Source organism: Centruroides vittatus, unplaced genomic scaffold (genome assembly GCF_030686945.1).
Source record: "Centruroides vittatus isolate TY-2023 unplaced genomic scaffold, ASM3068694v2 scaffold_1015, whole genome shotgun sequence".
NCBI lineage: Eukaryota > Metazoa > Arthropoda > Arachnida > Scorpiones > Buthidae > Centruroides > Centruroides vittatus.
In genome coordinates, this window is record NW_027122666.1 from 2,588,759 (window position 1) to 2,701,392 (window position 112,634).

The following is a 112,634-nucleotide window of genomic DNA, read 5'->3' on the forward strand; positions in this document are numbered from 1 at the left end:
CCGCCAAGGGTTTATATTAATAAATGCAATGGAATAATACTGCTGTACGTCCTTCCTTATTTTTGTAACTAATATTACTGTCTGTAGAATGAATATAATCGAAATAATATCAGACAATGTAGATATTAATGAAGGTCAAATTAACTTCTCTTACATATGGGATAGTAACTCGATAAAGTTAGTTAAATTAGAGAATTAATGTTATGTCATATCTAATATAATCTAATTGTAATGTATAAATTTAAATGGATATTCTCTTAGATAATACACTGTATACTTTAATTAACTTACCCACTAGCTTTAATATATTAAAATAGCATATAAGGCCTACGCATCAGGAAGAAAAAAAAGGGACGTATCGATAAGTTTTGCGGAAGTCTGTCGATAAAACATGTATAAGGAAGGAAATAATCATTAAATTAGTTTATAATGTTCCAATTTAAAAAAAAAAAAAATATTGATTAAATTCACTGTCATTTACAGGATTTCGAAATATTTATTAGTTTATTAGTATATATTTTGAAATGCTTTAAATATCAATTTAATGTAAAGGAAATATTTTGCCTCAATTAAGCTATCATCTGTTAAAATCTTAATATAAATATTAATATAAAATTATTTTAATGGAACAACTAAAGACAATATTATTAACAATTAAAAATGCCAAAATTTTTAATAACAATGAAGCAACTGATAAATTGTGTTGAAGATACTCATTTAAATAATAATTTTCATATTAATTGGACTACGATTAATTTTTATTTAAAAGTAGTCCGAAATATAAGTGAGCTTTTAACCGTGATTCAAGTTATATTCGAATTCGATGTAATGCTAAATACCGAAATTAATAATTTATGGAAACAATAGAAATATCGTTAGAAATTCAATTAGAATTTATCAAATCAAATGTTATATGGATATTATGTTATGCAGGAAGGAAAGTTATCATCGGATGAGTCAGCTTTGCCAATGAAGTCCTTCAGAATATGCTATTTTAAAAAAGAAATATGTTTTAAAAAGGAATAAGATTTGGCATTTATAGTTATGAATTTCGAAATTAATCTATAAACTCAAATTAGGTGACCTAAAAGAAATTCCACTGATGCATTTACATTTGAAAAGGAACTGGGAAAATGAAATTTGACTCTGACAGCACTTTTGAGCACAAAGATACACACGAATTTATCCCAAAATTAAATTGTTTGGGGTTAAAATTCAAACAAAAATTGAATGATTTTAAATCATGCTACTCGAAAAAATCATTCAGAAGTAGAAGAATATTCTTAATGTGATAACATATCTACTGATAATAAAGAATTGGAGGAAAATAATTTTATATTTCAAATATTTCTAATTTTAAGTAATAATTTTTCTTTAAAATTCTAAAATATGCTTGTACTACCATTTTAAAATGAAACACTTATCCTTAATAAATACACAGAAAGAGGATATCTTTATCTCGTCTAATAAGAAAATGACTCAATGCTTTGATAAGCTGAAACATATCATAAATGAATCCTAACTTCTCTGTTCTTGGAAGAAAAACTAATTTCCAGATAATGAACTCAAACGATGAAATGTAATGAATGAGAAATTAAGTGTTTAAAAGTGAATTAATATTTTACATATTTAAATTTGATATAAATTATATAAAGCATGGATAATATTTATTGTAATATTTTATTGTTGTGTTTTTAATTCGTTAATTACTTTTGCAAGTCTTAAAGTAAGAGAATAAATCTCATTTTTTATCCTTCTCGTTGGTACTTTAGCAACCAAAAAAAAACTTTTTTTTTGTAAGAGGGAGAAAAAGGAGAAAGTTGTATTAAGAATAAAGCCTTGTCTTGAAGCTTAAATTACAAGTAACATCTCTTAATTATCTGCTTTCATAGAAATTATTTCAGATATTAAATAATTATTTTTAAGTTGCTAAATTTATGTTCAAAAATATTCTCACTGATCAATAGAATCAATGAAGAATTTTTAATATAATATTGCTATTATACTTTTCTAGAAGATAGTTTATTTTATAGCTAAAACGATTTTATAAATACAAAAAGAAAAATAAGGAAATATTTGTTTTTGTGTATAGTTTTGCTTTTTTTTTATATATATATTAATACAAACAATATACTCTAATACTACTATATGTTATCTATAAATCAAGAAACTACACACACTGATATGATAAAACTGGTTCATAAGTTCAAAACAGTTCCAAAATTAAAACCTTTTAAGGATCTAGTATTGATTCTGCAACATACTTTTGAATCATCTGTAAATATTTATTAATTTTTTACATACAGTAAAAACTGCATATCGTAGATAAATAAACTATTTATGGTAAAAAAATGAATATATCAACTATTGATATTTTAAAATTTAGTTATGTTTTGAAGAGATTCAGGTCATTTTAGATTCTCTTTTATTAAATTAATCACGCGAAGAAATTAGTCATGTGAAGAAACTAACGTAGAAGGACCGATACAATTTCAATTAAAAGGAATAAAATATCAATATTTGTATGCCGATATTATTAGAACTTCGAATATTTTCTGCTTGAAAAACTTCATAATTACGTTATTAGTCATTCCTTATAACTAAAATGAAACTTAACTTTTTATTATTGTCGTTACTAGAAATATGAATCATATTTAGAAAACAAGAATGACAATATAACTGGAACATATGAGAAAAAAAAATATTCAAACTCTATGAATGTGAGGAAATTAATTTCACGAATATTTTAGCATCTAAATTATGATGTACAGTATTTAAAAGATGCTTTTCATGTATAGGCCTACTCTCTATCAAGATAAAGTAAGCATAAATTGATTTTATTTTTTATTATAGCGTAAAATTTTATAAATTACAACACAAAATAAAAGTCTTTCATAAAACATAAACAAGTTGTAATGCTAAGTAATTGCTTAATCATTCCTCCTCATTATTTCTGAACTAATGAGAAATTAAACAAAAGAAAGTACTAATAAATCTACAAATTCACGAAGTTGAAAGTAATTATTAATGTAATTCGAATTATGATATTGCACGTAAAGTTTGTTCGACTCACGATTACTGCAATTATAAAAGTATTTTTAAACTACAAGAAAAATTATCTCGTATTCTTCCTGTGTTGTCATTAAAACATTTCAAGCATATTATAATAATGTTTACAGCATTGGAAATATTTAAAATTACATATCATGCGAATTTATTTAATAAATCAAAACAATTTGCTATAAATATAATATGATAATACACGGATGATCTTAGTATATTGTCTTAAATACATCCTAGCATCACTCATACTTTAATCCTTCTGTATTAAATTTAAAAAAAAAATTAAACATTAAAATTTCAGAGCTTATATATACATATAGAAGATTTAAGATTTATCAGTAAATAATTAATAAAAACACAAAAGATTTAAGATAATTTTGAATTGAAACTGAAGCTTTTCTTTCTTCCTGGCCACACTATCAAATATATTTGAATATGTGATCACCATAAAGCTTTCTTTACAATATGTTTTAATTAATGCAAAACGGTATGATCTATTATAAACATGGATATAACATCAAGCAACAGGAATAACAATAAATAAACGAGACGTGATGCGAAGAATCTAACGTGACACGATCCATTGAATGTGCAATCAAGCGACATGGAAGATGCGATGGGACGACGCAAACGAGAGACAAAAATGATAAACACTTCCGTTTCCTGTATTCAAGTATTTTGATAAATCAATATATCTATAACAAAAATTTGAGGGCAAAAATTGTTTACGTTCATAACCACAAAAGGCGATTTATTAGATAATTAATCACAGATAAGTCTATACAAAACTTACAAATTTCAAAATTAGTTAAATTAGATATTTTATAACTTCATAATGGCCGTATTCTTGGCATCGATAACTATCTAAATTTCAGGAAAACTCTATATTTATCCATTTATTATAAACATACTTGTTTAAATTTCCTATTTATCACGCCTACATAGATTTTATATGAAAAAGTATTGTCTGTAACTGATGTGTTTTAAGGATATTACGATACGAATATGAACTTAAAACTTTTCTTGTTGCATAGATTTGGATAAGTATTATTGTTTTAAACATCCCGTAATACAGCAAGGATTATTCATGTTATTAATTAAATAAGCGATGGTTTCAATCTTATACAGTATATAAGTATGTCAATGCACACGTCTATACAAAAGGTTATAATGAAGTGAGTGAAGTATGTGGATAACGTCTCGATACGGTCACTTAAGATGTAAATGAGTATGAGTGTACTGTTTCTACTAAATCATCAAAATAAAAACGACTTTCAAGTAACACTTATAACGCCTACATCAAACTTCATACTTATTTATTTATTATTATTCTCCAATTCTTTTGTAATTATTAACTGATTAAAAAATATAGTTTTCCCATGAATAAAATAGGATTTTTCTTGCTGATAAAATATCCTTGAAAAACATAGTTTGTGCTCATTGCAGGAATAATGAAACTAGCAAACAAACAGAAAAGTATTTAATACATAATTCCTTTTAAGTAATTATATATTACTGCGAATTACGTATATTTAGCATAATTATCATTACATCTTATGTATTACATATTTTATACCTTTTCTTTTTTATATTTTAGATTCTAAAACATCCCGAAGTCCCAACTTATTATATATAAGTTTGCAATAATTGTTTTCAAATAATGGTATAAAGTTAGGAGAAAATAATAGGTAAGATTATAATTTTAATATATTTTTAAAAATTAAAAAAAACAATCGCATTTATTGGTCATGTTTTTCGAGATTTGGGATGGAGGTAGGCGAAGTATACATACATTTACTGCATATTTATACAGTGTTTATAGGGTCCTAATTCAATTAAAAAATAAATTTTCTTGATTTTTTTTCGTTTTAATTCTTTGTTATTTATAAATTAAAAATAAAATTAAGTTCATTCTTGTCAGGAAAAAAATATATTGTACTTTGTTTTTAGCAACGAAGACCAGAAATACATTGTTTCAATTGCTATTTTTGTCTATAATTAACAAAACTAAATTTTTTTAAACGATCTTCAACAATTTTTAATTAAATGTGTTAACGATTTTTATTTCTAATGTTTAACCTTCAAATAACTACAGTTCTTGTAAATATAAATAAAAAATAAATAAAAAATAAACTTCACTAAAGCATAAAACAGAAATCTAAATAACCTAGTTTCTATTTTTTAAAGCATTCTATTTTAGAATCTCGTGATTACAGTTGCTTTATAACACGATAATTTGTTTATTGTTAAATGTTTCTTTATTTTGCAGTTTACAAAACACAACACAATAATATATATATATTTTTATATATAAAGTAAAGATAACTGAATAATATTTTAAAAGAGTGCTCATAGTATGAGCTGAATAAGATATCAGATGTTATTTTGTTTACTTTTAGTGTACTTTCTACACGATAATATAGAAAGTACACTGAAAAGTACACCTTAGAAAGTACACATACATATATAGCCTACAGTATGTGTATGTACATGTTTTAAATCTTTCTTTCATCGTACTTTCTATATTATCACTATACACCTAAAGTAAACTAAAAGTGTACTTTTAGTGTACTTTCTATACCTGTAGTACACTAAAAGTGTACTTTAGTGTAATATTTGATATATTCAGCTCATGTTATGAGCATTCTTTTGAAATATTATTCAGTTATTTTCACTTCTATATAAAATATAGATTAGTCCTGATAAATAAATCTCGCCACTATTAAATTTTGTTTTTAGTAAACTGTTTTTTATATATAAAAACAGAGTGAGAACGTATTAAATAATTCTTCTATAGAGAATTTGAATTCTTACCAGACAATAAAGACATTTTTTAAAGTCCTTTTACTGTACTTTAATTTTCAGGAAGTTACTGAAAACAACTGACGAGGGGTTAAAATTATGATTTTTAATAAACCTGAAATGCATTTTGTAAACTAAAAGACTACTTAAATAATAATCACAATAGCGCTTAATCGATTGTAGTAGAGAGAGAGTGTGTCCAATGTATTTGTTTATATTTTGGCAAAATTAAATAATTTGTTTATTTACAAATATAATTTAGCACAGATGCAGATAACAACACAGCATGATAATTCATGCATGTACAGAATTATAAATGAAACAGACTGTTGGAAATGTGATAATATCTTTGCATTCACTAATTAGACTGATTCTAAAATTACAGTATAAATTCTGAGAAGCCTTGTTATTTTATCAGAACGATCTTATCTTCTAATTTATTTATTATAATATAATAATCTGTGCTATAATCATAAATGCTTAACTTAATAATTTATAAAAAGTCTTAAATTTTCCAAGCTCAGATAAGCTACAAATAATGAGATCATTCTGAAATAAAAATAAGAATTTCACGTTTTTAATACAAACTCTTTCTAGTGATATGATAATTAAAAACATTATCTTTACATTGAAAATAGATTTGTCATTTTGTTTCTAAAATTAATCGTCGTAAAATGCTATATTTAAATTTTTTTTTGTGTTGTAACTTTTGCCATTAAAAGTTATAGTAAAATTCAGATTTTACTGGTGGGAATTTCAAAAATCCAGCAACGAGTTGTTTAACTTTCCCGGCAATATTTAAAACTGCGTGTATGGCGCCATCTGTTATGATATTTTATTTTAAAAACTTTTTATATATTTAAATTATATATAATAATTTAAAAATATAAAAAGTTTTTAAAATAAAATATCAAAAAGCTTAATTTTGAAAGTAGAGATGAGTTTTATAAAAAAAATTGTAAATGCTAACAACGCGTAAAATCTTCATTAAGTCCAACACTACTGGAGATATGACACACGATTCCCTTTATCTCTCCACCCGTCGACTTTTAACCACCAAAATTTAATGGCATCAATCATCCTAATACACAAACCTCCCTGCAAAATTTCAGAAATTTTCATGTATCCAACTCTGTTCTCGAGATTAGGGAAAGACTGACGGACGGACGGACAGTGAGAATTTTTAGGTCTACAGTTTTTCAAATTGTAGCCCAACCAACATCTCTCATTAAAGCATTCATACGAGTAGAAATAGATTTAAAAATTTGCAGTTTCTCAGTAGAAACGGTTCAGTAAAGTTTTAAATTTAATTACTTTATCAAGTTTTTAATGAACGAATTAAAAACATTTATTAATAAACGATTCAAAATATTTCGAGCGATTATAAACTTCATATGTTAATCACAACTATTTTTTTTTTTTCTTGTCCAGAAAATCTAATTAATTCAGGAAATAATCAGTGGGTGATGTTTTACTCACATTTAATTTATTTTGCTATAAATTCTTATAAATTATTAATTTAAAATTTCTTCTGAATTTTAATAAATATTATCTGAAGATTTAAACATTTGTACAGAAAAGTAAGCCTTATTTTCCTAAAAAGTGAGAACTTCATTAAGTTAGATTTAATATAAACGAGAATTAAAAATAATAAATTGTAAACAAATCTTACACCTCTCATCAGATTTTCACTTCTATTCCATTGAGATAAATGTTAAATTTTACAAACGTAAATACGAAGAACAAGCAGGCAAATTGATTTTGTATAGGTACAAAGAAGAAGCAGAATAGGGACAGGTGTAAGGACAGGAAATAGAACCGGAACTGAGCACGAGGCAAAGAAGAAATCATTGTATAATCACAGAATAACGGTCATAGGTTAAGAGTTGTAGCTTTAACTTACAGATAAATACATAGACATCGATGCATTCTAGGAAAAATTAATAGAAATATTCTCGAAAAATAATTATGAAGGAAAAGAATGAAACCAACATTGTTCCAATATCCATCTTTGTGTATAAAGTAAAGCGATATTAATGGAAGAACGATTATAATGAAGTTCATTGTGGTCTTAAGTGAATAACAAATTTAATATTTAAGGAAAATTTATATATTGAATAATATATCATAGTATACTCGAACGAATTATCTTATATTTTATTTTTATTGCGTATGGAAGAAAGCTGAATATTCAGTGAGACTATTTCATTTTACACTGTTTGGAATATTTGATATTGCTTGCTAAATCACAAATAATATAGTTTTGAATTTACAGAATAAGTCACTACTAATAACTGTTGGTTGACTTTATGTAAAAATTCAGCAACAAGTTGCTTAACTTTCCAGGCAACATTTAAAACTGCTTGTGTGGAGCCATCTGATATGATATTTTATTTTAAAAACCTTTTATATATTTAATTATTAAAACAGCATAAAACTTAATTCTGAGGGCAAGGATGAGTTTTATAAACAAAAATTGTAAATACTAATAACGAGTAAAATCTTCATTAAGTCCGACACTACTCGAGATGTGACAAACGACCCTCCTTTATCTCTCCACCCGCTCGACCTTTAACTACCAAAATTTAATTGCATCAATCTCCTTAATAAACAAATCTCCCTGCAAAATTTCGAAAATTTTCGACAAAAAGTACAAGAGTTGTTAAGCTTCAAACAGGGTAAACAAAACCGTGCCACCGTAGCACGCATACATATAGAAAATACCCCCGATATTTTTTGCATTTCTCGACGTTTCAATGTCCCGAGTCCAAAAATATAAAAATCTTGAGTGTCATTTTTTGACCGATCGCCATACTTTCCCTCTGTTATATATAAAGGAGCCGAGAAATTTAAAAATATGATCTGATAAGTCGTAAAATGATATAGTATTTAATATATTCATTTAAAGTTTTAACAATAAAAATATCGGTAATTAACTTTAAATCAGTTTGTTTATTTAAAAATATTAAATTTATATATAACGCTCTGTTCAAATATCTTATATGTTATAATTGGAAAAAGACTTAAATAAGGTAGGCTAAAATAATTCTAGTATAAAAAGCTTATATTGTTCTAGATCATACATTAAGTTATATTTGTTGCTGTAACTTTTTAAAATTCTGTCCCATAAATACTTTTAAATACTGAGTTTTTAATAATTATGAAGATTGATGAAGTGCAACAATATCAAAATTTAAGCAATCTCTTTATCGTCTTTATGAATAATGTATGAAATAATGTATGACTTTATGCAAAAATAATTTAAGCGTTTAATTTATTTTGTAGTAAGAAGAAATTTTTCAATGGAAAATGACTAAAACAGTTACTAATTTTATAAACAAAAAATGCTCATAAACTAATACTTTTAATTAAATTTTAAAGTAAAAGTGATTAATCAAGAAAATTTTATGCTAACAAGATACATATTAAGTTATTAAAATTATATATATTAAAATTTATAAATTAATTAAAATAATTAAATAAAATTATTAAAATATATTAAAATTTAATTACATAGTTCATTAAAATTAAGCTTATATATAAAGTACAGTACTATACTTGTATTTGCTAAATGTTAAAACTATTACTTAAATATCCTTAATATGACAGAAAATTTTATATGTAAATCTTTGTAAAATCATACAGTATGAATAAAATTCTAAAAAAATAAATTTTTAGGCCTTTCTTCATTTCAATTTGAATTCAAATTATATATATATATATATATATATATATATATTATTATATAAATATTACTATTTTCATTATGTTCGTAGATCCCAATAAAAACTACATTTGTTCAGATAAAATTCCAGTAACTCTTTAATAATTTCTAATTTAATTCTAAATTGAATTGATATTTAAAACTTAAAATTTTGAAATAAGAAATTTAAAAAATATAACATTATCATCAGTAAACATTGAAGATAGATGTATTTTGTTATTAAATGTACAGTACGTGTACGATACATAAGCGAATTCATATGAAAAATGAAGGGAGTAGATAAAAAAATATATATATACTCTAAGCTCGGTTGAATCATTTGATGGAACCATTTAGAAGAAAAATTACGGAAATATTTTTATAATTATGCAGATCGTTTATAATACGAATGACGAATTACAAAATACGAATATAAACTTCAAAAAAGTATTCAGAAAGCGTTACAAAAAAGACATCTTAATTCAGGTTGACAAGGCATAACAATATACAGTATTGCGCAAATGGCGGAAACTTTGCAAAATATCAGTTGCAACATACGTAAATATGCAAAATAACATTTACGATATTCACCTGAAAGTTATCAGAATTTAAAGGACAATTTATAACAGAGAACAATCCCACGTCTTATAAATACGCCTTATTGTATACAAAACATGTCGAAGTAATACTCTTTAGTAATTATATATAATAGCATATTTGATAAATTTAAATATGAGCATTTTGGTGTTCTTTTAAAGAAAAAATAAAAGGATTAATCTAAGCAAACAATGATACTACTGTGTTACGAAATAGTGTAATCTCGCTTTACATTATATAATAGTTCAGACAATCGTCGGTAAGATGCAGAGATGTATAACTCTAAATAAGTGCAATTATTTCGTAATAAAACCTGACTTTAAAATACTTCAAATCTTTTTCGTTGTTAAGTTAATACAAAATATATTTTAACGTTTTATTTTATTGCATGAATTAATTAATTATAATACTTGATCAAATACGTAATTTTCAATATCATTTTTTTAAAACTTTAACTTCAAAATAGTTTGATTGTTTAGTTAAAGATATGATCAATTAATTCACAGTTAACTTTTGCAATTATTAAATTAGCCGTAATTTAACTGTTAGACATATAATTATAATTGATTAAATTAGTAAACAACAACACATACACACGTGCAAGTGTTATATACAGTAATATACATACTAAAATACAGTAACAGTTTTTAATGCAGCTTCTTATTATTTTCAGGCGTGAAATTTGTGACATTTCGCATTTAAAAGTAAAATAATGATAATAATAGAGCTAATAATTAAATATAAATTTTAAAAAAGACCAATATTCACCTTAAATTTCTACTCAAAAGATACTCGATGAATACACACAACAGCATTTCCAACTTCTGTAATAAAAAAAAAAAAAAAAATCCGCAGCTGCAATTGTTATAGCAAAGGTACAGATGTTAACAGGCGTCTAACGGCTTTCTGAAATGAAATAAAAAAAAAACTATAGATATAAATTTAAATTTAAAAATATTGATTCATTAATAGACTTTAAAAAATTAATTTTTAATTAACAATAACAAAATAATGATGGACATTATCAACAATAAAACTAGCTCACCTGTTATAAAAATAAAGGGGATGTATATAATAATTCAAACCGTGAAATTACAGATCATTTATGATTATTTCTATAATGAAAACAAATTGTCCCAATTGAATTAGAATAATAGAATAGGCCTATATATTATAGAAAATGTTGTGTAGTGTATTTATTTATTATTGTATTTCTAAAGAATTTATAAAAACAATAAATATGAGTAAATATTTAAAAAAGAAACTATTCATATAAATCTATTTAAAAAATTAGGAAATATTTAAAATTATATAATTATATATAAAAATAAGAAATGTCTTTAATCATAAATACAAATAAAAAGATTAGTTTGTTCTCTTACGTTTAGTGAAAAGTTGAATAACGTGGTGCCAGCCAGCGGTAAAATTTCGAATTAAAATTCAAACGCTAGAATTCATTTTCTTAAAAAAATTTTTGAGGCTATTGTTGCATCCTTATAATTAATAATATCTACATATTAATTAAAAGAGAGTTTCAGTTTGTCCGACTTAGTTTAAGTAAACGGCTGGGGCTAAAAATATGGTTCAAGCATCAGATTAAAAGCTCTTACTCCATAGATGATGCCGCTGAAGAGAGATTTGAGAAAGGTACAGTACAATGGATCAGACATAGCGAGTCAGCGACGTGACAAATATACTGTACAATGATAAGTCTATGGGACAAACCTGTCAGGGTTCTGCGCCCTCTGTTAATTTTAACCCGAGCAATGTTTATTTTTGGTTTTTTTTTGTTTTGCAGCTTTATTATTATAAACATTGAGGTCAATAAATGTACATTTTAGTTACTAAGACCACTTTTATTATCACCCTCTCCCAACTCAACCTTATCAATTCCCCACCCCCTCAAAAGCCCGTGCAAGGCCGGGCATACGCAGCTAGTTATTATATAATTACACTATTATTAATATTTATCATTGATGTTTTGGGTAACTGGGTTGGTAATTTTCAGTTTTATCGTCCGTTTTTGGATAATGCCAGCTTTATATGCTTGTGACTCGGATAAAGCATACTTTATACATGTAAAATTCAAAATTGGTTTAATCAAAACACTTGGATAAAGCATACTCAAACCAAAATACTTGGCATTAGTTACACTACTTATATACTTACAGTTTAATTTTAATTAATTCATCTGCCATTGACAAACTATAAATAAACAAATTATGTTAATAAATTGGTTTAAATATTTAAAAAATAATTTGATTATGTCTTACCTTTTTGTGTTGTAATTTGTGTTCGTTTTATAGTTTTACAGATAAATCGAGATAATTTTAATGATTATAAAAATGTAGCCTATTGTTTTGCTGCAATTAATTTTGCTAATATTGATATATTAGCAAAATAACTAATAAAGTTACATACAAATATTAAAATTAAAAGGTATTTTCTACCAACTTTATTTTTTAAACACTAAATTAAAACCGAAAAATTTAGTTCTTAAGCGGTTGAGAATAAGGTGCAAAGTGAGAGTAAGTAGTTGGAATAAGGTGTAAAGTACTCAATTTTTAGTAAAAAATCATACAAAACAGGAGAAATTTTGTAAGATTAATGACAAATATGATAACTTTAAAATGTTTATTTCCTTAAAAAAAGCAATAAAGAGTCAAACTGTAAACTACAGACTTTTAACAAAGCAATACAGATTTTTTACATTACATAATTCTATTTCAAAACACTTCCTAATTTTTAAAAATTTGTATACTGTTTATATCGTTAAAAAATCCTGAAGTAAAAACGCACGTGATCTGATGCTCAAAAACTTTTTTCTTTATTATAGTGTGGTTTTACGATTCCTGTATAATCAAATTAAGAGCCAGTTATAATAATGTATAATATTAAGAAAACATATAAATAATTACTCACATTGCATTGGCACCTAAGAAATTCTTCATCTCTTCTACCACACTATCGTATCTAGGATCATCATATTCCGCTTCACTTCCATATGTATGAAGAGCCGAATAAGCAGATTGGTTCTGTGTAGGAGTCGGAGTAGGTGTTGGAACAGGAGGTGGAATAGGAGCAGGAACTGGTGCTCGTGGCAATGAACGTACCATACCCGTTGTTACCAAATCAGGTCTCTGTGTTGGAGTGGCAGCAGTGTAAGTAAACCCACGAACCTCGACTCCTTCTAGTGAGAAATACTGCATTAAGAAGCTATCAGAAAATAATATAAATGAGAAAATGAAACAAACCTGGTTCTAGAAATGGTCTATCCATTTTGTGCATGCAGCAACAAGATACTAAAGGAAGAATGATCACAATGACTAACGAGACAACAACCGGAAGTGTAAAAGAAAGTTGCTGATAGAGAGGTTCTTCCTCGGGTTCTGAAACATTTAAACTAATTTAAATACTCGAAATTATTATTTATTATAAATATATTTTGATCGTATAAGATCTCATGAATGCACTGATAACATTATCTGAGTAAAATTTCGGTGTGCTTCAATTAGTGGACCCATAAGTTCTAGTTATCCTTTCTTGGTTTCACTCACTATGTATTTATTTATTAGTGGTAATGTCATTTGTTCTAGTCCAACTGTGCAAGTTAAATATCTCTATATTAAGTCTCACATCTCTACAGTTAATAAGAGCATGCTCTTATAGATGGATGGAGATTGGCACTAAATTTCGCAAAGTACCTAGAAGAACTCACTATAGTATTATAAAAGAACTGCTATGGTATCGAAAGTATATATATTTTTATTTTTATTAATGGTTATCATAGAGATGTACTGATAAAAATAAATATTCAGTGACATTTACATTAATACAGCAGTGCAATGCTCTTATATGTGCCAACTTGTTTTGGCTTATAAGAATGTTTAAACGAAGACAAGTTTGGGATTTTTACGATCGAGAATTAAAATATAGTCTAAAATTTTTAAACAGTTGTTGCCCTGTATTTCAATACTATAAAAATAAATTTTTTAAAAAAATTTTAATAGCTGTTTGTAAATATTATTTAGTACTGAGTATAAGTTACATAAATTCTATATTATAAATTATTTTAGAGTTTTCTTACTTCTATTTTCTGTGAGAAAGCTGATGACTTCAGTTGGTCCACTTTCTCCAAATTCATTCTTTGCAGTCATATACAACTGATACTGAGTACCACTAGATAATCCTCCAATAGTATAATTATGATTTGGAGACGATAAAAGCCCAACCATTTGCCACTGACCGTTTGTTGGCTTTATGTGAGCGATATACCCTACATATTAACACGAATATACACATTATCAAATTATATTATATACAGAATATTTAATTAATTTATAAAAGACAAAATAGCTTTACCAGTAAGTGGAATATTTCTCTTTGAAGACCATAAAATTCGCAACTGTACAGAATATGAAGTGGTAGCCATAACAGATATTCTTGGAGTTGGTGGCGATTCTAAAACATATTTGTTTAAATATATATCTTTGAATAACGATTCGAGCTTAATAATCTGCTCATTTATGGACAAATACTTGCAAATATTATTTCTTTTGTATTAGAAAACACTTCTTACCAATATAAGACGTAGTTAAAAGAATTGGTTGCGAAGGAGGACTTAACCCAGCTCTGTTGTATGCAATGATGATTAAAGTATAAGTAGAAGTCTTCTGAAGATTGTCCAAAATGCAACGTTGAATTTCTCTACTATTATCCATTATTGCATGCTTATAAGAGTAAGTTATCTGTGATCCTTGACTAGTTCTCTTATATCCAACATAAAATCCTAACAATGGTCCGTTCCAATCTTGTTTTGGCGGAGGCTATACGTAAAAAATTGAATTTACTGTCAATTTTTTAAAAAATATTAAACAGTAACTTTAAAATTAAACCACCTTCCAAATAAGATGAGCTGACACAGTTGATTTTTCAGTAATCAAAAGATCAAAAGGAGGCGAAGCAGGCTCTAAAAAAGGAAGTATTTTAATTAAATTTCTCTTACATTTTTTTAGTTATATGTCTAAATGAATAATAAATACCTTCTTCTGAAGTAATAGCTTCAACTATTTTTGAAGGTTTACTGGAACCAACTTTATTCTCAGCAACAATTTGAAACTGATATTTAGTGTAGGGTTTCAGATGATGAATAATGACAGATGCTTGAGAACCATCAGTTTTTATTTCGGAAGTAGTAGTTTTCACTTCTAAATTTCGAAATTTATTTTATTAAACTTTCACTATTTTTAAATATTGTATTGGTTAAAATATATACCTATTTTATACAGAATAATATATCTCTGAATGGCACTGTTTCCATTATAAGGTTGTTCCCAATGTAGACGAACACTTCTACTCCAAACCAATGTAACTTTTACGTTTTGAGGCTGGCTAGGAGGTTCTGACGATTAACAGAATTTTGTAATAGCGATAAGGACAAAAATAAAATCATTGCAAACAATAGTAAGGAAATAATTTTTGCGATAATGCAATTATATAAAAGCTTTAAGAATGTTAATTAGATATAATTTTTTAAAATTATGATCGCTTTATATGAAAATCACATATAAATATATGTAATCGTATAGTCATATTTTTATTTTTAACGACAATTTTAACGAATACACCAGAAAAAAAATTAGAATTTTTATAGCTTAAATAACAGAAATAAATTATCTAATAAAATCAAAGCTAAACTACTACTGGATTTTGAAATATAAACTTTCGTTGTAACATATTTTTAACAATATTACAACTTTATTGACCAAATGTTTGACGGAAATAATGTGTATGATTTAAATCCTATAAAAGAAAATATTTATAATTTTATATCATAATAAAATTGAAATTATGAACTCACCAACAATTCCAAGTCGTACTCCCATTTGACTAGATCCGAAAGTATTATTGGCACTGCACACATATAACCCGCTATCTTCTCTGGATGTAGATTCAATATTCAATGTAGATATAAAATTTCTTTCTAATGTTGTCTGAACTATTTGTATTCTATAAAATATATTTCCATTTGTATCAAATTCGGCTATAGCAATAAGATTTTGAGGCTATAATTTATTATGCAAAAATGTATTATTATTGTTAAAATTATTTTTCTGTCACTAATTCACATGTTAATTTTATTACTTAAAACAGTATTATATACTCGATACCTTTGATTTCCTTCAGGTTTATTTCCATCTTTAGTCCAATGAATAGTCAATGGTTTGTCTCCAGTAACATTACACACCAGAACTGAATCATCACCATTTCTAACAATTTTTTGTGAAGATTCTAATTTTACAACAGGAGATACTACGTATAAAAATAAAAATGCAAGCTTAAGAATTTTAAAATACAAATATACTTCGATATTAAATTTATTTGATATAAAACAAACTAGAAATTTATTGTATACATGTTTTTATATTAATAAAATATGCTAGATAATATCTAAAATTCCACACCTTGCACTTCCACTCGAATCGTTTTTGATAATTTCTCTCCAACCCCATTTTCCACTTCACAAGTATAAAATCCTTCGTCATCTTTCTTTGCAGTGGAAGTGGTTAAAGACCCACCATCGACTATCTTCCAATGAGTTTCAGTTATTGGAGAAGATTGAGCGACATTAAAGCCTAAAAACATTGTCACCATTTACTGTATATTCATTAAAACAATAATTACGTAAAATATGAATACATTTACCTTTCGTTCTACGCCATTTTATAGTTGGAGTGGGGTAACCATTAGCTTCGCAGTGAAGGACGACACTCTTTTCTGCCATTATTGATATATCGTAAGGTTGTCGAAGCCATGAAGGAGGAACTGAAATATGAAATCATAAAACATAAATTACTAATAACAACAGGCTGAATAATATTCTTAATCTTACCTAAAACAAGAAGTTTAGTTGTATGGCTATCAGATCCGAATCTATTTGATACAACACAAGTATAATTTCCATTGTCTTCGCCCTTTACTGCTGCTATAATCAAAGAAGTTGAAAAGTCATCTTGGTGACGAATAACTAAATGCGAAGATTCCGTTAAGGGTTTTCCATTCTTGGACCATTGAAATTTCAATGGGGGATCACCTATACTGACGCTACAGAAAGCCATATATCTTTCACCTTCTCTTAAATTATTCTCGCTAACTTGTGGAACGATTTTTGGTGGAACTAAAATTTAATAAAAGAATTAAGAATTAAGAAAATTTAAAAATAAATAAATTGTACTGTATATATAATCATATTTTTCGTAATAAAATTTATGAACTGAAACTTATAAACTGAACTGAAAAACCAGATTTTTGAATTGATTAGAATTCCTATTGTTAAAAATTTCCTAAATTTACTTAGCAAAGTTTTTAAATAAAACACATTCCAACAAAATAGACAACAAGATGCTTACTAAGTTAAAAATAAAAGTAAAAAAAGCAAAAGTTTTACTTTTACTTTTTAAATGAAATTTGAACAATCCAGCAACGACTTGCTTAACTTTACCGGCAACATTTAAAACTGCGCGTGTGGCGCCATCTGTTATGATATTTTAGTAAACAAATTTTTATATTTTTAACTATTATAAAATGGCAAAAGGCTTAATTTTGAGGGGAGAGACGGGTTTTATAAATAATTATAAATGCTAATAACGTGTAAAATCTTCATTAACTTCGACTCTACTGGAGACCCCCTTTATCTCCCCCGCCTCAACCTTTAACCATCAAACTTTAATAACACCAATCTACCTAATAAACAAACCACTCTGCAAAATTTCAAAAATTTTCGACAAAAATCACAGGAGTTATTAAGCACAGGAGCTTCATTAAGCTTCAAAGAGGATGGACAACATCGTGCCCCCCACACAATAACGACCATACACGCAGAGAAAACTCTCAAAATTTTTTGAACTTCTGGGCGTTTCAAGATGTCCTGAGTCCAAAAATGTAAAAATCCTGGGAATCATTTGTTGACCGATCGCCGCTAAGTTATGTACTGAAAAATATATTCTCTCCAACTCAAATTAATAGTGGCTTGCTCCAGTACATCATACTTTTCCTTTAACAATAGAGTCGTGCCAGTCATCTATCTAACATCTTTCAGAGGAAAACTTTTGATTTGAAATAACATGACTTTCAGAAGTTTATATACAGTTAATTGGGGCCTCCTGCCCATAAGCTTTTCATATTTGGTCACGTGTTTCATCTATCTAATTTCGTTCTTGAGATTAAAGAAAGACAAACGGACGGTCGTCAGTGGGCTTTTATAGATCTACAAATTTTCAAGTTGCAGCCCAACTAATAACATTTTAATGTTAAAACACACAAAACATAAAATTAGTTTTTTTAATACTTAGAACATTAGTTTGACCTCAATAAACTTATAATTTTAATATTATACGTAAAAAAGTACTATATTTTATTATATTATCGTTCAAACTCAGCACTTCATTAGTTCACAATTTTGTTTATTCAGCGGAATAATAAAATTATTATAATTATTTTTGCGATTCTTTAAACTTACAATGTAACGAAGAAAGTATTTTAAAAAATTTTTTCATGTTTATTTCATTAATGCAATTAAACATAGGCCTATATTTTTTATTATAATCTCTTATTTTTTTCTTTAAATTTATAGACCAATTTTCGTAGTTTAATGTGTCAAAATAATAATAATATATTACAATAATATTTATTAATATAATATAATAAATAATATAAATGTTTGAATGATTTATGCTTTACTTTAATGTATAAACAAAACAACATTATAATTCTTTTATGTTAAAAAACATAATTTTCTCCATTCTATTAAAGGCTTCATTTGAATCTTAAATGATGAAGCCTTTAATAAAATGAAGAAAGTATTTTTTTTTTTTTTTTTAAATATTAAGCTTATGTTTTCTGTTTATACATTAAGTTATACTTCACAACGTCAACATTCCACGTATTTAACTATGCTTAAAAATGTATAAATCGTATTTTAAATTTAAAAAGTTTTATATTTAAACAATTTTTTTTTTTTGTTGAATTTTGTTATATTTTAAATTTATATTAAAAGTAATTATTTTTCTTAATTTTTAATTTTTAAATATAAGTATTAAAGAGATTTTTATAAATAATCGATTCCATTTTTTTAAATACATTTTATTATTCTAGAAAGCCAAAATGGCGACTGAGTTATATATTTTAAGTTCACTTACCTTCCATATAAACTATATGAAATGTAGAAGAAATCCATAAAATGACGTAATAATAACAACTGCATTTAAAACTTCTTCCTGTTGTTATTAACATAGCCTTGAATCTGTCAGGAGATTAACAACGAAGGGAAGGTTTTCCTGTCTTGCTTTCTCTTCTCTGCAGTGAAGCCGAACTTTCCTACTCTTTACTCTGCATATAGCATTAGTTATAATTATTATAGTTTCGATCATGTAACATTTACCTCATATTAGCCAAAATGGAAGTATCGTATTTCATAAATAACTAAATTTTCACAGAATTGACTGTATGACTCCATTCGACATCTCGCTTTTCGATAGATGAACTCGTCACAAACAATACTGATGCAGTTCATTGATTAGAGCGACACGGCGTGGGAAGAGAACAAACTAAATCTTCTAAGCTATATTTTATATTTAAATACTTAAATTAATCGAAAGCTATGATTTAAAATGTTATTTTATAATTAAAATTAATTTCTATTATAATATAACTAGTATATTTGGTATAATATAAAATTATTTAATGTCCACGAAGTTAATGCTTATAAACATTAGACAAAATGATAATAAATCATGTTTAATATGTTTAGATTGGAATTTTAAATATCAAAACAATGAAGTAAATACAGAACATATAAAAGATTATAATAATAAAGTTTAAAAACTTATTTTAAAATATTGAATTTTATTTTTTAATTATATTAAAATTATATTGTAATCGAGTAAAAGGGATAAGAAAAAATAATAACTATTAAAAATTTTATTTCATAAAAACAATAAATAATATTTAATACAAGATGTGGATTTTAACATATGCACACATTTTCTAAGTCATAGAAACTATTGAGACATTGAACATCTCGTATTCCAGCATTCGCTTATTATTTGAATAGACAATTTTTTTAAGGTAAAAAGATCTCAAAATCATGAAATGTACATAAAAATTTCTTCTTCAGATTCTGTTTATAAAGTTGTTTTGCGATTCCTGAAATAACATAGCTTAGTAAATATCGATAAATTATAATATAATTAAAAATGGACAATAAACTCACATGGCGTTGGCACCTAAGAAATTCTTCATTTCTTCCACCACGCTATCATATCTAGGATCGTCATATTCTGCTTCACTTCCATATGTATGAAGAGCAGAATAAGTGGACTGATTCTGCACAGGTGTAGATACTGGAATGGGTACAGGAGGTGGAATTGGAGCGCGTGGTAATGAACGCACCATTGTGTGGTCTGCAGTGACTAGATCGGGTCTCTGTGTTGGAGTTGCTGCAGTGTAGGTGAATCCACGTGCCTCAACTCCTTCTAGGAAAGAACGATCATTTTATAAACATATCATTTAATAAGGAATAGAAGAAAAGATTCCAACCTGGTTCTAGAAACGGTCTATCCAATTTATGCATACAACAACATGATACTAAAGGCAGAACGATTACAATAACCAATGACACGACAACAGGAAGTGTAAAGGACAATTGCTGATAAAGAGGTTCTTCTTCGTTTCCTACATAAATTTTTAAGAATTACGGTAATTTAAAATTATACGTAAAAGCTATCTTTTTATTTTATTGCATTAAATCTTTTCATTATCATTATCATATTATCATATCTTATAACAACATAAATTACAATTGTTGTTATTAACCGGAATTTCTTTATCATCTATACATATATAAATTTATATTCTGTTATTATTCGAAGTTTTTTCAGTTGTTATTTATCTTCTTACAATGTTCTAATTGTAGTTCTATTAGGATTTAAAGCTAGTTAATTAATTTTTTAATTATCTTACATCAATTTATTCAATTTTAAAAACGTAACACTCCTATAATCATTTTATAATTATATAAATGAATCCTAATTTACGATGAAATTATTTATCAAATTCTGAATTTCAGTTGGATTCCTATTAAACAGATGCATTAAATTTTTATTCACAGCAGCTCGTCTATTGAATGTGGCATTCAATATTTGTATTACACTGATTCGTATATTTAAATTGTTTTATTACAATATTTACTAATACTATTACAATAAATTACAATATTAAACTAATTTATAACAATATAAAGATAAGATAGCAGTTAATTGTGAATATATTAAATGTAAACTTAAACCTAGCTTGCTGATTTGTAACAGTTACGAAGATTTAATTATTATTTATTTTTTGTTATAAGTAATCAGCTTTTACATGTATTCATGTAGAATACATTAATAGTAAATGATTTTTTTAAACTCCAGTATTTTCCTGATAAATAAATTGTGTATTCTAATTTTACACTTTTAAGACTCGAAAGACAAAAAAAAAAAAATTTGGTGCCAGTTCCAAAGGAACCCGATGGCTTAAATAAATTAAATACTTTTTCCTAAATATTTTGTGCTGAAATGGAAGTGCTTCATATATGCCGTAAAGTACGGTAAATATTATAATAACAATGCTTAAGCTTTCCGCATACTATATCGAATCTGAACCATTTTTATGAACGAAAATAAAGGATCGGAAGTTTTATTAGTTATAATTTCTGTTTAGAATTTCATAGGAAAGTCCAATCCGATCCTAATTAGATGCGGGATTTATTTAAAAGATTATTAAACAATTCCAACCGTTTCGATCCCATCTGATTCGATGCAGTGTGCGTCAAGCTTTATTACTACTTAGTACATTATGAACTGTTACACAACATAAAAACGCAAATCATTGCTTATACAATAGCAATTTTATACTGATAAAAAATTGATAAAATAATTTATTTAAAATCTTACTTTTGTTTGCTGTAAGAAAACTGAGAACTTCAGTAGGTCCACTCTCACCATATTCATTCTTCGCAGTTAAGTACATTTGGTATTGAACTCCACTTGCCAATCCTCCAATGGTATAGTTATTATTTGGTGAAGGTAGGAGTCCAACCATCTGCCATTGACCATTAGTGGGTTTTATATGAGCAACATATCCTAAAATATACAAATATTTTTAAGTGAAAAACATAAAATATACATTGCATTACTATTTCATTAATAAATATATTTCATTAAATTGGATTTATAAAAAAAAAACTAGTAATTGATGTACTGTACTTCTCTTTTTTACCTATTTAAACTTGCTTATATAGACATACATTATTTATCAGTTAACAGTCGAAATTTTAATAATAAATTGATCAAATTCAAATTCTACAGAAATGTTAAATTTATAATGTAAGTTAAGATCGTAAAATGAATACCAGTTAAAGGAATATTTCTTTTTGAGCTCCATAAAATTCTTATCGTCACAGAATTTGGATCACTAATTAAAACAGAGATTCGAGGTGTTGGAGGAGATTCTTGAAAGCAAAATTCAATGTTATAATTCTCAATAAAAATAAGTTAATTTTAATTTAAATTCGAAAAAAATCTCACCAACGTAGGAAGTTGTAACAAGAATTGGTTCTGAAGGAGGACCTAATCCTGCTCTATTATATGCAATGACATTTACAGTGTAAGTTGAAGTCTTGTGAAGATTGTCTAAAATGGTTTTCTGTGTTTCGTGCCTATGATCTATTTTCACATTTTTGTATGAGTAAGGTACTTGAGAACCTTGACTAGTCTTTTTGTAACCAATGTAGAAACCTATCAATGGTCCATTCCATTGATGCTTAGGTGGTGACTAAAATATATAAAATTTATTTAAAATATCTTACGAAGTAAGTCATAAAAATCAAATTAAATATACCTTCCAAATGAGATGTGATGTTGTAGCAGATTTTTCGGTCACTTGAAGATCATAAGGTGGAGATAGAGGTTCTGTAAAATACAATAAGAATTTGACTTTAAAAAATTTGATTTTTATTTTTTAAAATAGCTTTTAGATGATTGATATTATAATTGCTTAGAATAATAATTAAAACAAATAATAATTTTAATCATTTTAAAAGTTTTTGCAACTTAACATCAGAAAAACAGACTACTTTAATGCAAATAAATTCTTTTACTGAGTTAAGCATCTTTAGGATTTCTTTTTCTTAACAAACACTAATTTCTAATAAATAAAAAATAACCTTACATATTCTTAAAATATTAATAATATTTAAAATATTTATCCTAAAATATTAATAATATTTGTTACAATGCAATAAGGATTTTCATGCGAGCGCAGTGGTATCCAAATGCAGCAAATCAATTTAGCCATTAAGATATTTTTGTGCAGCCATCAGACAAACAAATATTAAAATTATTATTAATTAAATTTCTACATTTATATTGATTAATATACAATAAAATATCATATGATAAAAATCGGCTTTATAAAAACGAAATTCAGAATAATTGTATGTGACATAAATGTTCATTTAGAATACCGCAGTTTTAATAAGACGCTTGATTTATTTTAAACGACGACAGAGATTTGCCAAATTTCCTCCATTTTTTATGTCGTAGAGGATGCCAACACATGCTTTAGACTCAAGAACTCAAGAACACTTAGTTTATTGAGTACATGAAATATCAACGTTATAGAAGCCAATCAAATTAAGTAAAATCACAAGCCGAATGGCCGAGGTGGCAAAGGCATCAGGCCCTCGATCTGGAAGACTCTGAATCAAATACGAACAAATTTTTAATGGAGGGTCATCTCGGATATGTTGGTCTAGACATCCCCACAATTCAGCCTTCTCACTGTGAGCCTGACCGAATCCACTATAGGTATGGAAAAAGACCCTCTTAGTGTCCAGAAGGCTGAAAGAAGTAAAAAAATATGACATTTAAATATGAAAAAAAATCGGAGTTTAAAAATGGCGATTTTTCCATTCAACTATATTGCACTCAGCTTTAGGTTTTACTTCCAATCATTATATTCATATCATTATTTTATTTACTTACAGGGACTATCCACAGATGCATAGGCGCGTGGTCTGGCAGCGGCATATGAGTTCAAATGCTCATAACTTCTGATAAGTGTGTCTTTCGAAAAAATGTTTTAGATAAAAGTCTTTCTGTTTTTGATGTAGAATCATAATATGCAATAAAAACGGGGTTCTTATTTAAGAAAATGAAATTTAATCATGGATGCATGATGAAACCGATAGCCCCATTTTGTGGCTTCCTTGAAATCTAACATTTTTGGTTCAATGATTTATTTCTAGAATGAATAATTTTCGAGTTATTCCAATGGATTGATTAAAATTATAACATTTTGAATAGTACAGCAGCAAAGTTCATATCAATGCTGCAATTTTAGGTGAAGATCTAGGAACTTAAAGCTCATAGGTTTTCGGCTGACATTGTTATTCAAACTCTGCTATTACAGGGTTTACAATTTGCACACCATATCATTTCAACATGATAACGCTTCACCGTACAACACTCATGCAGTGTAAGATTGAATAAGCTAAACACCAATTTCGGACAGCAGTGGATGGTCGGTACAAACCAGTAAACTGACCACCAAGATCTCCAGACTAACGTTTAGTCGCGTTCCTGAGTTTTAGGTTTAGTTGTTATGCATGTGCAAAATTAGGATGACGAACTGAAACTACGCTATCCCACAAGTTATATCCACAGATTTTTCCTGCGGAGCAATCTGAAGTCGAAGATTTACAGCCATTCAATGTATATGATGTGGAACAACGTATTCTGGATGCATGTTGATAGTGCAGAAAGCTATTATCGAAAAGATACAGGCGTGCAAAGCTGCAAAAGGCAGTCTTTTGAGAATGTGTAATAAATGGCATATGCAAACATCTATAGTGTTTTGTGTGTTTTATTTAACGGCATTTGATAGCTTCTATTAAATTAGATTATTTGCATAACGTATCGATGCTAAACTAAACCTAACCGCACGTTCAATCACTTTCGCATTGCATTTATGTTATGTAGTGATGTATTAATATTCCTTACGTGTTATGCAATAAAGCATTCATTTCTCATATTTGACAGCCTATTCCGGGATCCCACTTGATATTTCGGAATACATTAAAAGGTAAATAGTATAGTGAGCATTCTTTTATTTTGATACTTGACAAGGATGCCTATTTTCTTTACAGGTTGAGATTACAACAGCGCTTTTCGATAGACGGGCTAGAGGTAGCAGAAATTCGCACCATCGTTTAACACATGCCCAACGTAGGGAAGAAAGTCTATAGTAATTATCTGTTAGCTTTTGAAATAATTGGCCGGGAAGAGCTTTTTACCATCCCGTATATAAAATATGATTAAAAATTATGTAAAATTCATTATATAAATCTTGATGATAATCGGAATTACCTTCTTCTGTCGTGACAGTTTCAGCCAATTTCGAGGGTTTACTCGATCCGACGTCATTAACAGCAATTATATGAAACTGATATTTAGTGTACGGTTTCAGGCGAAGTATAATAATAGATGTTTGAGAACCATCAATTTTCATTTCGGAAGGATTAGTGCTTTCTTCTGAAATAAAGATTTTTAAAAATTATAATCATAATCAAATTAATATCGTTTCCTTATAATTCAAATACCTTTCTTGTAACGGATAATATATTTTTGAATTATGCTGTTTCCATTATAGGGATGCTTCCAATTCAGACGAACGCTCCTACTCCAGACTGATTTGATCGTTAACTCTTGTGGTTGGCTGGGTGGTTCTATCAGAAAATTTTATAAAGATTAATTTTGCCAGACAATATAATAACAAAGCCTAAATTCAAGATATTTACCAACTATTCCAAGTCGAACTCCCATCTGATTATATCCAAAAGTATTATTGGCACTACACACATACAATCCGCTATCTTCTCTGAATGTTGATTCAATATTCAAGGTGGAAATAAAACTTCGTTCTAATATAGTTTCTACTATTTGTATCCTTAAAAAAATCACATTTTTAATAAAATGTCATAATATCCGCTTAACTATATTATTATAATTTTTTTCTGTTACCTTTGATTGTCCGCAAGTTTATTTCCATCTTTGGACCAATAAATGTTTAGAGGTTTGTCTCCGGTAATATTGCATATAAGTTCAGAGTTGTCGCCATTTCTGACCACTTTTTGTGTAGAATCTAGTTTTACAAAAGGAGGAACTGTATAAAAATAAAAATTGAATTGTTAATATTATTTATCATTTTATATTTACAGTATCAGCATAAAATGAATAAACACTACAAATTATAAAAAATCTGTAATGTAAAGTTTTAATTTTATATTAATATTTGCTAAATTTATTTTCTAAATCAATGTTTTCCGAACTTTTAAACTGTCCTTATTTTCAAATTTATGTAGAATACATTAAAGCGCATCTTTGTTTTAAAATATATTTTAAAATATAAGATAAAAAGATTTTTAGGCACATTATTTTGTATGCTGAAATCTGGTTACAGTCTATATCAATACAAAGATATTTAAAAAATCTTGAATATTTAATCGAACTTGATCCGAATATACACACAAAAACATATTATAAAATTACGAAAATCAGCTTAAATCTCTGAAAACTTAATGAATTTAATATCCTGAGCATTTTAGGTTTATCAAATATAATTTAAAATATCTGAGATGTAATAACACTGATTTAATTATTGACAAAACTGAAAAGTCTGATAATATGAATAACTAATTTAATAAATCATTGTTGTATTTCATTTACCTTGCACTTCCACTCGGACAGTTTTTGTTAAGTTCTTTCCAATTCCATTTGAAATCTCGCAAGTATAAAAGCCTTCATCTTCCTTCTTGGCAGCTGAAGTACTCAAGGTACCAGTATTAATAATCTTCCAATGATTTTCGGTAACTGGAGAGGACTGTGAAACGCTAAAACCTTGTGGTACAATAAACAAATACTATCTTAATATATTTGTAAATTAAATTGGTATAAAAAGTTTGCTTAGTTTAACTTTAAACTCTTAAGTTAATGATAAAGTTAAAAAATCGTACATAGTAGTTGTCATAACTACTATGACATGAGTTTCTCTTACAATTTATATTTATGATAGCATAAGAAAAACTTATCAGTTGAGCGTATAAAAACTTTCTTGATACTTTCGAATGATGAAACAGAATAAAAAAAACTTATGTAGATGATATAAATTAAAAAATAACTAAAGTCGTCAGTCTAATCCGGGCGGACGAAAAACTCCAGAAATTTTTCGGGTGTGGTCTGTCCTGGATATGACCTTCCAGTCCTCATCAGCCGTCCCATTATGGGCCAGCCAAACACACACTCAATGTATTTGATTCAAAAAGGGGCTCTTAGTGCCCACATACAGAAGAAAAATATCTAACTATCCTTATATTTAGACATAGACATACCCCATACAAAAACATATACAGTATATATATAAAACATTCAAAAACATATATCTTAATCAAGTAATAGGTCTATGCATAAATACATAAATAAAGAAATATTGATACATATTTATAAAACTTACTATTCATATCATAAATTAAAATATTATTCGTAAATATTTTGTAATATTATATTAACAATTTATTTATTAATAATTATAACTAGCAAGTGTCAAACATTATCTTTTTAGTTACTGAAATTCAATGAAAAATAAGTTTTATATAGGCCTTAAATAAATTATTTTCCCTCATTGTAATCTATGTATTGATATAAGCAAATTAACTCAATTTTTTGTCAGCTGGTTGGCATTTACTTCATTTGCTTCAAAATTATTAAAATGATTATTATTCAATAATAATACAGAAAATGTTTTTAGAGTAAACTTACATGTAGCCTATTAAATATAGTAAATACAGATATACTTAACATCATATTATAAAGTAATTATTAATTTCCCAATTAATTTTTGACCATCAAATAAATCAAATAAAATAATAAATACTTTCACTATAATACTTCTCATCCAATATTGGTAATTAATTAATTATATTAGAGTTGCTTATGTTATATACTATAAACATCTATTCAATTAAATATTGCTGAGAGATTTAACTTAAATTGTAATATTTATTAGACGAAAAGATATAACATTTGAAGCTGATCGACATATAATAGCATTCAGTTTTAAATAATTTTTATTGACGCTTGAATTTAGAATTTTTTAGATAATTTAAATTAATTTCATTATAGTGAATATTAGCAAGTTATCTGAATATTTTTATTATAAAATAAAACCGTTACCTTTAGTTCTTCTCCATTTTGGGATTGGAACGGGATATCCATCAGCTTGACAGTCAAGAATTAATTTATTTCCTGCCTTGACTGAAACATCATATGGTTGACGAACCCAAGAAGGAGGCACTGAAATTGATAATTATTATAAACAACATTCTGCACAATTATTATAAATAATATCTTTTTTACAATTTTATAAAATTTTCAAACTTACCTGATACCAACAGCTTGGTAGTGAAGCTATCTGAACCGAATTTGTTTGATACCATACAAGTGTAATTTCCCTGTCTGTACCTTTAACAGCAGCAATGATTAAACTAGTTGAAAAATCTCCTTGGCGATGAATTACTACATGAGATGATTCCATCAAGGATTTTCCATTCATAGACCATTGGAAAGTTAAGGGCGGATCTCCTGCTCTGACTCCACATAAAGCTATGAATCTGTCACCTTCTCTCAGAGTATCTTCTCCAATTTGTGGAACAATTTTCGGCGGAACTATATTAAAAATACCAAAAATATAAACTAAAACTATTCAATTATTCGTAAGAAGCTACAAATTAAAAAATACTGTATTTAAATTTTAATAAATTAATATTTATTATACAGGGTGTCCTTGAATTTAGGCAAAGGGCATGCATTATAAATTTTATTTTAACAGCATTTAAACGTATAGAAACATATAGATGCCAAAAGTGATGTCTATGTTCATCTATGCACTTTTGAGTACGTAATCATATTCAAAGTGATCTTACGTAAAATACCGATGTCTTAATGCTTCTGCTAATGCTTTCCTTCAGTTTGCATAAAATCCTGGAATGCCAGAATTATCCTTTCTCTTTTAAATAACCCCTATAATATTTACATCACTAATGTTTCTAAAAACCGCTAAAAATTTACATTATTAGTGTTTTATCATCTCAGTTCTCCCGATTTTAAGTGAGACACCCTGTATATTTTATAATAATTGTTTATATTGAATATAATATGTTTCCAAATGTTTATGTGTATAATAATATAGTTATAAAATTATTTATTTTAAATAATTTACATTTAATACAGAACAAATGTAAATTATCCTGATAAATTATATATATATAATGAAAGTATCTAAATTTATATATAATATGAGGTTCTAGTTTAATGTAAATAAAAATATAAAAAGTTCTCTGGTAAAAAATATTAATAATTAGTAACCAACATTCTTAAGCAGAATTCGTATAATTTTTGCATATAAATTCTAGACTAGAATAACAAAATCATTGAAAAATGTAGAAGTCATTTAGATTTAGACTGGTACTTCAATCAAAATTCTTCATAATTTAATATGTTTAATAACAAAAGAAAGAATTTTTATATTTTAATGTAATAATAATAATAATGATTATTCAAAATATGTGGCAAATTATACTAAATTAAAATAATTTTAGCAAATATAAATGAAATTATATCGATATCTGCTTAAATTCTTAATTTGAATTTATAATTAAATAAAATAAGAATAATTATTTTAAATTTTAAAATGTAATATTAATTTTTATTTAATAAAAATTTACATAATTATAGAAACGATATAAAATTTAATTCATATTTCACTTTAAACTTCATTATTTTTATATCATTTTTTATAAATCCAATACATTTTAAATACCGACTTTGTCAAATTCATAAATGAAATAAAAACAACGAATAACTCCAATACAGTTTAATGTTAATTTATTTTCGTTTTTCATATTTTTATATACGGAAAACGAAAACAAATCAATGAACTTCCTTCCCTAACCATTTAAAAAGCATCATGGCGGATAACAACATGGAAAATTAGATACTTACCTCCCATAAAAACGACGGAAATAAAAATGGAAATCCACAAAATATAACATTTATAAGTACAGCTGTAAATCAGTCCCATAATGGCACACTTCATCTAAAAATGAATCGGAAGATCACAAGGTACTAAATTCATTGCAGAACTTTTGTTCACTACAGTGAAGCCCAACATCCATTTTCTTCTATTTTCGCTCCTCTCTGTTTCACGTCAGATGTAATTCATTGCAACACAGAATTATTTAAACGTTTAGATATTCCTGAAATAAACAATAATTCGCTTAAATTATAAAAAGTAAATAGAATAAGAATATCATGGTAATTCCTCACTTTGCTTTCGTGTACTGTACATTAACTCAACACACAATACTGATGCAGTCAAATGAATAGAGCGACACACTGTGAGTAAATTCAGAATTAATTTCACATGCATAAAATACTTTTTTTTTAGCAATAAAATTAAAAATTCAATTTTCGGTGATTTTCTGAAATCATATATTTAAAATTTCTAAATAAGCATTTTAAATTTTAATAGCTAAAATCTTATATTGTTTATTTAATAGCTGCATTTTAATAATTTAAAATATAACTTACATGCCAGTGTAATTTTTAATTCTTTGCACTGTTTATGTGAAATATAATGCTATATATTCTGTTAAATATAAATATTTTAGAATTATGATATTTAAAATAAATTTTAAAAAATTAATTACAGTACTGTATTTACGTACTGTACTGTGACAACGAATCCACACACCTTCTAGGACATAAACATCGTTGAATGAATAAACATAATAAACAAAATATTGAACTGAAGCATTTACTCACCTGGTTCCAGAAGCGGTCTGTCTAATTTATGCAGGCAACAACATGACACCAATGGAAGAATAATCACAATGACTAACGAGACGACAACAGATAAAGGAAAGCTGTTGATAAAGGGGTTCATCGTAGTTTTCTAAAATAATACGAGTAATTATCAAATACAATTGATATGCAAGTTGTGTTAATATTAGAGAACTCATTTCTATTTTAATGTTTTAAGGATATTTTTTTTTTTTACTTGTTATGATTTTTTTAAATAATAAATTTGATGTAATAAAATAAATTATAAACAATTATAAATATATATAAACTGGATAATTATAAAACTATAAGCGTAATTATACTCGTGTACGTCTGAAATTGTAAAATAAAAGCAGAAATTATATGCACAGAATTTTTATTTAACGAAAGAATTTGTAGGAAAGGAAATAAAACGAGCAATTATTTATTGTGACATCGTCATAATGCCGGGCTGTAATTTTCAATCATATTTTTAATTTATTTAATTTAAAATATATGCCCTTCACCCCAAATTAGTAGTGGCTTGCCGGTGTACATCATACTTTTCATTTAGCAATAGAATCGCGCCCGTCATCTATCTAACAATTTTATGAGAAATTTTTGAATTAAAATAACGCGACTTTCGGTTTGCATCATAAGTTCATATATAATTAATTGGAGCCTGTTGTTCCTAAACTTTCCATATCTGCTCTTGTATTTAATCTATCTAACTCCGTTCTCGAGATTAAGGAAAGACAGCAGTGTGAATGTATAGATCTATAATTTTTTCCAATTGCAGCCCAATAATTATATTCAGGAAGTGTATACGTTATGAAACAGTGACGACAATTGGCTATGTGCGGGCTGGATCCAGCTCATGAGAAGTTTCTTAGGCTCATATATTATCTCTCAAGTAATCATATAGCTCGGTTTTCACAAATAGGTTTTAACCTTTGTGTGCCATTTTATTGCTGATAAATTTGAATATAGCAACGAGTCTTTCGTACTATACTTAAGACATATTTTGCACTAGATTTTCATCTATCCATGATATTGATTTATGGTATTTTCAAGCTAGAAAATGCTTCCAATTTGAGTTGTTGGGGAAAAAATTCTCTGTTCTACCGATAAAAGAGTGGAAATTTCTACAAATTATGTGTTTTTTTTCCGTTAGTACTCGCGTCAAATTAATTTACTTCTCACGAGAGGGAAGACATCTTGAGATTTTCTGCTTTTGACATAGTGGCTCTTTGGATTTAAATTGTTGGATTTTGAGAGGCTACAATGAAATGTGTTACAATAAAATTATTTATAATGAAAACCTTATAAATAATAAACTAGCAAATAATAATAACAAACAATATTTTAAAATTATTTTGTTTTATGCCTATTGCAAATAAATACCTCGTATTAAATTTTGAATACAACAACTTTAGGATGCCTTCTCTTATTCCTGTTCCTAAAGTAAACATTTAGGGCCTACAGAAGTTCAAGTCCTGGTTACGTCGACAAAACACTTATAAATTTCTGGCTCTCAGCCACTGTAAAGTACAGGTGTGCAGAAAATTTTCAGGAGCCAAAATTTCTCCAGAACATACACGAACTTTCCCCGAAAATTATAGCACATTAGCACCATGAATGATCTATTTTTAGCAATGAGTGCCAATTAACGGACTTTTTGATGACCAAAAACACAATTTCTTTACATTAAGCCATTTTTTTTTCTGAAAATTATTTAAGAAATTCAACAACTTTTTGCAAAGAGAAACTTATTTAGAGTTTTTTGACTGACTTTCATCATTATTATTATTTTTGTTTTTTGTAAATGCGGCTATATTTTTATAATGTTTTATAGTTTTCAACATTTATTATAAAATAAAAAATATTAATCCCTAAATATATCTAAGAAAAAGTACAAAAATTAAACAAAATAATGTTTATAAAACAATTAAATAGCTAAATAGAAGTTTTATCATCACAATTTTGATAAAATTTTCAAATGCGGCTTATTAATTTGCAAATTTTCATTGTGGGAAACGAGTTGAATATTTCGTTTTAATTCAAGCCGAAACGAAATTTGGCTCATTAAATAGTATCAAAGAATTTTGAAATAAAAACGAATTTTCTGTTTTGGTTCTTTACAAACATGCGTTTCGGCTTCGGTTTTTCGTGAAACCGAAACCGAATTTCGGAAAAATCGATACACTACATTTTATCGTAAAGTTTACGCGACTATTGCCGTAATATTTTTCTACTGCAAGATTCTTTAATTTCGAGAACTTCGTTTGCGTAATCGGACATATTATGCACTGATGATGAGTCCTCGGCACTTTAAAATTAAAGTTATTCGAGAGCTATTAAATTGCGATTCACGAAGCTTGCTTAATTGTTTTTATATTATGTATTTTATTTATTGTCAAACATAAATTAAATTATGATTACATTTTAAACTGTTTTACTAACTGTCGAAGAAATGCCTTAATTTTATTTAGAAATTTTTCAAATGTAAAATTAATCATTCTGAAAATTGAATATTTTTATATTAACAAATAAATTTTACAAAAATTTAAAATTGATTTCTAGAGTTATTATTTAATTAACTATCAACTTTTCTTAATTAAAAATAATTTTGATTATTCTTAAAATATATACTTTTACTTGCTGTAATAAAGCTGAGAACTTTGGTAGATCCACTTTCACCATATCATTCTTTGCAGTTAAATACATCTGATATTGAACACTACTGGTTAATCCTCCAACGGGTATACGGAAGACAGACCATAGTTAATTTTATGTGAGAAATGTAACCTATAAAAATAATAAAATAAATCAGATTAAAAATGTCTTATCATCATTTCATGGAATTTAGCAAAAGTTATTATAAAAAGTCCATCGTAAAATTTTTACAACTTGCTTTAAAAATACACCAATATCTAATATATCGCAATATCTTATGTATATGCAAAATTTTAACGATTTCTGAGATAAATCCAGCAACGGGTTGCTTAACTTTTCCGGAAACATTTAAAACTGCGTGTGGCGCCATTTTTTACGATATTTTATTTTAAAATCTTTTTATATTTTTATTATTATAAAATGGCAAAAAGCTTAATTTTCAGGGTAGGGATAACAATAAATCAAAATATAAATCCATATAATACAGTAATTCATAAAAGAATGACTATAAATTATGTCCTTGTGAAAAGTATGAGTATATTAGACCTATGCACTAGTCGCAAGATGTAATATTCTTTGCATAACTTGCCTTTACTACAGCAAAGCCTAACCCTCTTTCTTTACAATTTCACATAAAATGCATTCAACGTAGATTCAATATCATTTCCTGATGTTTCTTAATATCATAAAAAACACAATTATTATTTCTAAATTTAAAAAATAATGGCATAACCTACATCATTTTTTGCTTTCTGATTCTTCTTTATAATAATTGAACTTAACACAAATAATATTGATGCAGTCGAGATAAAGCTGTATAAATGCATTTCATACAATATAAATTGTTTTCAAGTTAATCAAAATTAATATAAGAAATTAAGAATTTATATAAATTCAAAAATATTATTAGTCACTTACTCAAAAAGTGTTTCTTCTTTTCACATCGGAAATAAATGAAATCTATTTTAAAATATAAATTATATTTTAAGAATTTTATTTGTATTTTTAAATAAACTTTAAAAACATAATGGTAAATACTTACTAAAAATTTGAATACGTACGATTAAAATTTTAAGTACATACCAGTTATTATATGAAGAAGCTAAAAAAACTAAATGGTTTTTATAATTTTGTGTAACTTATAGAAGTAAAAATAGAAACTGACACTTTTATTAATAACCATTAAAAAGTTTATTTTCATAAAAAACAAGAAATGATATAAGTATAATTTGTTTACAAGATGCAAAATTGTAACAAACCACAAAAATTTTCCTATTCATTCTACAGAAACATCTAACAGTTCATGCTGTACTTTCTTTTGAACAAACTCTAATTTAAAAATTCTGTTCCCCCATAATTATTGAATGCACACAAAAGTTGTATGAGTTGAATTTTCTACAAAGTAGTTTTGCGATTCCTATAAAAAATATAATAAATACAGGAAAATATTTTTTTAAATTAAGCAAAAACTGTACTCACATGGCATTGACACCTAAGAAATTCTTCATTTCTTCCACCACACTGTCGTATCTAGGATCATCATAGTCCGCTTCGCTTCCATATGTATGAAGAGCGGAGTAAGTGGATTGATTCTGAACAGGAGTGGATGCCGGAATGGGAGCAGGAGGAGGAGCAGGAGTAGGAGCTGGAACTGGAGCACGTGGTAAGGAACGAACCATTCCTGTCGTTACTAAATCGGGTCTTTGAGTTGGAGTGGCTGCTGTATAAGTAAAGCCGCGTGCCTCGACACCTTCTAGTGCATAAAGACCAGTTCATGAATATATGTATGAAAATCGAATTGAAAGTTAAGAATAAAACAAACCTGGTTCTAGTAAAGGTCTGTCTAATTTGTGCATGCAGCAACAGGATACTAAAGGCAGAATTACAATGATGACCAATGAGACGACGACAGGTAGAGTAAATGAAAGTTGCTGATAAAGAGGTTCATCATCGTTTTCTAAATTTCAAAAATCAATCATCGATAAAAGTATTTAGGTATTAATAGAAATTATTTATTTTTAATTATTAATTATAGAGAACCGCTTTGTTAACAATTATTTGTTTTTCTAGAAGGCGAAGCAATATATGATCAGATGCGACAACTTTATTTAATTTTTTTACGATGACAGTTCGACTTTTCTATGGACATTTGAACACTTGACACAGTATCATCGTAAAAATTAAATGAAGTTGTTTCATCTGGTCATGTGGTTGGTCTCGCCTTTTTCTAAAGAAACAAACAAAAAATAAATAAGAATAAATTAAAATAAACTGATAGGAAAAAACATTTATAAAAGAAAGTGTAAAGAGCATTTAATAATCATTAATACTAAAAATAAATTGAATGTAAATGACAATATGCACATTTTTACCGGTTGGTATTATACGCTTATTATAAAAATGACCGCCAGTGTGTGACTAAATTGTATATCGGTACTCTTGTATACTAGAAAGTTCACGTTATTATTACTGTATATTTCTAACACTGAAGAGGCTGTTAATTAATATACTTCGAAATGCACATGATGTGAGTGCATCTCTTCGATAATAAAAAAGGACTGTCAAAAAAATCAGTGTACTTTTTATCATATTCATTATTTTAAAGTGGACTTTTCTTTTGAAAGTTTTTTAGAATATTATATATATAAATATACTTTTTTAAAATATATTTCAAGCGATCTCCCGAATTTACAAAAAAGAACAAATTATTCATAATTTATAAATTCATAATATAAAAAATTAATTAAGATATTAAAAAATTTTAATGTTTTATTCAGTTTAAAATATCTGAGAGTTTAAGAGCAATTGTACGTAGATTTACTGCTGCAATATTTTACAGGATAAAACTTCGAAAACAAATTGAGATTGATTTTTTTTCTGTCGAAAGTACAGTAATAAATTTCGAATCTATATTCTTGTTAAGAACAATGATTGAAGCATCTGTCAAAAAATTGTACGTAAATAAAATGCTTCGTTTTTGGCTAAATTCTGTTAGAGCGTGCAGAGCAAATATATAATTTGCTCTGTACGCTCATAGCGCTAAAAGGTAACAACAAACTGGAGTTAATCATGAAAAATATTAAGCAGCGCTAAAATCTTGCTTCCGCTTGAAAAAAAAAAAAAACTGAAGCTTATGAAATGTTGAAAGAGGTGTGTTGTGAATGGTTAAATGCATTCTATAAAAGACAGGAATTCAATCTTGAAGCAAACATTAACAAATCTTGAAGCAAACATTAACACTACTGTCATTGTCCGAAAGACCCAACGACTTACCATCAGCAGTTTATCAACTGCTGATATAAGCGGCTGGATGGCTGAGCGGTCAAGGTGACAGCCAATCGCTCTGGGAAACCCTGAATCCATTCCGGAAGGGTCGATTAATTCCCAAAAATTTTTCGGTCTGTCTGGATATGTCGGGCCCCATCCCTCCCCACCCGGCCGTCCCATTGTGAGCCTAGCCGAACTCATAATGGGCTTGCTAATAGAGGCCCTCTTAGTGCCTACAGGGCGGAAAGAGTTTTAAAAAAATGCCGATATATTTGAACGTCTCCTATGGGAGTGTCCATACAACTTTTTATGACCGTCGTATACGAAACGCGTTTGTTCTCGATGGGTTCTTTGATTTTTCCGATATTTGAGCAGAAGCACGTTCGAAAGGAAGTCAGCCCAAGAGTTTCAAACTTTGGTGGTGACTGATATTGGTGACGCATTTCTGCTATCAGTTGTCGCAAGTGATAAATCCTTCTACGTCATCTCGGTTCTAAGTGCAAACTAGTCAGCACAGCATGAAAATAATCAGTAAGATGTATTTCATGCTGGGTTGGCAAGGAATGGTCATTATCTTTTTTGATTGCCAAGAAATGTGCCGACATATATTGCTGAATACAACAGTCGCCGGCCAGTAATAACTGTCCAGTAATGCACACTTATGTTATATCACATTCAGAAGAAATGTCCTGATTTCCATGGTAATGGTTGGCGACTACATCGGGACAATGTGCGCCCATATGCTGTTAACTGAAAGACTGAGTATTTGACCAAGATAATTTCGTGCGCTCCATTTTATCGTACATCACAGATTTAACACTTTGCGACTTTTTCCTATTCTCAGTACCGAAGTCGAAGTTATGGGGAATCCATTTCCCTCTACAATAACAGGTAATCGAGGCAATTGTCAATTACATTTTTTAAAAAATGGACTAGTATGTCTTCAAATACTGCATTAAATTGTGTCTTCAAAAAAGTGCATTAAATTCCATAGGAATAAGACCACATTCACCTTCCCTAGAGTGAATATCATGTAAAAAATCAGTTTCAATTTGCTTTGACTCTCTCTCGTACCTTTCAGTTTTCTTTATTTTAAATATTGATGTAAGCATAATCAGTAGAATTATTAGTTTTATAAAATAATTAAAAATATACCCTTTTATGAAAATATAAGATATATTTATTTTATATTTCAAACTTATTTAGAATTATAATTTTAAAATAATAAAATAGAAAAATACATACCTCCTTATCTAATTTTGTTGTTTATTATTTGACTTTATAATTATTTAAAAGTAATTAAAAATAATTACATATAAACAAGCATTATAATTTGCAGAATAAATTTTTAGCTCATTATTCTAATTATTTTTTCGAAGATATCAGTAAAATAGAATTAAAAGAATAAAAATTTTAAATGAGAAAATTAATATAATAATCAATTCACATTTATTTATTACTTTTATTTGCTGTGAGAAAACTGAGTACTTCGGTGGGTCCACTATCTCCATATTTATTCTTTGCTGTCAGATACATTTGGTACTGTACACCTCCGACCAATCCTCCTATTGTGTAATTATGATTTGGGGATAGTGGAAGACGAACCATTTGCCATTGTCCATTTGTTGGTTTTATATGGGCAACGTAACCTATAAAAATTAAATATCATTTAGGAGATTATTCGTTATTTAAATTTATTTTATAATAATTAACATTTTAATATCAACGAATTATTATTATTTATAATATAATTTAAAAAATAAAGTGGAAATTTTATCAAATGGTCAATTAAAATATAGGAATTTTCTATATTCACTCAATATTAAAAGATTATTTTGAAACAATTATCAACCATTATTATAAGACTATAAACACTAAATTCTATTTTTTATTATCATTAAATCTAAATATTATTATTTTTACTATCACCAAAAAAATATAAAACTAAAATTTGTTGACAATATGATATTGAATGTAGAAAACTTTTTCAAAAATAAGAGAGCAATAAAATAAAATAATTAAGACAGAAAACCAGCCATTTCTTATCTTCAGAACACTATCAAACTTTTCTAACAGACTCCATTGCGCTTATAAGCGCACCACTTTTTTCACTTCTGTTATAATTCATAGTAGTACCTCACTTCAAAAATTACAATTACACGATTAACAACTTTTTCGTCCTTAGGTTAAATCTCCTATATATGAGATGTTTTATTTCTCTGCCTGTATCTTATAATTCTGTAATTTTACTCCCTACACTTTCATATGCTGTTACAAAGTAACCCATCATTTCTACGAAATTTACTCCTGTAGCGTATACTAGCTAAACCAATTAACAAAAATTAATTGTATTTATAGATAAAGCATTATTCTTGCTTATAATTAACTTAAACATACTTCTAACACACCAACTATTTCCGTTTTCTTACAACCGAAGAAAACATCAAACACATGTAATAAAGGATAAAATTAAATAACAACATTAAACTTAATTTATATCAAATACCAGTTAAAGGTGTGTTTCTTTTTGAGGACCATAAGATTCTCATTGTCACTGAGTTAGAGTCAGTTGTCAAAATTGATATCCGAGGTGTTGGAGGCGATTCTGAAAAAAAAATTATCATCATCAGGTAAACGTATTTAACAAAATATTTAATTTGAATTAACAAACTTTATCTTACCAACATAAGAAGTAGTTATAAGTATCGGTTCTGAAGGTGGACCCAATCCAGCTCTATTGTAAGCAATGACGATCACTGTATAAGTCGACGTTTTCTGGAGATTATCTAATTTAGCTCTTTGAAATTCATGCTTGTGATCCATTTTCACATTTTTATATGAATAAGATATATGTGATCCCTGACTCGTTTTCTTATATCCAATATAAAATCCCAGTAATAATCCATTCCATTGTTGTCTAGATGGTGACTAAAGTTTATAAATTTTAAAATTATTATTATAAAATATAATAGTCAACACATAAATGAAAACATTTGTTCAAAGATATACTTGTAGATAATTACTTTCCAAGATAAAACAGCTGAAGCAGTTGATTTTTCGCTTACTTGAAGATCGAAAGCAGGTGATGTAGGTTCTAAAATTTGAAAAAAAAACCTATTTGTATTAACAATTAATTCAGCCTTTTTTGATTAATTTATTATCACCACCAAAAATATCACTTTTTTGAATTAAGATATAAATTTTTATATTGCAAATATTAAAGAATGGCATTCATTAGCTTAATTAAAGTATTTTAGTATTAAAATTTCGGAAAAGGTATTGCTAATGTTGAGAGAGTTACCTTCTTCGGAAGTAATGGCTTCAACGATTTTTGATGGTTTGCTACTTCCTACTTCATTGATAGCAACAACTTGAAATTGATATTTCGTAAATGGCTTCAAACGAAGGACAATGACTGACATTTGAGATCCATCAATTTTTAGTTCTAAGGGATTGTCCTTACCTTCTACAATAACATTCGTACTGAATATAACTAAATATAAATCAACGTTTATAATGAAACTCATTTATTATCACCTTTCTTATAAATACAAATGTATTTTTGAATTGCAGTATTTCCATTATAAGGCTGCAACCAACTGAGCCGAACACTTCTACTCCATACTGATTTCACCTTTAATTCTTCGGGTTGGCTTGGTGGCTCTAAAAATTTTATCAGACTCATCCTTAAATATTATTTTTGATATTAAATTAAAGTATTATTAATATTAAGAAACATACCAACAATTCCTAACCTAATAGCCATCTGGCTATGTCCAAATGTGTTATTGGCACTACAAACATACAATCCACTGTCTTCTCTATTAGTAGATTCAATATTTAACACTGATTTGTAGCTTCTTTCAAAATTCGTGTGTACTATTTGTATCCTGATAATTATTTTAGCAATTGAAAAGTAAATTATTAAAACAGCTCATGGAAATATCTATTTATATACACTATTAAAGTTTCTTTCCACCTTTGATTGTCTTCTGGCTTGTTTCCGTCTTTAGTCCAATAAATATTTAGCGGTTTATCTCCAGTTATGTTACAAACTAATATAGAATCTTCACCATTTCTAACCATTTTTTGAACTGACTCTACGTTAACTGTCGGTGGAACTATATGAATACAGTATACTCTTAATATATTTAATATCTAATTTTTGTAATTTATCATATAAATTTTGTTATTTTCTTTAAAATATTCAATTTCGATTATATATTTATTTAGTAGAAATTCACTACAATTTTACCTTGAACTTCAATTCTAACAGTCTTTGACAAGTTCTCTCCGACACCATTTCCCACTTCACATGTATAGAATCCTTCATCGTCTTTCCTTGCAGCAACAGTACTCATTGTGCCACTGTCAATAATCTTCCAGTTGCTTTCTGTTACAGGAGATGATTGAGCAATGTTGAATCCTAAACAGATCAATTTTAAAATATCTTATTATCTGTTAATTAGTTTTTCTTATTCACACCTATCCATTTATGAATTTTTTTAAAATAAATATACTTGTAATAAACCATTTAAAATATTTTTAGTTTAAAATGTCCTTATTCTAATTTTTAATTAGAAATTGTTTAACAGGTATGCAAATATTAAATATTTTTATATCGAAAAAATATCATTTATTGATATAGTTACTGATTTATACATCTGTTTCTTTCAGTATATAAGCTATAATGTTGTTTCTACAGTGTATATATTAAATGCACATCAATTGTAATAGGTGTAATTTACGATTTCGAAAGACTATTTTATGTGTGATGTCGATAATAGCGATTAATTGATTTAGTTGCCTTATAATATTTAAATTATTTAATGGAAAATATGTTTTTAAAAAGTCAAAATGTATTAATTATATTAAGTCCGTTAATAGAATAATTTAAGTCGTTATTATAATGCGGCTTAAATTATTCTATTGACAGATTTAAATTATGTACTGTACTTTACCTTTTGTTCTTCTCCATTTAACGGTTGGTGCTGGATAGCCATCAGCTTCGCAATGAAGAACTAATTTGTTTCCCGCTTTAACTGATACGTCATATGGTTGACGAACCCACGCAGGTGGCACTAAATCAGAATTCGTACGTAAAAAAATCAATTTAACTTTTTATAACTATAACATCCCTTTTAAACTTTTTAATTCCTCACCTGAAACAAGTAATTTCGTCATTAAATTATCCGATCCAGCTCTATTCGTTACTACACAGGTATAATTTCCGCTATCAGCACCTTTAACGGATGCTATGATGAGAGAAGTTGAAAAATCCCCTTGGCGATGAATTACCAAATGAGAGGATTCTGTCAATGGTTTACCATTCTTTGACCATTGAAAAGTTAATGGTGGATCGCCTTCACTAATTCCACACGTAGCTATATATCTTTGTCCTTCTTTTAAGCTATTTTCACTAATTTGCGGCACAATTTTCGGAGGAACTATAAAATAATAAACATAAATCATATTGCATCTAAATTAAACGTATTTATAAAATTTTAAAAAGCATATAAATAGAATAGCAAACATGTGGTTATTTAAAATGATCTTCATAATTTATTTTAATAAATTAACGTAATATTTTTAATTCAATTCGAATACGTTAGATCGCAAGATTTGTTAAGACAAATTAACTTCAGAAATTAAAAAGTGTAGATTAAGTTAGAAAATAAATGCGAAGAGCTAAACACTGATAAATTTCGATTACAGCTTTTTCATGATCCTCAAAGAAAATTAAAATCCTGATGAACACACTTTTCTCTATTTTTTAAATAAAAAATGCACCCAGAAGATAGACATTACTATCCTTTACTAAAGAATCTGACAAGTAAATCATGAATGTAAAAAGAAAAAAAAACAAAGCATTTCCATTAGCTTCACTCAAAGTGTGACTGTTTTATTAACTAAATTTAAATTTCTATCCATGTAAAAATTAGAATAGATAACATGTTTAAAGGCTGTAAAAAACTTCATTATCTGTGTAAGGTGAGCTTACACTTTAATTATTAAAATAAATAGTTTAATCTGCCAAAAATGTACTCAACTTTCTTCATCTTTAAATATATTTTTCAATTTCTCGCAATTCATGTGTATTAACACCATATTTCTGTTAGCTAATTAGAGCTTTTCCACTTTTGAATCCTTAGTCATTTGAAAATTGACAAATATCATCCTTTACAAGATTGCTCTTTGCTTTTATTATTATTATTTTTTTAATCTTAAAGACTGAAGAGATTGTTCATAATAGATTAAAAAACAAAGAAAAATTTATTTTAAAATGTAAGATGATTATTTCTCTTCTATCTTTATTTTTTCTTTTTTATTTCTGTCTCTACAATAGTGATCAATTTTTAACTGGATTTCAACTCAATGAAAACCGTAATAAAAATATTATCATCATCAAATAAATAAAAGAATTTTCTTTTTTCTTATATAGCTACGTATTTGGCTATTAGTTTAGGACTTATCACACCACGTTTTTTAAGAAACTTGACTTGGACTTTTTCTTTTTTAATTCCAACTTTTATATCTACGTTCGGGTTATTTCTCTCTCTTCAAGTGGAGTAAAATATTTTTCTATTAAACAAATTTTTCTTCTTGTAAAATACAATCTTGTAAATAAGTAGCATTTTGCTAGTTTTTTCTTTAATTTTTCCATAAATTGTAATTTTTTACCACAACATTTCTTAAAAAGTAAAAATAACAATCAATCAATTTTACATTATTCACTTGAATTAAATTTTATACAACCATTTTACCGGAAGTTTCTTTGCATAGAAATGCAGAGAAACTTCCGATAAAATGGCTGTATAAAAATGGTTTATGGAAAAATTGAGAAGAGGGTGAAAATAACCCGAAATGTACAGTACATATTGGAGTTGGAATTAAAAAAGAAAAAAAGTCCATGTCAAGTTTCTTAAAAAAACGTGGTGTGATAAATCTTAAACTAATAGCCAAATACGTAGCTATATTAGAAAAAAAATAAAGGACATTCATGATATATTGAAATTGCAATGCAATCGTAGAATGTTCGATATTGCCTGAGTAACTGAGATGTAAAATTAAAAAATTTATAAAAAATTATAATTAGGCATTATAGCATTATGCAAATATGATTTTCTTTATGAAAAAATTCAAATAATTTAGTTTTTAAAATTAAAAAATAAACTGTGCAGTAAGTATAATTTAATTGACATTTTAACAAACATTTTTTAGAATAAATGAATTTTAAAATACATATTTTGAAATAAACGAAAATGTCTATTTTTTAGTTAATTCAGATTTCATCAAAAGGAATATATATATATATATTAAACATAACAAAAATAAAAGCTTATACAACTTATGTAAAAGATAAATCTGAAATAGCAAAAAGTTTTAATGATAAAATTGAAATGACACAAACTAAATTATCTGTAATAATATAAACAACAGAAAAATTTGCTTAATATATTTTTGTAATTAAAATATGTATAAATAAAATATAAGTTATATTTAATTTGCAATAAAATCTTTACGACGAGCTAAATTATTCTAGAAATCCTTTAAAATGGCATAAATAAATGCGTTCTTATATAGCGTCAACCTTGTTGAGCGCCAATGAATGGTCACGTAAAAGGACCACCTTCATAAAAGTTTAATTATAGAACCCTTCATTATCTCTGAATTACTTAATGTAGGATTTTACTTTGCGAGAAAATAATGCTATTACCAAATCATATGACTTTCAAACTCTCATACTTCAAATGTTTACACAGACCTCATCACTTTAAATAATTTGTAGTGTTTATTCATTATTTTACTTTAAATTTCTCCCCTTTTAAAAAAGTTTAATTATAGAATCATAGAATTATATAATCATAGAATCATATAATTATAGAAAAACAGAATCAAAAATAACGTTTTATTTTTCATCAACATTATTATAAATATTAATGAAAAATGCAGTTAAACAGTATCATTGAAAATGTTTTCATTTCAGAAATAGATATATTTAAAATTTAATACTTTACTAAATACATTTTCATTCTTACTTTAAATTATATAAAAACTATAACTGATTAAGATGAATGCTAGTATAAACTTTAGTGTGTTATCGCTATCAAATTCACAAGATCCTTAAGTAAAAGCTAATTAAGCAGTTTTACGAATGTTAGATATTTCTGGTTTTTGTTATTATCTCTTAGATATTTATAAAATTTATAATGTATTATAAATGTATGTATATATATTTGATATTTAATTCGTTTCTGCGTTAAAGTAACCGTTAATTTTTTTTATTTATTTAATGTAAGGAGGACTTAACACAACTAAACAATTTAAGATAAAATTAGGTCACTGAAAAAAAAATCTGAAAAATTATGTTTTTTTAAAGAGCATTTTAGATAGTAGTAGTATAGTAGTATACAGTAGTATTTTATTTAGGTACAGAAATGACTGCATAGAAACATATGCAAATTAATAACCGAAGTTAGCTATTAACAAAACTGAACTCATAATTTATAAAGTTTTGCTTTCAACTAAATAAAAATATATTATATAAAATTTTATATCACACATTCCTAATTATTATTGTCATATTCATTTAAAACCCAATAAAATTATAAATATTTAATCACAGTGCAAGTGTTAAAAAATCATTATCAAAGTATATTGAAGTAGTATAATAAATCATTAAAATATATAAAGTATTATTTTTTAATCTTTTTCTTTAAGTTTATTGTAAACGCATTTTAATAATTAATTTGTAAAATAATTGTCATTTAAATTATATAAATATTTGTTCAATAGTGTTGTGCTATAATGTGTATAATACTGAATTATCAGTGCTAAATTAAACATTTGTTCTTTGTAATATAAAATTTGTTTAAATAAATAAAATTTATTTTAAAATAATAACAACCAAATTATAGAAGGATCTCGATTTAACAAACAAATTATTTTTCTGTCCTAAACAAAAATTTTAGTAACTTTTCTTTTATTCTCGAATAGAGCATGCTAAACAGTTAGATCAATGAGTCAGCAGGAGGAAAGTGTTTATCACGTTTAATTAAAATAAACTTTGGTTTATATTGTAAATTTATGTTTAAATTTTTAACAAATGTGTTAGTGGCTTGTATAAATTGCTCAATTTACAGTACATTACAATTACATTTTAATACATCCGGTACATTGTAAGTTCATTACTATTATACGTTGTTTAAAATACATACAATCTAATGAACTTGTCAATATCGGATATCTATCCGGTCCGTTAAATTAAGGTCCTATTGTACTTCGCTTTTATAAATATTAACAGTGAATAAATTTCACAAATTAACAAAACTATTAAACACTTTCATTCTTTATATTAAATATTAAAACCAAACGAATCACAACTCTAAAAAAGATAGATGTTTCATATAAAAATCAAATAAATATTAGTTAATTTTAACGGATTATTTTTCACCTTATAATCAATGATCATTTCCAATCTTTTGTAGGAAGCCAAGATGGCGACCGATAGTAGAATAAAGAACAAACTTATTACTTACCTTCCGTGATAATGGGATAAATAAGATGACAAATCCATAAATACAAACACCAAACTAGTAAATTGCGATTCAGATGTATTTCCATAGCAAATTAGAAGCATATATCAGTGCAATAGTTATGAAATCACAATGAGTAGCTGCAGTCCTTGCATAGCTCGGCTCTGTTGCAGTGAAGCCACACTTCCATTTTCGTTAAAACTTACATGGCCCTGTAAAATTAGATCTACGTGAGTAAATATCCAGAAAATGTCAGTCCTATTAAATTATGAAATTCCTATTATTCTTGTTTGAACAAATATTAAAAAAAAAACTACGTTAACGTTTTACTTGAATCTAGATTTTTAGATGGATAAACTCATTCCGAATAATACTAAACAATGTTGAGTAGAGCGACACATAGTGGTAAAATATGGCATTTTAGTTATACAATAATAAAAATAAGAAAATTCAGTTTCAAAAATTTATTTAATAATACCTTACTATTGTAAAAATAATTATATTTTTAATTTGTGTTTACATTGAACACAAGGTGCAATAATTAATAATAAATTTTAAAAATAATAATGACTACATGCTACATATTATTATTTTCAAATGTAAAACGTAAAAAATATTTACTTACATCATGTGAGGACAGTATTAAAATAATACTTTGAAGAAATAATATTTTTCAAAATTTAGCTATTAATTAAAAATAAAACCGTTAATCAAATTTTCATAAAGATTCTAAAATAATAATATTCAAAGACTCACCTGAAATCTTCAGATTTATTAATATGTACTTTCTAAATTCTAAAAATTAACTACAGGGTATATAAATTAGCAAGAAAGATAGTCACGATACAGTTGAAATAAAATAAGGCAAAGAACAAATATTAATAATGAATAAAAATGTTTTATTTTCATAAAAACAAATATGGTCTAAGAAGTCTTACAGGATGCAAACTTTTAACAAATCACACAATTCTTCTAATCATATTATCTACAGAAACATTTAACAGTTTTCATGTTGTAGATTGTAATTGGACATATTTTAAGATATAAAAGCTTTCCTTTGGAAACTTTTAAATGCACATAAAAATCTCCAAAAGTTTTGAATGATTTACAAAGTTGTTTTGCGATTCCTATAATAAATAAATATTTTAACGATCGAGAAATTTTCAACATTGAAAACACCAAAAACAATAACTCACATAGCATTGGCACCTAAGAAATTCTTCATTTCTTCCACCACACTGTCGTATCTAGGATCATCATAGTCCGCTTCACTTCCATATGTATGAAGAGCGGAGTAAGTGGATTGATTCTGTACAGGAGTGGATGCCGGAATGGGAACAGGAGGAGGAGCGGGAGTAGGAGCTGGAACTGGGGCACGTGGTAAGGAACGAACCATTCCTGTCGTTACTAAATCGGGTCTTTGAGTTGGAGTGGCTGCTGTATAAGTGAAGCCGCGTGCCTCGACACCTTCTAGTGCATAAAGACCAGTTTATGAATAATAATGAAAAAAAATTAATAAAAATACTTAAGAATAAAACAAACCTGGTTCTAAAAATGGCCTGTCTAATTTGTGCATGCAGCAACAGGATACCAGAGGAAGAATTATAATTATTACCAATGAGACGACGACAGGTAGTGTAAAGGAAAGTTGTTGATAAAGTGGTTCGTCATCTGCTTCTGGAAAAATAAACAGTTTCTTCTAAAATTAACATTTAAAATTATGTTAAAAGTTAGTCTCTTACTCTAATTATTATGAGTAGGAATAATATTTTAAATTTTAGGATATATAAATACACAAGTTCAATTACAAAAACTCCAATTACAATTAAAATATATCAGTATATTTCCCTTTGTTAATAGTACGAATGAATGTATAGTGCTGGTATATTGTGCATTCCAATTGATTTGTGCACTATTATATCTTGAATTCTTAAGTATTTTTGAAGTTAAATTATTTTTTCTATTACACCAAGTAAATGGTGTTCATAATTATTTTATTTATTTGTAAAAATATTTATTGTAATGTTGTCTTTCTAGATTTCGTTACAGAGTCCTAAGCCAATGAGAGATTTTTGTTTAGGATCTATTTCTCCAGTTTTGTTTAAATATAAAGGCCAGATTTTTTCTATTTTCTAAGAATATATTATTTTTAAGGAAAATAAACAGAAATACTATTTTTATTAAACTTTAGTTGTGTCAATTAGAAAAAGGAAAACAAATCATAAAAATTTAACTTCTGAATTTTGATTTACGTTTTAACAGAAATTTAAGTAAAATAAAGTTAATTTATTAATTTGGTCTGATTCGAAATAAGACATACTTTTCAAACACAAATGATCTGCCATTATCTTTAAAGCAGACAAGTATAATACAGAAAAGTGTTTTAATTACGCTTAAATTAATGTTAACTCAAGATAAATAATACGAAATAGCATTCATTGTAAAATATATATTGATAAAAATGGAAAAATATACAATTTAAATATTTTCTTACTTTTATTTGCTGTAAGAAAGCTGAGTACTTCAGTGGGTCCACTGTCTCCATATTCGTTCTTCGCTGTTAAATACATTTGATATTGAACTCCACTGACCAATCCTCCGATAGTATAATTATTATTTGGAGACAATGGCAGTCGAACCATTTGCCACTGCCCGTTAGTAGGTTTTACGTGAGCAACATAACCTATTAAGAAAAATTTAAAATTCACAAAATTAATAATGAATTAAAATCACAAAAAGTATTTAAACAAATCAAAATGAAATACCAGTTAAAGGAGTGTTTCTCTTCGAAGACCATAAAATTCTCATAGTCACTGAATTTGGATCAGTTGACAAAATAGATATCCGCGGTGTTGGAGGAGATTCTTAAAAATAAAGTTTAATTAAAAGTTTATAAATTCGTTATACTTAACTTTTATTATTAAATTTTCATTTACCAACGTAGGACGTCGTTAAGAGTATCGGCTCCGAAGGTGGACCTAATCCAGCCCTGTTGTAAGCGATAACAGTCACAGTGTAAGTCGAAGTCTTCTGCAGATCGTTCAATACAGTTTTTTGAATTTCTGCTTTGTGATTAATTTTCACGTTTTTATATGAATAAGATATTTGTGACCCTTGATTGGTTTTCTTATATCCAATGTAAAATCCCAATAATGGTCCGTTCCACTGATGCTTTGGTGGAGGCTAATTGTGTTTGTGTATTTATAGTTTTTAGTAAAAATGGAAATATAAAACTGCAAAAAATTAGATCATAAATCTAAATAATTACCTTCCAAGTTAAAACAGCTGAAGCGGTTGATTTCTCACTTACTTGAAGATCAAAAGCAGGAGATGCAGGCTCTATGATAATAAACGTTTATGTTAGTGACATTTCAAACTAAGCAAATAGCTTATATCTTCTTTTTCTAATAGATTTTATTAAACTACGTTGTGAAATAAGTAAATGGCTATTTGAAAATAATCAGTTTATTTATTACTATTAAAAATTTCTTCTGAAAACTTTAAGTTATCGATTAATTCTAAATTTATATCTTAAATATTAATAGAAAAAAAGCCTCTTATAGCGCGCCATCAAAGCTCTCCAGGGAGAAAGGAAAAATGTGTTATTGGCACTTCAAATTCTTAATAGGCAGAAAATTGCTATCGAAATTTAATCACAGATTTCCATTTTTTCAATCATTTTGATCAATTCTGACATTCCAGGAGCCCTTTCACAGATACTGAGCCATCGTGTACCATCTTCACAGATGGTTCTGGCATTGACGAGCAAAAAGGCTGTAGCTTTGTCTGTTATATAGACAACAGCGAAGTGTTCAGTAAGCAGTGTCGCCCGGATCACTTGTGTTCTGTCTTCCAGGCAGAACTTTTTGCAATAACTCAAGCTATTAAATGGTGCAATGACACCTATACAGGATATAATATCACAATCACCTCTAACAGTGCCTCTGCGCTGAGTCTCATCGAAAGCAACAGCCTCCACCCTATGATTGTTGAGGTGCACAAGCACTTACATGATTCTGAGAACCGTTACTCGTTAAAGTGGACTCAAGCTCATGCCGGAACTGCTGGTAATGAGAGGGCAGATGTCCTTGCCAAAGAAGCAGCTAGAAACGATTCCCTCCCTTTCTCCTATAATAAAATTCCTCTTAAGAAAGTGAAGAAATTACTATTCAAAGATCTTCTCACCGATTGGCAACATGAATGGGAGGAAGACAATCATACCATCACATACAGCTTTATCCCAGATATACAACAATATTTTCTCAACAATTGGATCAAAAACGACCATTACAGCGTACAATTTTATACAAATCATGGCAGGTTTAACGCTTATAAGCATAGGTTCTCCATTGGAAATTGTAACAAATGTAATTTCTGTGATAAAATCGATGGGAGCTACCATTACGTCTTCGATTGCCCTATAACCGAGACCGAGCGAAACGAACTTAAATTAACTGTTATCAGGAACGGTGGTAGTTGGCCTTGTCAACCCTGGGAACTTCTTAACACGCAAGAAATGTATGACCTCTTTCAAAGGTTTATCAAGAAATATTTCCGGGCCACGACCATCAGGTAAGAGTTGCTGCAACCAGGTCGATTGATCTACCAACTCTTTGCATCTTCCTCATGTTAACCTTGTATTTATTCTCCCTTCGCGTCTCCACATATATCCTTGTAATCACACTTGTTGTTGTGCCTTCTCTTGCCAGCGCTGGGCACGCTACATGTAAAATAATATGTACTTGTTTGTAAATAGTTTAACTCTCTGTTAACTCAAATCGCACAATTGAATGTGTTTTCTCTACCGATGTACACAATTTGTTATTCTGTTACCTCTGGTCTTCACCTGATAATGCATATGCAGGATCAGGCTATGTATGTTTAATACATTAATAAAAGATAAAAGTGAAGTGAAAAAAATTCCAGGACCCCAAAAATAAAATTTAAAAAAATTTAGAAAATTCTCTTTGACATAAGCGTAAGTTTGGAGGGGTTGCATACTTTGCAACACATTTTAGGATTGGCTAAACTAAAAATTTTGAAACTTGGCATGATTATTTCTACATTTAATAGCGTCAATTATAGGTCAAGAAGATGGAGAGATACAAAACGATCAAATGTCATATCTTGAGTAGGTTCAGACTTAATGAAAATTTTATTCATTACAGTTTGTATTTACAGTTTTTAAAAAATTATCTCTATTCTAAAAATAATGCTTTGCAATTTTAATAATAATTAATAATATAAAAATGACTTTTAAATAAAATCTTATAAAAGATGGCGTCACACACAATTTTAACTTTAAGCCATACTCAAAAATGTTTAGTTTAAAAAACATTTAATTTGAATAATAGAGAAGTTTCTCATAATTCAACAAAATTACTATTTCTTTTTAGTTTTTATTGGGCTGCAATTTGAAAAATATTGTAGATCTATAAATTCCCATTGTTGTCCATCTTTCCTTAATCTCAAGGACGGGTGTTAGATAGATGAAACTCAAGACTAGTGTAGAAAGATTAGGGACAAGAAACCCGTTTAACTATAACCAACGTCCTATGCAAACCGAAAGTCACGCTATCTCAATTCAAAAGTTTCACCTAAAGGAGTTAGATAGATAACCAGCACGACTCCATCGTAAAAGTATGATATACAGGGACAAGACACTACTAATTTAACGTCGGGGCATATATTTTAAATTAAACAAATTATTATTATTTGAATTTTATATCGTAGTATAATTGAAAGTCTTTTAACTTTCTGATCACTTAATTAATTAATCAATCAACTCCTGAGTGCGGGAGAATCGCCTGCAAGAGTCTTGCAGTTTATTTAAATATGTACATTTTGAAAATTAATATTAAAACTATCTGATACCTTCTTCAGAAGTAATGGCGACAACTATTTCTGAAGGTTTACTACTTCCAACTTCGTTGACGGCAACAACTTGAAATTGATATTTTGTATACGGTTTTAAACGAAGTACAATGACTGAAATTTGAGATCCATCAACTTTTAATTCCACAGGTCTGCTTTTGTCTTCTAAAAAATAAATTCTTTTTAATCATTAATATTTAATAGTTATTATAAACTAATCTATTAAATACCTTTTTTATAAATACAAATGTATTTTTGAATTACAGTATTTCCATTATAAGGCTGCAACCAACTGAGCCGAACACTTCTACTCCATATTGTTTTTACTTTTAACTCTTCAGGCTGGCTGGGTGGCTCTGAAAATTTGACAAAACTCATTTTTCAATATTAATAATATTAATTTTAATATTATAAATCAAAATATTTATTACTAATATTAAGGAACATACCAACAATTCCTAGTCTAATTGCCATCTGGCTATGTCCAAATGTGTTATTGGCACTACAAACATACAATCCACTGTCTTCTCTATTAGTAGATTCAATATTCAACACTGATTTGTAGCTTCTTTCAAAATTCGTGTGTACTATTTGTATCCTAATAAATTATTTTATTTCATTTTTATATCATTTAAAACATGCATTGTTAAAATACATTTTAAATATTTATATATGTGTTAATAATTTATTTGTTACCTTTGATTATCTTCCGGTTTCTTTCCATCTTTAGTCCAATAAATATTTAGCGGTTTATCTCCAGTTATGTTACAAACTAATATAGAATCTTCACCATTTCTTATCATTTTCTGAACTGATTCTACATTAACTGTAGGAGGTACTATAAAAATACATACATCTTGCTCTAATTTCATTATAGGTTAAGACGAGAATCGTATAAATAAGAAGTACTAATTTAATTATATTTACTATGATTTGTATATTTTTGATATAATTTAATTAATTACCTTGAACTTCAACTCTGACTGTTTTGGATAAGTTTTCTCCAATGCCATTACTCACTTCGCATGTATAAAATCCTTCATCATCTTTTTTTGCAGCGACAGTAGACATTGTACCACTGTCAATAATTTTCCAATGGTTTTCTGTCACAGGAGATGATTGAGCAATACTGAACCCTAAAGAAATCAGTTATATCTTCAATAATATATAACTTATTTTTCAATTTATATTTATTCATATATAAATATTTGGCGATTCAAAATTACTAGTATTGAAATTTTTTCAACTTAACTCATTTATTACATTTATACACGTAAATTTCTGCTATTTAATTAAAAAGTAGTAATATATGAGTATAAAGAAATAATTAGCCAAAGACTTTTTCGTGAGTAACCAAAATTACTGTTATAATGTTACTATTGTCATCAACATATAAACGACAATTTAAAAATAAGAAAAATATCTAAAATATAAAAAAATGCTAAAACTTCTAGCAATGTTTGGACATCATTCTGATAGAGTAAGGTTGCCCAAGTCGTACCCCTTAAAAAAACGTTCTCAGAAATCAGAGAATATATTAGTAAACACATACTTATGAGTATCATTGGAAACTTAGTAAACCCTGCTTTTATTTACTGCAAAAAAATGAAATAGTCTGCGCACATTTTCTTTAAACTCATAAAATTAAAAAAATTGAAATCGGTACGACTAAGGAAACCAGTACCTTAAGTTGTACTATCTGCTACCTAAATCGTACCTCAAACTAAAATTAAATAAATATATGATTTAAACGACTATATTTTATTAACACAACTATACAACTATATCTTCATTTATAGTCAATACAAACGTATGTTTTTGTTTGTTTTGTAACTCCGTCGCATACATTACGAATCCAAGACTTGCATTTTAAACATTGAATCATGTTTTCTTCACGGACATCGTCACATATTTTACAAAACCAATAGTTGTTTTTACTATTCTTCACCTTTGCGTTTTATATTCTTCTTTTTGTAATTTACGTTTAACAAAATTTTGCTTCAATCTTCTTTACGGGGGTACGACATAACACACAGCGTGCATGTCAGTTCATAAAGCCCCAAAACTATTTTGAAAAAAAATCTTTCATAAAACTACAAGAGGCAAACAAATCACTAATAGATATATAACTTATACTAAAAAAACAAAATGTATTTAACTAGTGTTTCCTTACCTTAGCAGCTTCCACACACCAGATGAAAATTACACTCAAACGATTATAAATGAATTTGTTTACCAAAAACAGTCTTAATTCCTTGAAACGCAAATGCAATTGCCTATGCGCATAAGTACAACCGAGCCGTATAACTATACACTGTTGCCATTTGTATGGCGGATAAAGTACTTTTGAAATCATCGAGGTACGATTTAAGCACTGGTACGACTTAGGCGACTTTCCCCTACATATATACACACATGTATAACTTATTAATACGTAATTAATGGGATCCCTATTCTGTATACAGTAGAAACTTGAATTCATGTTTTTCGAGAGACCGGTGAAAAATATATACGTTAAATCGAGGAATACTAAAATCCGAACGTGCTAGAACATAAATGTGTATGTGCATTCCGAATGAAAAGTGAAAAACATATATTATCAGTATAAACGCTTTTACGAAAGCCTTTACTTCATGCAATATAAAGAGGATATGATGGATATTCATCATTGCAGTTTTTAAGTTTGTAACATAAAGAAACACATCTTCGTTAATATCATCACCGTTGTTGTGCGTTAAGTACTGTACTTCCTTTTGTGTTTTATACTTGTGATCACAAAATCTATAGTAAAACTAATCGTTTTACACTACTAGCTAAACCAATCTCTGCGTTAAGTAGCAAAAATACATTACGCAAAATCAAAAGAGAATAAATGTGATAACGTTAACATCGTAGTTTATGAAGATTTGAAGGAACTGGTAAAAAATACGTAAAAATATATGAAAAGAACGTTAAACAAAAGAGAATTGTCAAATATGTTCGGGGCAGGATTAACGTGCATCGTGAACTGGATTTGTTTAGGTTGTTTTAGTTTAGGCACTACTGCACTACAATGCTATGTGTATTTGTATGTATTTCTCTTCTTCTAACTAGAGGATTGTATTTAACAGTTGGTTCTGATAAATTATTAATTAAACTAATAAAATAATTTGTAATCTATTAATTATTATGTCTAAAGTCACCGGATCCTCAAGAATATCCATAAACAATTCTTGATTTTTAACCTTTGCTAATAAGAACACATTCTGAGATCTCCAGGTTTGAAGATATTAGAATCATACAGTCTCGGGGTTGCGATCCGTAGTTGTTAAATGTATATAAATATTATTTAAATATTTTAAAACATAAAATTTACTTATATGCAATGCAATAATAAAATAATATGTGTTTGTTATAAATAAGTAACTTAATTCACCTTTTGTTCTTCGCCATTTAACGGTTGGTATTGGATAGCCATCAGCTTCGCAATGAAGAACTAATTTGTTTCCAGCTTTAATGGACACGTCGTAAGGCTGACGAATCCATGTAGGAGGTACTGAAATTATAACTCGCAATTGAAATGATTAATGACTTTTTCATGAACAGTAAATAATTTTCATTATCTTACCTGAAACTAATAATTTCGTCGTTAGACTATCGGATCCTGCTTTGTTTGTTACTAGACATGTATAATTTCCGCTATCTGCACTTTTAACCGATGCTATGATAAGCGAAGAAGAAAAATCTCCTTGGCGGTGAATTACCCAATGAGAGGATTCTGTCAATGGTTTACCATTCTTTGACCATTGAAAAGTTAATGGTGGATCGCCTTCATTAATGCCGCACATTGCTATATATGTTTGGCCTTCTTTTAAATTGTTTTCACTAATCTGTGGCACTATCTTTGGCGGAACTGAAATAATAAATATAAGTACTTTTAATGTTAAGTTTAAGTACGAGCATATTTCTGAAGTTATAAATAAATAAAAAACACAACCGCGATAGTAAAATAATTATCTAAAAAGCCTAATAATAATTAAAACTGTTTCGAAAAATGTTCACAAATTAAAATAAAAATCCTTTGCAAATATGGCTTTAAATTAATGGTTTATAAAAATGTTATCACTTACGAATGTTTTGAAATTTGTCTTATCATTATATTTCTTCTCCTAGTTATATAAAATTATTTTAATTCGTAAATTGTTTACTAAATTAACCTTATATCAATTTTAAAAAAAGTATGCTACATCGATTTTCCAGTTTATCAACTGTAGTAGTACTATGTCAATTTATTTCCCAGTTTAATCAATATAATTTTGATATTAGGAACGTATTTACATATCCCAAATGTTTGTTTGATCCTGCACATCATTTTCTTTCCTAGTATGAAAACTTTAAATATCTTGTTAACTACGAAATTTATGTTTAATTATAAACCTGACTTAGTAAAGTATTATTAAAGTAAACCTGACAGTAAAGTATTTAGTAGTTACCTATTTTATTACCTATTTAATACAAAAATATATCACACAAGATTAGACACACCAGATTAAATTTTAATATGTATTGAACTTCAGAGCCTTAATTTTGAGATCTCACGACGATAAATTTTATGAATGTTTCCAATTTTTATAATATAATAATAAACAAAGCTGGCCTAATGGGACCATTCATTATCATAGGCAGTGTTTGGGATGCACAAAATTAGGAGGGTCCTCTAAAGACAATTAGTTTTCATATTGCCAACATAACAATAATATAAATAAGAAAATGAAATAAATATTATGCGAATAGCATTTATTAAATTAAAATTAAAATAAACTATACAAAAATTTGTTTCTTCTTTTTATTCTCTTAATATTTCACAATATTGATATTTCGAATTCTCTACTTTAAAACATTTTACTGTTTTACTATTTAGCGATATTTATTATATATAAAACTCATATGCAATTAACGCAATAATTTCAACGTTGAGACAATAAGAAGCAAGCAATTGAAATCGCATGAAATCAAAACACGAGTATTATTCTATCAAAAAAATGCACTTTCGAATATAATAGTCAATAGTAAAGAAAACCAATAATAAAGTAAAAAGAGTACTTAAAATTAACAAGCTCTTTAATTGATTAATTTTAAATTTACTATGATAATCATAGTTTACAGAAATCTAAATATAACACATTAAATCACTAATAGATCCTAGAAAATATTCTGATGAAAATAGCTTGTCAGTTTATTCAACAATTGAGATGAAATGGCAGGTGAATTAACGTTTTTTTAATTGTAATTTGCTAAGATAAACATCATCCTTGGTAGAGGCACTGAAATTTATTTCAAAAGCTAATATAACCCATTAAAAATAATCGTTTTCTAAATTTATTTACAATATTTTCAAAGAATAGAATTTTTAAAATTACAATTATCAAGAGTCATTTAATATTGACAATAAACTATAAGTGAAAAAAAAGATTGACATGGCATTATTACCAAGAGAATAAGAAATTATTCAAGATTTTTTGAATAATTTAGCCACATTAAAAAGTATTCGTAGAAAAGCAAACATTAACTTAAATATTACTATTTTTTGGGTTTTATTGTTATTTTTCATTTACGATTTTGCTAAGCATCTTTTCATATTTCTCCTTATGCTCCACATATCATAGGATGACCTGATAACAATTTATTTTTATAATTTTATTTATTGTTATAAGTGGAATAACTTAAAAACAACGAGCAATTATTTTATTGTGACATCGCCTCAATGCTGGACTGCAATTTCTAATTATATTTTTAATTTATTTAATCTAAAATATATGCTCTCCACCTCAAATTAGTACTGTAGTGTCTTGCTCCTGCACATCATACTTTTCCGTTAGCAGTAGAGTCGTGCCGGTTATCTATCTAAGACCTTTCGGGAAAAAATTTTTGAATTGAAATAACATAACTTCCGGTTTCTCGGTTCACATATAGTTAATCGAGGTCTCCTGTAGCTAAGATTTGGTCTTGAATTTTATTTATTTAACACCGTTCTCAAAAGACAGACTGACGACAGTATGTTTAGGATAAATTTTTTACTGTACTCGTAAAATATACAGTATTTGCTTTTCTTTACAACGATAATATTAAATTTAATTAAATTTTAATTAATTTTGATCAATAGACATCAATACAGAGCAAAGTCCGTTTTAACGTGTTTTTGAAATATTAGTGCCTAAACTCATTTATCATAAAGTTCTTTTAGAAAGTGTAAAGGGGTACAACTTATGCTTATTAAAATAATTAAACAAAACATTCTCTTTAAGATATATTTTAGAATTAATTTTAGTTTTACTTTTTCTTTTCCTAGGTTAACATGCACTGACCGGGGTTTAAGTCCGATAGTTTGATCCTCAGCTGTGTTTAATCATCAATAAAAAATCTTACTGTAAATTCAAATGTATCATTTACAATTTGACTCATTTTTTTAACTGGCTAAAAATTGCAGGCACGTGAGACAACACCACTTTAAGCCTGTGAGTAATATACCATTCACGAATCTGATTTCAAATGCTACTTTTAAATTTACTGTAAGATTTTTATTGATAATAAAACACAGCTGAGGTTAAAACTATCGGACTTAAGCCTTGGTCAGTACGTAGCTTGCTTGTGCGATGGAATTGATAAATTGGTAAAATCCTGAAAATTTCATTCAAAGGAAGAAACGCATTTGTGAATTTGTTTATCCACACGGCCCTTGTAGGTCTTTTTACTGGCCTACACAAAAAGACACCTGTTGGATTCCTAGGCACCATATTTTAGTTGTAATGCTATCTCCTATAGGGAACACTTCTGGCTGACAGTACAGCTACCCAGAATCAGCACTGTCAAATGTTGATAAAATTTTTAATTCCATAATCTAGTCATTTTTTATTGACTCAGAAACCAAAAGTTACCTATTTTGCTTAAGCTTGGAATCTCATATGGTAAAGATACTCGGACTTATTTTTTGTTACGCTTTGTGTGTGTGTGGCAAAACCACTACCAGTTCAAAGAACTGGCAGTGGTTTTGACACCATGAAGTGGTGACACCATGCAGTGGTTTTGACACCATGGCAAGTACTCCATAGCCTCTTGGCATAGTTTTAAGAACTATCGGATTGATTCTAGTCGCAAATTCTAAACGTTTCCCTATATCATAGGAATACGAGCATTCAAAACAAACTCTTAAAGAATAAGAATTTTGTTTCTGTGAGCCTAAAATAAAAACATAACAAGATTACTCTAGAAATTAAATTGTTTTGGAAAATAATCAAAATCCTTGCAAATTTTTTTGCATATATGAGTGACCATAGTTCAGCAAGCATGCTCATTCACGATCTTTCAATTTAATTACATAATGACAGCCAGTTAATGAGCTAATAGGGTAAATTGCATTTCATAGTCTTGTAGTTCTAAAGTTATTAGTTATCAAAGTGTGGCGTTTGTTTTGCACAATCAAGACATCACTATGTTTAATGCCACATTTTTACCTTTAGCAGAGTCGGCAGAAAATTAAAACCATACATCTCGACAGAAGGAAAGACACTCTTTCTAATGCAGCAAAAAAAATTATGATATCCCATATGGCAATATATGCCTCTGAGCATTAATAAAAATTGAGTCTCAAATTTTTTTTACATTTTGTTCAATGAGCATATTTCGAAAACTATGACAGCTTATAAGCTTGAAATTTTATAAGAATAATTACCTTCTTATACAGTTTCAAAACTCAAAGTTTAGCTGTAAAAGAATGTTTTCTTTCCGAGTTACAGGCAGTTGAAATGTGGCTTGTTTTATGAGAATTATTTTTTTTCAAACTTCGGTGAAGATTTGTGAATAGAGTAAATTTTGTTAGATACTTCTGTTAGCATTTCTGAATTGTCCACTTTAAATTGTCTTATCCTACCAAGTTTTATGTTGTAATTGCTCTTAGTCAAAGAATCATTGGACAATAAAATTGGCTGTTTAAACTTTTGACTTATATCTCAGGAACCATACAACATATGTGACTAATATTTTGCGTGGCTTAGTTTAATATCCTTAGCTACCTTTATGCCAAATTTACACGAAATCTGAGAGGGTCGAGTTGGAGGCCTTGATCACTTGACATGGAATGACCCAAATTCCTTATATTTAAATTTGATAGCCATCTCTTATAAGACTCAAAATGACAGAAACATTCAGCTATTATTGTATAGAACAGGGATGGTAAAGCTTTTTGAGTCCGCATGCCATGTAATTTAAAGATGTTTATGCGTGTCAAGGTTTTAGACTTCGAATAACGAAAGCGTAAATGTAAAAAAGCTGATTGAAATAAAGAATGATAAGGTGATAAATCAAAAAAATAATTGAAAAAGACAGATGATAAATTTAAATCGTAAGATACGTTAAGTGCCACCTTGAGCACGCGTGCCATAGGTTCATCTCTGGTATAGACGACTTTAAGCATATGGTCTTGTCATAGAAATTGCTTAATAAAAATATTAGTAGCATACGATTCTCCTCTATCTCTCGTAGATATAGAATTAAATTACTTTTATAAATAAATAAATTTAAACAGGCTTAAAAAGACTAGTATTTTGTATGTTTGTTTAATTACAATACAGTATAGATATTCAAAAGTAACTAAACAAATAGCGAAAGAAACTCAAATTAAAAAAAAATTTAAAGTTTTATCAGCTGTATATCAAATAATATATATATAATAATATACATAACTTCAAATAATAATATAATTATTTGAAGTTAATAATATATAATATAATAATAATAATACCTTTTAGTTGAATAACAATAAGAATAATTATGATAATAATTACTTTATTAAGAATAAGACCAATATGATTGACAAATATTTAATAAAACTAAGATATGTAGCATAAATTGATAAATAACTTATTGAATATAAGTCTAACATAACATTACTTTTCTAAGAGTATTACGAAGTAAAATTTGTTCTGCTATTTCATTAAATTTTGAATTAAATAAATAAATGATTTTTATAACTGTTATATTCAAACGTAAAATGAAAATTTATAATATATATAAGAAAATGAAATAAAACTCTATAACATATTATTAAAGTTTAATTCATAAGTCTGAAATTGTAAATGCTATTTAGATATAATGACAAATTTAATATTTGAAAACGATAATATAAAATAATCTCTGATCTCTATTATATCAAATATTCAGTAAGTATACATTACTGCATTAACCTGCATAAATGCATTTACTAAATATTAAATTTATTACCCATATGAAAGTTGCTAAGTTTTATGTAATATATTTAACATTTTGCATATACACAAATTGTTTTATTTAAAAGTTATATAATTATTACTAATAAAACTTATTACAAAATACCATTTTAATTGCAAAAACAAAAGCAACAACCTTTTTATTTATGTAAAAATACAACATTTATTAACTTTAGTGAATTGTTTTTAATTTTATAATCAATGATCGTCTCCGACCTTTAGCAGGAAGCCAAGATGGCGACCGTTAGTAGAATAAAGAACAAATTCATTACTTACCTTCCATGATAATGGGATAAATAAGATGACAAATCCATAAATATAAACACCAAACGAGTAAATTGCGATTCAGATGTATTTCCATAGCAAATTAGAAGCATATATCAGTGCAATAGTTAAGAAATCACAATGAGTAGCTGCAGTCCTTGCATAGCTCGGCTCTGTTGCAGTGAAGCCACACTTCCATTCTCGTTAGAACCTACATGGTCCAAGTAAAAAATGTCTACGTGAGAAGATATCCAGAAAATATCAGCCCTATTTAATTATGAAGTTCCTAAAGTCTCGCCTTGACAAATATAAAGAACTACATTAACTTTTACTTGAACCTTGATTTTAGGTGGATAAACCATAAACCTGCTTTGAATAATACTAAACAGCTGATTAGAGCGACACATAGTGGTAAAATATGGCATTTTAGTTATAAAATATTAACAATTAATTAATTAAAAAATCAGTTTATGAATCCATTTAACAAGATTTTATAAATATTACAGCAATTGTATTTCATTAATATTAAACACGTGTACAATGATTATTAATAAATTAACATTAATACTTAATATTGGGAATTTTATTTTAAACATTTTTCGTAATATATAAAATACAAATGTAAACTTTTACTTACTTTGATAAAATCCTAGTTTTAATTATTTCTTTGAATCATGAGCTGTAAATTAAAAATAAAATCATTATTTTAAATTTTTTTTAATAAATATTAAATATCACAACTTAAAACAGAACTTACCTGCATGCTTCACACATAATAATAAATTATATCACTGTTAAAATTAATGACAGAGTAACAATCACTCATGAAGCCATTGAGATATTCAATTAAGATAAAAGACAAAAACAATGAAATATTAATAATGAATAAAAATGTTTTATTTTCATAAAAACAAATACGGTCTAAGAAGTTCAATACAGGATGCAAACTTTTAACAAATCACACAATTCTTCTAATCATATTATCTACAGAAACATTTAACAGTTTTCATGTTGTAGATTGTAATTGGACATATCTTAAGTTATAAAAGCTTTGCCTTTTTTGGAAACTGTTGAATGCTCATAAAAATCTTCGAAAGTTTGAATAATTTACAAAGTTGTTTTGCGATTCCTATAATAAAAAATTATTATAAACAGAAAATAACGAGAATCACACCGGTACATATATTAAAAATCTTTACAACTTACATGGCATTGGCACCTAAGAAATTTTTCATTTCTTCCACCACACTGTCGTATCTAGGATCATCATAGTCCGCTTCACTTCCATATGTATGAAGAGCGGAGTAAGTGGATTGATTCTGTACAGGAGTGGATGCCGGAATGGGAACAGGAGGAGGAGCAGGAGTAGGAGCTGGAACTGGGAGCACGTGGTAAGGAACGAACCATTCCTGTCGTTACTAAATCGGGTCTTTGAGTTGGAGTGGCTGCTGTATAAGTGAAGCCGCGTGCCTCGACACCTTCTAGTGCATAAAGACCAGTTTATGAATAATAATGAAAAAAATCAATAAAAATACTTAAGAATAAAACAAACCTGGTTCTAAAAATGGCCTGTCTAATTTGTGCATGCAGCAGCAGGATACCAGAGGAAGAATTATTATTATTACCAATGAAACGACGACAGGTAGTGTAAAGGAAAGTTGTTGATAAAGTGGTTCGTCATCAGCTTCTGGAATAGTAAATGTTTTGTTTTAAAGTTAAAATTTATAAATATCCTAAAAAATATATAATATATATACTTTGAAATAACAAAAATATTTTTTATTTTCATTACAATACTCTTTTTTCTGAAATGCATAAAGACGTAACTTGAAATTACTGAATTATTAAAACTTGGAAATCAAATTAAAAAATAATAAATATGTTATATTTATTTTTAATAATATGACTGAATACATATTTTTATTATAGTAAGTGTTTGAATTATAATAAATTTTCATGAATTATGCTCTCTTATGGGCAATTAAAGTAACTATAAGAATCAACACAAGTGTGAGAGATGACATAGAAATAATGAATGGAATAGTCATGAAAAATAAGTCATATAAAAAACTAATATTTTAAAATCTATTTGAAAGAAATTTTTCCACCATTACCTGATATCAAAAGTCTTTTTGTTTGAAATTTTGATAGACTAATGTTTCTAAAGCTGATTTTTTAAATATTATATCCTTACTAATAAATAAGGAATTCAAATGAAACAATATTAATGAATATGAAGGGCAGTAACTAACTTTTTGAAAAATAATTTCAAAAAGTTTAACCGATGAACTTATATTTCTTGATATGGTAAAGCTACGAAATCGTCCATCCAAATCTCAGACATATAAAATATTTTAAGTTTTCTCTAAATTATTTCGTTGCTTCAAGAAGTTCAAGTAATCATTTTATAAATGATTCGTTATGTGATTTCCCTAATAGTTTATATTACTAAGTCACATTTGATACCTCAATCAATCTTTCATAACCTACAACACCTGGATTAAACGAGTACAGTCCCTTGGCCTTGAACCTGTTCATAGTTGTTGATATATAAATCACTTGTCTGATACACAAATTAATCCTACTACCTTCAGGAACAGAATAATTGAACATTGTTGTATATCGTATACCTAACACACATTGCTATCTTTATAAACTTTTCAACTGTAACTAAATTTTAGCAGGCATTTAGGAAACTGTTTCTAAAATAACAAACCAAAAACAAAGGTAAGGGTACATCTTTGTATCTTACATAGGTCTCACATAAACATAGCATTATAAAAATGCATTCAAATGTCTAGCATTCACGATACTGGGTTTTATATCGATTATTTCACATGTGCAGAAATTATGTTTTTATGATATCGTGTATCATTTAAACCAATAAACATGCACAACTTGAAATTTCATATAAAAGTGTCAATTTAAATATGAATAAACACATACTTTTACAGTTTTAATAAGAGATTTCAATCAGTTTAAGTAAAATCAATAAGTAAACTTCATTGTATTTATCTTGTTCAGGAGTACTGTACATGTATTCAAACATAATACAGTAACTGCGAAATATTGTCAATTTACTGAAAAGTTGTAAATGCTCAGCAATCCTAGGTCTTCGACCACTGTTAGCCTTTGATGCATTTACCTTATACAGTCTTATGTTATTTTAATAGGTTTGTGAGTTAGTGTATAATGTAATGCAATTATATAAGAATATTTCGAAATAAAATAAAAAGAGAAATTATTATAACAACATAAATCATCTTTAAAATGAGAGGAAAATTATTAAATCAGTTTTTCAGTTCAGTTCGTAGTGTCAACGTTTTTCAAGTAAAAAGAAACAACATTCACTATTATTTGATATAAAATTATAAGGACATTTACTTTTTATTATTAACTTGTAATAAACTTTTATAAATCACACATAATGACAAGTTATAATAAAAAGTAATTTATAGACATATTCAAACCACTTATATAAGAACATTTAAATATTCCTTACTTTTATTTGTTGTAAGAAAACTAAGAACTTCGGTGGGTCCACTATCCCCGTAATCATTCTTAGCTGTTAAGTACATTTGATATTGAACCCCACTGACCAATCCTCCAATAGTATAATTATTATTTGGAGACAATGGCAGTCGAACCATTTGCCACTGCCCATTGGTAGGTTTTATATGAGCAACATAACCTATTGATAAATATTCACGTAATGAAGTCAAATCAAAGATTATAAATTAAACATTGAGTGTTTCAAAATAATAAAATGTATTACCAGTTAGAGGAGTGTTTCTTTTCGAAGACCATAAAATTCTCATAGTCACAGAATTTGGATCAGTTGACAAAATAGATATCCGCGGTGTTGGAGGAGATTCTTAAAAGTAAATAAGGTTCAATTAAATTTTATAAAATATATATTATATTTAATATTTATTATTAAATTCTGTTTTACCAACATAGGATGTTGTTAAGAGTATCGGCTCCGAAGGTGGACCTAATCCAGCCCTGTTGTAAGCGGTAACAATCACAGTGTAAGTCGAAGTCTTCTGCAGATCGTTCAATACAGTTTTTTGAATTTCTGCTTTGTGATTAATTTTCACGTTTTTATATGAATAAGATATTTGTGACCCTTGATTGGTTTTCTTATATCCAATGTAAAATCCCAATAATGGTCCGTTCCACTGATGCTTTGGTGGAGGCTAATTGTGTTTGTGTATTTATAGTTTTTAGTAAAAATGGAAATATAAAACTGCAAAAAATTAGATCATAAATCTAAATAATTACCTTCCAAGTTAAAACAGCTGAAGCGGTTGATTTCTCACTTACTTGAAGATCAAAGGCAGGAGTTGCAGGCTCTACAAAAATAACAAAAGTGCACATCTATTTTAATGCAATTCAAATAGAAATAATATGAAAAAACACGCGTTATCTATCATCATAAAATACCGCATTATTTATTAAATATTTACATATAATATTTTAATGAAATTGCATTATATAATAGAAATGAATTCTATATACACTATAAGAGATGTTAAATGTTACCAATTAAACCAGAATTTTTAAATAGAAATATTTTGACAAGATAATGTTAAAATCTGTTTGATACCTTCTTCAGTAGTTATGGCAATAACCGTTTTCGAGGGTTTGCTACTTCCAACTTCGTTTACTGCAACAACTTGAAAATCGTATCTTGTGTAAGGTTTCAAACGAAGTATGATGACTGACATTTGAGATCCATCAACTTTTAGTTCCAGTTGTGTGTTTTTATCTTCTAAAAATAATCTTCATTAATATTTAATGCTATTTAATGTTTAACATAAATGAATTTATTAACTACCTTTTTTATAAATACAAATGTATTTTTGAATTACAGTATTTCCATTATAAGGCTGCAACCAACTGAGCCGAACACTTCTACTCCATATTGTTTTCACTTTTAACTCTTCGGGCTGGCTGGGTGGCTCTGAAAAATTCGACCAAATTCATTTTTCAATATTAATTTTAATATTATAAATCAAAATATTTATTACTTATATTAAGGAACATACCAATGATTCCTAGTCTAATTGCCATCTGGCTATGTCCAAATGTGTTATTGGCACTACAGACATACAATCCACTGTCTTCTCTATTAGTAGATTCAATATTCAACACTGATTTGTAGCTTCTTTCAAAATTCGTGTGTACTATTTGTATCCTGACAAATTATTTTAGCAATTGAAAAGCAAATTATTAAAATAGCTTATGGAAATATTAACATATATATTAATAGTTTCTTTCCACCTTTGATTGTCTTCTGGCTTGTTTCCGTCTTTTGTCCAATAAATATTTAGCGGTTTATCTCCAGTTATGTTACAAACTAATAGAGAATCTTCGCCATTTTTTACCATTTTCTGAACTGACTCTATGTTAACTGTAGGTGGAACTAAAAACCAAAATATGATATATATTTCCTAAATGGTATTAAAGCTAAATTTCATGCTCACTATGCAAATCTCCATACTCGATCTTCTCCAATTTTGTTGAAACTCCTCAGCTAAGATCTTGAACTAACATCTTCAAAATATTAGATCTAAATGTTTTGTAGTTCTAGGGATAGCGACCTTGATTTGGACGTCACTCTGCTCTTCTTTATGCGCGTGGCGTACAAATCGTCAACTGTTTTCCTGTTGTGTGCCATCAGAGCACACATATTTTGAAATTTAGTGAATAAGAACAACGTTTTGCTGTAAACTCAGCTGTGTTAGACACATTTTTTACTCTAACATAACTTTTCTATATAGTGACTAGCGAGTGAAACTGACTCATAATAACTTAGCAACCTGTTACTCCTACAGCAAACATGCCTATTGGTTTGCCTGTTATTTATTCATGTGGGCATCATCGTTCATGTAGAGCAGGAGTCACCAAACTACTGCCCGCGAAGTCAGTTCATCCGGCCCACCGCCGCACTGTGCCACAAATAAGCTAAAATATAATTATTTATATGGAAATATCATAGATTATAGATAAACTTACTACGTAAAAAAATTAAAATAAGTGGAAAGAAAGATGGGTTCAAAAGTGAACGTTTAGATATTTTGTATTTTGCAGATCTTAGTTTAAGCTATCTTACTTTATAGTTTGAACAAAATTAAAGAAGGTCGATCGTGGAAGGAATCATACGATTATATTAAAAATATAAATTTTATTGTGTTTGATTTAAAATTCTTTTCTTCAATTAATATGTTTCTAATCTATCAATATTTGTTTACCTTGAACTTCAACTCTGACTGTTTTGGATAAGTTTTCTCCAATGCCATTACTCACTTCACATGTATAAAATCCTTCATCATCTTTTTTTGCAGCGACAGTAGACATTGTACCACTGTCAATAATTTTCCAATGGTTTTCTGTCACAGGAGATGATTGAGCAATACTGAAACCTATACAAATGAATTATATTTTCAATAATACAGTCTGCATTAATATTCGTAAATATACGCGACGATTTAAAAAGAATATCCAGTAATTTAATTTATTCAACTTTAAGAAATTAATTGATTTGTTTATATCGCGTAGTTAGCCCTATCTAATTAAAAATAATGTTAAACAAAGCGATCTACAATGGTTTTGTGTGGGTCACCAATTAATATATTACTATTACCATTAATATGTTTACTGTTTTAACAACTTAAAAACTTCTGAACGAGGTTTAAATTTCTTCGTTATTTTATATAAAATTTACTTCCCACGTCTTATTTATTCATTTTTAATAATATCTATGTTCTAAAAAGCATTGGTTTTTCTAAAGTACAACGCTTCATAGTGATGATGATATTATAATTCAAAATTTTAAAATTCCATTGACTGTATTTGCTGCTATCAAAATGAAAACTATTATTTGTTTCTAAATTATTTTAAAATTTGTAAATGATATTGCAATAAATATTTTGGGGAGTAATATTGTCTTAAATTATAGTTATTAGGCTTGATACATGATTTTAAATACAAATAAATATTGTCTTAGGTTTTATATTTTAAAATACTAAGTGTATATTATTGTTGTACTAACCTTTCGTTCTTCGCCATTTAACAGTTGGTACCGGATAGCCATCAGATTCACATTGAAGAACTAATTTGTTTCCTGCTTTGACAGACACGTCGTAAGGCTGACGAATCCATGAAGGAGGTACTAAAATTATAATTCATAATTAAAATACTCAATAGAATTTGTTATGAACATCGATCATTTTTAAATATCTTACCTGAAACTAATAATTTCGTCGTTAAACTATCGGATCCAACTCTGTTTGTTACTAAGCAAGTATAATTTCCGCTATCTGCACTTTTAACCGATGCTATGATAAGCGAAGAAGAAAAATCCTGACGTTGAACTATCAAATGAGAAGATTCTGTCAATGGTTTTCCATTCTTCGACCATTGAAAATTAAATGGTGGATCGCCTTCATTAACGCCACACATCGCTATGTATCTTTGACTTTCCTTTAAGTTACTTTCGCTAATTTGTGGAACTATCTTTGGTGGAACTAAAATAATAGATGTAAATAAGTTTAATTTAATTAATTAAATATAATCTTAAAATGTTAATAACAAAATATGTAGGGTAAGGTTGCCCAAGTCGTACCCCTTAAAAAAACGTTCTCAGAAATCAGAGAATATATTAGTAAACACATACTTATGAGTATCATTGGAAACTTAGTAAACCCTGCTTTTATTTACTGCAAAAAAATGAAATAGTCTGCGCACATTTTCTTTGAACTCATAAAATTAAAAAAATTGAAATCGGTGCGACTAAGGAAACCAGTATCTTAAGTCGTACTATCTGCTACCTAAGTCGTACCTCAAACTAAAATTAAATAAATATATGATTTAAACGACTATATTTTAACACAACTACACAACTATATCTTCATTTATAGTCAATACAAACGTATGTTTTTGTTTGTTTTGTAACTCCGTCGCATACATTACGAATCCAAGACTTGCATTTTAAACATTGAATCATGTTTTCTTCACGGATATCGCTGCATATCTTACAAAATCAATCGTTGTTTTTACTATTCTTTACCTTTGCGTTTTACATTCTTCTTTTTGTAATTTACGTTTAACAGAATTTTGCTTCAATCTTCTTTAAGGGGGTACGACATAACACACAGCGTTCATGTCAGTTCATAAAGCCCCAAAACTATTTTGAAAAAAAATCTTTCATAAAACTGCAAGAGGCAAACAAATCACTAATAGATATGTAACTTATACTAAAAAAGCAAAATGTATTTAACTAGTGTTTCCTTACCTTAGGAGCTTCCACACACCAGATGAAAATTACACTCAAACGATTATAAATGAATTTGTTTACCAAAAACAGTCTTAATTCCTTGAAACGCAGATGCAATTGCCTATGCGCATAAGTACAACCGAGCCGTATAACTATACACTGTTGCCATTTGTATAGCGGATAAAGTACTGTACTTTTGAAATCATTGAGATACGACTTAAGCACCGATACGACTTAGGCAACTTTCCCCTAATCAAGATAGTAAAATAATTTTACATTTTCACTATAATTTTTCTAATCTAATAATACGAGTTGTTCAAACTTTCAGGAAAACGTAGAACTTAAACTGAATAATAAACATTATAAAAATATCATTTTAAATTATTGATTTAAAAATTTTTAACATTTTAGCATTTAATCTTAAAAACTGATTTAAAATTTTTTAAATCAGTTTCTAAGATTATCATGTCAATGTATTTTTTCTCCATTTATTTCAAATTTTAGTCTAAATCTAAGCTAAATTTAACTTATAAAATAAACTTATAAACATAATGTAGCACGATAGTTTTTTAAATTTAAAAAAATTAAATAAGAAGATGTAGTATATTATGATACAAGATGATTTTGGTTTTCATAGTGTGTTTGATCACACAGGATGTGTGATCAAATACACTATGAAATTATGAATGGAAAATTATGTGAAGGATGAAAATTTCCCATTACAATATAAGTATTTTAAATATATTTTAAACTAAAATATTGAATTCTTACTTAGTAAAAGTGAAAATCTTTGAATTTTTTGATCACTAATCGAAATATTTCAGAAAATAAAATGATTAAAAGGATTATCGTAAAACAAAACCTCACAAATAAGATAGTCTTAATATTGTGTTCAAAGCTTCTTGTTCTCATCAATTGTTGTACTTTTTAAATCTCAAATCAATAAATGTAGGACTTATCATATAGAATAAGTCCTACATTTGTCGAGTTGTGAGATTTTAGAAGTGCAGCCTTAATATTATTTATAATAAGACATTTTATAAGCGGTTTCCCATTGTTAATTTAATATAAAAAAGAAATAAATTAAATAATTTTAACAGTCTCATTAAATTTGCATCATAATGAAATTACAGAAACAATTTATTATGCCAGCACAATAAGAATTTAGAAAATCGGGAAGTTTTTCCATAAACTTATGAATGTATTCATTAACCTCGCACTCGCGCCATACTTTTATGATAATGTTAACAAACTGTTATAGATTATCATAACTGTAGTGTAATATCTTAAATTTTATATAATATTAAGATAAATTTCTTGGAAACGTTATAGATGGTGAAGAATGACTAATTTCAAAATGATGTTGCCTGTTGAATATGATAACGATGACAAATTCAACTGTGGGTTCGCACGAGCTGGCCACGTGGAGTTTTCTGTGTTTTCGCCACGTCTGTAACGTCCGAATAGGGGTCAGTTACCCTTAAAAAGATCTCCCGGAAGGCATTTCCCCTAGACAGATCGCCCAAGTGTCACTTAACTAAACAAACAAACAAATTGAACTACTACAAGTACAAAGTTATAAGGCAACTTTACATATCTAAATACTACTGTAAGATGGAGTTCAACAGTAAATGTAGGTGTTTTTTATTTGTAACTCCGTTGTGATGCAATTTGCAATGTAAATTTTTATAAATAAATGAAATTATATACTTTCCAATTTTCTTAATCAACTTGTTTTTTCGTAAGTTAATTAAGCAAATTTGTAATTACAAATAAAAAAATTGTAATTATGTCAACATAACATACTGGTTTATTTTTATTATTGTATTTCCAAACTATATTATTTAAATAAAAAAATATATATATTTTTAAAAATTATCATCATCATGCTTAAATTATTTATACAGTATTACATAATATATATAAATGTTTTAATTAATTTTGAAATTCTTATACAATGATAGATTGATTTTTAAAATATATTTTAATATCAAATATTCGATGTTCATTGAGCTTTGCGGACTGCAGTATGGTCACAGTTCAAGATTTTAGCGTGGCTACAAATTTTTATTATAAGAACAATATCTTGCAACATTGTCAATTTCATAATGTAATAATTACTGGGGCTGATTCAATGAGATATCAAAAAGAGATATCTGTTTTCGATATTATCTCATTGAATCAGCCCCAGTAATTATTACATAGTGTGTGTGTATGTATATATATATATATATATATACACGCACACACACAGTGACACAATATACCAATAATGGCCATTTCTAAACGGCAGACAATTTTTTCAGAAGCTGTTCTTTTGAAAAATAACCTTTCAACAATAGCAATAACTGCCATGTTTTATTTTGTCATCAGTGGCTGTTGATCAGAGGCTGACTTAATAAATACAAAAATCCAGAGAGAAATCATGCAAAGAAAACAAATTAAATTATTCTTCTACAAATAATATGAGCTATCTAACGTAATTCATACAAATATATGCATTTTTCACCAAAACTAAGATCGTAAAGAAAGTAAAAAATAAATAACAATAAAATATTGTAAAAATTTTTATCATTATAGTCAATTTATTCAATATTCCTACTAAATATGCATTTTTGTAATGATTAAAATCGATGAAACTTTTAGATAAATATACATAATAAGCACGATCTTTGGTTGATCTATTTGAAAATTTTTTAATAGTATTTATAGTTTTCAGATGTCTAGAAAATATATTAATTTAGGAACTAAGAAATTTTCCGATTAAAATAAAACTTATGTCTAAATCAGACTGACAATCTAATTCATTTGCCATTGCAATTGAATTAAAATTTTAGGGTAATGTCTTATTGGAGACACAATCATATTCTTTACTTGTGCTTAAATTTATTCAATATAGAAGTCAATATAGTTGCTATCAAATAAGGTTAATCTGTGCAATTTATATTAATAGAAAATGTAAAAAATTTTACATTGTATTAAAAGTAGAACTTTTATATATTAAAACTACAGTTTTACAAAGTATAATATACTACTAAGTTTACAAATTTTTGCTTGTATAATATACAATGAATCGTTTATAAGTTATTTGACAATTTCAAAACACATGATATCGAAATGAAGGAAACACTCAACTATAACTACACAAACAATTTTTAAATTATTAAAATAATTATTTAATAGCAATATTAACAGTTTCTAATGCGAAATATCGAATTAAATAAGTTTTCTTTTGAAAATTTTTATGAATATGCAACTTTAAAAATAATAGTTAATCATTATATGGACATGTTATACTCACTAAACAAAGCAAGTTATAAAAAAATTAGAAACAAATATATTAGATATGTTTCAAATATACAGAATTCTTTATTAAGCTATAAGAGTGATTGCGTAAAATTGTAAAAGGTCTTGAGTATAATATAAAATTATAATAAAATAATTTTCAACTAAATGGAAAAACTGGCAGATCGACTATAACAATTCAAAGTATAAAATAAAACCTTTTATAATTAGATTTTATAGAATCTGTAGTACTGAAAATAAAATAAAATTATACTTATATAAATTAAAAATCTTCTTTAATCTATTTTATAAAATTATAGCTTTGAATAAAAACAAATAAAATAATACTGAAAATGTTATATTAATATGTTTATACATGAAATGTTTAACAAGAATTTAATAAAATTATATATCAATACTTACAAATTAATATAAATTAAATGTAATGTTGTATTTCTGAAAGTATTATCAAGTAAAATTTATTAAACTTTTAAATTGAATTTTGAATAAAATTATTACTTTTAATTATTAAATATGATCTTTAAAATAATTTATATTTATTAAACATTTAATAATTCCAATCATTTTAACATCATAATATTTTGTTGTTACTTAAATTACATCTTATTAAAATATAAACCATGATCTTTAGAAAAAACTGAAAATTCTTTAAACTATAACGAATTTACTAATAATATAAAATAATACCTATTGCTTTCGGTAGTTAATAAATAAACAATATACAGTATTGATACATTTATCAAATATTACATCTGTTATGTGGATGAAGAATTTCAATCATTTAAGTTATATATAGAATGTTTAATTTAATAAATTGTATCATAATCAAATTGTTTTAATTCAAAATATACAATTATTATCAACTACAAAATTTATTTCTGTATAAATTGCTAAAACAGAACAAAAAGCTTTTCACATAAGCGAAGATAAAATTAAAATTGATAAATTTAGTATATTACTTTTCGCTTTGTAATCAATGATCGTTTCCGATCTATTGTAGGAAGCCAAGATGGCGACCGATAGCAGAATAAAGAACAAATTTATTACTTACCTTCCATGATAATGGGATAAATAAGATGACAAATCCATAAATATAAACACCAAACTAGTAAATTGCGATTCAGATGTATTTCCATAGCAAATTAGAAGCATATATCAGTGCAATAGTTAAGAAATCACAATGAGTAGCTGCAGTCCTTGCATAGCTCGGCTCTGTTGCAGTGAAGCCACACTTTCATTCTCGTTAGAACCTACATGGCCCAGTAAAAAATGTCTACGTGAGAAGATATCCAGAAAATATCAGCCCTATTTAATTATGAAGTTCCTAAAGTCTCGCCTTGACAAATATAAAGAACTACATTAACTTTTACTTGAACCTTGATTTTAGGTGGATAAACCATAAACCTGCTTTGAATAATACTAAACAGCTGATTAGAGCGACACATAGTGGTAAAATATGGCATTTAGTTATACAATAATAAAATTAACTAATGAAAAAATTTAGTTTCAAAAATTAATTTAAGAAAAACTATAATTTTCTTAATAGTTATATATCTTAAATATTAAACATGTACAATGATTATTAATAATAATACAACATTACAATAAAATTTCCAGCATTAAGAATTAGGATTTTTCTGAATATATCAACCACAAGTGTAAACTTTTACTTACTCTGTTAAATTCCTACTTTTAGTAATTTCTTTAAATTATGCCTGTTAAAACTGAGCTGTAAATAAAATTATTATTTTTATTTTTCTGTAAATATTAAATACCTTAGTATAAAATAGAACTTACCTGCATGCTTCACACGTATAATAATAAATTATATTACTTTTAAAATTAATGACAGAGTAACAATCATTCATGAAGCCATTGAGATATTCAATTAAGATAAAAGACAAAAACAATGAAATATTAATAATGAATAAAAATGTTTTATTTTCATAAAAACAAATACGGTCTAAGAAGTTCAATACAGGATGCAAACTTTTAACAAATCACACAATTCTTCTAATCATATAATCTACAGAAACATTTAACAGTTTTCATGTTGTAGATTGTAATTGGACATATCTTAAGATATAAAAGCTTTCCTTTGGAAACTGTTGAATGCTCATAAAAATCTTCGAAAGTTTGAATGATTTACAAAGTTGTTTTGCGATTCCTATAATAAAAAATTATTATAAATGGGAAATAAGAGAATCACACCGGTACATAAATTAAAAATCTTTACAACTTACATGGCATTGGCACCTAAGAAATTCTTCATTTCTTCCATCACACTGTCGTATCTAGGATCATCATAGTCCGCTTCACTTCCATATGTATGAAGAGCGGAGTAAGTGGATTGATTCTGAACAGGAGTGGATGCCGGAATGGCAACGGGAGGAGGAGCAGGAGTAGGAGCTGGAAATGGGGCACGTGGTAAGGAACGAACCATTCCTGTCGTTACTAAATCGGGTCTTTGAGTTGGAGTGGCTGCTGTATAAGTGAAGCCGCGTGCCTCGACACCTTCTAGTGCATAAAGACCAGTTTATGAATAATAATGAAAAAAATCAATAAAAATACTTAAGAATAAAACAAACCTGGTTCTAAAAATGGCCTGTCTAATTTGTGCATGCAGCAACAGGATACCAGAGGAAGAATTATAATTATTACTAATGAAACAACGACAGGTAGTGTAAAGGAAAGTTGTTGATAAAGTGGTTCGTCATCAGCTTCTGGAATAGTAAAAAATTGCTTTCATAATTAATTTCTATCAGAATTTTATAACTTTTGCTTGTAAAAAATAGAACGTTATAATTTTATTTATAAATATTATTTTTTGTTTTAGGTTTTAATAATAATGGCATTTATATTTTGTAAATAGTACGAATATAAAAGTAATTTTGATCAAATTGTTTATTTAACGAATAGTTTTTAGTGTCAACACTTTATGAGCACTTTACATAATCTATTAATAACATTGTAATTAAATCAGAATGTTGTTTTTTTATTTTTATATTACAACAGTTACTTGATTATGTTTACATTGTTCTAAGTCTTGATGTAATTACTTATATGTACAAAGAAAAATCTCAGATATTTTAATTTGAAATTTTAAGTTTAAAACAATGTCTATTCTTGAATAATTTTTTAATATTATTGACATAATAATAATAACTGCACTTTTTAAATATTATTAGTTTTAAGTTAACCATGAAATTCAAATATTTTAATATCTAAATTATGTATTAACTGCTCAATTTATAGTTCAGACATTTTAACAACAAGAACTTTCTGAAATGGAAATGGCAATGGCAATAAGATTTCCCCTTTTGTGAATTTACGGTATTAAAATCAATAGTTTTTCCCTTATATATAATCACTTTTCACTTATATTATATAGAAATTAATATATATACATATATTAATTTCTATATAATATAAGTGAAAAGTGATTAATATTGATGAAATTAATATTAATCATAAAATCAATTAAAATTAATAATGAAATTAATATATATACATATATTAATTTCTTCTATACCATAGATTTCCTAAAGATGCCATTCAAGTCAAGAATTTCATTGCACAAACAGTTAATTAAATGTAGTCTACTATAAAATATGTAATAATTCTTTTATCATAACGTGTTAAAAAATTACTATAAATAATAATTTCCCACAGTAGTTTACATTTAATAATTAAAATGTCTCTTAAAATTACTCTTTCCTCAGCTAAATATTCATACCTTAAGACAAATTTCTATCATTTGTTCATAAACTGTTAATTTAGAAAATTTGCTTCTAAATATTCATGCCACATTATATGCATTTCTTGAAAGAAATAATATTTTACTTATTATTGTGTACACCGTTACTCTCTAGGAATTATTACATCCACAAACTCCAAAAATGCTAGCCAATGATAATTCCTAGAGAACAACGGTGTTTGAACTGGTTATGTATTGATATTTAAAAAAACAGAATACAAGAGGAAAGACAAATTATAGACACAAGTATTTTACTTACAAATTATTTGTTACGATCTTTTCTTAGTAATATTCGGATATCATTTATTGAAAGAACACACTTTCTAATCTTAAGATTATTTTGGCTTACGAGAAGGAAATAAATCAGCTGTAAGATTATTACAATATTCACATAATAGCAGAAAGTTAAAATAATTTTCATATTTTAAAAATATCTGTTGTATAAATTCTGCTTGTTATACAACAAGCAGAGTTTGGAATTGGGAGGATTTTGACTAATAAATTAATTTGTTATAACATCAACGTTAAGCAATGTAATTTCGTGTATATTAACGAGATATTAGCGTATAAATACGCAAATGAACTGCAACTTGGTATGCATCATTACGAAGAAACTTTCCAGTGAGAAGAAATTTCGTATTGTGAACCTGCTGAAGAAAACTTTTTCTTTCGAGAAAACAGCATTATAAAATGGCGTTGGGCATTAGAGTGTGTCCAGAATAAAAAATAGTTAGCTACTTTATCACGAAAATTTAAGAGCTGCCAGGAAGAAAACGTTGAGCACCAAAACAGAAAGATACTGCGTACGTTTCATAACGAGTGGACGTTGCGATACATCATCACAAGTAAAGAGGCAATTGAAACATGGCTTAGGAATAAAAATGAGTATTTCAACTATCCGCAGATGCCTAGAACGTAACAATTTGAAAGCAAGAGTTTATCCCAAGAAGCCTAAACTTACAAAATTACATAAAAAGAAACGTCTTAATTTTGTCAAACGCTATAAACACTAGACCTTAGAAGATTGGAAGAGGATTGTACAGTCAGAAAAATTCAAAATTAATAGAGTTGGTTCAGATGGGAGAAAATTGGTATGGACTACATCGATGAGGTCTATAACTAGCGACATTAAAATTTGGTGGTGGTAGTCTTTTGGTCTGGGGCCGTATTACCTATTTTGGGCTTGAAATGCTGTTCTATATCTAATAGAATGGATAGCGTTATTTACACTGAAATACTTGACGATTATTTATTACAATCCGTTGATTATTACCTCATTGATAGGAGCTCTTTCATTAATCGGCGAGATAATGATCCAAAACATACATCTAGGAGGGCAATGTCATGGCTTCGGGATCAAAACATTAGCCTGCTTAAGTGACCGCCTCAATCGCGCGATCTCAACCCGATTGAACACGTCTGGTCCCTTCTTAAATGTCGCTTGTCTGACTATGCAGCTTCACTTAAAAGCATCTACCAATTATGGGAACGTGTACAGGACGAATGAAGCAAAATAACATTGCACGATTGAAGGAATATTTAATTGGAATATGCCGGATAGCATTAGGAAAGATTTAAAGGCCAAAGAAAGTTATACTAATTACTAAAGTGTACTTTTCCACAAATATGAAACAGATTTTTGTCTGCATCAAAATTCTCCCAATGCACATCATCTTTGTATTTTACTGTTATTAATAAAATAATTACTTTGTTCAAATAATTATATAGGTAAACATATAAGTATGCAAATGAATATAAAGTTTTTCGTACTAAATGTGCGTTGCAACGTTTTCCAGTTCTTTAAAATAATCTATTCTGCGTTCTTTGGGAGGATTTTGACGCTTACTGTATTTTGATTGAAAAATGGCGATAGAACTTTATCAATTGAACAGCTTACCATATTGATCGAGATTAATAAAATTATATTCATTAAAAATTCAAATTGTTATGTAGAAGAGTACCGCAAACTTGGCTTAATGTAGACTGAAAAGGTGGCGAGTTATCGAAAATGACTAGTTTTACGGATAGCGATGATGATAGTCTAAATAGTTGAATTTTCACAGATATGTAGATAATATGTACAAATTCATATACATATTATCTACGCACCAATAGAGATTAATAATACTTGTAATTAAGTTTTAATTTTAAAAAACACTGGCTATTCATTGGCTATTTTCGAGTCAGCGACATTCGCGTATTGACGTTTTTCAATGTTCTCCTTGGAAAAACTGTTATATTCTTTGTTAACACGTGGAATTGGCGCTATTATCGAGTTTTGCGAGTGAAAAACGATAACTTATTCGATCGTAGTCTCAAGTTATAAAGATAAAAGTTATATTACATGTTTATTATTTATTATTATTTTTTTTGGAAGACACGACGAGTTATATGGAATTATCGATAGTCGAGTTTCCTGGACTCTATTGTAATTTATTTTAAAATTATGGTTATGAATACGAACAAAAATTATAAATTCTTTCTATTGAACTTCATTAAAATCAGTCCAATTTATCAAATAAGTCGTGTTTAAAAATACGAAAGTATTTTGAAAAATTAATGACCAACAATTTTGCACAAAGTAAATGATTATCTGATATCAGTAATGAAAATTCAAATATACTGTTAAACATAACACGAAATAATATATTTTTTAAAACGGCTAACTTTTATTTGCTGTGAGAAAGCTGAGTACTTCGGTGGGTCCACTGTCTCCATATTCGTTCTTCGCTGTTAAATACATCTGATATTGAACTCCACTCACCAATCCTCCGATAGTATAATTATTATTTGGAGACAATGGCAGTCGAACCATTTGCCATTGACCATTGGTAGGTTTTATGTGAGCAACGTAACCTATTAATATTTATAGAATAAAGTTAATGGATATTTATACATTGTAAATAATATTTAAAGTAATATAAAGTACCAGTAAGCGGTGTGTTTCTCTTCGAAGACCATAAAATTCTCATAGTCACCGAATTTGAATCAGTTGTCAAAATGGATATTCGAGGCGTTGGAGGAGATTCTTAAAAATAAATATAATAAAGTTTAATTAAAATTTTTAATATATTTAGTCTTATTTAATGTTTATTAATAAATGTTCTTTTACCAATATACGATGTTGTTAAGAGTATTGGTTCCGAAGGTGGAGCTAATCCTGCTCTATTATAAGCAATTACATTTACAGTGTAAGTTGAAGTCTTCTGTAGATTATCTAACACAGTTTTTTGAATTTCCGTTTTTGAATCAATTTTTACATTTCTATATGAGTAAGATATTTGTGAACCTTGACTGGTTTTTTTATATCCAATGTAAAATCCCAGTAATGGTCCATTCCACTGATGTTTTGGAGGAGACTAAAATTTTTAAATGTTTATTTTTAATTTAAATAAAATATTGAAATTAAAACAAAGTAGATCACATAAATAATTACCTTCCAAGTTAAAACAGCTGAAGCTGTCGATTTTTCACTTACTTGAAGATCAAAAGCAGGAGATGCAGGTTCTGCAAAAATAAAAATAATCATGTAAGATATTATTAAATGTATTAATAATTAATTTTTCACTCTATAAAGCCTAACATTTATTTTATATACACAAAATGAAACTTGCATAAATAATCAAACTAATTTTATAGCTAAAATAACTAAAAACTAATTTTCACCTTCTTCAGTGGTAACAGCTTCAACAGTTTTCGACGGTTTGCTACTTCCTACTTCATTGACGGCAACAACTTGAAATTGGTATTTTGTATATGGCTTCAAACGAAGGACAATGACTGACATTTGAGATCCATCAACTTTTAATTCTAAGGGATTATTCTTATCTTCTAAGAAAAGTAACAATAATAACAACATTCAAATTAAATATATATAAAGATATACAATAAAAATCATTTATTAGTACCTTTCTTATAAGTACAGATGTACTTTTTAATTGCGGTATTTCCATTATAAGGCTGCAACCAACTGAGCCGAACACTTCTACTCCATATTGTTTTTACTTTTAACTCTTCAGGCTGGCTGGGTGGCTCTGAAAATTTGACAAAACTCATTTTTCAATATTAATAATATTAATTTTAATATTATAAATCAAAATATTTATTACTAATATTAAGGAACATACCAACAATTCCTAGTCTAATTGCCATCTGGCTATGTCCAAATGTGTTATTGGCACTACAAACATACAATCCACTGTCTTCTCTATTAGTAGATTCAATATTCAACACTGATTTGTAGCTTCTTTCAAAATTCGTGTGTACTATTTGTATCCTAATAAATTATTTTAGCAATTGAAAAGTAAATTATTAAAACAGCTCATGGAAATATCTATTTATATACACTATTAAAGTTTCTTTCCACCTTTGATTGTCTTCTGGCTTGTTTCCGTCTTTAGTCCAATAAATATTTAGCGGTTTATCTCCAGTTATGTTACAAACCAATATAGAATCTTCACCATTTCTTACAGTTTTCTGTACAGATTCCACATTAACTGTCGGTGGGACTATAAGCGAATAGTATATCTTTATTGTTAAATTGCAATAATGAGAAGTGATATATTATAAAATATGAATCTTATTACATTTCTTTCAAATGTTTAACTGTGATTGATGTGTTTGCGATATGTAAATATCTACAATATTTACCTTGAACTTCAACTCTGACAGTCTTAGATAGATTTTCTCCGACACCATTTCCTACTTCACATGTATAGAATCCTTCATCTTCTTTCTTTGCAGTAACAGATGTAATCGTGCCGCTATCAATAATCTTCCAATGGCTTTCTGTTACAGGAGATGACTGAGCAATACTGAATCCTAAACAAGTTAATTAAATTTCCATTACTGTATGTTAATTCTTTTTCTTTTCTTTCTTTTGTTAAAGCCGTGCCTTTATTTTTAATGTCTGTTTTATTTCACAAACAAGAGTTAGGTCTTAAATCATCACTTCATTGTGTAATAAAACAGATATTAATTTTTTTTATAATTGCTAATGGCATATTGCCTTATTAAGCATTAGAATTTTCTAGAAATTTGGTAATTTCTAGAAAAATTAATATGAGATTATCTTTTTTAAATATGCCAAACTTACAATTTATATATTTCATGTTACATCTTACACAACTCGGATTACACGATTGTGTTAAGAGTAGAAATTTGATAGAATATTTTACAATTCATAAACAAAACAGAGAAATTTATTATACCTAAATATCAAATTATTTATATCATTATTATATTTATTTACCTTTTGTTTTTCTCCATTTAACACTTGGTGGTGGATAGCCAGTGGCTTCACAATGAAGAACTAATTTATTTCCTGCTTTAACTGATACATCGTAAGGTTGACGAATCCACGCAGGTGGCACTAAATTTATATAATTTTTGGTTTAATATCTAGTAAAAGTATATACTTTTAATTGTAAATATTTCAATTTTCTCACCTGAAACAAACAATTTTGTCACAAGACTATCCGATCCAGCCCTATTCGAAACTAAACAAGTATAATTTCCACTGTCCGAGCCTTTTACTGAAGCTATGATAAGAGAAGTGGAAAAATCATCCTGTCGACGAATTGTCAAATGAGAAGATTCTTTCAATGTCTTTCCATTCTTAGACCATTGAAATGTTAGCGGTGGATCACCTTCAGCAATGCTACATATTGCCATGTATCTCTGACCTTCCCTTAAATTATTTTCACTGACTTGCGGCACGATTTTTGGCGGGACTACAGCAGATAAAATATTAGCTAAAAGCATATTTATATTTGAATGAACAATTATTATTTAATATAAAATTTTTATTTAGTCTATAAAAATGGTTATATACTGAAATAAAAAAATACAATTATTTTGAATATTTTTTTTTGGAAAATTTAAATTGTTTTGATTATTATTATTCAAAATAATATTTAAATGTAAAATACATATTGAATGTAATGTAAAATTCAAATTAATAAACAAAACTTCTATATTAAAAAAGCATTATAATTGGCTTGACCTTCATAATATTCAACAATTTTTGAAATAATTTTCATTTTTTGTACAATTTGGTACGAATTCACAAACATAATAAATTGTTTTTTGTATAATTTAAAAAACATACAAAATATAAGGCATGAGAATTTTCTAACGATTTGATATTTTACATTAATTTTCATAAAATAAAAATTGAACATAATTACATATTTTTACCTGTGTTTATTAACAGTTGAGAAATACTTTTAAAAACTAATTATAAAATTATCATCATCATTATTAATTTCTCATTTTGAAATACAAAAAGATTCCAGAAAGAGAAGTTACTATAGTTATTAAACTCAGGTTTATAGATTTCTTCAAGAAAGCATCAAATATTAATTAGTTTAATTTTATTAAAGATAATCATAAAAATAATAAAATATTTATATATTTCATACATCAAACATATAATATTTGCTTTAAAAATTCTTTATGAAGCATGCATCTTCATTTATATATAAAAATAAATTTAACAATTAAAAATTAATAAAACTTAACAATACGATTATAATATTTAAACTTAATATTTATTATTTTACATTTATGAAATTTTAAATGTAGAGAAGAAGTATATTATGTTAAAATTTTTATAATTAATACTATAAAATACTGCTTTTAAAGTTTTATGATTTATTTATTTACATGCATTTATATTAAGCTTAAATGTAGAAAATATTTTTATTTAATTTACAAATAATATTTAAAGTATGAGAAAAATTAGTGAAAACTGAAAATAATCAATAGTAAAGTTTATTCACAACATTTCGTTAGTTTCTATATTAAAAAAAATATCTAATAAAGTAGAAAAAATAGCAATATATAAATTGATTAAACAATGTTTATTTATCGAGTTAATTATTACTGATTTTATATTGAAGAGAAAACATAGCTTGACACTAATGCGTGATATAAATCACTAAAATTAACTATTATAAAAACATCAAACATAATATATTTTTTTAATTTTTGGATTCATATTCAATCACTTAAATTATTTATTTACAAATATTCGAACGTGTAAAAATTTTTCAAGTGAAAGAATATTACTGATGATGATATACTACTTTATAATAAACCATTATAAAATAAATTATGCTGTAGTACAGATTATTTCATTATAATATTGTTCACTGTATTATATTTTGTAAACGAATGTAGTTTTATTATACAGTAGTGCAGAATTAAAATAATGTATTAATATTATATTATATGCTATATTAATTATTATTTTATAAAATTTCCTTACATTATTAATTGCAGATTTAAGCTATAATTATTCATAAAAGCTCTCTCTCGTATTTATATAATTATAACATCTTATTTAAAAAATAATATAATTAAAAAAATTAATAATTTTAAAATATTGACTTGTTATTTATATTCAGATTTCATCTGAAAAATTTTTAATAAATTACTATAGTTATAAATTTATTTTTATATATAATGTTTAAAACATCGAACAGATGTATGTAATAAACATTGCTTGGAAAATACATATTGCTATTTTTTTCGGTAATTTAACTATTTATAATTAAAATATAGTCCATAGTTGTAAGAAATAATTACGATTGTTTAATTTTCTGCTTTCTCTTTTGGGTGGCGACCAATTCATTTTTTCCCTCGTCTGATCAGTTTTACGAAGCCAAGATGGCGACCGATAACAGAATAAAGAACAAATGCATTACTCACCTTCCATGGTGATAGGAGAAATATGAAAACACATCCATAAATATAAACAACATACAAAGAAACTTTGATTTAAAATTCTTTCCATAGCAATATATGGTAGAAAAACAGAAATTTCTCTCAGATCAAAATGTGTAGTAGTAGTCTTTGCATAGCTTTCCTTTACTGCAGTGAAGCCACACTTCCGTTAATAGGAAAAATCCTACATGGTCGAACAAAAAAGTAAGATTTGCATTAAGAATATCCAATTACTACTGGAAAAAAACACTGGATTATAGGATCTTTATATCCTTGCTTAAGTTTGATGCATATTCTAAACTTCTCAAAGTTTATTTTGGGAGTATAAATCCATTCGGAATAACATGAATCATTGTTGATTGGGGCGACATATAGTGGTGAAAAATGACGTAAAATTTAACCATAATATATTTAAAGGTAATTTTTAAAAACAATCTTTTACGAATTAATTTTATAAAATTTAATAATTTATATTAAAAATGTATGTATAAAATTGCATTATCAATTATTTGATGATAAGTTTCAAAATTACAAAATTAATAAATTAGAAAATTTAAACAATATAAAGTATGCAGTACGTTAAACCTCCAAATGTTATTGTAGAACATAATAATGTATTTTATGTAAAATTAAATTAACATAAATATAAAAAAATTTAAAGTTTTACTGCTTTTAAATTAAGTTTTAATTTCTTCAATATCCAATGAAAGGTAACGCCACAACTAGAACTCTACCAGAATTACACCAGTCTCTCGATTCCTCCACAAGTGCAGCATGTTTTACAAGGAGGATCTAAGTCTTCAATTTTATAATAATAAAATAAGTCATTTCTTAAAATTAATTAAATCTAAATTAAACACTATCTTAATAAAAATAACAAGAAACATGCATCAAATTACACAGATATTAATAATTATTAAAAATGCTTTATTTTTCATAAAAACAACATGTTGTCTAGGTTTAATGTAAGAAGAAAATCTTTAACATTTCACACTAACTTCTCTAATCATACAATCTACCGAAAACACGTAACAGCTTATGTTGCAGCTTAAATTGGACAAGTCGTAATGTTAGAAAAGTCTCTTCTTTGAAAATTTGTAAATTATCATAAAAACTTGCAGAACGATTACAAAGTTGTTTTGCGGTTCCTATATTAAATAAATATTTTAAATATGAAAAAAATTTCAATATCGAAAACACCAAAAACAATAACTCACATGGCATTGGCACCTAAGAAATTCTTCATTTCTTCCACCACACTGTCGTATCTAGGATCATCATAGTCCGCCTCACTTCCATATGTATGAAGAGCGGAGTAAGTGGATTGATTCTGTACAGGAGTGGATGCCGGAATGGGAACAGGAGGAGGAGCGGGAGTAGGAGCTGGAACTGGAGCACGTGGTAAGGAACGAACCATTCCTGTCGTTACTAAATCGGGTCTTTGAGTTGGAGTGGCTGCTGTATAAGTGAAGCCGCGTGCCTCGACACCTTCTAGTGCATAAAGACCAGTTTATGAATAATAATGAAAAAAAATTAATAAAAATACTTAAGAATAAAACAAACCTGGTTCTAAAAATGGCCTGTCTAATTTGTGCATGCAGCAACAGGATACCAGAGGAAGAATTATAATTATTACCAATGAGACGACGACAGGTAGTGTAAAGGAAAGTTGTTGATAAAGTGGCTCATCATCATTTTCTGGAATAATTATTTTTAAACGATTAAAACGTGTTACATTTAATTTAATTTTATCATTTAAACTCTAAAAATAAAATTCGCATATTGTATCAAAATGGAAAACCAAAGTGAAAAAATTCTTCAAGAACACAATATAATGATTTCAACGAAAATATGAATACAGCAATTTTAACATGATTGCAAGTTCATGAAAAGTTCTTACATTGTTATATTATATAATTTTTATTTTTCGTATTAATGGAAATTAAGAACTACGTGGTAAATATAACGTAATGTATTCTCGCTATTAATATTTAATATAAAATATTCAAAAAGAAACTTTTAAAATAGCCGTATAGATTAACAGTTTGTTATACAGACAAACGTACAGCTTATATTGCTTATGCTATAGCATTATATAATAATACTATAGCATAAGCTGTACGTTTGTCGTATCAAACTTATACATAGTATTTCTTAAGACGCGAGTGATTAATTTAAAAATATTATTCGTCTTTCAATATAATGTAAAATTTATGAATTTAATCATAACTTTATGATTACAGATTGTGATTACAGAAACGAGAACTTAATTATGTCTAATAATTTTGTGGGTAATGTAAATGACAATGTTGTTTTCCATTCTTCGTGCAAATTAGTAATCTGAATGGAGTATCCTTTCATAAAACTTGAAGCCATTGAAAATAGTCCAATAGATGAACACTTCGAGAAAATATAATCTAATAAATTCTGCTAACAATAAATACAAAATAGAAGCATTATCAATCACCAAACAAAAGTAAATTGTCATCTAGGTTTATAGAATGATTTCAGTTAATTTGCTTACTTTTATTTGCTGTAAGAAAGCTGAGTACTTCAGTGGGTCCACTGTCTCCATATTCATTCTTAGCTGTTAAATACATTTGATACTGAACTCCACTGACCAATCCTCCGATAGTATAATTATTATTCAGAGACAATGGCAATCGAACCATTTGCCACTGCCCATTAGTAGGTTTTACGTGAGCAACATAACCTAATAAGAAATATTTATGTCAAAATTATTCGTGGATTAAAAAGCACAAAATGTATTTAAATAAATTAATGTACTACCAGTAAGAGGCGTATTTCTTTTCGAAGACCACAAAATTCTCATAGTCACTGAATTTGGATCAGTTGTCAGAATAGATACTCGAGGTGTTGGAGGAGATTCTAAAAATAATAAATTTTAATTAATTATACGTTTAAATAAATTCATTACTACTTGACTTTATTAAAGAAGTTCTTGCACACCGATGTAAGATGTTGTTAGGAGTATTGGCTCCGAAGGTGGTCCCAATCCGGCTCTATTATAAGCAACCACAATTACAGTATAAGTTGACGTTTTCTGAAGATTATTCAATACGGTTCTTTGTATTTCATGTTTATGATTCATTTTGACATTTTTATATGAATATGATATTTGCGAACCCTGGCTCGTCTTTTTATATCCAATATAATGTCCCAATAACTGTCCATTCCATTGCTGCCTTGGGGGAGGCTAAAATTTTCCAAAATTTGTTATTCAAAATTGATAATATATTCCAAAAAAAAATGTACTACCTTCCAGGTTAAAATAGCTGAAGCAGCTGATTTTTCGCTAACTTGAAGATCGAAAGCAGACGAGGCAGGCTCTGTAGATATAAATAATATATAATTTTACAATATTTAAGTAAAATGTGCACATAAAATTTTAGTAGCAATTTTTATTAATTTCATTAAAATTTAAGTTAATTTAAAAACATTTTTCAATGAATAATAATTTATTAAGCAATCAAAACGCTTGTAATTACACAACGTTACTGTGACCAGTGAAATAGTTTTTAATAAATTGTGAGCGGTGTTAGTAATTCGTCCACTTTTCGCCGTAAATAGCAAACACTAAAATCAACTTTATCAAATCTTAATCATTGTTATCAACGATAAGTTATGAAAATTTTAACAGTGAGCTCGCTCTTTTTCGACAATAACGAAAAGTCGAATGTTAATAAAAAGTTATAATTCTGTTCATTGCCAAACAAAAATGTCTATAATATTAAGCTATATCAATAGATATTGCATACAGAAATGTCAGAAATATATTACAGTCATACCTCCGATTACGATCGGGGCGATCAAAAATCAAAAATTTTGTTTACGAACAAAATTTTGTAGCCATATTTGTTCCGGTTGTCGTTCGGGAATCGATTTCCGAACAAGCTGCTCAGCAGAGTCAGTTACCGATGGTCAACTTCCTATACTTCCTATGTTACAGAAAGTCGACAGCCCTACCAATCAACGACAAGACTGCCGATTCAATAGTAGCGCCGAGATTCGCCTGTCGTCATTAGACGTCACAATACGAACCATCGATGAGGTTGTTATTCAAATTATATTTTAATGAGCATGCGGGTAAGATATACAATTGGAATTTAGCAAATGAGTAAATATATTTTATTTTTCGGACTTCTTCCCCGTATCGTTACGTAAAGATTTCACTAAAACTGATAAAAACATTTTTTCATAATAAACAAATGCATACATTTCTTTACTATAAAACAATATTAAGGAGTTTGTATGCCGTTGTTAGGTCTACTTGAAAACTATCTGACCGAAATTGTCAATTAAATCAATTTTTTGGAACAAAATGTTTCTTGACGTTTTACAAATACGCCAATCGAAATAACAAAAATTAATTTTGAATTAAAATATTACCTTCTTCGGAAGTGACAGTTTCTACTACTTTAGAAGGAATGCTACTTCCAACTTCATTAACGGCAACAACTTGAAATTGGTATTTGGTGTAAGGTTTCAATCGAAGAATTATGGTAGATGTTTGAGATCCATCAATTTTCAGTTCCGTTGGATTACTTTTATCTTCTGAATAAAATATTTTGTTATGAAATATATACTACTAACTCTTAAAAAATAAATTATTTATTAATTAATTACCTTTTTTATACAAACATATGTATTTCTGAATGACAGTATTTCCGTTATAAGGTTGGAGCCAAGTGAGACGAACACTTCTACTCCATACAGACTTCACTTTTAAATCTTCAGGTTGACTAGGTGGTTCTGAAAATTCCGTTTAAATCTGCTTAGAAGACATTCGAAATAAGCAAAAATTTTAAAAGATTATTAATATTAGGATGTCTTACCAACAACTCCTAATCTAATTCCCATTTGACTATATCCAAATGTATTATTGGCACTGCATATATATAATCCACTATCATCTCTGTTCGTAGATTCTATATTTAAGACAGACTTGTAACTACTTTCAAAATTTGTTTGTAGAATCTGTATTCTGAAAAGAAATTGTTTTAAATGCTGAAAAATTTATTAATAATTTTAATAAAGCGATAAACATTACGTAGAATTTACTTTAATTCTGCGGAAAAAAGTTAGTCAACTTTGTTTATATCTTTTATTATTGTTGTTGTTTAGAGGATAGAGTCTGCTCAAAGGTATAGGCTGAAGGAATGGAAGAAGAGGTTATGAGAAAGAGGATAAAAAAGAGAAAATATTCCAGTACGGTATTGAGTAGAAATGGCGAATCAAAAGAAAAAAACAACTTGTTTTCAAGGGATGGTCACAACCAGCATTTAAAGGAATAAGCCTGTTTTCTTCATATTTGTGGAAACAGTAACAAAAAATGTAGAATTTTAAATTTAGCATAATATATAGAAATTTATTGGCTGCAATTTGAAAAAAATTGTAGACCTATAAATTCCCACGGTTGTCCGTCCGTCTGCCTTTACTTAATCTCACGAACAGAGTTAAATATATGAAAGATAGTACCAGAATTGGAAATCTTAAGGACAGGAGGTCCCGATTTACTATATAAGAACTTCCGATAAAAATTGGAAGTCACGTTATTTTACTTCAAATATTTCCCCCTGAAAGGTGCTAGATGACTGGCACGACTCTATTGTTAAAGAAAAAGTATGATGTACAGGGGCAAGCCACTACTAATTCGACGTGAAAAGCATATATTTTAAATTATATAAATTAAAAATATGATTAAAAATTGCATCTCGGTATTGTAACGACGTCACAATAAATAATTGCTCGTAAAGAATACATATCAATGTCTAAGTTTAAAAGACCATTTCTCTTATTTCAAAAAAAATTTAAGAACAATTTTCTTTCTAGAATATATAAAATATCTATGTAATAAATTTTCTCTAATAAATGGTTCTTAAAATCAGGTCACTAATTTTGTCAAATGTAGATCTTAAAAAAAAACATGTTTAAATTTCTTTCAGAAAAATATATCTGTATTCATATTTTCAATTTCTCAAATATTTGAATTACTTTTAAAAAACAAAAATTTGTTTTATGGATTTTGCATTAGACATATATCTTTAAATATGTTCTATTTTATATTAAAATAGAGGAAGAACGTAGAAATAATCTAATTATTCAAATATTAAGCTTAGAACAAACTGTCTCCAATACTGAAACTTGTTTCAATATTTTCGTATATTAAAATCTAGACAAATAAGTAAATCCATCTTGAAATACAAAACGGTAATCATTACAGATAAACATTTTTTAAATTATTCATCTACAAATCATAATAAATAATTTTAGATATGAAAATTATCTTATTTACCTTTGATTGTCTTCCGGTTTGTTTCCATCTTTAGTCCAATAAATGCTTAAAGGTTTGTCTCCAGTTATGTTACATATTAAAACAGAATCATCTCCATTCCTTACCACCATGTGCATTGATTCTACTTTAACAGTTGGTGGGACTATAAATATAATTTGAAAATCACAATTCCTTCTACGGTTTATTTTAATATAACAATAACATATTTAAGCAGTATATTATTATTATCAAATAATAAATATACTTATTCACCCTGCACTTCAACTCTAACAGTCTTAGATAAGTTCTCTCCGACACCATTTCCAATTTCACAAGTATAAAATCCTTCATCCTCTTTTTTAGCAGCTACATTAGTGAGTGTCCCACTTTCGGTAATTTTCCAATGACTTTCTGCTACTGAAGAAGACTGAGAAACGCTAAATCCTAAAATAACATTTCAAAATTAAAATAGTTCAATACATTGTATATATATGCTTCGTTATATTTGTGTTTTTCGCAACATTGATTTACATTTTCATTTATTTTCTCCCTTTTAAAATTAGAGCAAACATATAAAGCGAGTGATATTCGGTCTGTCTATTACTTGTAATGAAAATTCATTCTGACAGTGTTAACCTATCAGGGAATATTTGATGTAATAATTCTAATCTAACATTACATATTCTATATATAGTAGATAATATTATATATTGTAATACTATGTGCGTATATATATATATATACTAGAATATACAACCTCTATATGCAACTATATACTGTACGTATGCATGTTTTAATTTACACTAAAAATAGAGATTTATTTTTAAATTATTGAATCAAATCAAAATTTTAAGTTTCATATACTGTAACTTATTTCTTAATAATTTATATGTAAAATTATATAAAATGATATCCTGCAAGTAAAATAACAAGTCATGAAACACGATATTTAATTTTGTACACTTAGACAAGGTCTAGTCCTGATATATTAGGGTCAAAGTCGTGACATATAATGTACTGTTTAACTAATTTTGAAATTTATTTTTGTAACTTGATACATAATTTTACATTTTCAAACCGGTAATCATCATCTAATAAACATCATTATCTACGGAAAAAAACAGATTAAAATGTAATTTTATTATATTTATTCTGGTTTTATTATATGATTTCTAAATCATATACAAATAAGAATTGCAAATACAAATTGCCATTATAAAACGTCATTCAATCTCGAAAATATTTCGGGACTTATTTGTGATATCTTATTGTTTATCGAAAGTAATTCAGAAGAATAAATTTAAATTTAAAAAATTTTAAATAGTAACTTAACGCACTATAATAAATTACATTATATAATTTTAATAATATATACTTATTTAAATAAATAATAATGAATAAAAATGATTCACAAGGATTTCTGTATTAAGTAATATCTTTCATATTATTGAGAATTTTAAATGTTCATTTTTGATCAGATTTTCATTATAATTCTTGACATTAACAGACGATACGTAATCAAGAATAATAAATAGCGTAGAAAAATTAATTTTAATATGAAGTTACATCTAGAGCACGTTGTTTTCAGTATATACATAGAATAAATTAAACCTGACCTTTATTATTTTAACAGAACAAATAAAATTAAATAACAAATCACATCTAAGGAGCACAAGTAATATTTTAATTATATTTGCCAAGTTTCTTATGATATTCTTTAAGCGATATTGAACTGTTTCGCAAAAATATAATGAGTTTCTGAACATATATTTTTTAACTAATGACATTCAAGAGATTAATTAAAAGATACATACTAAATGTATAGTTTGTTTAAATCTCGCAGGAAAATATTACAAAATGCTGTCAATTGAAACTGATAAAATTCAATTTTTAATTAAACATCAGAATATTTTTCTTAGCATTCATTTTCATAATAAACAAAGTGACATTGATAAGTGGAGAGAATTATATCTGTATGGAACTAATATTATGAACATGTAGAATGCTACATCAAAAATAAAATACAGTATATGCAATTCAAGTCATAAAAAGTAATAGGACAGGGGTAAACAACCCTTGGCACCGTGCCAAACATGGCACGCTAACGACTTTTTCTGGCATGTAAAAAATTTTGGATCATAGATTTAACCATTTAAAAATATTGCACCTTGACCCTGTAATAGGGTTTGCTTATTTATTGAGTATTTTAGTTCAGTGTTTAAATAGTGTTTTACCTTTAGTCCTCCTCCATTTAACGACTGGAATAGGATATCCATCAGCTTCACAGTCTAGAACTAACTTGTTTCCTGCCTTTACAGATACATCGTAAGGTTGACGAATCCAGGAAGAAGGTACTAAAAATGACATTAATTTTCAGCAAAGGATTATAAGTAAATGAAGATTTTAAAAAACATAAACAGTATTCCGATTTTACCTGATACTAAAAGTTTAGTTGTAAGACTATCCGAACCAGCTCTGTTTGATACCACACACGTATAATTACCGCTATCGGTGCCTTTAACTGCAGCAATGATTAAACTAGTAGAAAAATCTCCTTGATGATGAATTTTTAAATGTGAAGATTCCGTCAACTGTTTGCCATTTTTAGACCACTGGAATCTCAATGGAGAATCTCCTTCACTGATGCCACATATTGCTACGTATCTCTGACCTTCCCTCAAACTATTCTCACTGATTTGTGGCACTATTTTTGGTGGAACTATAAAATATAAATTTTAAAACGTTCATAAGAAGTAAATACAGGTTAAGTATCTGTTTTCGCATATTTTTAAAGAGATTCTTATTATTTTTACATACTTATTTGCAAACTTACAAAAGAAAAATTAATATTTATATGTTAGGTGTTGCGATGTGGAACGTATAAAATATCTTAAATTAGACATTAGGAAACTAAACACGCAAAAATAATGCATCAATAAATTTAAAATGCCAAGCAATGTATGTGAATATTTTTTATATTCAGGATGAATCAACGATGACTGATGCACTAATTGACTGTTCCATATCTATTCTATTAAGTAAATTTGCTTCTGCAATTTAGTTTGTTAAAAACGAAATTGATATTTATTGGTATTAATATTATGATTAACCAAGTAATATTTTAGAAAATTCCTTCTTTAATATAAAAATAAAATAGTGTCTTATATATATATATATATATATATATATATATATATATATATATATATATATATTCTATTGAAGATTATACTGATATTCCACATCATTATATGAGCATTGTATTGTAAAAACTTATCTCTGGTTTTTGGCATTTACACTCTATAAAAATGGCATTAATAATTTTTATTTTCTGTAACTGATTGGGCTGCAATTTGAAAAAATTGTAGACCTATAAATTCCCACTGTCGTCTGTCTGTCCGTCTTTCTTTCTTTAATCTGCAGAACGGAGTTAGATAGATGAAATCCAACACCAGATATGAATTATATATTTTAACATTGTAGATCATTATTATATTTAATTCAATATAAACCTATTTCTAAATAAAAACAAGCTATGACATAAGGAATAATACAACTTATATTAATTATAAATTGTGAATCATGAAATTACATAAACTTATTGCATTATAGTAATTTATTTATAATATAATTTTATTAGTACGCTCGAAATAAATTTAGAGTACTGTCTATTTATAAATTCGTTTTAATTTAGAGTAAAGTTTAAATGATATAAAAATTAATTTATAATTTATAATTTAAAAAAATATATTCAATTTACTAAATATGCTGAATTTAAAATTATTCTGTGGTTAATATTTTTTTTTTATTTTTCATTATTTTTAAATGAAATTTTCTTCTGTTCTTTTCACTACAACAGGAAGCCAAGATGGCTGCCAATAACAGAATAAAGAACAAATGCATTACTCACCTTCCATGACAACAGGAGAAATAAAAAGAAAAATCCATATAAAAGCAGAATATACAAGAAAAATGTGATTTAAAACTGCTTCCATAACAAAATATTAGTGTAGAAACAATAATTTTTATCAAATCAAAGCGTATTGCGTTCTCTGCATAGCTGTCCTTTGTTGCAATGAAGCCACATCTTGCTGTTTATAATGGCGTTACATAGTTAAAATCAAAGTAAAACTACCATAAACAATATTTACTGCGTTTGAATTCCTTATAAAACGCTTTCGCACTTTAATTTAATTTAAAATACAATAATATTAACTTCTTACTGAACTTTAATTTTCGGGTAGACGAATCCATTCAGAATACACTGAACATTGACGGCTTCCAGCGCCATACAGTGGTGAAATGTGGTGTAAAATTTATATACAATAATTGAAATTTAGCTGCTGCATTGAAAATTAATTTCATAAATTTTAATATTCTCTTGTACACGACATAACAAAAAAACTTATTAATGTATTTTATAATATCAGAATTACTATTTGATAACATAAAAAATAAATTATTTAAAGATTATACTCAATGTTTCAATTGATAAATATTATAAATTTAAATTGTACATTTATAATGAATACTTCTAATATTTATGTATTTCTATGTAAGACACGAAATGTTTCTATTTATTAATAAAATCATTAATAAACCTATATCTTATAATCTGAATTAATGCATAATCCATATTTAATATATAGCGTTACAATTAGTTTTCTTTGTGAAAATTATATTCGATTTCTTACTAACAGTTCTTGTCAACTTTGAAACAGTCTCATTGTGCAGTAATTCATTTTTTATATAGTTCTTTTTTTATACTTAAATATTTCTAGAATTCATCTATTTTTCCGAGCCTCGGCAATTTTTAAAACTCCGGTTTTTCAGGTTGTTCTGTTTTGAGAATAGTGAAAACAGCACTTGTTTGTTTGTTTGTTTAGTTAAGTTATGGCAACACAACAGTTGGGCGATCTGCCTAGAGGAAATGCCTTCAGGGAGGTCCTTATAAGGGTAACTGGCCCCTATTCAGGCGTTACAGACGTGAAGAAAACCCGAAAAACTCCACGTGGCCAGCCCGTCCTGACGAGACGCGAACATACGACCGAACTACCAGTTTCAGGGAACGGACCGCTTGGCCACTAGTGGGCCTGAAAGTAGTACTTCAAGTCAAGATTGTGATAATAATACGAGTAATAATAATAAAGATTGTCATCATCAAAATATCAAATTAAAGTTTAGATTTTCTCTGGCAAGCAGGTGCAGATGTGGAAGATTGTGCTGAGACCAGTTTTCCAAGTAAAATTTCAAGTAGCAAAAAACTTTGTAAAGCATATTTTTTTTATGCACCTTCTCTAAAGATTTCTGGATTCACTATTGCTAGTGGCAAATATTTTTATATAATTTTGTCAATTTTTTCGAAGTGCAATATTTACTATTCTAGTTCTATCTTAGTTTACTATTCTATCTTATTTGAGAAACTCAAATAAAATCACGAATAAAAAATAATTCAGCATTGTCTTAATTTGTATTTCTGACATGCCTGCCTTTTATCTTGTAATTTTGTATTCTTAATGTTAGCATCATAAATATCTATAGTTGTTTACACTGATTCGACAGTAAAAGCTTAAAAAAAAAACTGTTAAACAAAGAAAAGTATTTGAGAAATGGTAAAACGCATATAAAGATAGTTCCATCTTTGGATTATACGATAATAGTGTTCTATGTTTTGATATCAAATAACTAAATTATGAAAATTATTCAGTGGATTTCTTCAAAATACAATGCTAGAGTTCTAACAAGTTAAATGAGACATTCGGTTCTTTTTATGACTTAACATCTTATTTAAACTTCAGAAGAAGAGAAAAACGCATTTTTTACTAGCAGATACATGTTAAAAAGTTACATTAGAAATTAAAACATTCAATGTATCTTTCTTCATTATTTGAATTCAAGGAAAGCATTAATGGCAAATTTTCTTTTGCCGTATTTCAAAAAGTAATTTCTGAAATCTTAACAGAAATTTGATTATTTTGATTTACTGAAAATTTTGACTATAAATTCGATGAGAAATGAACTAGCAATGTCGCATTTTTATGTTTTATATGCAATGGTTATATGATTTTCCGTTAGGCCTCTTGAGCCACTAGGCTCGGGTCTAGGGGCGCAAAAGTTTGGAGGCGTAAAATTCAAAATAATAATAATGATAATAAAAACAAAAAATATTTTAAAAATTATTTTAACATAAAAACAATTCAGTGCAAATTAAGAGTTTAAGTAGGAACGAAATAACACATATTAGTCGAGTGATATTAATATACAAATATATTTAACATGGGCAGAGTTTAGTACTAATGACGAATTTTCTATAGTAGTGCCCTTTGTCCTTTCGATATTTAAAAATCTGTAAAAATACAATTATTTCAGAATTAAAATTATAAAATAGAATCATTCGATGCAAAAGTGGCACTATTATTATAGTTTCGAGGGTCTGTATATTTTGGATCTAGGGTGCCATATTTCTAAATGCGTTACCGGCTATAAGATCGCCAGACAGTTTTTTAAGCCAAAAAATACACTTAAAAATATTAAAAAGTCTTTTTTCAAATGTTGTCTGTATAAAAACGCATTTCATAAATTTTATAACAGGAATTGATTTAATAATTTCTTTCCTGAAACATACAGCAAACTAACTTGAATTGATAAATCTGTTTTATAAAGATAATGTTCATTGCATTATTAATTAATGTAATAACAAAATTTATTGTTATTAATAATAAACTTGGTTTAAAATGATAATGAAAGTCAATTTGTATAAATTTATTATAACAGAACACATTGTACGATTATTTTACACGATAATCTGAAGCGCTTCCTATAAAAAATCATTAACCGGATGTCAGCCCACACTAATACGTGCAAAAAAGGGCAATTGCTTGGGGCCCCCATACACTCAAACCAATTTTTTATAAGAAAATATTTCCCCCAAAAGCTTACCATGAAGAAAAACGTCCGAAGTCAACACTACATGGGCCCCCTGATTCAAATTCGCCTGAGCTTCATGAAGCTAAAATGCGCCATTGCCAGAATCGAGTTCAGATTACAACTGCCTTACTTTTATAGAGTGTAAGTGGTCTCTAGAACTTCAAGATAGATTGAGATAACTACATTCTGTGTTGTATAATAGCTACGGATCTGGTTTAAAAAGTTGCGACTGTACGACTACTCCCATCGATCTTCAGGGCGGTGTATCGGATTTATTGGGGTTTCCATTCTTAATTTCCATTCGATTCCGTCTCTTAAGAATCAATAATGGATGAATTTCCTAATACAATGTATTTTGACCTAATGCCCTATAATAAATCGGTGTTTGTGCCATAAGAAAAATTGGATCATGTTCAGTGTGGATCCAAAAGAACCAAACGGGGAAGCTAACTCAAAAATTTAGAATATCTGAATAAATAATATAGACTTTAATTAACATGGACTATATTTAATACTATAATACATATTAAAGGAACTATAACATAGATTTACATTTTTTGACTTAGGGAACCTTAAAACGTCGAGAAATTCAAAACAATTTGGGGGGGTTTCTGTATGTATGGAAGTTAATTTGTGTGGGAGCACGATTTTGTTCACCCTCTTTAAACTCCTGTGCTTTTTGTTGAAAATTTTTAAAATTTTGCAGGGAGATTTATTAATTTGGGGGATTGATAATATTAAATTTTGGCGGTTAAAGTGCGATGGGATAAAGAGATAGGCCAATGGAAGTTGTGTTATTTCCCGAGTAGACTCCGATTTAATGACGATTTTACTTGTTATTAGCATTTACAATTTTTTATAATACTTATCTCTACCCACAAAATTAAGTTTTATGGCATTTTATAATAATTAATAATATAGGCTATAGTTTTTTTACTAAAATGTCATAGCAGACGGCGCCACCAGATGTTGCCGGTAACGCGTTGCCCGATTTTTATTATGATTATTATATAAACAGAGCGAAAACAATTGAAATTTCTACTACATTACTAGTTTACTACAAAATTAAGAATTGAAATAAAATTCCAGACAATTTTTACTTTTTATAAGTGGATCATATTTTGAAATTTGAAGTTCTTAACTTCAAAAAATTCAAGATTGAATTTAGTTAACTAAAAATTATTCAATATACGAACGAATAAATATAAATATAGACACAACAAGATGAATTATTTATATTGTTACTGCAGAATATAGTCCTTATAGAATAAAATTTCTTTTTAAGTATTAAAATTTAAGTTTATCTCATAGTCATATTTAGGGGAGAAAACAGGGTCAAATAGGCTTACTTCTCTTTAACCATAAAGTTAAAAAAAAAAAATTTTTTCTGAAATCTATTTTCATGTGTATTTTTATATATACGTCTTTTTAGATTTATCCATAAATAAACCAGCAACGAGTTGCTCAACGTTTTAGGCAACTTTTTAAATTTTGGTAGCGCCATTTGTTATCAGAGTTATAAATAAAAAGTTTTTAAATAAAATATTATAAAATGGCAAAAAAAGCTTAATTTTGAAAGTAGGGATGAGTTTAATTAAAAAAAAATTAAATGCTAATAACCAATAAAATCGTCATTAAATCCGACTCTACTGGAGATACTCACGACCCCATTATCTCCCAACTCCCTTGACCTGTAATCACCAAAATTTAATAGCATCGATCCCCCTAATAAACAAACTTCTCTGTAAAATTTCAGAAATTTTCGACATAAAGCACAGCAGTTATTAAGCTTCAAACAGGATGAATAAAATCGTGTCCCCCACACATTAACCTTCATACATACAGAAAAAAATCCGAAATATTTTTGCATTTCTCGGCATTTCAAGGTGTCCTAAGTCCAAAAATGTAAAAATCTTAGGGTTCATTTTTTAACTGATCGCTATACGTTTCCTCTGTTATTACATGTTACTCTGTTATAAATTACAGCCGAGAAAATAAAGAGAAAAGTTATACAAAATCTTACCGTAATACCTAGTTATGCTATTGTTTCGTTTCATTACTATACTACTTTAAAATTCCTGAAAATAATCTTTCAAAATATTCTAATATGTAGACATAAAATATAAGCACTTTGTCGGATAGGCTATACATTCAGCAAAGTATAATAAAATTATACTAAAAAAAATAATGCTAATTTCACATTTTAGAGAACAATGGAGCATATGAACAATGGAATATAGCAGCAAAAACATATGAAATTTTAAAACAATTTTTAAACTGGCATTGGTAATTTATAATTCGTGACATTGCTGTTAGGTCAGAAACACGTTTGCTGAATTCGATATCAATGTTTTTTGAATTTTCCTCGATAATTTATCGAATGAACTGAATTTCAAACCTGTGAATTGTTCTGGGAAAGATTAGAGAAAAATATCTGATAATAAAACGAGATTTAATGGAGACGATAGCTTGGGTGTGGTATTGTACAAAAGAGATGGAGATTGACGTCGTTCAATCAGCTATTAAATCCGTGTCAAGACAATATCTGGTTGTTATTAAGAAAGAAGTTGTCTAAATACTGCACTAATGATTGAAAATCGTACCAATGACATTATTAATCCTTCGTAATCTTGTACTGTTTTTTATACTTCGCACAGATACAAGTGAAATGAAATAATTTCTGTGTGATTAACTGGGAAAAATTATGAATAAATTTTAATTTTTTGTACCAATTATTACAGTTTTTCTCCTACTTGTCTAAGCATTATAAATAGGTAATTAGGCTTATTTGTGAGATTTGCTAAAGAGACAACTGGGAAAACGTGGAAACGTAACATCCATACTTTCATGCAGGAATGTATAACCTATTTGAACTGGAAGACCAAGAAAGTAATAAAATAATTACGAAAACAATGTAGAAAAATATTTCTATAAAAGATCGAACCTTTGGAATGATTGTCAGACCTACATATGATTTCAATATAAAAACATATAAATAAAATTTTACATCTAATAGGCATTATAATTACGTTATCGATTCCTCGATAGATAAGATCTCTTTTATTAAATTTTAAACATAATAAGCTTTTTCTGCAAATTTTTTTTTCATGCAACCGAGTTCATGAAAATTTAATCTATTCATAATTATTTAAATTATATTAACCTTGCCGAACTACCGACAGAAATTATAATTTGAACTCCACTACGTTAACCTATCCGGCCAGTTTATTTTTTCCTTTCTCTTATGACAGTTCATCCAACTGCAAGACAAGATAAATTTTTATTAAATATAAAATTAAATTCTCTTCATATGTTTGTATTGGAATCTTTTTGTGCTTTATAAGTGAAAAAGGATTCATTCTTTACTGACTTTTCTCTAAAAAATAAATTAAAGATAATTGTAAATAATTTTACATTTAACTGTCATTTTTACAATTTTTGTTTTTATATTACTTTCCCGGCTGTTATAACAGTGGAAAATTATGGCGATTCGTCAAAAAAAAGACTTCTCCTCCTAGATTTTTATATTTTTGGACTCGGGTGATATTGAAACATTGAGAAATGCAAAAAAATTCGGGGATAATTTCTGTATGTATGCATGCTAGTCTGTGAAGGGTGGCACAATTTTCTTCACCCTCTTTGAAGCTTAATAACTCCCGTGATTTTTGCCGAAAATTTTTGAAACTTGGCGCGGTGGCTTGCATATGAGTGGCATTGATGCTATTAAATTTTGGGGGTAAAAGGTCAAGATGGTGAGGAGATAGAGAGGGTCATGTATCTCGAGAAGAGTAGGACTCAATGATTTTATTCGTTATTAACATTCACACTTTTTCATAAAACTCATCCTATCCTCAAAATTAAGCATTTTGCCATTTTATAGTAATTAAAAATATAAAAATATTTTTATAACAAAATCTGATAACAGGTAGCACCACATACAATTCTTTTTTGCTTAATAATATAAGTTTTTTTTTAAATAAAAAACTCACAACAGCCAGGAAAGTTATGCAACTCGCTGCTAGATCTTTTTCATCAAGCTCGTTATGAGTTCCGTCTAATATATCCGAAAAAACACTCTCCGTTCGATAATAATATAATTAATTTATTCTTCTTTTAAAATTTTAGGTTAAAGACCAAAGACATTGTTTTACACTAAAAAGTAAAAATTATTATCAATTATAAATTTTAATGTAAGCATTTTTGTTTAAGTAAAGTAAATCAAATTTAATAGGAAAAAATTCCTTTTTCTAGTTTTTCTTCTTCATTATCATAGTATAATGATAATCACAAAGTCACAACAGGGAGTGAGAACAATTAATTATAATTTTAAATGTTTATTTAAGAATACAAATAAACAGTAATAATGAAAACTTTTATGAAATGAAAAAAATATAAACAGGTTTAACTATTTGGTCCATTATTTGTTTGTTACATCATTAATTTCAATCAGAGAAATTAAGCATTTTATGGTCAACTTTGTCTTAATTCTCCTGAATGATGTAATTTGCACAGTAATAAAAAGAATTAATAACTAATTGATGAGAGAGTTAACATTTGTAACTTATATAAATGCTGTTTTTTTCTGACATTTTCATGTTCTTCAGATGGTCTCAATTGTTCGCGTTATACAGCTGTATTAATGAAAGTTTCTACTTATTTTTGCCAAATTTTCTATTGCTTTCTCCACAGAAAGAATAAAGAATAAAGAAATTGGTAAACTATAATTTCGACTAAAATGGTTACGGTTTCATTGTCACCTCACAAATCGAGTAATATATAAAATAAAATAATCATGTAAATAAAATTAATAATTTTGTCACTTTATATACTAAGATAAATGTGCTAAATAGGGACACAAGTCTGTTTCTCCATTTTTGACAGCCGTTTTTGACAGATGTAGTGTAAAATTACAGTAGGAATTTATTTTTTTGAATGCTGGGATTTATTTTTTTGAATGCTTTCCATTTGTTCTAAAATGTGCATGAAGGTTTGTTTTATGTACAGATTTTTAAAAGTCGAAATTATCTCCTGATCTAATGGCTGTAATAATGAAGTTGTATTCTTTGGTAAAATTATAACTTGGATTATCAAAACCAGTTTTTTGGACATTTTCTCTTATTTAATAATTTAAACCGTGTGACAATTTTCGAAACTTTGTTAGGCTTATGAGTTACTTACATTTCAAAACCAAGCATGTTGTAGGAACCCGCACATTCTTCCCAATATGATCATTGTGTGTGCACACCATAATTCGCTTCTTATTGTATTAATCTTGTACTTTCACTTATTTTGTTCTTACGTATTAACTCCATTTCGGGCATATTACTCGTCCCTCCTCAGTTGGTTGCAATACCATTAAGAATGAGCTACACAGACAAAATTATACAATTAAAATTAAGATATGTTTTATGTAAACATTGTAAAATTAGATATTCCAATTAACTCACATTACCAACTTAAAAGTTTAATAAAAAAAATTTCATTATTTAACGTCCAACAGCGGACGAGTGGATTACAATGACGAGTTACAGCTGAATACTGGTTATTATTGTTTCTGAGCTGTTATATATAACAGAGGAAAAGTATGGCAATCGATCAAAAAATAAGCCTCCAAAATTTTTACATTTTTGGACTCGGAGGACCTTTAAACGCCGAAAAATGTAAAAAAAAAGGATTTTTTCTGTATATATGGGTGTTAGTGTGTGGGGGGCCGATTTTGTTCGTCTACTTTCAAGCTGAAAAACTCTTGTGCCTTTTGTCGAAAATTTTTAAAATTTTTAGTTTTAGGGGATTTAGAGGGGGAATCATGTGTCGTATCTCAATTGGATCGGACTTAATAGATTTTACTCGTTATTAGCATTTATAATTTATATATATATAAATTATAAATGCTAATAACGAGTAAAATCTATTAAGTCCGATCCAATTGAGATACGACACATGATTAAAGGTCCTCCGAGTCCAAAAATGTAAAAATTTTGGAGGCTTATTTTTTGATCGATTGCCATACTTTTCCTCTGTTATATATAACAGCTCAGAAAACACATCTCTGGCTTCCAAAGTAAGCTTTTTCCATTTTATAATAATAATATAAAAAGTTTTTAAAATGAAATATCATAACAGATGGCGCCATCACAATTTTAAATGTTTTTTGCGGCGAAAGTTACGAAAGTTACGAAATGTCAGTTATATACAGTATTCTAATTCCAAATTCTCTGCTAGTTTCAGGCATCCTCACATATTTTATTGTGTGAGCAGCTACGCTGAAAATTATAAGTTACATTTTATTTTACTACTTTAAAAATAATTTTTTGAAATCTCTACAAGTTGGTCAAAATAATGAAAATTCCTTAACGTTTTCATATTTAGCAGACTTAATTTATTTTAAATTGTCTATCAATACTATTAGTACTAAGTGTCAATGTATTGTACTGGGCACTATAGGCTGTAATGTAATGGATTTTTCTGTTTCAGCATAATGTTTACGCTAGACAAACGCTTGTGGAATGACCTCACGCCATTTTATTTTATCTGTGGATTAACTTGAAGGCAAGATGTGTGAAATGATAGGATAATCCATCGAATCTCTGTATGCAACAGGATGCAATCGCATCGACCATATCATGTGAATAGCTATATTGCCTATGACCTATGGGATACCCTGTATATTTTAATCTATTATAATAATATAATGTATCTGCGTTATAATAAAAATAATTTTTATATCGAAAAATATTTTTATATTATTGATCTAGCAATAAAAAAACTTAGAAATAAGAATCTAGCAATAAGAAACTTAGATATAAATAAAAAAAATTCTACTGTCAGTATGACAGTAGAATTTTTTTTATTTATATCCGGTGAAAATGTGTGGAAAATATCAATATTTATTTTAATTTTAAAATTTTTAAAAATTAAAATATTTATTTGCAATAGCAACGTGTTTAAATTATGGCAAAAAATTGAATCATGTCACATTTTAACTGTTATGAACTGTTATATGCTTTTGAAATCTCAAGTAAAATCGAATTTTTTATATGAAATGAATTTTTATATATCATTCAACAAAATATAATCAATTAAATTATACAATCCGTATCATTTCATCAGACAGGGTAAATAACATTTGAAAAACGAAAAATCGTTAAATGTATTGTTTTAAATTATTATGTGTACTGTCTAATGATGGCTCTTAAAGCCGGAACACACCACAACCTATTGAAGTAGAGGATTTGTACCAGAATTTTTCGGCAAATGATATGGATAGGACCTTGTATAAGATAGTTTAAATGTATGTACTGTATAGTACTTCATTTCCACATTTAAGACATATAATCATCAAGAAATCTGTAAGGATAATTAAATCAATATGCTCTTAAATCCGAGTATAAGGGTTTGCTATAGTACATGGGGCAAAATCGGCGCTATATACAGTACGCTCTTATAAGGCATTTAGTGGCAAGCATTTCTAAAGTAAATAAAATGAAAGTTTTTATATGTTTTTACTTCATTAATGAACTTATCTAACAATCTGTTTCTTAATGCAATATTCAGATATTTCTTATCTGATTCTTATCTCTTCTGTTTAGTCTGAATAAAGTAAATATTATTCTAACTTGCGAAGTAAAATATATATATATATATATATATAAAGATGCATTTTAAGAGAATATTGAAAATTTAATAAGAAATATTTAAAATAGAAAAAGAAAATGATTGTTTATAACATCAGGAATAAAATCAGGGGAGGGATGGGGTGTTCGTTTTATTATAGCGTAAAGTTTTACAGGGTCCTATAGAGTAAATATGAAAAATTTGACGCAGATCGGTCAAAGGGTTTAGAAGTTTACAGACAATAAACAAACAAACAAACAAACTCATTCTATTATATATATATATGTTATGCAATGATAATTTGGGATGTATTAGATAGTAATTTAAAATTAATACACAATCTAGCAAAATTTAAAAGAAAAATTAATATAATTTATGTAAAACAAGAATTACAAAAATTGTTGCCTTTATAACTCAGAGTAATGTAATGTTTTATTAGAAGAGATAGTATGAAAGGTATGTATTGTGGTTCACAAGTTAATTTACTTTTGTAATTTTTCGTTTTACATTTTTATGTTTTAAAGAGGTCACGAAAATATCTTTAATTAGCTAGGCCATTTCTTTGGCAGATTATAATTATAGATAATTTTAGTGAATGATGCTTTAGATGCAAAAAAAAAATGTTTTTACAATGAATTTTATCCTTGACATTTGTTCAACAAGGTAAATATATTGCATAACAGTGAAAATAAATAACAATTTTAATATTTGTGTTAAGTTAGATATACTCGGTTAACACCGGTGGCTAAGTACTATGCCGGACCAAAGTCAAGGCATAGTAACCAAAACAGAAATTAAAGAAGTGTATCAGTGTGTGTGTCTGTATTCAGGAATTTTCTTACAATATGACATGTATTCAATATAGTGGCCTTCTGTAGAGTGATGTATGTGTTTCTATTCAATTCTAATGTGCCCAGGCTTTTGTGTAGTGTGTGTGGTATGACACCTGTAGAGGAGAGAACTACAGGTACAATAAGCACCCCATCCATCCTCCACAGATGCCTTATTTCCTGGGCGAGTTCTGTGTACATATTTGTGTTATTATTATTATTATTATTATTATTATTATTATTATTATAGGAAATGTTATATAGATTTTTTAAGACTTTTCTGATATTTCAGTTTTTCCAATCTTCAGATTGTGCATATCTTAAAGTTCAAAGTATAATAAATTCAATAATGTTCAGCAGCGTCGTATTTACACATAAGCTAAACAGACTAGAAATAGGGCAGCGATTTTCAATCGGAGTGCCGCGACTTTTTAATGTGCCGCAAAGACACTTTAGTGGTGCAAGAAATAGATTGGTTGAATATGGTAACACAACACTTGGGCAATCTGTCTAAAGGAAGTGCCTTACGGGAAGACTGTATGGGAAACTGGTGTCAGATACATGAAGAAAACTGGAAACTCCACGCATTCAGGCATAAATCTGCGACCAACTACCGGTGTTTAGTGGTGTTATCCACTTGGGCACTGGTTGGCCTCAGTGCCGCTAAATAAAGTTTTGTGTAGTGCCATAACACTCTTTACATTTATTAGTAAAAGTACTAAAAGCAGTAATGGATCTACTATGAAAGTAATGAAACAAACCTCATGGTCCTAACCCCGGTGGATCCCCGGAGCAACTTTTTTTTAAATGAGTGACGTTTTCAACAAAATCCATGGAATTTTTAAGCGTTTTTCAAAAATCAAAATAAGGCTATTTTATTGATAAAAACGTAATCCAATGGGCTGAAGTTCTTAGTGTTGACCTTAGAATATGCTTTAATTACTATTTTATATAATCTCTAAATGTCCCTGTAATTAGTTAAATTAAAAAATTTTTTCGGGAGCTTGCAATATCCGAATCTCTATGATATGGATTCTCTGAAGCTCGCCAGAGTTTATTCATACTAGCTGGCAGCTGGATCCTCGATTCCTTCGTTGGTGCAAAGCTTAACAGTTCTTTAGTTAACACTTAAGCTAGAACCCAAAAAAGGCAAAAGGACTCCATAACAGTTCAAGTGATAGAGTACCAAAAACGTAGGCCCGCCACTGACTAAAAGCGCAATAACTACACTGATAAAGAAGTAGGGGTATCACAAGAAAAATCACTAAGTTGGGAGTGCCAACGTTAGAAAAAAGTTGAAAAAACACTGATGTAGATCTCATCTCACAAGGGTATAGTTTTTCACGATTTAAAATTATTTAACAGATTATAATTAGGGTCACAATAAGTGTAAGTTGTAATAAAGATGTAATTCAGTTAATATTATTTTTAATTGGATCATGTTTGTAACCTCCAACATTTATTTTTCATCTTGTAAAATCAATTTTACTGTTTATAAAGAAAATTCAATAATTGTAAGTGATTACAAATATGTCTTTCCTCGATAACGTTATAACGAGAGGACATTGAGGACTTACTGTATATGCCATTTAAAAAATTATTTGCCATCTTTTAAATGTACGGAAAAGGAAAATTAACAAATTAGATAATATTTTGATTCCTAGATAGATAAGAAAAATGTTTTTATTTAAAATTTCATATATAATTTATTTGAGTTTCGAATTAAGGTAAGAAGGACTTTGTTTCAGCTTTTGTTTTGTCCCAGATTTTATGAACTTTTATGAAATTCTTTATCACATAAACTTTTAATTCTACCCAAAGGCTACGGTTTTAATAGGAAGAATGCAAAGAAATTTAAAAGGAATTAATCCAAAAAATCACTCGATAATAAGTAAAAAGAAGCAAACAAGGTCAAGATGAAGTTCGGCAAATTTACTGTTTTTTTATGTTTAAAGTATATATATATATAGGCTTATATTAATATATAAACTCTAAATATACAGGAATATTTTCATCAGTAAAATCATTCAATTAATTTTGCTGAATGCTTGAAAAATATATTAAATTCATTTCTTTCTCAAAGCGTATCAAGTATTGTACAGTACATTGCTGAATGGTGTATATTATTTCTTGTCATACGCGTACAAATTAACGAATTTACATGAAATTTAATAACATTTTAAATAACTAAAAAAATTACTTAAAATTCTTGAATATAGTTATATGTTTTTCTTTCCTCCATCCTCAAAATATAAATAAAAAAGACAATTATAAAATTATTAAATTATTCTTCGAAATTAGGAAAATTCGTTAATTAATATGATTAAATTTACTTAAAATACTTTTAAATTTTATTATTACTAACTTTATTATTATTGATAAAATAGTAACTATATTCAATTCTATTTATTATATTAATAAAGTATTTACAGTGTATAATATTAAAAATCCAGCAACGAGTTGCTTAACTTTCCCGACAAGAGTTGCTTACAATTACGTGTGGCGTCATCTGTTGTGAGATTTTATTTTAAAAAATTTTATATTTTTAACTATTATGAAATGGCAAAAAGCTTAAGTTTGAGGGTATGAATGAGTTTTATATTTATAAAGAATTGTAAATGTTAATAATGAGCAAAATCGTCATTAAGTCTGACCACACTCGAGATATGATACACGACCCCCTCTATCTCCCCGCCCCTCTACCTAAAACAACCAAAATTTAAAAGTATCAATTTTCTAAAAGCTCTTTGAAAAATTTCAGAAATTTTCGACAAAAGGCACAGGAATTATTAAGCTTCAAAGTGAGTAAATAAAATCGTGCCCCCACACACAAACATCCATATATATATATTAAAAAAACCCCAAATTTTTTATGCATCTCTGGAGGTTTCCCAAGTCATAAAATGTAAAAATCTTGGAGTGGTCGTTTTTATCGATATTTCTGTTTTCCCTGCTGTTATATGTAACAGCAGAGTAAGTAGAAATACGCACTTTGAACTGTAGTTTCATATACTGTACTTTATTGTATTTTTTGAGTTTCTGACATAGACTAACAACATTCAAAATTATCTCTGCATCTGGAAGACACAGAACGAATTAGGTTCCATTGTTTAAAAGTGAATTGTTTGCCAAAACTGCCGCAAATCCGTCCATAATTCATGTTTTGGAGTAGACAGTGATGATAAAGGCGCTGTTTTCATTTGTGAATTTTGTCGTGAATTAAGCAAAAGATTTTTACTTAATCTTTTAAATGTTTTTAAAGCAAGTTTTACTCACGTGCAATACAGCTAATTTGGATAAATAATTTGGTCCGTTTATCCCGGGGTCGGAGCAGAAAGGAACAAATTGCGTGATTTTTTTTATCATAAATAACAATTACTGTGTTTAATTTTTGGTAGTTCTGCCAGAAAGTTCTCCGTCGCAAAGTAGTTTAAAAAAAATTAACTTGTTTATTTTCAAAATTCTTCATATATCTTTTATTATTTTACAACCCTTGAAACCTTAAATCTTCCGTTTTGCCCTGGTTTCCCCTATTCGCTGTTAACCTTCTGGAAAAAGCGATAGCCCTATAAAGCCCATTGTCTGTTACATTCAAAGATGAAGTGATAAATTACAAAACGAACTTCATATAAAATTATGATGAGATACAAAGTCTGTATTATATACGAGGGATTCCCTCGTATCATAATGCTTCAAAGGAGGGTTTAAACAAAGCTGCCAACGCCCTGTCTAGTGGACATTCTACGCGCTTTTGATACCCTCAAATTCTAAACAATTATTTGTTTGATTGAAATTCGTTATATTGAAGTGTGTGTAAAATCTTTATAAGGTTAATATTGGTATAATATTTAACTCTTATGAAATATTTTAATGTATTTGTTGTTTCCTAGGAAAGTTAATAGCGCATTTCTCTTTTAGCGCCCTGGGGCAAATATCTTCTCTGCCTCTGTTGTTGAACCCAAAAAAACTCTTCTGTAAACATTATATCTTTATTTTCCACTTTCTACGGGAAAGCGGTCCTTATTTAGGTCTCAGACACGTGAAGTAAACCTGGAAGACTTCATGTGGACAGCCTGTTGGTGAGGCGCGAACCCGCGACTATTGTTCAGTAGTTTTATCCATTCGGCCACTGATAGGCAGGAATGGATTCAGATCAGGATTCCTCTCACTACGTGATCATCTGACAAAAAACAGAAATAAAATTACAGTAATGTGAAAAATTATACACAAGTTTTATGAAAAACATTTCTTTAAATTTATAATTAGGTTAAATATAGTCTACATAACAATAATAAATTCACTTAGAAACTTTGTAATTATTCCATAAATCATTGTTTTTATTTCACACAAGTTATAGAAAATTATAAAGTTAGCAAATTTTTAAAACAATAAATTTAAAATCTTTCGTTAAAAAACCCAGCAACGGGTTGATTAACGTTCCCGGCGACATTTGGTGGCGCCATCTGTTATGATATTTTAGTGGAAAAACTTTTTATATTTTTAATTATTATAAAAAAAGCTTAATTTTTAGAGTAAGGATGAGTTTTATAAAAGAAATTGTAAATGCTAATAACAAGTAAAATCGTCATTAAGTCCGACTCTACTGGAGACATACACGACCTCTTTATCTCTCCATCTCCTCAACCTTTAACCACCAAAATTTAATAGAATCAATGCCCCTAATATAAAAACCTCCCTGAAAAATTTCTAAAATATTTCAGGGAGGTTTGTATATTAGGGGATTGATGCTATTAAATTTTGGCGGTTAAAGGTCAACGGGATGAGAAGATAGAGGGGGATCGTGCATCATATCTCGAATGGAAACGGACTTAATGACGATTTTACTCGTTAATAGCATTTACAATTTTTTTATAAAACCCATCCCTGCTCTCAAAATTAAGTTATTTTGCCATTTTATAATAAATCAAAGTATAAAAGTTTTTAATAATAATAAAATATAATAGCAGATGGCGCCATATACGCAGTTTTCAATTTAGCCAGGAAAGTTAAGCAACTCGTTGTTGCAATTTTTTTTTTTATGGGAACAATTATTGAATATACGCTTCGATACTGTATCAAAGTAGGCTACTTGTTAAATTAAGTTTCAAAGATAAACAATATTTAACTTTCTTAAGTTTATTTCAAATTTCAGAATATTCATATTATAATGAACACATTGATAAATATGTTAACAATTAAATAGAAACGACCTGAATCCAAGAATACCAAGATTATCATGGATACCAAGTATTATGGATAGGAAAAGGCATTCTCACTTTATTTTTCGGCACAGATCCCACTCATATTGATGCATTTTATCGTACTTCTTCGCCATGTTAAAGAAACTCCTCTTGTAGAAGTCCTTGCTTTGCAAATGGATGAAGCTTAGAAGAGCTTCTTCTACTTCTTTATTGCTTCTTAAAAGCTGGGAAGAATTGGTTTTTTAAAGTGGGATGCTGTTGTTGCCTCTGTGTAAAAGGATCTGCCATTGCCATCAAGGAGGATGACCCCCGAATTAAGGCTCGTTTGTCAAATGGAAATTTTTATGTTGTCAGTGTGTTGGCATTTACAGTTCATTTTCCAAATTATTTTGTCATTTTTAAAAATAATTTTTATGATACTTTACAGTTAACAAGAGTAATTTATGTGCTTTCATTTCAAAAGGTAACAAACAAGTTTAACCTTTGAATCTTACGTTCTGTATTTATTTAATATAATTAGTCACAAAAAATAGGATATTTTAAAGCTCTGGATCACTTCCGACGTGAACTTCAGCTCAAATTTTCGGATTCTTCACTTTATTTCAATTTTTGAAGGACTAAAAAAAATACTAAATTTGCTTGAAATCCGCTTGTAAAATTTATAAGTATCATCAGTAGGCT

The 112,634-nt window shown here is 27.7% G+C and overlaps 4 protein-coding genes and 1 pseudogene across 7 annotated transcripts; all 5 read right to left on the bottom strand.

Annotated features, from left to right (window-relative positions):
- Positions 1-12,785: 12,785 nt before the first annotated feature.
- Positions 12,786-19,777, bottom strand: LOC136986383 (cell adhesion molecule Dscam2-like). 2 transcript variants are annotated; one of them, XM_067283910.1, is made up of 15 exons: positions 19,363-19,777; positions 17,058-17,342; positions 16,871-16,990; positions 16,630-16,800; positions 16,336-16,477; positions 16,026-16,174; positions 15,441-15,566; positions 15,208-15,372; positions 15,064-15,134; positions 14,745-14,991; positions 14,528-14,626; positions 14,253-14,441; positions 13,420-13,554; positions 13,088-13,352; positions 12,786-13,017 (listed from the first exon to the last, which is right to left on the bottom strand). In XM_067283910.1, exons 1-15 carry the CDS (start codon positions 19,454-19,456, stop codon positions 12,996-12,998), a joined length of 2,280 nt encoding a protein of 759 aa, XP_067140011.1. In that variant the 5' UTR covers positions 19,457-19,777; the 3' UTR covers positions 12,786-12,995. The 2 variants fall into 2 exon arrangements, with proteins under 2 accessions (XP_067140011.1, XP_067140010.1); XM_067283909.1 differs by having other exon boundaries at positions 13,088-13,355.
- Positions 19,778-20,128: 351 nt separating this feature from the next.
- Positions 20,129-30,683, bottom strand: LOC136986313 (cell adhesion molecule Dscam1-like; annotated as a pseudogene).
- Positions 30,684-34,991: 4,308 nt separating this feature from the next.
- Positions 34,992-85,572, bottom strand: LOC136986280 (cell adhesion molecule DSCAML1-like). Its single transcript, XM_067283775.1, has 36 exons — positions 85,072-85,572; positions 82,806-83,111; positions 82,610-82,729; positions 82,009-82,179; positions 81,725-81,866; positions 81,486-81,634; positions 81,267-81,392; positions 81,025-81,189; positions 80,795-80,865; positions 80,471-80,717; positions 80,288-80,386; positions 80,026-80,214; positions 76,190-76,324; positions 75,845-76,118; positions 75,317-75,330; positions 69,265-69,546; positions 69,072-69,191; positions 68,272-68,442; positions 67,301-67,442; positions 67,066-67,214; positions 66,855-66,980; positions 66,624-66,788; positions 56,098-56,382; positions 55,906-56,025; positions 53,456-53,626; positions 53,187-53,328; positions 52,940-53,088; positions 40,618-40,743; positions 40,382-40,546; positions 40,104-40,174; positions 39,762-40,008; positions 39,587-39,685; positions 38,541-38,729; positions 35,636-35,770; positions 35,293-35,566; positions 34,992-35,230 (listed from the first exon to the last, which is right to left on the bottom strand). Exons 1-36 carry the CDS (start codon positions 85,154-85,156, stop codon positions 35,209-35,211), a joined length of 5,643 nt encoding a protein of 1,880 aa, XP_067139876.1. The 5' UTR covers positions 85,157-85,572; the 3' UTR covers positions 34,992-35,208.
- LOC136986314 (uncharacterized) lies at positions 62,938-65,988 on the bottom strand. The gene is made up of 6 exons (XM_067283811.1): positions 65,971-65,988; positions 65,790-65,888; positions 65,517-65,705; positions 63,567-63,701; positions 63,221-63,495; positions 62,938-63,143 (listed from the first exon to the last, which is right to left on the bottom strand). The coding sequence occupies exons 2-5, from the start codon at positions 65,830-65,832 to the stop codon at positions 63,293-63,295; spliced, it is 570 nt and encodes a 189-aa protein (XP_067139912.1). The 5' UTR covers positions 65,833-65,888; positions 65,971-65,988; the 3' UTR covers positions 62,938-63,143; positions 63,221-63,292.
- Positions 85,573-85,992: 420 nt separating the features above from the next.
- LOC136986312 (cell adhesion molecule Dscam1-like) lies at positions 85,993-95,650 on the bottom strand. Of its 3 annotated transcripts, none has more exons than XM_067283809.1 (15): positions 95,292-95,650; positions 93,816-94,100; positions 93,616-93,735; positions 91,655-91,825; positions 91,403-91,544; positions 89,943-90,091; positions 89,734-89,859; positions 89,497-89,658; positions 88,366-88,436; positions 88,057-88,303; positions 87,877-87,975; positions 87,611-87,799; positions 86,650-86,784; positions 86,304-86,577; positions 85,993-86,234 (listed from the first exon to the last, which is right to left on the bottom strand). In XM_067283809.1, the coding sequence occupies exons 1-15, from the start codon at positions 95,374-95,376 to the stop codon at positions 86,213-86,215; spliced, it is 2,277 nt and encodes a 758-aa protein (XP_067139910.1). In that variant the 5' UTR covers positions 95,377-95,650; the 3' UTR covers positions 85,993-86,212. The 3 variants fall into 3 exon arrangements, with proteins under 3 accessions (XP_067139910.1, XP_067139911.1, XP_067139909.1); XM_067283810.1 differs by having other exon boundaries at positions 86,304-86,574; positions 89,497-89,661; XM_067283808.1 differs by having other exon boundaries at positions 89,497-89,661.
- Positions 95,651-112,634: the final 16,984 nt, after the last annotated feature.

Bases quoted from the DNA above. Each gene is read 5' to 3' on its own strand.
- LOC136986383 (XM_067283909.1), bottom strand. From the start codon at position 19,456: ATGTTAATAACAACAGGAAGAAGTTTTAAATGCAGTTGTTATTATTAC. The intron at 17,343-19,362 runs GTAAGTGAACTT...ATTAAATTTTAG, and splicing joins TCATATAGTTTATATGGAAG to TTCCACCAAAAATCGTTCCA. The intron at 16,801-16,870 runs GTAAATGTATTC...CAATGTTTTTAG, and splicing joins AAAATGGCGTAGAACGAAAG to GCTTTAATGTCGCTCAATCT.
- LOC136986280 (XM_067283775.1), bottom strand. From the start codon at position 85,156: ATGGAAAGAATTTTAAATCAAAGTTTCTTTGTATGTTGTTTATATTTA. The intron at 80,866-81,024 runs GTGAAAATTAGT...TTATTTTTGCAG, and splicing joins AGCTGTTACCACTGAAGAAG to AACCTGCATCTCCTGCTTTT. The intron at 53,089-53,186 runs GTAACAAATAAA...ATAATTTATTAG, and splicing joins AAACCGGAAGATAATCAAAG to GATACAAATAGTACACACGA.
- LOC136986314 (XM_067283811.1), bottom strand. From the start codon at position 65,832: ATGAGAATTTTATGGTCTTCGAAAAGAAACACTCCTCTAACTG. The intron at 65,706-65,789 runs GTAATACATTTT...ATTTATCAATAG, and splicing joins AAGAAACACTCCTCTAACTG to GTTATGTTGCTCATATAAAA. The intron at 63,702-65,516 runs GTAAGGAATATT...TTACTATTCCAG, and splicing joins TTTTCTTACAACAAATAAAA to AAGCTGATGACGAACCACTT.
- LOC136986312 (XM_067283808.1), bottom strand. From the start codon at position 95,376: ATGGAAGCAGTTTTAAATCACATTTTTCTTGTATATTCTGCTTTTATA. The intron at 94,101-95,291 runs GTGAGTAATGCA...TATATTTTATAG, and splicing joins TTCTCCTGTTGTCATGGAAG to TTCCACCAAAAATAGTGCCA. The intron at 89,860-89,942 runs GTAAGACATCCT...CGGAATTTTCAG, and splicing joins AATTAGATTAGGAGTTGTTG to AACCACCTAGTCAACCTGAA.